The 103,987-nt window shown below is 44.7% G+C and overlaps 2 protein-coding genes and 1 long non-coding RNA gene across 3 annotated transcripts; all 3 read right to left on the reverse strand.

Moving 5' to 3' along the window:
- Positions 1 to 13,037: 13,037 nt before the first annotated feature.
- Positions 13,038 to 22,408, reverse strand: LOC129736776 (uncharacterized). Its single transcript, XR_008733830.1, has 3 exons — positions 20,028 to 22,408; positions 19,276 to 19,380; positions 13,038 to 15,132 (listed from the first exon to the last, which is right to left on the reverse strand). It is a non-coding gene; the product is annotated as an uncharacterized LOC129736776 (long non-coding RNA).
- An 886-nt stretch (positions 22,409 to 23,294) lies between these two features.
- On the reverse strand, positions 23,295 to 51,387 carry SMC3 (structural maintenance of chromosomes 3). The gene is made up of 29 exons (XM_005443885.4): positions 51,230 to 51,387; positions 46,571 to 46,646; positions 44,936 to 44,974; positions 44,068 to 44,135; positions 43,625 to 43,696; positions 43,378 to 43,457; positions 42,746 to 42,824; positions 41,645 to 41,762; positions 40,434 to 40,609; positions 40,160 to 40,240; positions 39,741 to 39,905; positions 39,109 to 39,230; positions 38,457 to 38,670; positions 36,332 to 36,435; positions 36,007 to 36,106; positions 35,366 to 35,526; positions 33,875 to 34,016; positions 32,491 to 32,641; positions 31,334 to 31,486; positions 28,896 to 29,047; positions 28,519 to 28,677; positions 27,729 to 27,836; positions 27,233 to 27,341; positions 26,347 to 26,594; positions 26,029 to 26,241; positions 25,083 to 25,274; positions 24,753 to 24,930; positions 24,077 to 24,183; positions 23,295 to 23,769 (listed from the first exon to the last, which is right to left on the reverse strand). Exons 1-29 carry the CDS (start codon positions 51,242 to 51,244, stop codon positions 23,698 to 23,700), a joined length of 3,654 nt encoding a protein of 1,217 aa, XP_005443942.1. The 5' UTR covers positions 51,245 to 51,387; the 3' UTR covers positions 23,295 to 23,697.
- A 14,360-nt stretch (positions 51,388 to 65,747) lies between these two features.
- Positions 65,748 to 75,908, reverse strand: DUSP5 (dual specificity phosphatase 5). The gene is made up of 4 exons (XM_055721114.1): positions 75,327 to 75,908; positions 70,952 to 71,094; positions 69,462 to 69,681; positions 65,748 to 67,364 (listed from the first exon to the last, which is right to left on the reverse strand). Exons 1-4 carry the CDS (start codon positions 75,718 to 75,720, stop codon positions 66,964 to 66,966), a joined length of 1,158 nt encoding a protein of 385 aa, XP_055577089.1. The 5' UTR covers positions 75,721 to 75,908; the 3' UTR covers positions 65,748 to 66,963.
- Positions 75,909 to 103,987: the final 28,079 nt, after the last annotated feature.

A 103,987-nucleotide genomic window follows, 5' to 3' on the forward strand; every position in this document is an offset into this window, starting at 1 on the left:
TAGCTATCAAGAAAACCTTGTATTTCTTTAAGAAGTACAGTCCATGGGGGTTTTGTGCTTGGCATGCTGTCTCCAACACAAAATCAAGATTTATTTTTCTATTATTATTCTTCTGATGAAAATTTTCTTAGAACCACATATTGGAAACATCTGGCAACCAATGGAGTTACCATACCTAAGTTCTGCTTTGCTGTCCTTAGAGGTCAGCATGTGAGGGGCAACAGGAAAAGAGAAATATCACTGAAAGCAGCCAGGGACAAGAGACTTATCTCTGCCAGGAAGGCTGGTCTGGACTAAAATGACTGACACACGCTGATCTGGTCTATGACAAACAGATCTATTCCTGGGACCTCTCACTTGAGAAAGATGTTCTGCAGGACTGAGTTTTTGACAGGCCACTTGTCCAAGGCCCTTCTGCTGGTACGACCTGCCTAGGTGCTCTGACTGTGGAAAGGTGCAAAGCTCATGTAGAGTGAACGCCAGAGCTACATTGCCTCCTGATGGACTGAGGGAGAGCTCCTTCCCCTTGTCTGCTGACAAATTGCACAGCTGTGGTGTTACATGTCAGCACTTGCACTGCGGATCTCCAGAGACAAACCAGGAATGTTCTGCATGCCAGACAGTGCCGCTGAGCCACTACATTGAGACAACCTTCTTGAGGGAACTGTGGACCCTGAGTGAACAAGAAGGGAATCCACTGACATTCTGACCCGCAGCCATGTAACAAAAAGCTGCCTACTGCAGCGAGGCAAGCTCTGCAGCTGAAAGATGTCTTGCAAGAATGTGCTAAATCCATGCAGCATTTGCAGCATAGATACTACACTGATTTCAAACAACTCACGCGGCATTTAGATAGGGTAGGTGAGACTATATGTCCCTGAAGTCTGAGGTATGCTTTCATCAATGTTCATGGAGAGCCTGAAGTTATTTGATGATGTTTATCATCAGCTGGAATGCTTCCAGTGGAAAACATGATCTTGCTGACCTGGAATCTAACTCAGCTCCTGTGATCTATATATTCAGAGTAAGAGTCAACAGACAAATTCACATTGACATTTAATGCAGAGAAGCAAAGGACTCTGAAGTTACCTGAAATGATCTGCTCACCTGTTAAGGTCATCTTCTAAAATTAGCTTTTCAGTTCAGAACCTATAGTTCTTACTTGTTTCACTGAATGACCACAGCTGCTAACCTTTTGCCAGGTCCTTTCCCTTTAGAAAAGCTAAAAGGGCTTTTGAAGTCATATTTCTACTAAGAATCTGAAGAACATCCATTGGCTTGTAGAAATAGATTTTGCAAATAATTATCATAGGAACTGAAAAATGACAAAGCAGTCTTGAGAGACAGACAATTATAGAGTGGAACGCCCCCCCGCCCTGAAACATTATTGTAACCATGGAGGAAAAAGGTAACCATTATTATCTCTAATGACAGAGTAGTTTATTGTAATATCTGGCATCTAAGACAGGGAAACAATAAGAATAAAAAAACCCTTTGAATTGAACTCTGGAGGGCTTCTCCTTTGTTACTTCCCACTGTACTAGCGAGTTTACCTCTTCCTTTATCAGCATCTTGTGATAAAGGGCATAGAAGAGAAACAGCAAGGACAAATATTGGGATAATAAGAAACTTGAAGAGCAATATCTCAGTCATAGGTAACACAGCAAAAGCTTCACCACCTCAGCACATATTCTTAACAGAATACTAGTGACACACTACAGATGAGGCTCCAAGATGATGGCTGCACAGCTTCTTGGAAAACTTTACTCACAGCTGGTATGAGTAGTTTGCTGTCAGACTAGAAAGGTCTAGTCTGACATTTGGGAATCGGTAAGGGTTAAGTCATTTTCCTATATTGTTATTCAACAGTCTGGGTAACAGAACAGACCACACATTTGAAATCTGGGGGGTGGGGGGGGGGTGGGGGGGGTGTGTAAGGTGCCGTAGGCAAACTGGAGCAGAGAAAGAGTTTTCAGAAATATTTGGAGAGATCAGAGAAACAGTCTGAAAAACAGGATTCAATAGAGCAAGAACAGCTGCTAAGTCCTGTACTTAGGAAGGGAAAATATTGTCTGGGAAAGTACAGGATGGGGAATGACTAGACGGATAACAGTTGTTCTGAATAGGGCTTGGGGAGTATTACAGAGGATCAGAATTGAACATGAGTCAACAATATCATGCTGTCTCAAAGAAGGCATCCATCAACCTGAGCTGCACAAATAGGAGTTTCATCTGACGTAATTCCCTATTTTTTCTTGGTGGTGATAAGGCCTCAGTAAGAATGCTGCATCCAGGCTGGCAGTTGCACTTTAAGTAGGAAGTGGATTGAGCAATTCAGAAGAAAGGATAGGACTGATCAAAAAGCCTACAAAAGGAGAGCCATAAAAAAAGGAAGATGGAAAGAGTATTGTTCAGTCTGCAAAGGAGAAGACTGACGGCAGAAAATAACCTTTAAAGAAGAATGGAATAAATTGTTTTTGATATCCAGGGTGAATAAGATGGAAGAAAGCAGACTTAAAATCACAGCAACAGAAGTTCAGATTAAACCTCCTAATGGCAAATAAGAGAGTATGCCAAATTTTGAAACCTCTGACTCTAGCAGTTTTAAAAATAGGTTGCACAAAACATCTATCAGGAATGATTTAAACATGATCCACCTTTGGGGCAGGAGGAGGGATTAGATCACTCCTAGATGTCCCATTTTCCATGATTACAGGAGCAAGCATACTCTGTGGTCGCAATGAAATACACAAAATCCCTTAGAAAGCAAGAAGTGCAAAAAGTTGATGTAACTTGTGTAGTTTGCAGGCTCCAGCAATTTTTCACATTCCTTACAAGTCCATGGTTCAGGAGGTTTTAAGATTGCCAACATTTTACGTTAACAAATGGCAGGACCATGCATCTGAAGAGGGTCTTGAAAGTGATGAATAAATATAGTCAAAGTAGGAAAGAAGAAAAGGCTGTTTTATCAGGGACAGAGACAAAAGCAGAGATCACACAAACATTTTAAATATTTGTATTTGTACTTAGAAAGAACGTAAGTCATAGAGCATCTCTGAAAACCACATCCCTCTCCCAGACACAGAAGCCACTGCAGGCACAGGCCCTTAACAGACAGCAAGATTTCACACATAGAATATGTCTTAAACTCAGCTCCATGCAGGAAGCCCTGAACCAGAGCCTAAGGAAAGCTTAGTTTAATTGATGCATTTTTAAGTTCAAATATATTAAATACTTTAGCTAATAGGCAGTATCTGTCCAAGTAAGAGCTCTGAAGAAGCCATATCTCCACACACAAAATATAAAATAAATACTGTCAGGTCAAGATGCTTGTCACTTAAAAACTGGCTGAAGAGAGTCAGATGCTTTAATCCCCTCATAAACCCAGTCCCTTTTCCCTCCGCTGTTAAAAAAAGATGTGTGATGAAATTGTGGCTAGTAATCCCGGGGTGAAAGAAGTGGCATAAAACCCACCCATCAGTCACAATCCACAAAGCTCTTACTTGGACTGCCCTTGGCTGTCATAACACATCATTACTAATCTTCCAAACATTACACACATACAATCTGGAATGCAAGAACTACCATACAGTCCATAAACAGACTGAAGCAAAGCCATCGGATTAGTTCAGTCTCAGGATTCAAGGAAAAACAAAACCACCCTTCAGTCAGGGAAAGTCCTCACCTGAAATCACTTATGAAATTAATTCTGATTTCCAGAAATGCCCAGTTATAAAACTGGGAAAACAGCAGTCTCTTCAAACCAAACAACACACAATCCATTTTAGGCACTGAAAGCTCCCTTAGCTTGTGTAGTTTACAAGCAAATTGTAAGTAAAGTTTTTCAGTTTAGAACCAAGCATGCAGCTCTCTTCGGTACAAATGGGTGACAGGAGTTTGCTCAGCATGGCTTATATGATACACCCTATGTGCCTTGGCATCAGCAAGTGCACACAAGTCACTCACGGACCCCTTCTACAAGTCCCTAAATGCAAAAGGCATATGGAATTTGTAGGCAGCAGGAACTAAGGCTGCTCATCTCACGCTGGCTGCAGCACACAAAGCTGCAGGCACCTGATATCCCAGGGAGCTGGGAATGGGGTAAGGAGGTACAATCACTCATCCTGGCCCAGCTACCTAAGGTTCAGTGAAGTCATCACTAGAGGCATGACAAAATTAAGGCAATGAGCTCCCCAGAAATTCTGCTTCACTCGCACTGATCATGATGCTCAAACAGTGTATTAAACATTGCAGTCTGTTAGCATACATTTATCCTCTGCTCCTCAGCTGTATTTTCCAAGAAATCTCTTCTGCTCTGTTCTTGATGCAGACAGGAAAAGCCAAAAGCCCTATTTAACTTCTGATTGATTTTTCATTAACTTAAACATGTGGGGCTTGCAGCCATTATCACAGCCTGCAGGACAACATTTGTTAGATATGTTAAAGTAAGCTGGCACCGGCCTCACTAGGTAGCCTCAGGCAACCCAGAAAAATGTCAGTAAACTTTTACTTAGCAACAGAAACCTCTCCAAAGAGAAGATCCAAAATTTCTCAGAAATTGGTGGCTCCTTCTCTCTGTCCTCTGTGACTAGAAGCTTGGAAAACATTGCAATCTCTGTGTTTAATTTCCTTAAATTCCATCTTTTTTTCCTGCAAGTTTTTCTGCCTTACTAGTGCTACGTAAAAAAGTTTTCCTGAGTCATCTGAACAATCTCCTGCTTTTTTTCACATATGACAGCAACTGACATCATCTACCTGGACTTGGCAAACCATTTGACACAGTCCCACATGACATCATTGTCTCTAAACTGGAGAGACATGGATCTGACAGATGGAGCACTCAGTGGGTAAGGAATTGGCTGGACAGTTGCACTTAAAGTGTTGCAGTCAATGGCTCAATGTCCAAGTGAAGACCAGTAATGAGTGGCATTTCTCAGGGGTCCCCATGCTGACCGGTGCAGTTTAACATCTTTGTCAGTGACAGGGATACCAGGAATGAGTGCACCCTCAGCCAGTTTGCTGACAACATGAAAGGTGAGTAGTGAAGTTGACATGCTGGAGGGAAGAGATGCCGTCCAGAGACACCTTGACAACAGGCTTGAGAAGTGGGCTTGCGCAAACCTCATGAAGTTCAACAAGGCCAAGCGCAAGGTCCTGCACCTGGGTCAGGGCAATCAAAGCACAAATACAGGCTGGGCAGAGAATGGATTGAAAATGGCCCTGAGGAGAAAGACCTGTTGGTGGACAAGAAGCTCAACACGACCTGGCAGCGTGCACTTGCAGCCCAGAAAGCCAACCATACCCTGGGCTGCATCAAAAGAAGGGTGACCAGCAGGTCAAGGGAGGTGATTCTTCTCTTCCATCCAGCTCTCATGAGACCCCATCTGAAATACTGGGTTCAGCTCTGGGGTCCCCAACGTAAGAAGGACATGGACCTGTTGGAGCAAGTCCAGAGGAGGCCACAAAGATGACCAGAGGGCTAGAGCTCCTCTCCTAGGAAGACAGGCTGAGAGAGTTCAGGTAGTTCAGCCTGGAGAAGAGAAGGCTCTGGGGAGACCTTATAGCAGCCTCCCAGTACCTAGCAGGGTCCTACAAGAAAGCTGGAGAGGGACTTTTTACAGAGGCCTGTAGGGATAGGGTTTTAAACTGAAAGAGGGTAGATTTAGATGAGATATTAGAAAGAAATTCTTCACTGTGAGGGTGGTGAGGGTGGAGCAGGCTGCCCAGAGAAGCTGTGGATGCCCCTAGAAGTGTTCAGGACCAGGTTGGATGGGGCTTGGAGCAACCTGGTCTAGTGGAAGGTGTCCCTGCTCACAGCAGGGGGGTTGGGACTAGAAGATCTTTAAGGTACCTTCAAACCCAAACCATTCTACCATTCTATGACTTGGCTGAGCCATTAGTGATTTAGCTGGTGGTGATCTATATCCAGCCTGTGCTGAGTATGTTCAGCTGAAAGCTGCTAACACTCACTGTGGTTTCCCAAATCACAGCTGCTGCTGCTGGTTAAGGCAACACAAGGCACAGGGACTGCAGGCCCATCCCCTGCTGACAGGAGCAGCCTTCTTGCTGGGCCCTCTGAAATGGAGGCGCGCTGCACCAGGATGGGGAGAGGTGGTGGAAAGATGCAGATTTTGCACCTTATTGGCTGGAGCACTGAAGGAGGAAAGCAGAACTGTGAGCCAGAGGGGAGGCAGCAATGGCTAAAAATGGACAGAACTTAGGAGGTGAAGGGTGAAGGAGGACAAGGACTGGCTTAATTTCCAGGATGGGGTTTCCTGGGCACCTCTTGGCAAAGCAGTAGCAACTAACCAACCAACCAACCTTAACCAACCTGTAGGTAAGGAACCTCAGCTCTTCAGAGCCTCAAGAGACATTCAGTACTCATCCCCAAGGCCCCTGGCCTGAGCAGTGGTGAAGCACTGCAGCAAAAACACCATCCTGGATCTGGGATTCAACACAAAAAAGCAATTCCAACAGAAGACCCCAGAGAGACATAGGGATGTGTATGTATTTGAAACCAGGACAGATGGTTAAGGCTCCATCCCACAAGGCACTGCTCAGCTCCCGTAGCTTACAGAGCCTTCCTGACAGCATTAAAAACACTGCTAGAGCTTACAAGAGGTTAAAGCAGCCAGAAGAACCCAGCACAGTGGGTCAGAGGGTAAAGCACTCACCAGGAGCCTTCATCACCTCCAGGAAATGTCCCCAGTTACAGACAGGTCTGCCATTCCCTGGGCAGTGAGAACAGACCCCCTTTTCCAAGGGAGTATCCACATAAAGATATGTCTGGATAACAGCACATAATAAATGGTACTGTAAATTGCTTAACAGTACCTTACAGTTCCACTGAGGTATCTGCTTCATTATTCCAGCTGATGGACAGTTTATGCTCTGAAACGTGAGGACTGGTGGCCCCTGACATTTTATTCAAGCTAATCTGACTGCAGATGCTGTTCTTATAATCTGAAATGCCTAATCATCATTTTCAAAACTTTTTAAAATTGTCTTGACAGCATCCTACAACTGTAAGCACCACAGGTTAAGTAGAAATTATTATTTGTTTTACCTTAGCAGCTCATAACTCGCTTCTGAAAAGAGCCCTGAACTGTGAGGCTGCATGGAGAACCTTTCTCACTTTTCCCACTTCAAGCAATCCCATTACAATATCTGGATCCCATTCTGTATATGGCCCTGAGTGACTTGCCCTGAGCCGTTCAAGAAATCTGTGGTAAACCTGGGTATTGAAACTAGGTCTCCCAACGGCTCATCCAGAGCTTATTTAAGTCAACAGAAGTATCTCCAATTGATTTCAATTAACTTTTGAGCATGTTCTGAGTCTCGGGGCACTGCCCTTGCTGTGACAGCATGCTTTTTATACTGCTCATTTTATACACCTATCAGATTTCTTCCAACAATTCTTTCCAAATTAAATTGCCGTAGGGTGTAAGGGAACATTTGAGAGAGATGAGGGACTGCAAGCTATCCTATTCTCATTGAAAATCAATGTGACTTGGATAGTCATCTGCAAATTTGTGCTGTTTCAAATTTTCCCCTTAATCAAGCCGATCTTTCTGCAATACCTTTCCCCATTTTTGTCTCTTTTATGTGGATCACTTGTGCTGTCTTTTTTCAAATGCATAATGGGAAGATGGCAGGAGATCCCAGCATAGCTGGACACTAGACATTGCTGAGACACTGATGCACAATAAATCTATCTCAAAGAGTACAGTCCCAGAAAAAGGACTTATTAAAAATTAATGAAATTGGTTATTAGTTTAGTTGATATGTGCTCCTCCAGTTTTATGCTCTAATGCCAGTAGTACACAAAAAAGCTGGAGTGCTGCCATGACAAAATATGCCTATCATTTTCCAGTGGCTTTAATATGGGTCAAAACAGTTAATCAGCCAATGTTAATTTATTTCAGTATTCCCTGGAGAAACCCGGGTTGACTTTAACACAGAACTCCTTCTAGCTATTTAAACAAAAAAGAAATGGAAGGACATCCGCTGTGATTTATTTTCTCTGGATGATCAGTGGAGAAATTGGATACGCATGACACACATTCATTTAGTCCTCACTTCCCTTTGATGATTAGGGCTGAATTTTCATTCTGGTGTATGGGGATTTGTGTGTGTCACTCCAAACAACAAGTGTCATACATCTAAGTCCAAATGTATCTTTCCAAGAGTGAAGTTCAGAGACACAATACTCCAGTGTAAGTGGACAAACCAGACTATTATAATTGCATGCAAGCAATATTTATGCTCTAAAGTTGAAGCTTAAGCCTCACAGGGGCTTGAGTGAATTTGTAAGATCCTTTCCCTAGCTTTGGTAAAAAAACCCACATTGTAAAGATGTGCAGGCATCAACTTAATTAAATCTATAACAATTGATTAGCCATTTCAAAACATCTGTCACTTGGTTCTTTGTACACTACTGCAAATAACCTCAATAATGAGGTGTGAGCAGTCGTTCTACTGTGTGAGCATTGCAGCCTCAGCAGAGGAAGGCTGAAGAGGCATAGCTGTAGCTCAAACCGATTGCAGTGAAATGCTAGGCTGGTGTAGCCAAGTGATGGAATTTCATTTTTTTATAACAATCATTTGTTGATTAATATAACCTTTTTACAGACCATGAAAAATCAGACAGAAACATGAGCAACAGTTTTTCAGAAACAGTCCCTTTACCCTTCAGGACTACCTGACATTCACTAAAAGAATTCACCAAACAAAAGCTAACAGAAGGATGAGAAAAAGGTTTATAATGGATTATAAAGCTTTGTGATCACTGCTGGAAACCCCAGAGGTGATTTGAAAGGCTACTACTATGGCGTAATGTTTTCCACTTTTCAACAGTCCCAATGTCAAGTGATACAAGCAATAAAGCTCTCCCTCCCCTTCCCCTGTAAGACTATTCCATACATCACATTGTGAGCAAGTTTTATTTTTAGACTGTGATGAACATCTCACAGGATCAGGCCAGTAGCAAGGCACCAAGCACGTGGTAGTGATACATCACATGTATTCAAGAACAACTGCCTTCCACCACTACAGCACTGAAACAACCACAGAATTAAAAATACAGCACAATTGCACTGCTGTTTAAAACCCAAAGGAATATAATCTTGACTAAATAATTGCACTGCACTCAGATACTAAACATCTGGTGGACCTATTTTAAAAATAGATGCGTGCCATCCCCTGGACAGGTCTCGGCACTAGAGTAGGGATTCAATTCCAAGGAATCAGATGCGAGCGCTCACAACCACACACGCACACTGTGAGAATGGGAAAGACTGACCTTGCATGGCGGAGCTGTGTCCAGCAAAAGCCAGGTGGCAACAGCAAGCAACCAAAGCTCTACTTCGAGGAGGCAGCAGCCACAGAGCTGCCTCTGCTTCATTTGCAGATAGCTGTCCCTGATCCAGCTCAGGAGAGGGTGCTAATACACTCAGTGTCTGAAACACTTCAGTCTTCTTTGTACATATATTGTATGCATAAATGTCGAGAAGGGAAAAAAAATAAGCAATAGAAATATAACTTTTTGGTATCCAAGGTTTATGTCTGGCCATTTAAGAAAACAGAGCAATTCTACTATGCCGGAGCAATGCTATAGCTTTGTTTCAGCTGGGAAGCTTAAAACGAATTGCTTGAGGGAAGTGAGAAAAGAGCAAAGGTTTTTAATAGGCATTGGCATGCAGAAGAGTGAAATAGAGAAAACATTTTCTCCTGTTACTCCTCAGCAGAGTTCAGATTTCCTAATTTCAGGCATTAGTGTTCCAAAACCTTTGCAGTGGAAGCTCCAGAGGACTCCTGGGCCAACAGGAGACCCAAGCTGCAAAAAGTTAAGTCTGATAATCCTCACACAAAATTTCCATGCTGGAGTATTTAACATTGTAATTTCCAGCACACATGGATAAACCCCTGCTGGAAGGGTAACACAAAACAAACCCGTTCCCGCTGGATGGGCTGTTTCAGCTCTGGTTCCACATAATAGATTGCATAATACACTGAGGAAAGCTGTTTTTTCAGCATCTTCACTGAATACTCTAGAAGAATTTCAGTGGAAACCGTAATGCTAACAATATCCTATGCACAAAGACAATTGATGAGCAGGCCTACAAATTCCTGACAAACACCCCATCCAGCTGGAAGTGTGGCTATTCTTCCCTCAGGTTTTTATCAACCCATATTTACCCACCCACCTCCCAGACAGTTTTCCTGACAGGCTAAGCAGCAGGTGAGTGATCTTTTCCTCTGTCACCATCCCAGCTCAAGGACTACAAGACAAGACTTTCGCTGCTATAAACGGGACTCCTTTAAATGAACAATAAACAACTAGTCTTAAAACCTTTTTGAATCATCTATGATAAGATTTGTCATTAGGGCAGTTTGTAGTACTGTTGGAAGGGAATCAAATTTTGGTGGAAAGAAGGTTAAAACAAACAGAACAACCAAGTCCCAGACCCTAAGCTGTCTCAGATATACTCCAACAGGGATCCCACCAATGAACATGATTTATGGACCATGGATACAGTTAAAGCCTCACTATAGAGAAATGTTAACTGCCGTGAGTTATATTTGGCTTTAAAAGTGTGTTTTAAGGAGCTGGTCTTTTAGGTCATACAATATATGTGCAAATTTGGAAACAATTTAGCCTACACAGTGTTGGTTTTGATTTCTTACTCTCTTTCTCTGCAAATTCTACAATTAGATGGGTAAGATGGCACATTTTGTATGGATTATTACACTGATAGGGGTTGAAAGCACTTGGCCTACAGCCTTGTATCTCACTGCATGCCCAAGGCTTCTGATAATCCTTCAGAAATACATTGTGCATCAAATCTTGTTGCTTCATTAGAGGCATACTTTCTCAGTCTGCTTTCTAAAAGTCTTTCAGGACATCCAGCAGTTACGGGGTAAGCCACTCACAGGTGGTGAGGGACTGATAAACCAGAACTGAACTAGACTTTACTGGCAAAACTCATGCATGTTTGCCTGCAGCTGATTGTTTAGCGCAACTGTTTTCCCTGTTTGGGGTTCCTTCCCCAAAAACCTATCACCCAAATCAACATGTGGAAATTACAGAAGAGTTGAGCTTCCAATAGAACATTTAGACATTTCTTCCACAGCATTTACTGTGTGCTTTTATACCTAGTCTCCATTCTGTGGACACCAATAATTCTGTGGAAGGCATTTCTTCTGCCTTCTTAAGTATTTGTAAATGCTAAAATGTTGCCATACCATTTTCCCAGGTACCAATAACAACTGTAGATCAAATCTGCACAGGATATGTAATTGATACAATTAATATAGTAAAAATTGTTACTAAAAATTAAGTGTGGACTTACACAGGAAGTATCCTGGAGAATTTATCTCAAAACTGACTGCTGTAAGATATTTCAGTTTCTTACAAAAGCCACCTATAACCAGTCCTTACACATCAATCTCACTGAAAGATGAGACAAGATGAAGGATCAGCTCATGCAGCAGAGTGAACCCATCACTACAAACATCTTTGGAAATTGGTATGTTTTAGCAATCTCTCACCCAACTTGCAGTTAGGTCTCTCATTTATGAACGAGCACCTGAAGAACTGTCCTTCCCACTTCTGTTCTCAAAAAGGGACTGTATTTTTCCTAAATCCCAAATTTGCACAGAGAAAACACAAATTGAATCGTGGTATTTTCAAGGGTTTGTATAAAGAAGCATGAAAAATAGGTATTTTTCCGATTCTTTGTTAGGACAGGATTGTTATTTGAATATCTCATCTGAACTTTTCTTAAGTAAAATTATTTAAGAATTCATTTAACTCATTGTAACAGTACTAGTATTAAAAAAAAAAAAATTAAAAATAAGCTCCTGTACTTTTGAGCCCTTAACACATGTAGTACAGACAGCAGAATTAACTGACTGTGCGTCCCAGGAAGTTCAACTTATGTCTCTATCACAGGTCACAGCATCAGCTTTTATACCCTTATCCAGGCATAATGCCACTCTCTTTTGCAGAAAAGTGACAGGAAAGCAGCTGTCAGCATTACAACCACATGTGACAATTTCCAATAAATTTCAAAATTAAATGAGCTGCTTTCCAGTGATTCTTTGATGTCATCTAATTTTCTGCCAGTTGGTAAAGTCAGAAGTATCAAAGCAATCTGAATGTTATGGTTCTAAACTTTTCTTCCCTACAAGGAACAAACCATTTTCTGCTTCAGACTTTGAGGGATTATTCAGACAGAGGAACTATTATAACAACAATGAAGGGAATGTTTGAGTTTTGTATCTACTTATAAACCAATCTCCGTTCTTGAAACTGAGATCCCTTAAGCTGTGGTATACACTGAGAACTGATCAAAAGTTGCCCAATCTCAAAGGCTCATTAACACTTCAAGACTAATAAAAGCACCAGGAAAACAGCTGAATTAAACATTTTATTAGTCACCCCACCACCAAGCCCCCTTTTCCTCACAATGAGTTCACATACAGTCTATTAATAATTTTCTTTTCCTCTGGGTCACTCCATAATAAGAAGTCCCATTAAAGTCACAAAAAGAGAGGCTTAAGGGTTTTTTAAGCAGGAAAAACTGAGGCTATATCTATGGTGCCTCCAATGGGAGGGCCAAGGCTCCCTTCATGGCAGATCCACTCACAGATCACACTGTGGTTCTACAAGTGCTTGTGAATGTAGGCTTTGGACCACATGTGAGGGGGTAGCACAGCATCCAACTCTGTGCAGCTGCTTTGTGTGCCAAGGTGGGCAAGCATGGGAACTCAGATACCTGTCACTGCTCTAAGACCAACTTTTTGGTGCAGCATAGGCAGGACCACATCTCACAGTAGCAGTCTCATCTGTTAATAGACAACCACAGTTGAGTATAGGCAGGCTCTGATCTTTAAAAGAGGCTAGACTCTTCTCAAGGAGTGAGAGCAGGTATTTGCATTTGCAGTTATCCTTCAGCTTCAACTTCTTCAGCTGCTTCACATACAGACAGGACTGCTTGGACCCACAAGACAGACCTCTGAACGCTGCAGCCAAAACAGGTGCAAAAACATGTACTTGAAACCAGCCAAGTGAAAAAAAGCTGAAAACTAACAACCCTTTGGAACTATTGGGCTAAACATATTGTGCACAGAATTTGCATAGCACTAGTCAATTTTTCTTTGTCAGAGGAAAAGATCTAGAATCACAAGAGAGTTACTTTTTTCCAGGCATCCTACATCTCCTCTGTCATCAGATGTGTTTTGATTACTTCCCATGCTTAGGGATTTCCCATTCTCCCTCACTGCTGATCAAATCCATTAAATCTCATTCCATCATTCCCTCCACTAGCTCAGTATCACCTCTTCCAAAGAGTGAATGCAGATCTCATGATGCTCTCCTCCATTTTTTAGCCCTACATGATGGAGTTGTACCACTGCATGGGAATTTCAGGTTTCAATTAAAAACTCCTAGCTTTCCTGGATGTGCACAATCGCTTTGAAGTATGGTTTGCACGCACCTTTAAAGGCCAAAAGGGAAGCATCAAGCCAAAAGGACCTACCGCCTTCTATGTAAGCCCCAAAATTTTCATACACTCTCACTTTTTTTTCTTTGTTGTTGTTACACTTCACTCCTCATATTGTAACAACACTGGCAATACTGCAGAAGTCCCCTCCCTGCAGAGCTGCCCAGGCACCCGTATATCCCTATGATGACTGCCAACAGCAGTAAACAAGCCTTCCAGTCTTACACTCATGCTAAAGATGTAGGTGTTTACTGAAAAGCTTCCCAAAGATTCCCCAAGTGCTTGCAGAGATCTTTACTGCTGCGAGCTGTTACATAAAGTCTTTCGTATCTATGCACTTAATCCAAAGCCCAATAAACTCAGCAGAAAAATTCCCATTAATCTCAGAAATTTTGGATCAAGTTCTACAGTTACTAACACTATGTTGGTTTATAGAGGTAAACCTTCACATCTGTTTGGCTTCTGACACTTATATCACTACCATGTATTTTTATTTCAGGCCAGGAACAAAATGGAATGATCCAAGACAAATTTACTTGGCTTTCTGTTTCTGTTTTATCAAAGCTTCCATTTGTCTCAACGATGTTTAAGTGCATCTGCATCTAACATTTTCAGATCTATGTTCAATTAATCTGATTTCAGGCATCACCTGCCTTTTTTGGTGCAAATCAGGAAGTGTCCCATTCATAGTTTGAAAAACTAGCCCACTCATTAACTTTAGGCATAAGGTATTCTTCAAGTATCAGCTACATGTGTGAAGGAAGTTCCTACTATCGCATTCTTAATGTTACTGTAAAGGGATCCCTCCTCCTTGCATGGCATCTCAGACCTGTGGGTGCATAACATACTGGAGAATTACCCTAGGAAAGTGAGGACTGAGCCACCGTGGTCTCAGCAGTGAAGGTCAAAGACCCAGGCTCCAGACCTTGACCTTGGCTGACTGTGCAGCAGTGCCAACATACCCGGAAAGAGGAGAGTGGGGGGAAGGGTCAGCAGACATTGGAGACAGATGGCCTAATTCATCATCCACCAGAAATAAAAAAAAAAAGCTGTTCCAAGCATTACGCATACAGCAATGATTGTAAATTCCACAACTGTGGAGACCTGCCAAGCCATTATACGCATACCCATACTGCAGTTACTGCCCATAGCTCCTGAAAGGTGAAGTCAGGAGAGACTACATAGCATAAAGGGTGATCAGCTCTCAGGAAATTCGTGCATAAAATGATTATCCAAGCCCTGGTGGCATGAAAAGCATGTAGAAGTTAGGGACTGACAATATTACAGTTTATTCATAAACAATACATTTATGCAATGCATAGCTAAGTTACCACGGATGTGATTCTAGATATTATGTACCTAATTAGTTTCTTTCAACACTGGTTATTTTTTTTTTTAATTTTGCTCTTACATAGTTTCCCAATTGGAGCTGCTTGATTGTGTGTCCTGCTAAATAAAGTTCTCTAGTCACCAAGCAGAGTACCTCATAGGAACTGGCAATGCTGGTGACGCCACCGGGGAGGGATGGCATGCAAACCAGAAGCAGGTTTCCCCAGACCACATTCTTCGGTTTCTCTGCAAAGAGAATGAAGGAGCATCCTGGATCCTGCCCTGGCTTTTTTCACACCTAGAAATTCACAGAGAGCAAGGAAACAGAGTGGCATCAGTAATGCTGTCTGTAGCTCAGGCTGAGTGCTCCAAGTGGTTTTGTGAGCACAGCTCTCCTACAGAGACAACAGCAGCCATTGAGTTGCTGAGTGTCACAAAGCAAGTGCCAGAGAGCTTGATCATGGCCTTTGTCCAGCTCTTTAGCTCTCTTTCTACACAGGCCAATATCTATGTACTACACAACAAAAGAGTTATTAATACAACCTCCACAATCAGCCAGTGTAAAAAGCCACACATAGATCCTAGGGCTCCATTCAGGGGTCCTTAGGAGTGCATGGCATAAATAACTCCGCAAATTCCTGTCACCAATCTGAAGCTGCAACCCCCTGAGCAGGTCCTTCCTTTTTATTGCTGGGTGACCTTGGAAGGATCAGATAGGAGAAGGGACTTGCTCTGTGCAAGTAGGTTCAATAAGCAAACACACTTGACAATCCAAGTGTCCTTATCCGACGGCCAGTCTCCAAGTTCGTGATTCTGGGTTGTTGGTGTTATGTCAGAGAACCAGCACAACACAGCCTTCTGCTACCTCAGAGCCCCAGGGGCTCCCACGGTGAAGCCACTCCTCTTGAATCAGATGGTCAAGATAAAAACAACACCCTGAACGCCTGGCTGGCCTGGGAGCCTCCTCTCCAATTTTATTGTGCCAGCTGTATCCATCCATGCTTTCCCCTTGTCTCGCTGCACATTCCAGAAATTGGCCCAAGCCGCCTCACTCAGCAACTCAAAAACAAGGAGGAATTCAACAAACAAAGCAGAAGTGTACTGTGCTGAGTACTGCTAGCTGATCCCCGTTCTGACAGGGAACATTTTACTCACTGAAGAGCTACTCTAGATCCAGAGACTGCCTCAGCCTCCTGAGGAAGGGGGAGAAGAGGAAGAACTAAAAAGCAGAAAACAAGCTAGCATTCTCCAGTTTTCCCTGCTTACTCCAGCTACCCACCTGACTATTACTTCATGAAAATGAAGTCATCCTCCTCCACCCAGTTTGTGGTCTCCCTGCTTTACCTTTACACTGGACACAGAGAACATTTACACGATCTACCTTGAGCATCTAATTTAAGTGTGATTCTCTTACGGCTTGGACTCTGATGTCTTATGTAGCAGATGGAGATGTCTCCCCCAGGTCATTAGGGGTTCATGTGACCCACACCTGTACAACTCCAGTCATTTTACTTCCTCACTTCTTCTGAAGGAGCACAGCTGTTTGGGTTCCCTTCTTTTATTCACCCTGAATTTTGCAAGAGACCTTTTACAGACTTAATCTAGATGCAAAGACCATTGTGCATGAAAGCTTTTCTGTATATTCCGTAAGTACAATTGTGAACACATCTTTTAGTGTCCTTATTAAACTAGAGATTTCAATGTTGCCATACTTCCGAGTAGTGCATCCCTCTACTTACCTAAGTACCCATCTGAACCCCTTTAGCATCAGAGCCAACTTACAAGCCTCAGCAAAATTATTTTTGTGGGATAAAAGAGGATTCATGAAGGCAAAGGGAGGCCTAGTGATTTAAAACTTGGGCTCAGAAGCACTACCTGGTCCACCAGAGCATTTTTCTCTTGGAAATTTTTTCTCTGAATGAACTGGAGAAAAAAAAATTCCCAATAACGTCCAGGATGCAGCGCCCATCAAGGAAGATCAGCTTGAATGTCATCCTCAGTCTGTGTCACCTTCAGTATGACTCACAGAAAAACCTGGGGGCCAAAAACACTGGGGCACTGACTGAAAAGCAGTCAAAGAATTATCATGCATAAAACAAAGAGGGTTGGCAAAAGACTTTTTTGAAAGGTGCTACAACCACAACAGTGATGGAATACTTAGCATCTTTGCAAGATAAATAATCAACACCACAACCCATCAAATACCCTAAAATGGTTATCTAGTGGCAAATCTACAGCACAGTATTGTAGGCAAGTGCAACTATGAAAAAAATATCAGGACTCCAGAACTGTCCCTCCCCTGTGTTTTTGAGCCTTTTATAAAAAACAAAATTTAAAAAAGGTGTTTTTTAAAACAGGTATTAGATACCCCCACTGCGCACAAGAACTATGTGTAAATATCTCCTCTACATTACAGTGCTTTTATCACCTCAGTAAGCAAAACCCATGCTGTTCAGTCCCAAATCAGACAAAATATTGAATATAGCACTAGGGTGAAGCAGAAAAGAATATTTCCTTCATATATGTTTTTATATATTCTAAATATATTCATATGTATTCCATATTATTAATATATTTAAATATGCAGTATTATACATAATATACATAGATATTAAAAAAATTATAAATCTCCCTAGCTGTTACAGCAGCTACATAGAGACCCTTAGAGTTTTGGTTTCTGCAGTATCTGTCAGTCTGCAGGTAATTACAAAGCCGTGAGAATGCACTCAGTGCTGTGAACTACAGCTGTACTTGAGGATTCCAGCTACTCAATATTTACAAGTTTGAATTCTAAAACTGACCAGAAATTTCTTCACAAGCTCCAACTTCCCCTCAGTGTAAACAAGGGGGTGAAGTATTTTCCCCAGCACTATGAGGGCCTGCATCCAGCTGGGCAGACGCTGCTTGGGAACAATGGAAGTCATGGATGCATTTTTATCCTTAAAAGTAAAAAAAACTGAGCTCCATCCAGAGAGACAGAGGCAGATTTTCATTGTGCTCAAAGCTCCAACAGCATCTGCCTACAACCTTTAGCAATATCAACAGCAATTAGGCGTTGCACTTCTGACTCAAATACATGCTCTGTCTGGAATGCCTATTTAAAGCATAGTATACACAGATGCTGTATCACTGAGGTCCTGTAACCCAACAAACATCTTGCCAATACATCCTCTTGGGCATAGCTGCAGGACTGGATTCTAAATGCTGATCCTACGCGATGTAAATCTCATTTCTAGAATGGTGGTAACTATCAGGCATCAGAACCTGAGAACAGGCATGTCATTTCTCATCTTTACATTTCCACCCAGAGGAATAAAGCTATTCAAATGCAAGCCATGACTACGGTAAGAAATTGCCAGTTCTTCTTTGCCTTAGCAAATAGAAGGTTGGAGGTATTTCAGAAAAATAATGTAATTCTCCTAGAAGTGAAGTGCAACATGAAACAGCTGCTGATCCAGTACCACTGAAAACTGATGCTGGGCTCAGCATTGTTACAAACGCTCTTGGGCTAAACTATCCTCTCTGAACACAGTTAACACGTAGCTCAAAATGCAGCAACACAGGAATCCATGGACTACTGAGCAATGATTTTGTCCATCATTGTTACTGCATTACATAAGAAACATTTGTCTTAGACAAAATATGTAGGCAGAAAACTAAAATTAAAAAGCTGAACTTGAGGCAATCAAGGTTAGCAAAAACAAGAGATGCCCTCTCGTGGTTACCGTCAAAAGGTAGCAAACGAAAGACAAACTGAGAAGGGAAAAGTAAAAGACTCACTAAAGGAAGAGTAAGGCAGAATAACTAGAAACAAGGATCTCAGCCTAACTGGCTTCTCTTTGCACTTCACCTGACTGTAAGAAGGAGAAGAGAGACATCATGCCAGGACAGAGGTGAAAAATGCCTCCAGTTAAAATAACGCCCAAATATACTTGTAATTGCACTAAAAGGAAATGCTATGTATTTGGGTTTTTTTAAAACCAAATCCATGTTTTTATAACCCCCTTTGAAAAATAAGATAGTATCACCAGTGAAATGAACTTAAGTGCACGTGTGAAAAGATTTAGGTCTTGTTATTGGGAATGCTTTTACTGACTACTAGGGAAATACTGTAAGCATCCACTATGTCTAATGAGGAATGAGAGTAGATGCTGGAAATACAGGCCTTCCAGGCTCTAAGGTTACCTTTCCCTAGGAAAAAGTAGGAAATAATATCTGAAGACACTCAGCCTGTAAAATCAGCAGGGTTCCACTAACAGTCAACAAAAAAAATTGCCATTCCTCCCCCAGGTTAAGAGCTGTTGTGTATTAGAACCTGGTGCTCCAAAAGCAGAGCAGCTGTTCTTTAGAAGTGCTCATGTGCCTATGGATAAATACACTCAGACAGGACCAGCCCAGAGGACGCCAGCAGCTGCCAACTTCAACAGTCAGGGTAACTCACTTTGTGCCTCCAATATGAGGGAAGAATTTTTTAACACAAGCTCGTCCCCTCTATTCTGTTCATCCTTGCCTTGAGAGTGATCACCTCCCACACCCATAGGTTCAGCTGTAAAGAGAGAACGATTACTTCATTCACTAGAAAGTATTACTGGCCATTTCTTATAGAGGAATTTCTTATACTTTTGTGACAATTTTTCACCTTTTTTTTTCCTACTGTACCTGTATGATTTTTATATTATTTTTTTTTTTTCACAAAAACATATGCATTCATTTTCCTGGAACAGCAGAGTTCTACCCAATAAGAACATTTTAGCAAATAAAAATCGGAAAGGTTTTTATAACTTTTTAAATGAAGAGTGTAATTTCCTACCATTTACTTATGTTCTTGTCCATGTAAAACTACTTATAGTTTGTATTTCTCTATTTGCCCAGGATCCTCATGACCATTACAACAGTCCCTGGAATTAGGAAAACTTCATATAAAAGCTTTCATTTTACCCTCAACTTTAACAATATGTTAAAGTTTTCTTTCTACATTTAGTCCGGTTTGGCTCCATCTCCTGCCCAGAGTTACAAACTACATCTTGTAATATTTACGCAAGATTAAAAACGCAAAACTTGGAAGTGCAATATTAACATCCATACTAATATTACACGGTACTTGAAGAATGCTTGCTAGAGATGAAAACTATATGAATGATTCAGCTGATAAGTTTCACGTATTGAGAATTATGAAAATGAACAGTTGAACACCTGTATCGTTCAGCAGTTACGTTAACACTGGTATTTCCCAGGTGACTTTCAAGCTTGCAGTAGAAAACACAGCCCCAGGTAGACAGCCAAAACCCAGTTGTGTTTCCCTGGAAGGACAAGCATGACAATAAAAATGAAAATTAAGTGGTAACATTCTCAAATTTCATGTTTCTGGATCATACCACCTGTGATTTTTTTTTTCCAGTGCACGAGGGCAGTAGAAGCTATACTCCTGATACTGACCCAGAATACAACCACCAGCCTTGTATTGCCCTGTTTCTGAGAAACAGCTACTAGAGCCACTATGCAGATCCTGCAGCCTATTATGTCTAAGCCCAGGCGCCCTGGGCATAAAAACTAGGCGCACCGTGTGGCACCCAGGATTTCTACAATTTCTGGGACATCCTACAGTTCAGAACAAGTGTACGGTTTCACTGAATTCTGCCTTAAACTTCCAGGGGGAAAAAACAGTACACTGTGTCCTTGAGTTTCTTCACAGGTAACTCTCGACAAACATTATTTTTAAGACTCTAGAATGAATTTAAAGCACTGGCAGATAGAAAAGGCAACTTGTAAAGTAGGACATTGAGTGGACCAGATATAAACCATCACAAAAAACCCACAACACACACACACACCTGGGGGGGGCTATCACTCCGATCACTGCATTTTGCAACAGCTGCATCACATCCTCAGATTTATGCAGCGATCTGATGCAAATTATTAGGGGACAGACAGTAAAGAAAACTTTTCTGTTATTCCTGACATTAACCATGGCCAAAACAAGGTTGGGAAAAACCAGAAACCTCCTTTTGGTTGTACATACTGTCATTTTTTCAAAACAATTCTTTCTCCTCTGTACAAGGTCTTCCCTTAAAACAACCAAGGGAGATAATTCTGTTTTTCCTGTTTTCATCACTTCTCTCACACACAATTTATCTTCCACTACAGTGAGCTGGTATGGAGTTTGCTAAATAACCTACCTTACTCCACCCCTCTTTGAGGCCCTCTTCAATTCTAACTTTATCTTCTAACATAACAACCTAAGCTTGCTGTAGGGCATCCGCAGCACTACACAAAGGCTGTGCTTTGACACCTGGAAATTATTTGAGCCTTCCCCATTCCAGTCCCATGCATGCCAGCATTACTGGTAAAGCACTCACTCAGTGAACCACATTGAAGAATTGACGGCACTAAGATTTTCACTCCTGCAGTAGGTGGCTGCACAAGAGAGGCATCACAGCACTGAGAATGAGTGTGTGGGATGGAGTATCCTCACAGGAAAACAAGGTGTCAACTTAGAAAGTAACCTCTTTAGAAGTGCCACTTCTAAAGGACAGAATGTTTAGTAGACATTTAGTTTTAAACAAAAAATAAACCCCACCCTCCCAAACTTACCTTGAAGAGGGATTCCGACCATCTTGATAATGCCTAAGTTTTGTGCAAGTAGTTCTAAACCTTGGTCTTTAGCAGACAAGAAATTGAAGTGATAGCTAAAGGCTTGTCTATTCACCCTGCGTGGTATTCAGTTGTGTTTCCAATAGTTTGCTAGCTACCTGTTTTCCTACTGTGCTTGAAATGCTAGACTCAACTCACAGGAAAATTCTTAACACAGCTGAAATTCAAGTTATTCAGCTGCATTTAGGCTCTATTATGCTGAGCACTGTACAAAAAACCCCACCTCTGCTCTACTAATCTACTTCCACTTTAACAAGATTATTTGATAAAATTCATTATCAGCCTTAGACGGATTTAGTGACACTTCTTAATAAGCACTGTAATTAGCTTCATGGCCTATGAACTACTTATCTCTTCCAAAATTCAAACTATCAACTGTCAAGTTGATGCCTTAGCAGTGGCAAGCCTGAGTCAGCTGGGAGTGCAGCCTGCTACTACCACAGACAAGTTATGTATCTGCCAGGCACAGATTACCGACACTTTAAGTGTGTCCTTACATGCACTGGATCAAAGAATATGAAACCAGTAACCTGAAGTCTGAATCTGTGGCTATGTTCTTCAGGTCCTTCCTCTGGACTTTGAACATACTTGTTTCACCTGTAATTCAGGAATGCTTTGCTCTGTAGCCACCCTAAATGCATATTCAGAGCTCTGTATGCAAAGGACAAATTTTAATTCCTCAGGGTTTTGAAATACAAAGTCTATTCGCCTGCTAAAAATGTTGGGAGCACTGGGGTTACTTTGGCTTCAATAGTTTCAGGTTTCGTACCCTACTCTCTCTTCACTGAGGAAAGTCTACTATGAAGCTAGTGACTCCCTAGGACTATAGAAAGCTTTGTTACATCACATAAAACATCCTCCTCCTCCTGGCTTAAGACTTACTGCAGGCAGCATCTCCTACACAGTTCATACCAGCTTTAGTATTCTTCTCTTACCCCGCTGTGTGCAGCAACTGTACGTACTTCTCAGCTCAGGAGATCTTTAATCAGTTCACACCCTTCTTCCCTGCACTTCCTGAAGTTAGTGGGGAGCAAGGCTGCTTGCAGATGAAAACCTATTACAGAGCTTTATTCTTCTGCTTTGCTGAGAGTGCCCTACAGAGTAAATGCAATATACTAAGTTCACTGTTTCTTGCTGTACAATTTAACATTACATAAGGTACTTTGAAGGTTATTTTATTTTTACATATATATGCTATTGTAAAAACAAGATCAGTTGTTGCTGCAACTGCTTTGATATCTAAGAAATATATGGCTCATAGTAAAACCTTAGGTTTTCCAGAATACCACATAAATTATTCAATACCACTTTGCCAAAAGGCTAGACAATATGAAGAGATTCACATTTTGACTGGTGACTGCCACTTGGCTCAAGTTATGTTGGTGTCTCAGGCTAAAGGGACACAATGGAGGAATTTTTACACTGGTCAGGGGAAAAAAAAAAGGCGGGGGGGGAGGGGGGGAATTGTGGACTGATTTGTCTTGTTACAGTTCCGTGGTGTTTTCAGACTTCTCCGTATCTTCTGATAATTACATTTTTTTCAGCTCAATAATCAGAATGCTATGTATTTGGACAAGCACAGATTTGGCGTGGTTTTCTGCTAGCATTGGAAATGTGCAAAAAAACCCCCACAACGTTGAAACAACAAAGGGGGAGTGGGGTGGGGGAGAAGTAAGAATGACTTGAAAGAATTGCTTTGTCTTATATTTCTGAAATATGCAGCTCCTACATGACCAAACAGTGTTTACTCCATCTCAGTGGAAACCTCTAAAGAGAGACAATATAAACAAAAAATTCAATGTATACCCGTTACAGCGATAAAACCAATCATTTTAATTGAAGCCATTAAAAAAAACCATGTGAGGCAATATAAATGATAAAGTTATACTTAAGAAGGAATAGCTAGCACTTTCTGAAAAGCTTTAAAACAGCAACAGACACTTTACAAAAGATTTGAGGGAGAGAGTAAAACTTCCGAACTACGGGTACTGTATAAAGGTAACATTAACAATTATCTTATAAAATACAGCAACAGAGACAAAATGGATACTCAAGCTTCTTGAAACTAAGCCTTCTGGGGTCTTGGTTAAAACGTATGTTCAAAAACTATTTTAAACAAGGACTAAATACTTGTATTTTAAAATTTACAGGTCCCTAGCAATAAACATAGCACTATACGCATCTTCCAAACAAGCAGTAAGTACAGTTTTGTTTAGCCATGCGTAGTGTCATCTTCTACAAAGTCTTTGGCCATTTCTGCTGTGATCACATCAATATGACTAACCTGGTGGAAAAAAAGAAGTATACAATCATTACAGTATTCCCTGCAGAACAAAACAGACTTATTTCTGAAGGCTCCAGCAGTCAGCAACAGGCCTATAAGCAATTTCTAATTTCCTTTAAAGAACATGACAAGGGACATCTATAGATATCACAATTCTTTTGGGGGAAGGAGAAAACTTTTACACAAGACTGTAATATAACTAGAAATCTATGACTGAAATAAGATTGATTCACTTTGAACTCTTAAGCCTCAAATGCACGACTTGATAAGGTTCTCAGTAAATGTTGTTAACTAAAACATTGTTTACCTTGTTTCTGAATTTTACACCATAGAACTTGTCAGCTGACTCAAGCAGTTCAGGTCTAAATGTTGTTGTAATAAACTGAGCATGTTCAGCTAGTTCCATAATCATATCTAAAAAAGAACACAGGAATTATTCATTAATGTAATCTTCTCAATAACACAGGACACGTTTTAATATGAGACAGGCAAAGAGTTTGCTATTCCTTATTCAAAATGAGATTTTGGTCAATAAAAAAACCCACACCCACAAATCAATAAAAGGATCCATACCAGGTTTTTATCTATTATAATTAGTTTCACTATCAACTCTGACAAATGCAGCCACTCAGCAAAATCAGTGGGTTATCAGAATTCTGAAGAAAGACAGAGTAAGTAATTTTCCAACAACGCAATGAGTCAGAAGTTACTTTTAAAAAAATCAAACTACACTTCAAAACGGGACTATCTCTACCACACTGAAGTGTAGTAGACACCCCCTTTAGACGCAGTAGATAACACAGCTTCTACCTAAAATCAAGTTCAGGAAAGCTTCAGGAAACACAATGTTAAATTCTAACACACATGTTGGGATATTCAAAAATGTGCTTTTATGATTAAAAGCTTTTGTCTTAAACATCAGGGATGAGAAGACAGACTATCACCTTCAACCACAATGAAGATAAATAAAGGCAGACAGTTACCCGAAACAGCTTTTCTGTGCTGAGCATCCAAGGCTTGGTCAATTTCATCAAACAAGTAAAATGGAGCTGGATCACATTTCTGGATAGCAAATATCAGGGCTAGGGCCACTAAAGATTTCTGTCCACCTGAAAGTTGCTGCATTTCTCTCATTTCACCCTGCTTTCCTGTGAACGATACCTAAGAAAACAATGCCACAGTAAAATGATTTCAAAATATTAAATCACAACATCACTTGCTATTAAGTAAACAGGACCAAGTAAAACACTGTTTTTATAAAAAATAATTAAAAGATAATCTAGGAGTACTGAAACACAAATAATTTTCTTTACCCTTATGCCAACTCCAGTGAATTGGTCTACAGATGGAACACTGCTCTGGGATCCAGATCCCCTTTCACTCTCGGTGCTGCCTTCACCTTCATCCTGGGACTGACTGCCCTCCACATCTCCCTTCTTCATCACTAATGTAGCCTTGCCACCAGGGACTAACTTCTGGAATACTTCACTGAAATTTTTTGACACCTGAAAAAGAAAGTCAATACACCAGGTCATTTTCACATAGTGAAATCAAATGAAGCAAAGCTGTTGTCTGTTGGTTTTTTTGTTTTGTTGGGGGTTTTTTTTGGTTGGTGTGTTTGTTTGTTTTTTTTTTTTAACACAACCACACTAAGTATCTGCTTCAAACTGGAGATCCCCATTCATGTGATAAACATGCTATACAGAGCCACCTAAAACACCTAAGCCAACTGTTCTTGTAGTGTGAATATATTCACAAATTTTTTTCAAGGAAATGATAGAACTAAAACATAAAAAAAAGCAGCAAAAGCAAGTATGATTTATTTCAGTAAACTTCAGATGAGATCTCAGCTAAGCAAATGACCTTTTAAGAGAAGACTTTGCACACTTCACAATGAAAACCTTTTGTTAACATTAGGAATTACTTTCACCAAATCTGGAAAACCGATTTGGTGAAGTTTTTTTACTAGACATTTCCCAGTTTGTACGTAGTACAAAGATTCACCAGAAAGGAAGTCTTTTAAGAGGTTTAAAGCAAAGCTAGAGTTGTAATAACAACCAAGATCAGCACCTATTTAAAATGCTAGTCTATTTCTTTGTCAGTATTTAAAAAAAACCAAAACCCACAAACCTCAATATACTGTCTTCTGTTATTATAGAATAGATGTACTTAGTATCTGCTTCTTCCCATATAGCTGCTACATAATGGGACAATTTGATTTCAGTACCAGTGTCTTTACAATTGTTGCCACTTTGTTACCTGCTTGAAAGTCAGCTGAATGGCCTCATATTTCCTGAGCTCAAGGACATTCATCAGCTCCATGATGGATTTGTAGCCCCTGTCCAGTTCCTCTTGTCTTTTTATCAGTTTTTCCTTCTGCTCTGAGAAATTCACAAACTGATCTAAAGCTTTTTTATTAACATGACTGTATTTCTTCAGTTCCGTATTGCACTGCTCCAGTTTGCGGAATAACTGTAAATGGAAAATAATACTGTATTAAAGCGGTTTGCAATTCCAGCCACATTTGACACTCAAGACACTAATATTTCAGGTCGTGAAACCAATCACACTTATTACCTGCTTTAAACTTAAAGTCTGATATTTTTCAAAAGCCTCCTGTGGAAGTGAACCCAACTCCCGAATTTTCTTCATACATTCCTCTTTCTTCTTAAGGAGCATGCCTTGCCTGTTAGTCATTTTTTCAAGTTCTTTTGTATCATGGTTAATGGCATCCATATGCTCCTTCTCCATGTTCTTCCAGCGTTCCATGCTCTTTTGAAGCTCTTTAATTCCTGCTTCTGTTTTGTCAATAGAATTATCCAGATCTGAGATAGGGTGAAAGCACAAAACCCAAAGTGGTAAGACTTACGTGCCTGCATAAAATCAGCAATTACCCAATGAAGTATTTATGAAACAAAAAGATAATCTAAAGAAAGATCTATTAAGTAGTAGAAAGTTAATAAGCTGAAAATCCTTCTCTCTTCTTCCCCATGAGTATATGAATTAAAACAACCCTAACATATATACTAAGGTCGTTTTGTTAAAAGTTTAGAAAGAGAAGCAAAAAAAAAGTTTGAGCCATACAGCTGGTATTTCCTATTTGACAGCAACTTGGTTCTAGATAGGTTAGACAAAATTCAAGAACAACTAAACAAGATCACGCTTGTATGAATATTGCTTCAAAAGTACTATGCTCTGAAGCCAGAAGTCTGTTATAACCAACACATCCTTATTGGTATTACAGTGTCAGTTGTGGATGCTTTCTTTTATGTATAACATGCACAAAATCTTGTTTCACTTGTCTTTTGAAGTTCAAAAAAAATCCATTACACACCAACTACTATAGTGTATTTGAAACTAATGATTACTTCTCATATTATAGTCTATTTCTCAACCAAAATATGGTATATGTGAACTCCCAAAACCATGGAGAACTTTCTTTCCAAAAACCGATGCTACCAACCATCTGACCGTGCCAGTGTATCTTTCACTCGTTTGTTGATAGCCTCAAGTTCCGATGTCGTGGCAGTAAGAACTGTGCCACCTTCTGTTTCTCGAAGCTCGTTCAGTTCCTATCAGACAAAGGAAATGCCACTAAGCTTCAGCATGGAGGGCAACAAAAGTGTAAGTCAGACAAACAAGTTATCTTCTGCTACTCTACATATAACCGCATTAAATATTTTAGTAAAGGTTTAGAGAATAGTCAGTTTTCAAACAAATCTGTAATTACAATGGTCCTGTTTATACATACACTGTGAATTTAGAGTAAGATTTGTCAAAAGTTACATGCCTAAAATACTGTGCTGAAATTTAAGTAAGACACTTCGCTGTATAAAGGGAAGCAAAACCCACCACAGATAATGCAGGGTAATGAGTATTTATCAAATTACTAACACATGAAAGCCCTGGAAATAAGTCAGAAACAGACGGCAAAAGTAAATTTAAGAGAAAATCTTTACTTGTTCCACTTGGTCCAAGCGTTTTCTTAGATTCTCATTGAGATATGTTTCAACTCTTGTGATAATGCCTTCTAGTTTAATCCTCTCATTCAAAAGCTGTCTGTTTTCCTGGAGACAAAAAAAAAATATTTATGTTAATTGCCCTGGCTGACTCCTAAACAACTATTTTTTTACCTTGTCAAAAAAAAAAAAAAGACAAAAAGACCCCACTTCACACAATTCTGAGCATTAAAATATCACACAATTTTTCAGACTGTTGCTTTAATTTTAACAGGTAGAAGGAACCAAATGGTAAGCATTTTTGCAGCCATCTACTGTAAAAGTCAACCATACAAATCAGCAGATTTCTTAAACTGTATAGCACCTGAATTCAATTCTTAAACCCAGAAGAGCTTTAGAGAGTCTACTTACAAGGTAGTGGTTTTCTAACAATATGGGCATCTACTACGTGCTTAAAGGCATTGTTTTACTTTCCCACACTGTACATCATTCCTTTCAGGTAACTACTTGTACTTAGTATTGTATGTCCAACTGCAGCAGCAAGGAAACTGATTATTCCAACAGAAATAGCCATAATTCTCACACAATACAGCTGGTAAAATTCACCCAGCATTTGAGAAAAGCATGCAAATACACCTTGCAGATAAAAAAACTCTAAACATGCCTGCCTACTGCTGATGAAACTACTTTAATAACATTATATTCATATGTGACTTTTCATACAAAAGGACAAAAATAAGTTTATTGGAAAGGTACCACATTTAATAGCAAGACGTTTTCATTTCCTTACTTGCTGTAGTTGTCGAATTTCATCATTAAGAGCATCCACACGTTTCTGATCTTCAAGACTGAGTTGAGACAACAAATCAGTCCCCAGTTCTGCTTTTAATGATTCTCTAGTTGACTCCATAGCATGTAAACTTGCCTCCAAGCTCTGCAAACTGCGTTGCTATGGAACAGATATTACACAATCATTCAAACAATCTGTAGATTTGTATGAATTTAACTTTTCTGTTTACATGAACATATTTGTGTATCATATCTCTATTTTATCTCTTCCTATTTCATATTACGATGTTAACCACAGAGGAATGCAAGTTTATCAGTAATATTAATAAAACATTTAATATAAAGCCAGTAACAGCTTTCAATATCCCCATACTATACCTTAGGCATAAATGTCTTTTCAGATTGCTGCCTTTTCTCCTTCAGCATTTTCATCTCTGACAAAATACTGTCTCGAGAGGCTTTGAACTTCCTCTGCTGTGTCTCAATTTGCTGCATTTGGTTCATTAGCTGGTCAATCTCATTATTAATCCATACTGTGGGCTAAGGAATACTTTGTCCTTGTTTTAAAAGGCATTTTATACCTACTAGTACCTTCCACATTTTATTCCATTTGGCATGTTCCTGCAAAACCAAACTATTCATTTGTACAGGAGAAATCAAGAACCATCAAAAAAAGTAACTTGAGAACCCTTATCAACACCAAAAACAAACAAGGAAAGGTCCATTTAACTGTAAGTTTTACAACACAGCACTCTGAACACAGGGATATGTCTGAATATGTAAGAAAAATTCAGATCTTACAAAATACAGAAAAGCAGGTGTTCTATTTAAAAAAAAAAAAAAGACATTAGAACAATACAATTATCCCTTACCCAGTTCTGAGGCAAACAGTGTAACTGGTTTGTGGCAATTTTGATGTAGTGGCTTAGGTCATGGTGCAGAGCTTGTGCAAGATTCCACTTTGATTTATGTTCAATTACTAACAGCATGTTACTCCCACTACAATGCATATTTTAACATGACATCAACTTAAATGCCCTAAAAATTAATTCCCCTAAGCAGAGGTTACAGTAAAACGTTTCACTATATACTTATAAACATTTCAGGAAAACCAAATGAGCTACGGAACAGGAAGTTAGCAGGAATGTGTACTTTACTTTCAGAGTAACTGAAGTTTGCTTGTGTTATGTTCTAAAAGTTGCTGTCAGACTGCTGTAATAGCTCTTTAATTACAGTCACTGTTCTACCACAGCTGAAGGGTATGCCACAGAGCACCCTACTTGCATCCTCTGCAGATGCCGCCTCAAAAAGAAACCCAGGGCTAAAGACTTCAGCTTAAATAATAGCAAGAAAGATTTTTCAATTCCAAAATAGTAGTCCTGGTTAAAAATTAAGTTATACTAAAACCAAAGGGTCTAACGGGTAATTGGTGAATTTAACTACAAGCAGCAAGAATTCCAGCTGCCATTCCTAGTTACAAAAAACCGGGTACCTGTACAACATGCACTGGGACTAGTTAAATTACTTTCTGCACAAATCCTTTTAATATCATACACCTACATATCTGTAGGTTAAAAAAAGACCCAAGGAAGGAGAAAATGAATAAACACTTAATTGTAGATACACAAAATGCATCCTGTACATTGCCTACAGGTAACAAACAAGAAAGGTGAAAGACACTCATCATTGCTGAGGCACATAAAGCCAGGTGGCAAATTCGGTCTATGTTTAACAGACCATTTTGACGTTCTTCTACTGACTTACCAAGACATAGGTACATACTTTTAAAGTTCTGTTAATCAGCTGTGGATCTAAGCATAGGCTTCAGTCTTCTGCTTATCTGCTGCCCCAAAAATGTCTCTAATGCACTGCTGCAGGCCAAAAAACAACTGGGTTCAGTTCAAAGGACAGAACGACATAGATAATGGAGAAGAAAATTGTATAAGCCTCCCTTGCTCCTGAATTCTAGATATTGGATCTCGAAAGGACACTGTAGCATTAAAGGGGTTAGAGAAAAAGGTGAGAGTTACTTGAATTTTGTACAATGAGACTGGAAGACCAAACTGTCAAGCAACTTGAAGCTTAATGATATTATAATCGTCTCCATCTCCTCCCCACAGCAGAAGTGGACTATGTAACACACCAATTCAGGACACAAGTACTAAAAATATAATACAAGTCAGAAGAAACAGTGAAGATTAACACAGATAACAAGAATATCTGGTTATACCAGTTACTACACAAACTCTAGAAGGAATAGAAAGCCTCATAATGTGGGGTTTAGCCTCATCTCTAAGCTGTAAAGGTCAAGACAAAATTTTAACAGGGACAGATTACTAAAGCTCCTTTTTCCTGAGGTCTACAGAGCCAGCCACTCTCTGAAGTGACCTACTGGACAAGGTGTGCTTCAATTACTATTTTCCAGTCAGGTCTTCCCAGTATGGAAGTTCTACCAAAAAATTAACAGTAGTATACAAACTATTTCTTAACTAGCTGCATTGATCTAAAAATATTTTTTTTAAAAAAAGAATACAATTCAGGCATTTAAACAATGGGTATATTTTAAAATCTGTTTTCAGTGGCTGTACACCAATTTTCACATGCAGGGTTTTTGTTTATTTCTGTTTTACCATTAAATTCTTTGTTATTAAAACCTCTACAGTAACATATAGAACCAGGTTGCATAAGCAATGGTCAAAATGCCACAGCTAATATGTAACATTGACAAGTTAGTCTCCTGTTTCTTTTCTTACTGCAATCACAAAACAAAAGCTTTGTCACCACACAACCTTTCCCCAGGAACAACAAAAGGATATTTTCAATGTTTCTCCGTAAGTTTTCATTGAGCTTTGCTTCAAGTTCACCAAGTTCTTCTTCTGCCTTTCTAACATCTTTTTGCAATTCAAGTCGAGACTTCCTTGTGTCGTAATAACCTCCAGTCAAAGCACCACGATGGCTGACTTGATCACCTAAGAACATAACAGAATGAGATGAACAAAACTGCATGCCATATGCTCTCCATTAATGTTCAGAGCAGTTTCTACAACACAACTTAACAGACTAACTAGAATATTTAAACTAACCTACAGAAGCACTGCAACATTATCAGGAATCACATATGTATATTTACAGTAACTAGGGAAATGTTTATTTCTGTATTCAACGTAAAGTGCATTTCCTTTCTCAAGAACAACAAAGACTGCTATGGTCTCCTTCAAGCATTAGCTGAGATTTTTTTTTGTTTCTGATTAACAGCTGAAACCACGCAGCTTAAAGGGAAAAAAAAATACATTAATGAAAAATGCAATACTTAGCACTACCCATTTAAGAAACAAAATCTTAGATCTTCTGAGGGAGAAAACAAAAGAGAAGCTGAGTAATTAGCAGCATCTGTGGCTCGTAGAGTATACTGTTACTGAAAAAATTAATCATTTCCTCCTCAGACATCCTTAGGAATTTTGTCAGATTGACTTTAAGAAACAAAAAGACAACAATAAGCCTGAAGGGAATCTGTCCTCCAAGAAAAGACAAATGACAAGAGTTATGTATTATTTCAGAGAACATAACCTGTAAATATGTCTGGTACACAGATGAATTCACCTTGCACTTTTCAGTCATTAAGGCCATAAACTAATGTTTAGGGTGTGAATCTAAGTTTGTGGAAAAACACCATAAATACTCCATGAAAACATCCTGTTAAACTGGATGAATCAAATAATCTACTTTACAATTCTCAGGATGGAGACACACAGCTACCAACTTTTAGATCAAACAAAAATTCAACAGTTCGCGAAGAAATCCTGTATTTTTAAGCACTAGACTTAACTGAAGTGCAACTTTGTACATCTCTGTCAAGTACACTATTATTTAAAATAATCTTATTTTGACAATACTAACAGACCATGTTTAATGAGCTTCACATTCCAGGGATCCTATTTTTACAGTAAGTAATTTATAAGAATCCAATATTTACCTTCCAGAGTAATACAATCCATAGTGAAAGCTCTGGCCAGCTGGGTAGACACTTCCATGCTACGACAAATTAGAGTCTTTCCAAAAACATGTTTGAAAGCTTTGTCAAATCTTGGATTGTATCTCAGTTTACTGATCATAGGAATTGCATCCTGAAGCGACAGTTATTTTAATAAGAACATATTGATATAAATACAGCAAGTATATTGCAACTACTTCATATGCAGAATTCAAGAGTGCCTTGGAAAAAAACTACCATCAAGAGTAAAACCAGAATACACTCTACCCTCGTAACAAGAATTTCTAAAAGTTTAGCATATCTCAAAATTCACCGAATATTAACGTTGGCTTCACAATCAATAAACTCCTAGAATGAAGACTTCTGGAGCTGTGTATATCGTTATTTACATACAGGATGTCAAACCCTGAACTCAAAGCACAATATTGTGAACGATACTTGAAGTAAACAGCTGTCAGTTGGTAGAAGGATGACACACTGACTGAACGTTCCCAAGACAAACACATAAACACTCTACGGAAATCAAGTACAAGATTTTGCAATTCTAGCTTTTAACAGCTAGGCTTGAGTCTTAAGGCAACTTAAGAGTCTGCCAGGAATCTCACCCAAGTATTAAACTGCTACTGAAACAAGCTGACTAATTATCATATATTTGCATTATAATTTTTTTCCTCAAAAAAAATTTTATTCTTTTCTGCAGAAAGCAGGATGCAAACATTAACAGTTTTACTAGTAAAGCCCCCCCCCCCCCCAAAATAAGCATGCAAGGAGTCCTGTTTATTTCTATTTATTGTTTCCTATGTTTATCTGAAGAAAAAAAAGAGAAAAAACTAATTTTAACGAACTTATTCTACCATGATTATTGCAGGAAGAAGTTAACATTCACACCATTAGGTCACTACTAAAATTTCAAGTAAGAACATAGGCTTTCTTGAAATGTATTTCAGAACTATTTTTTAAGTGGTTGTCACTGAACATTTATTTATGCATTTTTAAACATAAAGGCACAACTCATTTCCAGTAACTTTGAGAAACTGTTTGCAGCGGTAACATGGCTCTTTAGCTTTTGTCCATGGCAGCACTTCAACTTAAAGAATTACAATTCAGTAATCCAGGCAATTATTACCAGTTTACAATAAAATTGTATCAACTATTTACTTGTAAGGTGAAGGCAAATACCTGGTAGGAGAATATCTTCCTGTAGCAGGTTTTTTATGCTGAGACACATACATTAGAAGTAGTATTTAACTGCAGACATTCAACAGCAAAGGAAGTGGTGGGCCATAAGCAATATACACAAACAATTCAGAGTATGAGACTTTGTAATTATGAAGTAGAGGAAGGCTCAACAGGAACTCCAACTCACGTTAGTCTCAGGATAAGCAGTATCTCTAACATCCAGCTTGTTCAGAGGGAGGAAAGTGACTTCTCCAGGAAGGTTCATTTTGTTAAATTCCATTAGGATCTTTGTACTGACCTCATCAGAATCCACAATGTGATAAAACAACCTAATTAACAAGTCCAACAAATAAGCAAAACTTTATTGTGCTAAAAGGACTAGCTTATCTGCACAGGAACAGTAAGCATGCAGGTACCACTAAATAATGTTATCAATATAAAACTGCGTCACATTTTCTGTTCAAGTCTCTGCCTCAGAATACGCAAGTAGATACACTCCATTCACTTTCATTAAAATGGGATCAGCCAAGAATTTTGTATTCCACCTTCCAGTCACAAAAGCAGCTCAATGTGCATTCAGTGTTATTGTATACACAGCCTTTTTTGGTTCAGCTGCAAACCTGTGCCTTCCATACCGTTTCAATATACCATGTTCAGCCCCCTGCATGGATTCACAAGGTTGTGTCTGTACACAACCAGAGACCACACCTATCTGCCTGTGCATGACTGGGAGCAAGCATCAGAGGGACTGAAATAAGTCATCTTTCTTTTGCAAACTGAACTACAGTACGCTTGTTTCTGCTTTTTTCCAAACTAGGTGGGAGGGGGCACAACAGGGTTCAGAGACCTGTGAAGTACTTTGAAGAGACAGCCTTGTTCACAGACGCACAAATGTTTCAGATGAGGGACTAGATCAAATTGTGGTAGCAATCAACATTTTTATGTGACAGTTTGCAAGATCACCCCTGTCCTCTTTCCTGCCCTTATGCCACTATCTACATTTCATTAGAAAAAGAATTTGTATGACTACTCACAAATTTGAACAGGGGAGTGATCACACAAAAAGATAATCTAAATTAATTTGAAGTATCAGATGCTGCAAGAAGTGCTGTATCACCCAGCAGGCACTTAGTTCTAGAACACACATTACACAGACTCATTAACACTCAACACCTTTTCAGATAGCTTTTAAACAGCAGTTTTTGACAGTTTAGAGACCATCGCCACCCATGTGATTTTCTAGCATTAAGTGAAATAATTCTTATTGTTACCATTAAAACATCACATTGCTTACTGTAGAATTCTCCACACTGGAAGATGCCATTCACTTTATTCGATATAGCTCAGCCTCACCACCAATCCTGGTGTCAGGAGTGTGGGTCTGGGTCTGTCGTTTTGTTTTGTTTTGGGTGGGGTGGATGTCTTTGTGTGGTTTTGGTTTAGGGTTTTTTTTAGACAAGATCAAGGGCAGCTAGGATTAATTTTGAAATAGTCAAAATTCTTCTTAGTTCCTTCTCAAAGGAGTAGCAGTTTGATCATGCTGTATAAAAGGCACTTTGACAAAGAAGGGGTGAGAACTCAAGTTCAAAAGAACAAAACTTTCAGTAACAGGCACCAACAAATAAATTGTAACACTCAGCTGCTTTAACTTAAGTAAAAATAAAGAGCACATAATTACCTGTTGCCTGCAGTAACTTCAACACAGGTGTAGAAAGCTGGTTCACATTCAAAGTTATTCATCACAATGCCATGATAGCCATTTAGAACATGCTGGTTTATGCCTTTTCGACGGAAGTGCTCCAAAACTTTGTTTATGCTGTCTATACCATTCAAAATGGCCTGTTAAAATATAACTCATTATTGTACTGCAATTAAGATTTACAAGTATACCAATTTTACCTTTAACTTTGTGAAAAGGTCACCTTTTTTGCCAAGTTCCTGCTAACTAACCTACAGCTCTAACAGAACATACCTAAATATTTGAGTCTGCCACTTTTAAGGTTCTTAGGTGTTTGGTTTTTTTTTAAAAAAAAAGCAAAAATATGTCAGAAGAAATTTTAGAAGTATTCTATTTCTACCTGGTCTCCTTACCTCTCCTCTATTAACTTGAGCTTACAAAACTGATTTCCAAGTAGTTCTAGAGCTATAAATAATTGAAGGATTTACCTTGCAAATATTATTTTTCCATCTTAATTATGACACTTCTTTTGGTTATGGTCTTACTGTAACGGCTGTATCTTTCAGATATGACTACAACTTGTCCTTTAAGAATGAAAAGAAAAACCTCCACATGGAATTCTCAAATACAGGGTATCTTACCTTTCCTGTTGCTGCTCTGAGAAGCTGCTGTTTCTTTTCTAAATCCTCCCGCTTTGCTGCAAGAGCTTGTTGTTCTGCATTCTCTTCTCTCCATAAGTAACTACAGAAGAAAAAAATTTGAAGTATTTTCAGTGTGAATGAAGTTTGAAAATTTTTTAAAATTATTATTGTTCTCAAAGACTGATAATTTTAGCAGGAAGACAAAGTGCAGAGTTCACACATGGCTATATTTAAAAAAACATACCTAACAAGCCATGTTAACAACTACACAGTTGGGGTCCTTCACATTAAGTGAGATTCAGACATATTTCAATTAATTACTAACTTTCTTTCGCTCTGTAGTTCATCCTTTTTATTTTTCACTTCATAGTATTTTCTGTCCAGTTCTTCAACACGAGCCTTCACTTCATTAAGATCCTGGTCCAGTTTCTAACACAAAAAAGAAGAACAGTAAGAAACTACAAGTCTCTACGTTCAAAACTTTCTTTTATTCAATACCAAATACTTAAAATTCAGAAACAATTCCTACAAGTGTTTTAACCGATTTACAACAAATTGTAGAAACACTTAAAATACATACATCTTTAAGGGAGCAGTAGTAAGGTAAAATTTATCAAGTAGACTGCAAGGCAGGCACTGACTTGAAATGTGCACCTGATTATTACAGTGAAATGGCTCACTAAGTCACGGTAAGAAACTGAATCAAACTCTTAACTACCATACACATAACTAAGGGTAATCATGCTCTGAAGCAACATTTGTGATAAGAACACACACACCAGTCTTGTATATCATGCCATACTGCTGTTAGTCTGTCATGGTTTCAGCTGGGATTAAGTTAATTTTCTTCTTAGTAGCTAGTACAGTGCTCTATTTTGGCTCTGAAAAATCTTAGCCTGTTCTCCAGCAGTACTCATACTTTAACACGGCTGCTATCAACAGCATGCTTGTAAGCCAATGCGCAGACATGATCCCCTTGCTCACTGAACACTTGCCATTTTCAAAGCAAGGGCTTTGAAAAGCACTTTTCAGGGCTAGCACTCAGATAATGGTTTTATAGTTACCTATAACTATACTAGTTACAGTTAGAGAACTAGCTGTGTTCCCAAAACACAGCCAAGTTTTTGCAATCTAACTTTGCAAGCTATCCATCACATTCACCCAAGACACCCCGCTTCTGAACAAAAAGCTATACAACTCCTAGCCTAAGCATAAATCAACCTTCCTTTAATGAGAAACAGGAAACCAAGACATGTTTTTAAAAGGAATCAAAGGCCATCTCAAAATTTAACCTCTTCAATGCTACGTAATTCCTATTGAGCAGTAGAATACACTTAGTCAGCAGTAAAAGTAATTTCTTTCATTCACCAATCCAGAGAATCATTACTTTGCTAACATTGGCCCCATCCAAGCAGTATTTTAGTAGAACAACATTGCCTTTGTATAACTACATTTCTAGACTTTGTCAAACTGATGCTCAGATTCAGTAGATGTATCACACAACAACCAAGAACACTGTCTATCAGCACATGCAGGGTAGCAGGACTGGCACTGCATGCTCTCCCACTAATCCAGAGGTTTTCACTCCTGTAGCTCCTAGCAGGAGTGGTAGTTTTTGATTATACTGCTGTATTTGCAGTGTAAGAGCTGTTTCTGAATGGAAATTGAAAATCTAAAAAAAGTTATGCAAATAATACTGACACAGATTAATCTTCTAACATGGACAGGTATGAAACTTCTAACCATCTGTAAGTGTGATGCAAAGGTACAGTGCTTGCAGAACAGTTTAAAAGATCCTCTGTTTAGGGCAAGTAAGAGAAGAGTGAAAGCCACCAAACACAGACCTCAGTAATATCTAACGAATTGTTAGCTACATGAAATACCTATGTTGAACACAGCCAAGAGCAAGGCAGACCTACATCTCCTCCTGAAAACTCGGGCCAAACACTCTGCAGAAATGTCATGGTTTAACCCAGCCAGCCACTAAGCACCACACAGCTGCTTACCCACTCCCCCACCACCACAGAGGGATGGGGAAGAGATTCAGGAAAAAAGGTAAAATTTATGAGTTGAGAGAAGACCAATATGAAGAAACTGAAGTGTCCTTGACTTAGTATAAACATTACTTTCCAACAACTAAAACATCAGTGTGTTATCAACATTCTCATACTAGACACAGAACACAGCACTGTACCAGCTACTGAGAAGAAAACTAACTCTATCCCAGCTGAAACCAGGACAGGAAAGTACTAGAAGGGAAGTCAAAATACATAATGAAGTCAGATGTAGTGCTAGAGGGAGTTTATCTGCAGATGCTTTCGATAACATGTTTTTCAGAAGACCACACCCAAAAAGAACCCTTTCTTATAAACAGGCACTGAAGTTTAACTGCCCAAGATTGTTTAACCCTTCTCTCAAAAATACTGAGAAATAATAAGCTAAAAACTTACACTGTATTGTTCCAAGTTTTTCTCCTTATTTGCCTCTGTATCCTCTAAATCCTTGTGTATAGCTGCAATCTGCCGTTTCTTGTCATTGATGGCTTGATCTAAAGACTTCAGTTCTTTTTTTATCCACTTATCCCTTTCTTCTTTGGAAGTAAACTGGCTTCCTCGACCTTGTTTTGCATAAAGATCTGTCCTTTCCTGTGTAGCCTGTGCAAGCCTATTTTGAGAAGGGAAAGACATGCTGTATTGTACAGAAATCTTGAATTTATTAAGGGCAAGCATTAAGAATTACCATGAGAGATTTTGGAAAACATCAAACCAGGCTCAAAAATAAGCCCTAAATCAGTAACAAAGAAGACGATCATGTTATAAACCATGAAGTCACTCAGAAGACTTCACAAGAAGTAATAATAGCCCACAAGTGGTTAAGCTCAAAAATTAATTTCACTGAATACTGTTCCCACCACCCACCCCCAACATAAAGGAGGTTTTTACAGATCATCTGTAAGTACATATAGCTACTCCATCCTCAAACAGCAAGCACAACTCAGTTAATTGCACACTTGGATAGTACTGATAGTATCCTGGTTAGTTTTATTTCAGGTTTTGGGGTTTTTTTAAATGCTTTGACTCCCCATTGCAGAATGCCACAGACCTAGCAATTCCCCTCTCTTCTTTTTCTTTTACACTGTTGAATTTCGGCTCCGTTTCTGCTAATTCTTTCTGCTTCTCCTCAATTTTCTCAAGAAGCTTTTGCCTCTCTTTTAACAGTCTTTTCTGGAAATCAAACAAAGCAGTATTTAAAAGTCAGGTATTATCATAACTGTATTACTAGATAAATACAGACTTCTAAAGAATAATTTAATTGTAAGATTGCAAGATGCCATTGCTTATCCAATACTATGCAGTTGCAACACTTAACAGAAGTGAATTCAGTTCCAATCAGGACAGCAAAGAGATGAAACGAAGCATTCTCAAGAAGCTAAACTATGCAAGCGAAGAACATCTGCATGGGCCAAACAAGCAGGTTCAAGTTAGTGTTACAAACAAACCCCTCCTTCCCAATACCTGTAGCAATTAAGATCAAGAATTATAGGTGCCTGTTCTTGCAACATGCAGAACAATAAATAAAGGATCATAACACAGGTGTCTAGGGGATGTAAACACAGACATCACAAAAACCTAAGAAAATAACGAAAGGCCACATAGTCCAAAGCAAAAACTTCACCGTACAAGTATACTACCATCTGCCAATGACATTTTAAAGACTTCACCGCTGTTACGTACCCTTTGTTCACTGTTGCCAGCTAATTCATCCTGCAGGTCTTTAGCCTTTAGCTCCAATTTAGTCCTCTGTTTAATCTGCTCCTGTCTTTCAGCACTAAGTTGTTCCTTCTCTTCTTTCATAGCCGAAATCTTTGTCTTCAGTTCTCGAACTTGTCGTTCTATTTCCTATGCAAATTTAATTATGTAGTACCTTAAACACTGCATACACATTTCAGTATCTATCAAAACTCACAAGATTATTATTATGCAGATCAAGATACAATGAAACTGTGAAAACCACCTGTTTCCCAACAGGATGAAAACATTTAATACAATTTAACACTGTTTTAGAACCACCTCCACCCCCCACCCTGCAAAAAAACAAACCCCACAAAGCAAAACAGACCTCTGGACAGTGCCTTGTTAAGAAGTATTTTTACCTCCATTTTATCTCTAGCATCTTGCTGGGCATCTCTCAGCTGCCTAGATTTCTCTCCACTTGTCTCTCGTTTGGCAGAAAGCTGTACAGAAACATCACCAATAGCTTAAGTAGCAAGATTCTGGTTTAGAAGTAGTTCCAGAAAGAAAATAATCTGTTAGATTAGTGAAGAACATTGACAGGATTCTATCAAGGAATGCAAGGACATGTCTGAAAAAAGCAAATAAACTGCTCATGAGATCATGTTATATTTTGTATTAGCCAAGACATTTTACCTCATCAAGCTTAGCTCGTGTTTCATTAAGCTCCTGATTATAAATGGTGTATTCTAACGCTCTCCTCATTTTATCCCATTTCTGATACTGAGCCAGCTCTTCTTTCTCCTCTTCTAGGGTATGCAGTCGCTCTTCAATGTATTTCAACAACTCATTGATCTTCTCTCGCTTGCCCTCTTAGAAAAGATGACAAACAATGTAATACATTCCCTCATCTTTAAAGCTAATGAATCTCCTCCAGTGATTAACAATTTGTCAACAGTTATGAAATGTGAAAAGCAGAACCTGTGTCCAGAAGTTCCCCAAAAAAACCAACCATCCTTATAGCAGAACTGTTGATACTAGCTATGTAAAGCAACACAAGCAGATACTCTCTTGGCTCAGAAGCTTAAAATAATTACAGACTATACTACATAAACTTTACTGTTTGCATAGCAGTAGGTATCCTGATTTTCTGATAGCTGCCAGCTAACATTCATGTTTTGAACAGCACAAACATCCCTTTTAGTCTAGCTAAAAAGTTTAATTACTCAAAGCACACATTAAGTCACTTATTAAACCTTTTCAGACATTTAAAATTCAAGGAGGAGATACTGATGACAAACAGTTGAAGGAGGAATGCAAAATAATCCAAGGAACTGGTAAGGCTAACAGACTACAGACACGGTGACTCTGAAGAGTCAATGGTGTGGAACTAGGATAAGGAAAACATTTGCAGATTCACTAATTGCTGAGAAAAACTACCTGAAAGGAACCTATCCTCATTATAATATAATAATAGCAAAAGTAACTCCCCTTGAAGCAGAAACTTTGAAAAGGTAGCCCCACCCCACCTCTGGAGCATGTGTATTGTATGTAGTATTATGTGAAAAATTTTAGCCAATCATGTACAATGACTAAATTCCCTGTTTGTTAAACTGTATATAAACCTCCTAAACCCAGGAAAAGTTATGCTAGCTTGGTGGATTTACCATCTAGCACCCATCTCTGCACAGACATGAAATAAATCTCAGCTGTGTGTTGACTGGCTTTTTTTGCACATCAAGTGAATCTGATTTTTGGGACAACAGTATGATATGCTCGATATCATTTGACATATCACAAAAAAATCTAGCAATTAGCTTTATTCAAAAAGCCATAAACCTGTGTTGTGGTTTTTTTTTTTTCTTTTACTGTGGCATAAAACATTCATTTCTTAAAACTGTTTTTACCTGTTTCTTTCATTAGCGAAATACTCTCTTCTTTACGTTCATCATACACTCTGGTACCAGCTACTTCTCTTAGTAACTTCAGCCTTTGAGAGTCAGGAGCTGTGGCCATCTGGTTGATCTAAAAATTCAGTATCTATTATTTCAATAGCCTGCTCTGGATGTATGGCTAACCACAACAGATCAAAGATTGCACTTCTTTTGCTGTGCCTGCTTGCCTGAGGTTTTGGCAGGAAGATTCAGATCCCTAGTATATAAGATAGTGCCTTTTTTTATTATTTTTTTAGACTATTACTTCAGCACAGCCAGTATTCTGCTTGAAATGAATTTTGTTTTTTCAAATGCTACCAGTTATTACTAAAACTCAAGATACCAGTATTACATGAACTGAAGAAATCATCATCCACTCAAAATTATGTTTAGACAAACTCAAACTTGAGCTTTTAAGTCCTGGTGCTAAATCAATTTAAAAACCTCCATAAAACCACACCAAAATGTAGGGGTTATAAATCTTAGAATAATTCAGGTCATGGAACACTCATTAATCCAACATTAAGTCAGTCATAGAATTAAACTAGACATAAAAATGCACTTTCTGCCAATATTCATTTTAATGGCTGCATCCTTTTATAAAGGTAACTGTTTCTAATTTGTATTGTATTAAAACCTGTAAGCTGCTTGGGTCTTGAAGACCAGTTAATACAAGCCATGATATGAACCCCTTCCCTGCTGTGTGTTCACTTCTGGTACTTCCACATTTCCATTCATCCTCCACGAAGAGTATTTTTAGTCTCTTAAAAAAACAGCATAGGGATTATGTTTGCTTTGCATTTAAGTATACAGAAAAGCACGTGATTGCAAAAATTACCATGAAAAAAATATTTTCTAGAAATCAACATTACAGACTTTAAAACTTTTTTCTTAAAATTTACATAAACTACTAAAACAGTAATATTTGCAAAAAGCAGCATCTACAAGAACTGCTTCAAACCAAAATGGATTTAGATTTTAGGTTACTTCTGCAAAAATTGAAATAAGTTTGGCATTCAGAAAGCATGATACTCTTGACAGTGATTTCTTCCACTTTGTGGAAAAGAATCTTACCTTTCCTTGTTTGACAATATAGTAGGGATTACTGCGAGAAAATCCAGCACTTTCAAGAAGATTCATTACATCATTTTTCCTGAAATGTTATTGTGAATCTATTAAAAACACTTACAGCAAAAGTGACAACTGTAAAAATTCTGTAAAGTATCACAACTATACATCACATACTATAATCAGTGTGCAATGCAAGCTCTGTTTGAAGAAGCTTCTTCATTTGACAATAGCTAATCCTAAAATTAAATGAGAGAAAAATGAAAACTACCTAAAATACTACAGCATTGGAAAGAGATTAAGAAAGAAGCATCTCAAAGCAAAGAGGTAGCAAATACAGGTAAAGATATCACAAGGAAGGATAAGAAACAACTTAAGGTCTGGTAACTCTTCTGTTCAAGAGCTCTGAAAGAAATACTCTAGAAGCAGTTAAACATCATGGTAATGAAAGGATTAAACTGCAAATTTAAAGTCTGCTGTCTATTGCACAAGGACTGATGTCCTTGCTGTCTAACTACCAGCGCTCAGTATTATACATTTGCATTTATTTCAGGCTAGAGATGCAAGTGTTAAGTTTGACTGGAGAATTTTACAGAAATACTACTAGTCTCATCCAGCTAAGTAAAAGAAGTACCTACGTCACCATTTTCTTGTCTAAGAAATATTGGTCCTTCTTCGCTCCAATGACTCTGCGAAGTGAGACTTCCTCTTTATCAATCTTAAGAAAACAAAAGCCAGTAAATTTAACTGCTTGCAGTAGGTATGTATAACTACTCCAGAATTCACAGATTCAAAAAGCAGTTACTATACTGAAGATTTCTACAATACTGAGATGACTAGAGTCTGAAGCATTCATCTGTTTCCAAAGTAGCGTATTCAACTTACCGGTAACCTGTTGTCCGAATTGTCAAAAATAATTTCCACAAATGCTGAAATAACACGAGGACCTGTACCTTCCTAAGAAAGGAGATGTTTTGGTTAGGTAATTCCCATCTTAGACTGATTTTGAGCTCACTCATCTCCTCTTTTCCCTGACAAACCCACTTCCCCTTTCCTCCCAAGGATTTAAGTATCAAAAGCATCTATGTAAGACCCAGCATACATTTTTATTTCTGAAAATCCTGGATACACATTCACCAGTGCGCATTACCAGCGTAACATATTATTTTGTATATAAATTCCCTTTTGCCAAAGGGAAACAGAAGATGTTTAAGGATGTTTTTAAAGTAATTGACTTAAAATATCCACAGCCCAGCAATTTACCATTTTTGCAGTAACATTCAAATGCCTTAGCTTGTTCTTTAGTCTTGTTATACACCTTCACTTACATGCAACAAAGCCAGTCTCTGCTCTGGGCGAAGATGACTAAACTCATCACTGAGGACAAACTGAATTGCTGCAATAAAACAGTAAAGAAACAGAAGATCTTTCCTTTAGGGAGATATGCAGCAGTTTCTTTAACTCAAAACATAGTTTTACTGTTGTTTAGTACATCATTGCTAATATCTTACAATGTTTCTTCATTAAAAACCTTAATTTGCTGGATCTTCATCACTCAGCATGCTGTACACCAGAACTTCTCTGAAGTTTCATTATTGCCACCTTTCTACGTAGCATCAATAACACTACACAAGTAGGGATTCATGAGCTTTCTTCTACAAATACATAGCACCCAGACTGGGTTAAAAACATTGCTAAAATACTTAGTACTGGGCAATTTATAAAGACTACCATCACAAATGCCACTGACACCTTTCACTAGCACCTCCTCTCCTTCATTGATGCTCCTACCCCACAAAATCCCCCTCATAACCATATGTTAAAAAATTGTATAAAGCTGTGCCATACTGCTATAGAATCAGCTTAGAATTTAGCCACTAAGATTGTCTAAAGCAACTGCAAATACTACTATCAGCTTTGAAGGTGCATGACTTTTAGAATCGGTCTCCTCCTGTAAATACTTCTTTGCCATTTAAGAGTCTCAGAAGGCTCTCAGTAAGAGAGCCTGAATACTAAGGGAAAACCTGAAGGTATTAACAAAGTGCATCGAGATCTGCCTTTCATCACTGTCAAGTAATTACCAACCTGCCACTCCTTGTTGAGGAGGAACGTTTGGTAAACCAACTTCCAGCAAAACCAAAGAAACCTGGTACAATCAGTACCTCCACATTATTATGTTAAGAAATCCAAGCTTACCATAAAAAAAGTTGCTTTTTCCAGATCCGTTTCTTCCCACTGAAAATTAAAACAAAGTATAACCTCAAGTTGACATAAACACTCCAATGTACATTATACATCACACAGAAATGTTCAAGAACAGAACCCAAATAACACAGCCAAACAAAACCTCAAGGGAATGAGACAACGTTAGTAGATGCATCACTTAAGTCATTGCCCGAGAACAAGAGAATAGTTCTTTTCCCACTCAAACACATTACAATGACTTACAAACTCCATCCAACACTACTGCACAATGAGAATAATGGGTAAACCAATCCTATTTATTCTCATCCTTTTATTTTTAATATTGATTCTCCTGGTGAGGTAAGAACAGTAGACCTAAATCCAGTTCTTCTGGTCCCAGCATCAATTTTTTATATTTAACCAAAGGAAATCACTTGCCTGTACATTCAGGTTGACTGTATGAACTTCAGGTAGTATACAAACTTCTTAAATACTCCACTTGCTAATTCAGCAATGTTTTGTTTTAAAAAGACCAGAAGAAGTGCCATTTCTATTTAAAAAATAAAGGTATAAGAATACCACACTATGCTAGCGTACAGTAATCTGTGTTTATTCTGATGTGTATCAGCAAGGCTCAGTGTCTTATCTTTAAGACCAGCACATACTGTATTAATTTCAAAACTGCTTGCCTTCCAGCTGCAATGAGCATCCCAGGCTTTCCACTGCTTCCTGCCTATATGCCCTCCAGTTTCAACTCATCCCCAAAATTACTTGGGACTGCTATGCGGTCTTTATACAGGCAAAACAATAGCAAAGTTGGATTTTCCCCCCTCCCCCCACCCCTTTTTAAACACTTATACCTGAATAAAGTTTTAGCTCCTGCTGAAGTGACACTACATAATAGGACATGCTATTCAAGTCATATGCACATTTTTTCCAGTCTCAGAGTAAAATCCTGGCTACTAAGTTTTTATGTCCAAAACTGACAGTTTTCTGACAGGTCAGCAGTCTCAAAGTTGCTGCACAATCACTAAAATCAATGCAAATGAAAAGGCACGACCAGGCATCCATGCGCAAAAATAGGAAGAGGTGTGAGATGGACAACAACATACTGTCAGATTAGGTGTTATTTATGAAAACTACACTTTGAAACTTATATTACACTTTTTGTCAGTTCACATTCCAGAGATTCATTCCTCCAAAGCTGAAAGAAAGAGGATCGTCTTCTCTGCAGCAGTTTATAATAGCTAGTGTGCTTAGATATAAAAAATGATCACACCTGCACACACACACAAAAAAAAGAACCCCATACAAATTCTCTGCTGCTGTTCCTGCAAGGACAGTCTTTAAAGGGGGTCTGGCTGATACAGAGATTTGCACGTATGAAGGCGTTTACAGACCTCACTCAACTTCTAAAAACTCAAGACATACTACTGTCACAGTAAAACCGAACGTTAGCATTACTTTGCTCTAAGTGTAATACATCTTGTGGAATGTTACAGACAACTGTAAGAAAGTTTCCAAAACAGAAAATATAGTCATCAAATGTAGGCAGAACGTTAAAAACTGTAAAGGACTCTAATGTGAACATCATCTGAAATAACAATGCACTCTAGTTAGTGTTAAAAGACAAGTATCTGAACTTACCGATGACATTGTGTTTTGAGCTGAATGGGTCCACGATGGTTTGGTCCCTGTAGCTTCGAAAGCCCTGGATGATTACCTAATGAGAAGAGTGAGTTACTTCAGCAACATTCTCAGTGTTCTTGAACTGTAAGATTTTACAGAATAGAATTGTAGAATCACTGAGGTTGGAAAAGACCTTTGAGATCATCAAATCCAACCATGAACCCAATGCACTCAATCCCCTCATCCAGATCACTGACAAAGATATTAAACAGAACTCCATTAAAGTGAACTCCATTCACCACCACTCTTTGGGCTCAGCCACCCATCTAGTTTTTTACCCAGCGTAGAGCGCACCTGTCTGAGCCATGAGCAGCCAGTTTCTCCAGTAGATGCTGTGGAAAGACTGTCAAAGGCTTTACTAAAGTCTAGGTAGACACCATGCACAGCCTTTCTGTCATCCACTAAGAGGGTCACCTTGTCATAGAAAGTGATCAGGTTTGTCAAGCAGGATCAGTCTTTCATAAAGCCATGCTGCCTGGGCCTCATCCCCCAGTTGTCCTGTGCATGCCCTGTGATGACGCTCAGCATGATCTGCTCCATAACCTTCTTCGGCACCAAGGTTAGGCTGACAGGCATTTAGTTCTGCAGATCCTCCTTCCCACCCTTCTTGTAGTAGATGGGTGTCCCATTAGCTAACCACCAATCTTCTGGAACCTCCCCAGTTAGCCAGAACTGTTGATAAATGATGGACAGTGGCTTGGCCAGCTCCTCTGTCAGCTCCCTCAGCACTGCTGAGTGGATCCCATCCAGCCTCATAGACTTTTGCACATCTAAGTGGAGCAGCAGGTCACTAACCATTTCCTCCTGGACTTCCAGGACTTCACTCTGCTCCTGCTCATCCCAATCTTCCAGCTCAGGGGGCTGAGTACCCGGGGGGAAGCTGGTCTTGCTATTAAGGACTGAGGCAAAGAAAGCATTAAGTACCTCAGCCTTTTCCTGAGCCTTTGAGGCAATATTTCTTGGCCCTCTTTTTGTTTCTAATGTAATTGTAAATACATTTTTTGGTTATCTTTTACAGCAGTGGCCAGCCTGGGTTTTATAGCTGGGCTTTCACCTCTCTAATCTCCCTGCATAACCTCATGACATCCCTATAGCCCTCCAGAGTTGCCTGTCCCTTCTTCCAAATGTGGTAAACTCTCCTTTTCCTCAAGTTCCAGCCAAAGTTCTCTGTTCAGCCAGGCTGTTCTCCCTCACTGGCTTGTCTTTCATCACATGGGGACAGCTTGCTCTTGTGCCTTTAAGACTACCTTCTTGAATAAGGCCCAGGCTTCCTGGACCCCTTGGCCCTTCAGGACTTTGTTTTGTTTATATTGATATTTACATCAAATTTTATGATGTTTATTATAATATTTACATCAATTATAATATACTTGGTTTCCCTCACCCTTCCCGCACACACTTCAACCTTGCAGCTCAAGATCAGCAACTTATATCATAAAACTTGCCCTTCACCTAAGCATCACTTTTGGGACAGACTGTTCCCCCCACATCACAAGAGATGTTGATACTTATCTAGGCCAAAGCATGGTGAACAAGAGTTCTGAGAGTCTATCTGCAACAAACTACACAAGAAGATACATGCATTTGCATCATATTACATACAGGAAATAAAACCCTAATATAACAAGCACTTATCCTAGCAGTGCCAGATTTATATTCAATTTTTATAATGCAATCCACACACAGTTTAAAAAATTTTATTTGCAAATTCTCCTAGCAGAGCAACTGCAGACTACAAAAGCTATACCAGACTACCTATTATACATGCAATACAGTCTTTTTTGGTTTAGTTTTTTTTTATTTTAGTGTGGAACCTAAAGGGAAAAGTAAAAAAAAAAAGCAAACTATCTTTGATTTAGCATATTCACTTCCTAAATAGACAAATACAAACCTATACAATTAACTTCAGGAACTATACAGGAAACAGCCATCTAGAAGCAGTATGTCAAATTTAAACTATTCAATTTCAGTAGATTTGAGGTTTGCCAGGCCAAGTAACACACAAGGTACACCTTGTCAATATTCTTATGCTTCAGTTCTGCACAGCAGTGAAACTGATCCAAACTCCATCGTACATACTCCAGAATTAAACAATCTTTTCTAAACACTACAACTGTACTGAAAGACTATACAGTAGCTTTGCTTTGCTCGGTAAGACATCAGAGAGACAGCAGCCATCTGAAAAGTTTTGATGTTTGAAATCTTTCAGCAAGAATGCTTACAAAAAGACTAGAGTTTAATCACTACCTACTTTGGCCAGCTATTCCCCAACAGAAGCAAGATATTGTTAAAATAATGCCAATGTTTCACCATGATAGCTATCATAACCTAAGAATTACTTGTTAGGAAGACAGCAAAACATCTTACAAGGTACTTATTATTACTATGAAGTTTACAGTGTGAAGTTATTTCCACTTTGTTTGCAAGGTCTATTATCCCATCACCATCTTCTGTTTTTCTGAACATGCCATCCCTTCTCTCACATTGATACAAGAATTACTTACTCTAAAGAAAACAAGAAAGAATTTGAAAAACAGAGGATGTTAATCAACCCTTACAGTGAGCAAGACATGGCCTTAGGAGAAGGAATAGATACCACAAATACAACAAGCTAGGAAATAACTTGATAAGCTCAAGAAGAAACAAAGGGGTAAGGAGTCTACAAACAGAAAATTACTGGAACTATGAATGAACTATCCTAACAAGCATACTAAAAGATTCACTCTCAAGCAAATAAAGCCCCCATCCACAGAACTTGCATGGTGAAAAAAATACTGTATCTTTAAATGGAGATGAGGTTCCCAAGAACCAGTGAGAATTAATGTGACATAATATAAACAATTATTCAAAATGTATAAAATGTTTTAGCATGTGTTAAGAGATGTGCTAGCTTTGTGGATTTACCACCTAGCACCCATTACAAAGACAGGAAACAAGTATCCCAACTCTGTGTGTGGATCAGTCAGCTCTTGCACATCGGGTGAAGAGCCCAGATCTGGGATAACAACATCTTCAAGTATTAAAATAACCCACGTTCCAGAAGATGAGCATAATACTTGGTATCTGAAAAGCACATACAGAACTTCAGAAAAAAGCCTTCATCCACCCTGCATATTCTGAAACCTCTTAACTACTTTATTGCCTTCTATAGCCTTGGATCAAGACTTACATTTTAATCTCCAAACTCCAGGAATTATTTCTGGGAAGCAACAAAATAAAGGATATTAGTGGAATCTAATTCACCCTCATCTGTTTTATTCTCATGTTCATACGTTGCTACACTCTCTTCTTTAGCTCCTAAAACAGCATTGGTCATTAAGCACCTAAATTTCTTTTTTCCCGGATGCAATTAATTTCACCTGTTCCGACTTAATTTGGACTTCTGTCTGATTCCATGTATCTTCACTACTGTTTACTTTTGTGCAATTCGAATCTGGAGAACAAGAATTCTTATTCAAAGACTTTAAAGCTATGCGTGCACCAGCAATGATAGACTAATGTACTAAAATATGATCAAAAGGCATCTGAAATACGCCCTAGTCAGCCAGACAGTTGATGAAAACCTGATTTCTATGTAGAACATGCACTTTCAAACAATAATAAAAGTATTCTTCTTAATAAAGATACCAGTACGGTGTCTGAAAGTCAGGTCAATTTTGAGCTCACCGAGAAATGAGAATCCTACCAGGCTTTGTATGAACGTGCACAGGCAGTGGTACTAAGGCAGCCATAAAAATTAAACCATACTGTGCAATATGACTGCAAGGATATACCAGAGAAGTAACATTAAAGACCGCCTCAGTCATAAAACCTGTTTGGAAAAGGTCCATACAAGGACCTTCTTTTTAACTGAACGTTAGCTGTAGATTACTTGTCAAGAATGACTTATAATAGGTTAAATGGTCCATGCCCGGAGGCTTAAGGCATCAACACAATACAAGCCGTAACTGTTGTTTCTACCGGTGGTTCGGGCAGCCAGAACCAGATTGCATTGAAACCCCAAATACAATCACATTACCTCACTGAACAAAAATCAGATTTAAAAAAAAAGAAGTAAAAAATAAGAGAACCCACAACTTTAACACCTGAAAGATGCCGCCTGACTACTAAGGACTACCCTTTGTTTGGGTACAAGCCCCGCGCGGGTGCGAGCCTCCGGGCTGTGGGTCACCCACTGCCTGGGGGGCCGGGACAGCAGGGCTGCTCCCTCCAAAGGGTCCCCACAGAGTCCGCGGACAAGTCCCGGGTCCAAGAGGGCCTCCCCCCAACGCCACTTCACACCTGCAATGAATGAAACCAGTCGGGGGAACCGGGGGAGGAAAGGCACCCGCCAGCCGACACGGCGGACTTACTCCGTGGCTGGGCCGGGTGGGTTTCCCCTCAGCGAGGCCCGCGGTCGCCCCCCCGGGAGAACAGCGAACCAAGCAAAGGCCTTCGGAACTGCCACCAGCCAGCGGGCCTCTTGCTGCGGGCCGGGACCTAGCTCTGCCGCTCACCGGAGGCTGAAGACCCTCTCAGAGCCGGCATGGGGCAGGGCAGAGCAGACCGGGCCAAAGAGCCCCCGCCAGGCGCAGGCCGCACCGCACAAGGCGGGCAGTTTGGACCCCGCCAGCTTACCTGCTTGATGTACATGTCTGGGTGAGAATAGGAGAGGCGCCTGCGCCGGTGCTTCCTGCCGTCGCTCAGCCCGCTCTCACCGTCTCTCCCTGCTACGAGTGCTCGGCGCGACCCCGGGTGTCCCCCGCCCCTTCAGCCTCTGCTGACTTCCCAGCACCGCGCCCCGCTCACCCCTCACGCAAACAAAATGGCGGCGGAGCCTCCCCCATCCCGACCCGGCGCGAACCATTCAGCACGACATGGAGGGGCAGGAGCAGAGCAGCAAACACGCCCTTGCTCAGCCGAAGAAGGGGCACCGCAAAGGACAGTAGGGGTCCTCCTTTCTTTCATACTCTAAAGTGCTTCACGGGCCCTTTCGAAGATGCTCTCAAGCGGAGAGGCGGGTGACAGTGCCCCCCCTCGCGGTGGTGGTCCCCCCAGGGAGTTGGGAAAAGTGGTTTCTCCCCCTGAGGCGCAGTTTGGGCGCCAAAGGCAAGTGTGAGCCGAGCGGGGGAAAGCGGCGCCTCGCGGCTGCAGGGGGCGCTGCGGGGCCGGGGGCGGTTTGACCCCGGCAGCCTACGCAGTGCCCAGGCCTCTCCTGGGCTGTCTTTTATTGGAGGATCATACAAAAAAAAAAATTAAAAAAAACCCACAAACAAACAAAACAAAACAAAACAAAAAAAAAACAGAAAGAGGAATTAGCAGCCTAAGCGCCTGCAGCTGGGCCCTAGCGCGCCCCCTCACCCCCAGTGCGCCCGTAGCCTGGCCATCCCGCCAGGCTGCAGGCTCCTAGCTGCGCAGGGCTGAGAGCATAAGGCCATTGGCCATTCCAGGCCCTTCTCCAATTTTTAGCTTATTCAGATCCCGTTTTGCTCCTTGCCGAGCCCAGCCCCTCCAGCGAGACAAGATGAAGCCATGTCCGGCAGGGCCAAGCATCCTTTGGGTGCAAGGTGCCATGGCGTGGGGCCCAGGTGCCCTCTCAGGCCTCGATGCCTCAGAGCTGAGCTCTGTGTCCACTGCAAAAAGCCTGGGCAAAGCCAAATGTGTGCCCGCAGTGAGCTAAGTAATAGGAATGGTGTGAAATATTCTCAGGAAAATGGAAATACTAGCTTGAGTCTGTACCCACTCTTTTATCTCCCAGAGTGCCACTATTCAGTTCCCCTGAGAGGCTGTCAAACACACAAAACAAGCAAAATGAAGGAAGAAAAACAATTTTCTTTTAATCTCTTTCAGTTACAGTAATTTCAGGTGTTATTGTGACAACAGCAGGGGCATGACGTCTCAGAGAAAACACAATTTTCAGTTTGATAGTACTCCTTAAACAATGCAGCTGCAGCCAATACTTCTATACATGTGATACAATTCCTGTACTGATCCTCTTAACAGTAATAAAAATCAGATTTAAACAGAATGGTCTAGTTCCTACTTCTCCTAGAATAAATAATAGGTGGATAAATTACTTTCATTGCTTAATGGGAAAATCTCCCCAGTCCCAAGCATTCTTAACCACCATGTAATGAAATGATTTTACTAAAGGACCATCAGGAAGTTATTGTTACAGATATCACCTGCACCTTTAAAGAAACGGTTCATTGTTTCTTCAGAAAGCACAGTGCTTAATAAACTAAAGCAATTAATGATTGTTCCACAAACGCATTCAGAATTAAAATTTCCTGCCTGGCTGTTCTGCTTTTACATTTAAATAGCTCAGTTCAATGGTACTTGGGGGAAAACATGTCTCCATTTGCATTTTCAAAATCCTTTTCATTTTAGGATATCAGGGAATTTAAAATCTTTACATGGGTCTCACAACATCTTTCTGGGATGGGTTTGTGTAATGGAATTTACTCTTTTTCTGGGGCTAAGTGAATTACAGATGCCAGTACTCTGGCTCCCAGCAGCCTGCCCCATCCAATGGGACTCACTGGCATGGGGGAAAAGAGAGTTTAGAAAAGAAAGGGAAGTCGAATTCCCCGGTTTTCCTCACAGTACACTTAAAACATCCTATATTTGGTTGAAATAATTATTTAGATTCGGTTTTGTGTAAATATTTGCATATAAGTAAATTGCATAGATTTACACATTCTAGGTAAACTCGGTAATTTTCAAAATCACCCTGTGAAGCACTCAGGCAGGAGAAAACAGCAATATGTTTTATGCATTTGAGACCCCATTGGCACCGCACAGCAGGCCGTGCAGTCTGACCTCTGCTGAAACACTGTATTGGGTTTGTGTGGCCAGGTTTTGGTAGCACGGGGGCTACAGGGGTGGCTTCTATGAGAAGCTACTAGAAGCTTCCCCTGTGTCTCCAAGACGGACTCGCCACTGGCCAAGGCTGAGCCCATCAGCAATGGTGGTAGCACCTCTGGGATAACATATTTAAGAAGGAAAAAACAATGTGCAACAAAAATATTGTAGGGGAAGAGAGAAGTGGGAATATGTGAGAGGAACAGCTCTGCAGCCCTCCAGGCCAGTGCAGGAGGAGGCCGGAGGGGCTCTAGGCGCTGGAGCAGGGATTCCCTGGCAGCCTGGGTTGAAGCCCATGGCAGGGCAGGCTGTGCCCTCAGCCCATGGAGGCCCACGGTGGAGCAGACCCCCCCTCAGCCCGTGGAGGCCCACGGTGGAGGCGATCCCCCCCGCAGCCCATGGAGGCCCACGGTGGAGGCGATCCCCCCCCCGCAGCCCGGGCAGGGCCCACCCCCGGAGCACAGGGTGCCCGCAGGGGGCTGTGACCCGCGGGCAGCCCGCAGCGAGCAGCTCCTGGCCGGGCCTGTGGCCCCGCGGGGGGGCCGGGCTGGAGCCGGCTGGGCCTGAGGGGCTGCGCCGCGGGGGGACCCGCACCGGGGCAGGGCAGAGTGTGAGGAGCCCCCTGAGGGGGCAGGAGCGGCAGGGACAGCGTGTGAGGGACTGACCCAGCCCCAGCCCCTGCGCCGCTCAGGGAGGACGGGAGACACGGGGAGTGAAGTTGGGCCGGGGAAGAAGGGAGGGCTGGGGGGAAGGCGTTTATAAATTTTGGTTTTATTTCTTATTATCCTGAGAATGCTAATACATTAAACTAATTTCCCCAAGTGGGGTCTGTTTTGCCCAGACGTTAACAGCTGAGTGCTCTCCCTGCCCTTATCTCCATCCACGAGCCATTCCTTATATTTTCTCTCCTCTGTCCAGTTGAGGAGGGGAGTGACAGAGCGGCTTTGGTGGGCACCTGGCATTCAGCCAAGGTTAAACCACCACAAACCATCTAGAGGTTTTGCCACAAGAAATAGCTGGGATATCTCCTCACTAACATTCTTCTCCTGCTAAAGACCACAGGTGGAGGGACCGCCCTGAGTTAATCATCCCTGTTTCTCAGGGCAGTAATAAGCATCTATTGTTTTTAATTTAACAGGTTCTCAAGTCATTCCTCTTCCTCTTCTGCTTTTAGTACAGGATGCCTTGAGTCATGTTTTTGAGCTTTGCTTTATAGTTCAGAAACTTACTTTCACTTAATCACAGACTACCAGGGCAAGGATTTAACTCCTCCCCCAAAGAGGGGGTTCAGAGTCATGGGGTGGCCATCAGCTGAGGAAAATTTTGCCTTTTCTCTTGTCTGCTGCACTGACATTGTTGTGCCTGGATGCACCAATTCTTCTTCAAAACGCTGGCTTGAGTCAAAGATCTAAGAGCCAAGATCCTACAACCTGCTGGTCCACATCTGGTGCCCCAGAGGGCCTGCTGTTGTTGAGGTACCAAGAAGTGCATCACCCTTTGTATTATGAACAGGCACAAATAAGGATCTAGGATCTTTTTTATCCCCAGGTGTTTGTTCCCTCTTGAGGACCTTGGATATACAGCATACTTCTGCAGTTTGGAGATGACTTACGTGTGCATACAGATGTGCAGAGACACCGGGTTATCTTTATTCATAGGAATAAAATCTATCTTACTGATATTTCATCAACAAACACTCCTACCAGTGTGATGTGCTTGCAAAAATAGGAACTGTATTCATTAAGGATTAAGCGGCAAATGATTGTCTAGTTCAAAGAGTGTTTCAAAAACAGGCCCCTGCATACAGGTTTTGTCACATAGCTTTTAGAGATTTGCATTTGAGGGAGTGGAGGGGTGGGGTAGGTATTGTATTTTTTGTTATTCTTTTGGTTTTGTAGTCCATGGTGAAAATATGCACCCAACCCAAGGGTGATGCATGTCGTTTTTATTCTGTCAAGCTGTGGTGGCTGTAGGAGGGCAGAAAGCTGGCAGCTAGTAAACCAGTGCAGTTTATTCAGAACCTGCAAGCATATAATCAGTGCTTGGTACGCATGGAGCTCACCTCGCTTCAGTAGGTGCTGCAGGCTTTTTTCTATGGCCCTGTTTTATAAGTACTGTTTTTCTATAAATAGGCTAGAATTAAAAATAAGCATTAGAAAGGAGAAAGTGGGAACACTGCTTTAATTCGTCTAGGCTTCATCGGCATAAAAATGTAACAGGCATTTCTTTCATGAAGCTTAATGGGAATATATAGATAGGATTTCAAGTCCGTAGTATTTTCTTCTCTCTTCTGAGTAAGATTTCTCTTAGAAAAAACATTAAACATATTGTGGGGGGAAAAGGTGCTTTAAGTGTATTATTAACCTCTTTATTACCACTTTCATTGGTGAACCAGCATGTGTATAAACTGCTTTCATTCATGAATGGTTGCAATCACTGATGTATTTACTGCCTTTTCTAAATGACTGTAGAAACCAGTAGGCTCATCACATCAATCAGTTGTGCTTCATCACTTGAAATCGGTAGGGGAGGCAGAGCACTGCTGGGGACACTTCTCCTTAGTGTTGGTGTCCCAGCAGAGTCTCAGGAGCAAACCAGGGAACCAGGCTTTGGTTGAAACTTTGGTTAGGCCCTGCAGAAAATGGTGTTTACTGGCACTCTGAACACACAACAGGTATGATGTTCTAATTTCAGCTTGTTAAGCAGAGGTGTTGAGAAAATATCTCACCCAAGGTCAAGCAGTGTAGCTGTGGGACAGCCAAGAAGAGCTCTCCTTCTAAACTAGCCATGTCAAACTCAAATCCTAAGGCAGCAAGGGCATAGTGCATCTTTCTCTAACCTTTGAATTCAGTGGAGTTTCTAGCAGGTCAAGTGAGAAAAAACAGCCCTCCACAGACTTGGGCATGCACATCTTTCTCAGTGTATTCAACCCACCAGGCTTTTGAGAAATAAGGAGCACTTACTCTGAAAAACATGCAAGCCAACCACACATGGGTTTCCTTCCTAAGAAAACTTTTTCTCTTGAGCACTATTACCAAGCTCTTTTGGTCTTAAAGCCCTGTAGTCGCCCCTGTCACCTTGCAATGCAGGAGTCTGACCCCTCACCAAAACCTGCAGAAATGCCTGTATCCTTGCAGTGAGCAACTGCCTGTCCAAAAATGCAGAACAGGAAGCCCTAAGCCTGCTAGACCCTTAAAAAGCTCTGTTTGATAAGGGGTGGATGTAGTTACAGGTTCAGATGCTGGTTGTACAGCATTATTCCGTGATATCTGTGTTGCAATGTGCAATGGTGGGCACCCATTCCCACCACCTACAGACCCTTTTCTTGCTCTTTTTTGTCTCTGGTGCGGATGTTGCAGCAGACACCCCTGTTCCCTGCCTGCAACCACAGTGGGCCCTGATGGGTGCCGGGGTGATATGGTGTAAGGGGTAATAGGCCATAAGGCATCCATATACCTATGTACAAAGTGCAAACATGCAATCAGTGGTGATAATGGCACTTGTTGCTGTGATGTGGGAGCGATCCTGTGCCACTGGCCACAGCTCCTTTGAGGCAAGGAGAGCAGAGCAGTAGCTGCTCTGCCATTCCTGCCAGCCCAGCTCCAGGAGGCAGCCAGGCAGTGGGTAGCCGTATTCCTCCGCTGCCTGGCACCGTGTGTGCGGATCATTAGGTCTTCTCTGTGAGGCAGCTGCCATGCCTTTTATAAGCTGCTGGGAGTGGAAGGACAGCCACCCTGTCAGGCCCCAGGAGACCTGCCAAGCTCTCCTGTTATTTCCTCACGGTGGGTGCTCTGCTGACCGTGAAAAGCACCCGAGTCTTTCTTTGCTTTATCTTTTCTGACTCTATTCACTTTAAACAACTCAAAACAGCCAGGCAGTTTCTTTTTAAAAATACAAAAAAAAGTTTCTCTTGATCTTTATAGTCCTTTGAACGTGTAAAGGTAAATAATTATTGTTGACTGTTAAGTATTCATCCATAAACCCATTAATCCAACAACATTTTAAGAAAGGTAACATGCTTGTCAAGAAGAGAGTGGCAGGGTAAAACGACGGCGTAAAATGAACAATAGAAAAAGGTTCCTTTTAAAAAGGATGCATTTCATGATGAATGAATCTGCTACAGGTTTATTAAGGGAAAGCAGTTGTTATGCTCATCATCTTTCAGCAGAGCCTCTCTATAAATAAAGCGTGGTTGTGGTTGAATTAATTCCACTTGGTTCACTAATTTTATAAAGCAAGCCATTGCATACACACGAAACAAATTACACGCCTGGGTGACAGGGCAGGGCCATGCTGGCAGCTCTGCCGGCAGGCGGCGTGGGCCAGGCTAGCTCCTGCCACGGGGCAAGAGGGGCCACATCCTGCGGAGGGGGGAAACCGTCCATATTTTTCTTTGCTCTGATGCAACAAAGGGCTTTGTTGCATTTGGAAATTTTGTTAAAGAAACCATTGCTCAGCGGGTTTTCTTTTCTAACCCCCCGACATAGGGAAGGGTCTCCACAGTGGGCTGTTTATAGGGTCAGCTGTATTGGAGGACACCCCCAGGTGCACCCTCAGGCCTGTTCTTGGATGGATCAGGTGTGAAGGAGAAGCGAATCAGGGACCCTGGACCCCACAAAGCTGTTGCATCTGACAGCTGCCCCAGTAGTGAGGGTGAGAGCCCACAGCACACCTTAGCTTTGGTGGGGGCTGCCCTGGAGCAGAGCAGGGTTGGCGCCAGCTCACAGGCATTGGGGCAGGGGGTGGCTGCTTTTGGGGGGCTGCATGACATTCCCAGGGGGGCACTTGGCCATCCACTAGCAGGGCTTGGAGACAGTCCTGGGAGGACAGGATCAACTGGTTCTTGTCAAAATCAATCATCAGTGAGGGTGATTTCTGAAGACCTGCCTAATCCCAAACTCCAGGTGAAAGATCACCAGTTCAGACAGCAGTGCAAGCCTGGGAGATCAGGAGGTGAATTAAAAACAGTCAATTTTACTTCCAAAGAATGTCCTCATGTTCAAGTGAGCAGTAAATGCCATCTCAGCAGTAATAGAGCCACACAGACATAAATATATGTATCCCATCTGCGGGACTGGCTGCCTGCTCTGAAGCTGCATGTGCAGAAAGACTGATTTTTTTCTATTATAACAGAGTGGGTGAGGGACGAAGGGGAAGCAGCAGTGCCTGTCCCAGCCTCAGAGGTGTTGCTGGTTGGATGATATCATTGACCAAAGGAATATTTTGCAATCCATTCCCAGCAGTGTCAAGACACAGACTAACTGAGGGCCACAGAGACTCCCTGGGGGAATTAGTGGGTAGATGTAGAGAAGTCTCTGAATGTCTGAGCTTGGCACACATGGCTAGCCAGTCTGTGGGGCAAGAGGCAGAGAGAGCCCATGTGGGCCTGTGACCAAAGCTGCCTCATTTTGGGACAGCTTCTTCAGTCTTTGTGGCCAGTACAGACAAAATTATGTTTGACAGAGATGCCAGACTAGACATCTGATTTCCACAGAGCATCCTGAAATACTGAGAAATCCTTTTCCTCCTGCCTCTGCTCCTCATTAGCACCCTGGAAGGAGGTGACTGCAATAAATTTGTAATTAGATTAGAACAAAAATCATTATTTTGGCTGGCCACATTCACCCAACAAAGTAATACACATCCAAACCAAAGACTCGCATCAGAACCCTTTGCCTGATTTTACTCTCTCTTTGAGCCATCTGTCTGCAGCCTCTAGATCCACAAACAAATGTGATTTTCTAACCAGGGCACCAAAACCAGCCCCAGGAAAAGGCAGACTCCTTTCTGGGAGGCATTTTCACACTAAGGCAGGTGAGCTGCTGACCTTATGGCATCTGACCGACTTTCACAAGATGCAGCAACTTCACCTGACACCGGGTGGCCTCCTCTAAGCGTGAAATTTCCTCCTGCCCTTTGAAGATCAAAAGAAAGCAAAGATAACTTCCAGCGATTTTATCATGGAAACTACAAACCACTGCCCCAGGGATTATCTTGGACCTCCCTCCCTGTTAGCTCTCAGCATTTCTCAGGTTCTTCCCAGGCGGAGCCCAGAGGCAGCAGGACATCCTCCTCTTATCACACCCTAGCTGGCAGGCTTCACCAGTGCAGCTTGTCACAGTCCGGTCCAGATAATGGACATCTCTTTTATATTTCCAGCCCTGCGAGGAAACGTCTCACCATTTATTCTACATGTTCTCCCCTTGCCCTGGCCAGCTGTGCCTGCTGTCTCTGCTGGCATCCCCAGTTCCATCCTGGACGGGGCCTGAAGAGAAGGAAATGGAAAGAGAAACCAAGATGGGAACACTGTCTGAAGCCTGCTGGCAGCCTCTCCTGCTGCCCGCAGACATCCCTGACTTGTTCTGACCACCTTTCCCCAGGATCCTGCAAGCTGGAACATCAAGCAGGGCAGTAGCCAGTAATGCAGAAGCCTTCTGCTTCCCCCTTCTTACCATGCACACAGCCGAGGCATATCCCCATCATATGTCACATTCAAGTCACATTTCCAGTCCAAAAAAGATCCTCACAGCTGGGTTTGGTAATCAGAACTGCCAGGAGCCACTTTAGCACTTAACAGTGCAGGGAACAACATACCTTCTCCTTCTCCCCAGTGGTGGCCCCTGATCAATTCTCGCCAGCATATCCGCCTGCATATGTCATGTTGACTGCCAGAAAACCAGCTGCTCTTCACAGCTGGATTTAGTAAACTGAACCATGTCAATGCTTTAGCACTCGGTAGCACACACATTTCTTGCCACCCACCCAGGGCTCCCATCGCCTGCTTCCTGGCAGAATGGCTGCTCTACCCTGTGGTGGTTGTCTGAAAGTGCTGCCCGATTGGTTTTGTTTTCAACCAAGTAAAACATTATACCCTGGGGGGGGGGGGGGAGGAGATCCCCCCCCTTCCCCTGAAAACAGCAAACCCTCTTGTAATATGGAACATATGGCATTACAAGCGCAGTACAATAAATGCATCATGGTAACGAGATTTTGTGCTTAGGATAGCCTTTGTCCGTGGGTCTAATGTGCGTTGCAAACATTTGAGAAGCTTTATGCCTTTCTCAGAATGAGATCAATATCATTATCCCTGATGCAAGGCAGGGAGCAAAGACATAAGGAGGATAAGCCTGTGAGAAAAATTTAGCGAGAAATTCAAGTTCACTCTAGCAGTAAAATGCTTCTTGCGTGAGCAAAGCTACATCAGCAAAGGTCTGCTTTTTACCAACAGAGCAGAAACATCCTTTGCAAGGAGAAATGAGCTGTGCTGTGGAAAACACATTTTTGCTGCTACAATTCTTTTCTATATACTCAAGGGATCCATCTGGTCAGCTTGGTCAGTCCAGGTCTCACTCACTTCCTTTATGCCATTGAGAAATGTGACTGTGCCAGCAGGAGCACACAAAGCAGCTGCATTGCTTGCCCTGGAAAGCCAAGGGCAGAGCCCACAATCAATCCCAGACTGCCTGACCCCCTGGGCTCTCCGTTAGCCACAGTAATTGTTCAGGGCAACATGGGCATTGCTAGGGAGACCTTGGGTTGAAAGCATCCTGAGGAGGTGAATTACACAGAGTTCTGCTCCATCCCTGTTAGAAATCTGCTTCATGTTGGCCAGCCCCTCAGGGCCCAGCCGGATGGCAGTTAATGGTCATGCTGGAATTCGTGTCAATTGATTTTCCAGTTAACTTGACTTAACATGATTGGAGGCATCAGAGCAGAGAGGATATACCCGTTGTTCCAGTTTGAGTCCTGTAGACCTCATACTCCAATGCAGCAGTCAGTTTAGTTCCAATTAGAACAAACAGTTTCTTAAAATAAAGATTTAACAGGAAGATTCATCCAGGGCCTGATCCAAAGACCATTGTGTTCAGGAGCCGTCCTCCCCACTGAAGGCAATAGTCTTTGGATCAGGGCCTGGAGGCAGCTCACAATGTATGGGCAATTTAATAACAAGAGATGACTCACTATCAAATGCCGTCTGCTTTACAAAGGAATCTCAGAAATGGAGTATCTGTGTGACAGAAATAAACCACTATTCACACACATAGACACAGAAAAAAAAAATGGGGGGGGGAGGGAGAGTCCATGAAAAACTACATTGTTGTTTCACTTGGGAGACTTAAGCCTGGTCCATGGGAGTAATTTTACTAACATAAGTACCTCAGTAAAACCAAATCTGGAAAAATGGTTATGCCAAAGGGGTTTGAGGTCTTTATCAGTTTGCCTGTCATTTCTGAGCATCTAAGAGTCCCGGCAGATCAGACACCTTTATGTGCTGCCGGTCCTGAAATCCAAGTCATGACTGCAGCAAGCATGGGCTGAGGCTGGGGCAGGGAACCCTACATCATATAGCTGTAGGATTTATACTACAGGTGTTTCCCACGTCCACTCATGTACAGCATGTCTAATGGATCCCATGGATCCTATGCATGCTTTTCTCCTAGAGCTGCTTTCCACCCATGGTCTCCCTAACGTGGGTCCTATTCTGGTTTATGCAAAAAAACCCCAAGAGAAGTATGAGTGCTAGGGCAGTGCTGTCCCTAGGGGGCTTTGGAGCTTCTTTCAACCTTTCTAGTTACCACGATCACCCCTGGTCTCGAGTTACCGGCTTTCTGGGTTTGTTTGATGTTTGTACAGCTCCTAGCACAACAGGCCCTGCTAGGATTCCCAGGAGCTACGAATAATAGCCAGTGACTTCCATGGGGTAGGTTAGTACTTGAAAGGGATATCTAGGGGCCATAAATCCTCTTTAATAACTAGTCAAAGCTGGGAGAAGTGCTGAGAATTTCAGCTATAACCACAGAAGCCATTTCTCTTGATAAACTTTACGTTTCCTGCAAGTGTTCATAGGTGGAATGCATAGGGATGCATCACTGCTGCTGATAGAAAAACAAACCCATTTGGTAAGCCTTACTTAGATGTCAGAGTACTTTGAATTTTAAAGCTGAAATAAACAGGTTGAAACGACCCCACAGTTTATAATGCAATGGTAAAACAAAGTAGGACTTTACAACTGAGGCCCCAGTATCAGAACTTCATTTGATTTTCTCTGATGACTCAACCTATTTCACAAGCTATTTTCATATTCCTTATTTAGAGAACTTACTCATGTCTCGGTAAAAACCTACGATGTGATAAAGCCAAGGAACCGTAATGTGTGGTACTGGTAACACCTCCCACGCCAAAAAAAATCCTACTTCCATATTTATGTGGCTCTGCAAATTGGTTCCTGCCTTTTTCTCCCCAGAGAGTGAGCTGGCAGCGTGTCTCCTCTCCAATTAGCATGAAGTCATGAAAAATGGAGATAGGGGGTCAAACTCACTATGCCTGGAGCCTCACTTACTTTTGCCGTGTTACAGGCACACTTGGACCTTTGACTTCCCAGCTAGGCAAGTGTTGTTTTGAGCACACACAGAGCAATGCCTGCAGAATACCTTGTTCATTCACACTCTGTCTCCTGAAAAAAGAAGCTCATCACCAGAAGGCAAGATGCTAAGAAGACCTACCTACCTTGTGTTGCTCAGGGACTGGGGATGGCCACTTCAATATTAACTCCCCATGGAGCAGGTGAATTTTTACCTGGATTATCCCGGTCAGGATGTAATTTCTGCCTTTTGGAAAGTCCTTTAATCAGAGAAGCAGGTGAAGCCTTTGTAACCAGTATAGGTTGCAAAACACATCAACAAATGTATGGACTAAAAGAACACATAGGGACACTTAAGGACAACACCCACCCATCCACCCCCACCCCAGATCTCTTCACAATCTGATTTGCAACCATGCAAAGACATGTATTTTTTTGTGGCAGTTTTTTGAAGAGTTTGTCTTGGAGGCAAAAGGAAAGGCAGCATGTGCAAAGTAGACAGGGGCTGAGCAGCAGCACTCATGCTTGCAACATGACTGCTCTTTGCAAGCCTAAAAGAAAGGGACCAAAAGCTATGTGGCACAAGCCCTGTTCAGTCCCACACCAGGGTCTGAAGCAGCTCCTGACTGATGCCAAGGAGTTCAGGCTGTAAGGGTGCACCATCAGGAGCGTTAATGGAGATGCTCACATTCCAGCACAGCCCTGAACCAGCACTTTGATGGGCAGCAGAACCTGCAAAATCCTCTTTTCTGTGATGGTTCTTCTCTGGATTCAGGTATCATATGGGATAAACTCTAATCAAAGCTTTGCCTAAGGGTACAGCATTCCTGGCATCTTTCCCTTGCTCATCTTTTCTGCTGTCTGAAAGCATCTGGCTATAGCCTTCCTCTTGGTGTTACAGCTACATAGATCTACTTCCCATCAAAACTTTTTTTCTGAGATCCCTATTCCAGGGTTAGCTGGCAGATGGACACAGGCACATGGAACCAGCCAGTTCAGCTATAAAATAACCCCCTAAATCTTCTACCCTGCCCAGTCTGGTGAATTTGCTCAAATAAGCTACAAAACACTGTCAGGGCTGTTCCTTTCTGTAAGGATGGAGGTAACTACTGTGTGCTGGTGTGTGGAAGCAAAAAACCAGGGTTCCTGCCCTGCCCATGAGGGTTCAGACTCACATACCCCCATCTCCCAGGTAGGTGCCATCCTGATTTGTCACACTCACCTTCACACACTGGTGCTTAGGTCCTCAGCTCCTCCCTGCCCATAGGAGCAGGGTGGCCAGAGAGGGAGGAGAGCACATACTCTCACCCAGAGCCCTGCAGTCAGATGGCTGTGATATCCCCTCAGTGAGGTGGGATCTGCTGAAGTGGCCAAGGGGGGAGCTGAGCTGGGGGCAGAGGTCTTACATTAGCACTGAAACAGCAAAGCAGGCACCAGCACGAGCATGGGAGCACATCCCACTATCCTGGATGCTGGGTCTTCCTCCTGTGGGTTGGGACCAGCCAAGCAGAGGGGAATGGTGCCCTGGGCAGGAGCGCAAACCTCAGGCTCCTGTGCACAGGCATGACAACTCCTCTTCAGGCTCCCGCAGGGCTCTGGCCCTCCATCCTCGCTGAATCCCACCCCAGCATCTCTGCCAACGCTATCCACCAACACGCTGTGCTAAAGCTTGGGATCAGAGCCCCACTCCAAAACCAGAGCAGCTGCCTTCCCTCTCTGCTAAATACTCAGCTCCTCCACCTGGCCTGTGATCTTTTCCAGCTGCTGTGGTCAAATTTGCCAAAGCCAGCAGTCCCTCCCTTAACCCCTTCAGCCCACTGCCTTATGCTCTTCAGGTTCCCGTGGCAAACATCACCGGCTCTGCAGGGGGTTTCAGCTTCCTTATACTTGAGAAACTAAGCTGGTCCTTCCCCCAGGAGTTTTATGCTGCTTTAACAAGCATCTTTGGCTGCTCTGTTTCTGTCAAGGCTGTAGGCCTCCATGCTCAGGATGCAACCACTCTCACTAAGCCTAGCAGCCTTTCTGCCTGGGTGCTTGTGGAAGCTGAGAGCACTTTCCAGAGTTCCCCAAGGGGAGCAGTCAGATCTTTCAGAAAATTAATTGAGCTGCTCTTACTAGATCACCTGCTTCACCTCCCTGGCTGCTGGTTCCCATGTTCAGGTTTTCCAGAGCCCAGGCAGGGCTGCTGCCAGGTCCCTGACACAGGGAAGAAATCCAAGGCTCATCTCCAATGAAAGCTTCTCACCTGTCATATTTGCTTCCCTGGGGGTAAGAAGCTACACATTGATAAGCCCCACAGGGCACAGAGACTTGGTAACCAGACATCTACCATAAATTTTGACTCGATAACTTGGAAACACAGATTATAAATGTGCTGCAGTGATGAGCCAGAAAGAGCTTAAAACTCCCAGCCAAAAAGGGGTATGAAATAGTTCAGAGGTGCTGGCACTTGAAATTATTTTTTTCATTAAAAAAAAAAATGTGGAAAAGATGAGCATTACCCACATGCCCAGGTCCCTAGCATGCCACAGGCCGCCCATGGGTGTCACACCAAGGCATGCAACATCCCATGGCATGTGCTTAGGAGGGAAGTGGGGGCCGTGCCTAGTTCAGATTTTCATCTTCAGCAACATGGCAGATCTCATGTAAAAGGTGCGTGAATCAAAACAGAAGTGCCTACAGGCTGCTGGGAAGTGACACCACCGTGACTCATATCATCCTGTTTAAAACAATCCTCCCCCTCACCTTCTGCCCTCCATAGAGATGCACCTTGGACAGTTCCAGCACAGAGCCCACTGTTACTTACCCCCCTCTTCAACCTCCTTAACACCATTTTTGGGCCATGGTGTTTTTCTCAGGTGACCTCTCCCATCACCAAGCTCTGCTGGAGCACTTTTGCAGCTCACCCCAAGTACAACAAACAACTTTCTTTTCCTGACTTTTCCTTTATTATTTTGTACACGCCATAAAAACCATTGCAGGTTTTCTTTCACATTCACGAGATCTCCTGGAAATTATTGCCATTTCCCATACATATTAAAAAAAAAAATAAAAAGGTCAACAGACAAAGAGACCTGCTCATTCTGAGCTCCCTGCAGACACAGAAGCCCATAAGAGCGAGAGAGAAACCAGTTTTCACAGACAAAGGCTGGCTAGGTGACCACACATGCTAAGCAAGCCACGTAACACTGAACAAGACCACTTGACCACACACGATACACATTGGGAACACTTGGGAAGGGGTAGTGGAAGAGTTGCCTTGGAGCTGAGCTTGTCAGGGTTGGTTTTTTTTTTTGGTGTAAAATCCAGCAGTTACAGTATTATCTGATGGGAAGTAATTCTGATGAGGGTTGTGGACACATTCAAGTATTCTAGGGCTGTTCTTCTCTAACAGATGGGAGGATAATAGCTCAGCAGGGTAGCCTGATGGCTTCCGCTAAGTCCCCTGCTTTAGCTAAAAGCACATCCAGTACAAAGGCAAATGCAGAAGCACAGGAAATGCCACACCTGAATGGATCCATGGTCTGGTTTGGTATCCAGTTACACTGTGGTCAACTCCTGACACTTGGGAGACTGGAGGAGAGGGGATTTTCACCTGGTTGTGCAACAGTGTCCTGGGAAAGGAGCTCCCTCCCTCACCCCAGCCCTTTGCTCCCTGAAACATGACACAGGAGAGGAAAGGAGAAAAGCCAGAGAGAAAGCAGAACAGATACTCACTCCCACCACCTCTGCAGTTGCAAAGGTCGTGCTTTTTGTTTTGCTTTCTTCCCTGCTGCTGCTGTTTATTGCTTGAAACTTTAAATAAGGGTCTTTTCAAAAATAAAAAGGGAAGGATATGGGAACTGAGAACATACTAAATGGATTTCTCATTGCTCCCCAGGGATCTGAAAATACAGTAGTGGGTGCACACTCTGTGGATAAAAACCTAAAAAAGCACTTTTTTTAAAAAAGGACAATAAAAGTTCAAAAAACCTGCCACATTTAGAGCACTTGTGTCTTACAGTCACAGCATATGGGATGTATGACCCATGACAACCATTCCATCCCAGACTAAGTCGAGGTTTCTCTATTGCACGTTCATGAAATGTTCTTCTTGGGGTCACAGTTCAGATCAGAGGACCACACCAGCTCCAGTCTCCCAGGGTGTTCAGCAGGACGAAGATGCTGTCATTGGGTTGAGTTTCAGCTGGTGGACAGGAGAGTGGATGGGCACAGAACTCAGCACTGAGGTAGGAAAGGCAAAGCATGAGCCTTCAAAGTTTTTGCCCAACGTCAGTTCTTCCGCAAAGAAAGACGCAGCTTCTCGTTTGCACGAGGCGACGGCGGGGCTGGGAGTGGAAGACAAGATCTCAGACTCATATTGTAGCAACTGGCCCATGAAGCCAAAGTTTGGTGAGATCAGGCTCCGGCGCTGCTTGATGTAGTCAAAGGCTTCCTCCAGGCACAGCTTCTTTGTCTTCATGAGATATGCCATGCAGATGGTGGGAGAGCGTGAAATCCCTGCTTCACAGTGCACCAGGATCTTTCCCCCCGTTCGTCTGACATAATCTAGGGGAAAAAAAGTCATTGTAGACATCAGTTGTCATTGGGGATGGAGAGCACACTGCAACATGCACCCAGCACTGGAGGTGGAGCGTGGCACACAGCCAGTCCACCAGCAAGGAGAGGTTTGCTCTTCTGTTGGCTACTAAGGGTAACAGATTAAAAAAGAAGGGGGACAAAACCCAGCCTGAGATGGAGCAGAGCTGCAGATGACAAGAGGTTTCAGAATCTGTGGATCCCAATTTGGTTCTTTCTGTATTTTTCAGGAAAGTCCTTCCCTGTCTCATTCCCATGTGTCTATTTCTCTTTGGAACAGCTGATTTTGCAGGGCATTGTGAGACAGATCAGGTATCTGGGCAATGCTTGTGTTTGCTGTACCTGCATTTCTCTGTCTGTGGCTCAAAGTTCTGACCCAAGCCTAGCCTGGCTAACCCTCCCAACGTCAGGTCTTCCAAAAGCTACAGACTGCTTTCTCATCAGCTTTGCTAGGAAAACCAGAACTTTTCTTTTCTATAAAGTCCCGACCTAACTCCCTGCTTGGCCAGTAAGCAGCAACTGGCAGCAGTACCAGGAGTTGAGCCCTTGGTGGGTACCCTTGGGTGGAGAGGCTGAGCTCACTCCCTGGGGCCTCACCACAAAGCACACAAGAACTGGTAGGCAGTTGCTAATTACAGCCTGGTCAAAGGATGCTTGGACTTAAGTCAGGATATAAAAGGCTTATGCAAAGCACCCATTTTACACAACAGGAGCCACTGTGGTTACTCACACAACACAATGATTGTTATTAGATTAAAGAGAATGTGCTTAAAATAAGTCCTTTCCACACAAAAATACAGTTCAAAAATAGATGTTCTCTGCTTTATTGACTTGAGCAATATGTTCAAGCTCCAATTTATGGGTAACTGCGCTGAGTGTAGCGCTCAGTGAAACAACACAGAGCTGAGCAAGTTATCATTTGCCTGTCTTCAATTGTCTGCCGGGGGACTGGTGCCACCATGACCAGTTAAATATAACTACTGCACAAAATAAGATGTGGATTTGAGTCATCCCCAGCATCTACACCACACACCCAATTTAAAAGAAAGTGAAAACTAAAGTCATCCTCAAAATCTGGGAAATTGTCAAATGACTCAACTACTATCTGAAGGGGTTGGGGATAGGACAGAAGAGTGCTGTGAACTACCATTTTCCCCAAAAGCTGTAAGAAGCCTCTTATGGGGTAGGGTTCAGAGAGCACCCTCAGGTGAAGTGTTTGTAATTTTGCCTGCACTGTTGAAGGACTCAAACTCAGCTGAGCAATGTCAGCTGGTCTGTAACTGGAGTTACGTTTTGTTTCTCTCACAAATGTTCCTGGAGAGTAACAGCACTGATTTCAACACCATCTCCACCCAGGCTCAAGCTATTCCACCCCACTAACCCACCCTGTGCCTCTCAGGCAGGAGCCTCTCCCTTGCGCTGCCTGGCCCAGCTGGTGTGCTGCTCACCTACCCAAGAAGGTTTGGGAGGGGATGGCCTCCTCGTTTTTTATGTATTGGGGTATTTGATTCAAGGGTGAGATAGCCAGCATGATCAAAAGGAGTTATGGAAAGAGCTCTGTGATAAGGGGAGACACTGGATTTCTAAGACCCTGACTTCAGGATATTGCCTTGCTGTCCTGAGATAAGCTGACTCTGCTTCACCTGGCTTTTACAGGGTCTGCCATGCAAGTCCAAGGAACCAATGTTGTTTTTTCCTTTACAAGAATCAATAGACTTTGGTGTTATTCAATCACGCTTCTTCACACCCTGTCATGCTGAAGTTACACCTATACTTGCTTTGAAGAGAAAATAAAGCTGACCAGCTCACTGCCCTGTCTGCCTGACAGCAGTCAAGGGGAGGATTTTCCTTCCCTAGCCTTCCAGCCTGGACAGAGGGACAGAGACCTTGCTCCTCCTACCTTCCTCACAGAAATCCCTCTGCCAGGAGAGATGCTGGGGAAGGAAGGGAGCTTAAACTTTTGCTGTGACATCTAGGAACATAAAATAATGTGTCCTTCCCACCAACATGTATTTTAAAATAAATTAAAAGACATGAAGATTTGGATGTTTGTTAATTTGGACCTACCGATGAAGTCAATGGCTTCCTGGAAGTGTGAGCTGATGTCTGCCGTGTGACTGTCCTCCACTGGGATCCACTTGTAGCAATACTGGTCTTTGAAGGACTCAGAGCTTTTCCTGGAGACATTAAGCAGGGCTGTGATGTGCAGGTTGGCAAGAAACTCGCACTTGGAAGCGTGATAGGCACTGCCAAGGTAGAGAAAAGGCAGGATTTCAACTGGACCACCCTGGAAGAGAAGGAACAGAAACATGTAACTCCTTTTCAAGGGCATTTGAGTCCTGATACTTGAGAGAGGGGCAAGGGAGCCTGTGTGGACGCCCGCTCCCTCCATCCCTGGTGTTTTTGGACCCCATTGCTGCCAGTCAGTGAACCACTGCAATGGCAAAGCCCACACAGGAAAGGTTTTCATTTTCTTGTCCACATCTGTGAGGTACAAAGTCAGATTCAGCCCACTTGCATGCAGGATATCCCTGGCTTTCTTTAAAGCGCTGCCCCCTTGGGGTGCACCTGAAGTGTTTTCATATGTGAGGCCTGCCCCCTCTGAGGCTTTTCTGAAATATGGGTGAGGTGGCGAGCTGTAGCTGAGCAGGGAGGAAGAGGATGGAGGAAGAGGCTGCTCTAGCTTAGCCCAGGGCTCAGCCCCTACACTCACATCTCCAGAGGTGAAGCAAAGCAAAAAAATTGGAACAAGGCTCCCCGTCTCCCCACACCTCCCTAGGGTGCAGCACCCTCTGCGTCATCTGCCCCAAAATGTCATCTCGGTTCCTCCTTCCTCAGCACAAACAAAGGCTGGGTGACAAGACCGCAAAAGAAAAAAAAAAGTCACCACCTGACACAAGGGTTTTGGAGACCGCAGGTAACTTTCCATGATGCGCAAGAGCTGCTACCAGCCCCCAGCTGTGAGCTGCATGCCCACGCACAGGGGACAGCCAGGACCGCCTGGCGTGGGAGGCGCTCCCAGGGGGGCAGAGGGGCATCGCTCGGGGGCTCCCCCAGCGCCAGGGAACGTGCATCCTGGCGGAAGCACCCGACCGCAGGTGACATCTCAGGGCACACGCGTTCCCTGGGCCAGGCAGGCACAAGATGACTTCCCCTGTGGAAACCCCGCTCCCCCTGCCCAAAGGTGGCTGTCGAGAGATGCCGCCTCTTCTCAAAGTGGCCCCACAGCCCCAGCCCCCTCCGCCAGTTTCCTTCCTCATGGTTCACACTGCCTGACTGTGTGATAAAGACGGGTCACAAGTACAGTTTTAGGGCCAGATAGGGTGGGTTTCCTTCTTCTGTTGCCTAATTTTGGAGCCAGGCAAGAGGTGATGCTGACCAGCAGCACACACAGGGCCCCTTGTTCGACACACAGGCTGCCAGCCAGGACTGCGACAGCTTATTGACGGTCTGTGCAGCATGAGGGCCACCAGCACCCTGCCAGCTTCTAACAAAGTCCAGTGGCAGGAGGGAGAAGACCCAAGGGGAAGGTCACCCACCACAGCTGGGACACACACCTGGTCGTAAGCGGGTTTGTGGTTGGCACACTGCTTCTCACAGTGGCCGGCGAGGTTCCTCTCTGCCTCGGTCCTCTCTGGGGAAATGAGTTTTCCATCCACGCAGCACTCAGGATATTGCGAGTTAAAGGTTTCATATCCCCCTAGGGAAGGGCAAGAAAACAAAACAAAACACCTAACATTAGTATTTGCACTTCCAAAAACTGGTTTAATTAAATGTGGTAGAGAAATGAAGCTCCAGTGCTTGCAACACAGTGGGGTAGTGCTGGTGCTGCACAGCGATGGGCCCCAGGGGGGTTAGTGCATGATAGCGCTCGCTGGGGAAATGGGTCTGTCTAAAAGGCTTTGGGCACCTGAAGAAAAACCTCCGATACCACTGACAATTATTAACTTGCCAAAAGCCAGTGGATCCAGATTAAAACTGCTAGCAAATGTAATTCTGTTGAGTCTGGCAACCATTAACCCCAGCCCAGTACAGCAGCAATTAAACTCCCTCCCCCAGGTTTTATGTAAGCACTATTTCCAGTGTTTGAGACTCAGATATCTGTACGCCAGAGTCATCTTCTCTAAATCTGTCATTACTATATAGGCTGTGACAACATAAGAAATATTTTATTTGCATTTTTGAATGGACAAACCAAGAGTGGGATGCTTGCAACTGTCATTAATCACCACAATGCACAAGACAGCGAGGTAACGAAGACAACCCCACTGAAACCATTCTATTAAATAACAGCTATAAAACTTAATGAAATCCTGTGACAGCATTTGACAACTGAATAGCCCCACATGAGCTATTCTGCATGGTTAAGTACTGCATTTGTTTCATTCAGTGCGCTGCTAATGAAAAGGAATTAATCCTATTATTACATTGTTACTCAAAGTTTGTCGTCAGCTAAATCGTTGCCTGTTTCCAGGCTGAGAATACACTGCAGAGGAGCACACAATCTCCAAAATGAACATGAATAAGTCAGGTAGCAGAAGCAGCCTGGAAATGTATGTGGTGTGCCACATGTCTGCCACCTGTGCTTTTTCAGAACAGAAAGGCACCGTGAAAGCTCTTGAACAGCTAGATTCAATAATCCTGAGCACCGCCTTCAAGTAAACAAGGCTCAGAAAGCAAACGCTCCAATGCGATTCATTCACCTGCAACTGTTTCGCCCTGATAAGCGGTGTTGGTGTGGGTGCCCTGGTGCAAGGGTTTCGAAACAAAGGAAGCGCCGAAGATCTGAGCGGCCACAGGGCCCCCGCCACCCTCGCTGCCAGGGCTGCCTGGTACAGCTACCACTGACATTTCAGCCCTGTAATGCCAGTGTCGCATTTGTTTGTGGTGTTTGAGCAGATGTATGCTCAAATTCATGACGTGCTACTGTCACCCACTCAGTCCTACCGTGGGGTCCTCATGTTGCAAGTGGCTGGCACAATCCAAAGCTCACTGAACATGATGAAAGTCTGTTTTCCATGACGGAGGGCAGGAGGGTGACTTTGCAGTCAACTGGCACAGGGTACCTGCACCTTTCCTCCTACTCCCCAGCCACATTCAGCCAGCTCACCCCAGAGCTCGCAGCACGAGGCAGTGGGATAAGCAGCCAAGTGACCATGGAGACCATAAGGGGGATTAATAAAACGGATATCCCCAACAACTGGGTTGATAAATTGATATCCCCAACAACTTGCAGTCTGAAAAGCCAACACACACAAGCAACTCTCCAGACTCCTCTGCTCTCCTCATCTCCAACTGCCCTTTGTGGTGTGGGCTTCTAAATCCTCATTTTGCGTAGCTGACTTTAGCTCCCCTTTGCCCCCCAACCACTGCCATCACATAGGAAAAAGATGTCCAGTTTATATAAATAGCCACTATCCCCATTTACGTCCTGTGTTGGTTTTACTCTTGAATGAACGCAGAAATCCACAGGAGCCAAATCAGCATGTGTGTTCAGACAGACATGCATGTCTCATGTCTCTGGGGCAGCTAACACATGCAGCTGCTGAATGGTTAATTACAAGCCTTAGGGATCAGGATATTTGCAGACCATTCTTAAAGTGAGTCACCTCCTCATCCCATCCTCCAGCAATCTCCTCTCTTCCCCCTCCCCACTCAACCTAGCTTCCCTGAGGTCATTTCTGCAAATACTGGATTGCTCATCACAGAGAGCTGTGCTGCGCTTCGGTTTCAATCAATAAATAATAGAATCCTTGTCAGCACCCAGGGAGGATTATTTTATATTTCTGCAAGCTCTCCCCCCACCACACAAGCACTCTCTCCATGCTGGGGCTGAGCTCACCCAGAATGAAACTGCACCTACACAGATGAAAGATAAGACACACGAAACCCTTGGAAGCCAGAAAACAAGGGAAGGAATGGGGCCTGGCATGCAACTTGGCTTGCGACGGCTCTGCACTAGCCACCCTACCTGGGGCCAGATCCCCAGGAGGCTTGGTGACCTGTTCATATCCTACCTCTGCAGCTTCTGAGGCGAGACCGACCACCTTAACCCTTAAGTAGCCAACACCTCCTCCCAGCTCCCCCACATCCAGGGAGAGCAGGAGTATAAGGGGGAACCTCAAGGAGCTTTTTTTCCTGGTGGTTTTACAGCCCATTATTTACAAAGTGGGTGCTACAGACCCCCAAAGAACCCTTTCTCCTGGCCAGTGCCCAGTGCTTCAGGGTGATTTATATCCCCAACGTGTCAGAGATCTTCCCCTAGACTGCAACAGCTTCCTGGGGGTCCATGGCCCCAGTGAATCAGCAGTGCTGCCCACTGAGTCACCAGCTCCTCTGGCCACACCAGATCTGAAACAGAGCTGCCGACTTCATGGGCCTGATCCTGCCACCCTGAGACCATCCAACAAAGGGGAACAGCAGCAGAAAACCGAGGAAGCTTTCCCATCCATTAAGGAGCTATCTTTTTTTAAGCCTCAAATAGTCAGGCTTTTAAGATAAGACACTTTGCAACACACAAAAGGTACAAAGCAAAGCCTACCTCAGCCCCCCACCCCAGATAAACTGCCCACAGCCACAGTCACCACTTCAAAGCTTGGGGCTGCTACATAGAGGAGGGAAGGACGATCTTGTGGCTGAACGAGCGGGCTGAGAGTCAGCAGAGCTTAATTCAGCCCCTGGTTGGCCACAGACTTCCCAGCGTGCCCTTGCAGATGTTTCTTCAACTCTGCTTTAATGAGGACCCCAAAGATTTGGTTGGCCCCCCACAATGCAGGTATCCCTGCCTCGCAGCAGCGCTAGCGCCGCTTTTGGGGCGCCTGCCCGACTCCCAGGCAGGCTGGGGGTGCCCGCACAGAGCCAGGCTGGGGGCAAACCGCCCTGGGGGTCCCCCCTCGGCACCGGGCGGTACCCGGGCGGGAGGTGCCTCTGCCCCGGCGAGGATGCCCTGCGGGCACTGCTCGTTAGCAGGCAGAAACTGGGCACATCAGGACAAAACTAGCGTGATGGAAGGCTTAATAAAAGTGAATTAACCCTGGCCGGTGAGGGCACGGGGGCAGAGTTTATTCAAGAGACACCGCCTGGTTTTCTCCTGCATTTATAGCCTGAGGCTATGGCGAGGGAGGGTGTGCAGAGACCCCTACTGCGGCGTGGCCCCGGCAGCCGGGTGTGCAGGGTTGGGGAGGGAGCCCCCGGGCCGGGCACTCCGCGGGGGCGCACGGTGGGGCTGAGAAAACAGGGAGGGCAAACGGACAAAGGCACTGCTAGGAGAAAGGAGGGGAGGACAGGGGAAGGGCGGGCTGCTCTTTTTTAAATCGTTTTATTATCCCCGGGTTACACGGAAGGAAAACAAAGAACCGTAATTAAACGGCTGTATAAAATACTCGTCCCGCGACAAGCCCCGGAGTTTCGGCTGCGGGTTTCCCCTACCGGTCCCGGTATGCCCGGCGACGGGGGGAGCCTCTCCGCCCCGGGAGGAGCGGCGGGTACCCAGCCCCGGGGTCAGGGCCGCCCCGTGTCACCACCGGGCGGAGAGCAAGAAACGGTGGCCTCGGCTCTCTCTCATCTGTCAGGCCCATTTCGTTTTCCACGCAGCCCCGGTCTCTCTGCCCCCCCTCTCCCTTTGACTATCTGCAACTTCTGCTCTTCTTCCCTAATATTCTTTGCGTTCCATCAGCCTCTTAAACGCGCGGCGGGGGTGAGCGGAAAGGCATTTCGGCTCAGCCCGCAGAGTCTATCCGGGATTTATTTCCAGTGGGTGGAAAAGAAACGAAATCCCGGCGTTACCTCCCTGCCCTCCACCAATAATCAGGTTAACTGAGGGACGCTGGTGGCGGACGGGAGCGCCGCCGGCCGCCGCCACCGGGAGGCTTTGAGGGTCGATCCGCGCCGCTTCCCCCAGCCCCGGCCCCCCTTGCCCGCCGCCCCTCTCACCTTTCAGGAAGCAGACCCTGGCCCCGGCCTCCGGCAGGCTGGAGAGCAGGGCGTTGAGGACGATCTGGGCCGTGCTGTCCTTCTTCAGCTTCTGCCAGTGCCCCGTGCCCTGGTCCAGCACCACCACGGCCGCCAGCCGGGCGGCCCCCGCCGCCCCCTCGCCGCCCAGCAGCAGCCGGGCGCGGGCTGCCGCATCGGGTACCACGAAGTGGAGCGGCACGGCCCCGCCACGGGCCCGCCGCATCACCACCGAGTTGAGGTTGACGTTGAGCGAGCCGCGGAGGCAAGAGGCCGAGTAGGACAGGTAGGGCCGGCAGTCCAGCACCAGGCAGCGGGAGGGCTCCTTCCGCAGGAGCTTCCTCAGCTGGCGGCAGTCGAGGGACGTGACTTTCATGCCGGCCGTGGGTCACGCCCAGCCGCAGCCGGGGCAGGAGCGGGAAGAGCGGCAGGAAGGCGCCCGCCGGGGATGCCGGGGGTAGCGCGGAGCCGCGGGGGCTCGGCCGGCGGCGGCGCGAGAGGGACGGAGGCACCGCGGCGAGCCCGGGCAGGGAATCCCGGCCGCCGCCACCGGGCATTTATATGAATGGGAGGCCGGGCCCTGACGACACTGCCCATATAAGGGGAGTGACGCGCCCGCCTTCCAAACATGGGCATTCCCCGCCCCGCGCCGGCCGGCGCCCCGCCCCCTGGCGGGGATCCCCTCCCTCCCCGGCAGCGGGCGGGGGCCGCGGCCGCGCAGGCAGCGTTAGTCAGGCTCGGAGGCAGAGGAAGCTGAAAAACGCCGCAAAAATTCTCCAGTCATCGGCCTGAGGCTCATCCCAGCATCACCGCGCCCCCCCCAGCCAGCGAGGAGAGCCGGGAAGCGCGCCGGGGGCGGGGGTGCAGCGCTGGGGCAGGTTTCACACGCCAGGTTGCAAAGGGGGTTTCAGTTCCCATTAATCTCCCCCTCGCTGTGTACGCCCTCACCCCCGGCAAAGCCTGAGCGCGGGCAGGGCTGCCTGCCAGGGCACTGCCACCCAGGGGACGGGGGCTGCCTGCTTCTAGATCCCCTCGGCAGGAGCCGGGTCACCTCCCCGGGCCGCAGTTTGCATCGGCCGAGTGACAGGCGTGGACTGCCTGGGGAACATCCCCGAGGATGTGGGTACCTGGCCCCCAGCCTCGCAGCAAAGGAGCAAACGATCAGTAACTTGGGACAAAACAAGAGGTGCTATTTCTGCAGAACTAATGAATGCTCTGGAGAGGAGGGTGTCAGGGATGGGAGCATCCCTGCAACAGAAAAATTGCTGCCATGGCTCTTTTGGGGGGTCGTCTTGTGTCCCTTTCCTTGCAGAAGACTTCTAAGCTGTAAGACTGTGCCTCAAGGTCCTGCGAGAGTTACACTACAAAGCTCAGTCTGTGCCAGTGTCCAGAACTCACGACGACAACAAGACGCACAGGAATTAGGAAATTTGGCACTTGCCCTTTCCTTGTAGATAAGTTTTGCAAAGTGACCAAAATGAGAACTGGAAATTCCTGGAAGAAGTTAGGCAAAAGGATGAGCTTCAGCCAAGCTCATTACAGTTCGGACAGATTACAGTGGAGCTGTCTAAGAGCAGGGTGTCATTTATTCTGATGGTGCCCTGAAAGTATGTTCACCTCAATAGCAGGCAGGAAGTGCCATCCCTGCCACGGATTGCCTGCAGCTGAAACAGAAGCATGAACGAGACACTGCGAAGAAAATGTTCAAGCTGATTGAAAGAATGGCAGCTACTGGTTTTGAAGCACCTCTTCCTCCTCTTCCTCTTTGAACCCCTCTGCAGCCCCTGGCTGGCTCCTTCCAACCTGGCTCCCCTCCTCTGAGTCAGTCAGGGTACGAGACGGAACAAAAATAGGAGTAGCTTGTGGGTAGGGGCAGATGTTCGCTGAGTGTCTTAGCGTGGGTGTTTGTCTTCAGCTGGCCACCGCCGTCATGGCAGCCCAGCTCCTTCCCTGCTTCTGCACCGCCCTGGGAGGCAGCTGGGCATTGCCAGAGCTGCATGGCTGGGTTAGACGTCCCCATGTGCCAGCACAGTCCCTGCCAGAACTGGATCTCCACCACGAGCATTGCCACAGCTGTACCGAAAACCTTCACATCATCCCATGCGCGGGCCAAGTCTTCCCCTTTATTTTTCACTAGGTGGGGAATCTAGCACAGGCAGGGGCACAGTGACTTGTTCCCGCTCACACAGGAAACCTCCGCACCGCCTGGACACAACCTGCCTTTCCTGCCTCCCAGCCCCCAGCTTCAGGAGCCGCTTCTTCCTCCCTGAGAAGTAGCCTGGCTCCCTCGGGGCTTGGCCCCCAGTAACAGCCCAGCTGGAGAACTGGTCCCAGTGCGGCACAGAGAGGGGAAGAGGGACTGTAGGCAGATGCTAGCATGCTCCCCTCCTGGGAGGAAGGAGGGGGCCAGTGCAGCCGCAGGAGAGCATCATTTCCTCTCAGGAAACCCAAGTGAAATGTGAAGGGGTGGGAAAGAGCTTTTTGTCCCCCCAACTCCTGGCTGAAGTGCTAGGCTGGAGGAGAGGGCAAATCATACCAGCCCAGAAAATAAACTCCCAGGGGAATACCTGCAGTTTGGCCTGTACTGGCAGTGGGGTGCATATATCACTGACCTGACCGGCAGCTGACCTTCCTTCTTTTACACACCTAATGCTGAGCATCCAAACAACTGCCTTTCAGTAGATTACAGCTCTGCTTTTGTTTCTTAATGGAGTGAGTCATGACCACCTTTTTATTAGAAGAAAATAACAAGGCTAACAGCAGCTGTACTAATGCTTCCTCTGCTGCAGGGTGCTGGATGCAGAGTGTCCCTGACTTCTCTGCCCACCAGCGAAATGACTTGGTTGTACTTTGAAACAGATGAGCAATCAGGGCTGATGCTGTCAGGGCTGTGGGATGGACACGGATGCTTTTCCTTGCTGGAGCAGCTCCTTCGTTTGTCAGGTGCTCCCAGCCAGAAGGGAGAAAGGGGCTCGATTCCTGTAAGTGGAGGTGGTTGAGCAACTTAAACCTTCTGCTTTAGGTAGGAAACTCCCCTCCTCCCTGCAGCACTTTACATCATTCCCTCTTAGGTTCTGCTGCATCTTTCTGCTCCTCCTCCCGCTTCCCCTTGATAATCTCCCAGGCTTGTTTGTCCTTTGTCTCAGGCTTTTATCAGGGCTTTCAGATCAGCTGTTCCTTTCCTTTTCTTCCAGGCTGTATTTCCCCTAACCTAACTCATTCTTCCCTTCTCCCCTCCCCACCTCCTCCGGGCGCTTTGTTTCTGCCTGTTCTTGGTGCTGTAAAGGGAAACTTTCTCGCTGCAGCTGGGGACACTGATGTACACCCCCTCACCCCCATGTAAAAGCTCCCAGGGTACAGCATCCATGGGACAGTATCCAGCAGGCATTGCTCAAGAGCAAAATGAATGGCATTTTTGTTAGGATTTACTTCCACATTTACTTCAGCCTAAATATAGCTGTATTTTTCATGGGGTGAACGTATGCCTGTTGGAGACAATAAAACCCAAAAGAAGCTTTAACAAGGGGCTTGGGTGAATAAATGAATGTAATTTCTTGGGAGGCAAAAGCAACAAGATGAGCCAGGTTTGTAGGGCTCGAGTTGCCTGAGCTGAGATGAGGAATGCCCTGTGCTGGGTCCTACAAATGGGCTTGTCGCCCCGAAGAGTTAACCCCAAACCTCAGCTGGACAAAGGTAAGAGAAAACCAGCTCTCTCACTGCTTGAAAGGAGACTGAGGGGAAGGCAGATCAAGGGTCACTCAGGAGATATGTCAGGGAGATGGTACAGAGTAACCTAAATGCTGTAGAGTCCTAGGGCTGGGGCTTAGGCTGCATCATATCCCTGCCAGGGCACAGTCCTGAACCCACATCCTCTGGTTGGTTGTGAAACGCAAGAAATTCCTCAGACGAACAAAGCATAGCACAAGACAGCAGAGAAGATGGGTTGACATTTCTTTAATGTTATTAAGATTTCCATAACATCAGCTCCTAATTCTGGAGTGGCTGATGTCAAAACACTTACAGCACAAGCAGTGAGATAAGTTTGTGCTGGTAAATGGGGAGCTGGAAGACAGGTTAATTTATGCCCAGGGCTAAAGGGCAGCTGAGCAGTGGCAAAGGATATTGTCATGCTGAGACCCCATCGGTGTCATGACTTGGTCACTCTGGAGACAAAGTCTAACAAAACAGATTGGAACATTAGCCTTGTTGCAAATTTCTCTCTTTCATCAGAGCAACCCGTTGCTAAAAGCTGATTCTAGAGGGTGAAAAGCACTATCAGACAGATTCTGCAGCATGACCCCCCTTTCCCCTTGCAGCCCCATAGGTATGATCTGATGTTACGCTGGAATCTTTTTTTCTTCCCCCAGAAAGCTAAAAGAAAGGTAGTAACTGCTTGGGTATTTTGATTAAAGAAGAGTTCATACAGGTTTTGCTTTAAATCGATATTCAGTAACAAATCCATAATCATAAGTGACTATTCCCAAAGAATTAGAAAAAAATGCATGCCACAACCTATACAACTGGGAAGAACCAACTGAATTTTGGTTTATTGTGGCCCCAGTGTCTCTCAGACCTGGTTTATATTCCCAGGTCTGCTGTCGTAAAATAGATTTAAGCTAAACGGTGCGTTGGCTTGAATGGGAGTTGCCTGCGCTCAGCACTTCTGAAAATCAGGCTGAAAGGGAATCTCAGATTTACGTCTGATTTTTACCTGACTCATGCCTACGTGACTCCAGCAACTGCTGCAAGCTGCTGTCAGCTGCTGTCAGGAGCAAAAGAGGAATAAACCAAACCTCCTGTCTCCTTTTAGAAGTCACTGTTCTTTCTGTTCCATTAGCTGATGACTTACTCCTGTGTACAGATGGACAAGCAATTTTTAAAACAGGGATTCCAGCTATCTGCACAATCAAGTTTCAGTTTCTCTGCTTGTCTGACATGGCCCAGAGCATCATGAGCCATATTGACGGAGCACTTGCCAGACCCAGTTATGAATGTAAAGAACCCATGTTCCCATTTGCAGCCACATACTATCCCTGGGGTAGCTGCAGTAATTGCTTACATGGGAAAATGATTTGTGTAGTTAGCTGCCTTTAATGTGAGACAAAGCCCTTTTGTTCCTTTATCAACTTGCCAGTTCTCATTTGTTCTTTCCTCTTCCTGCTGCCATTTCCCCGCACGCATTTCTTGCCTTACTCATCCCATCTCTTCCCTTTTCCCGGATGTATTTCCCAGGAATCCGCTCCTATTCCGCACCAGTAGATCTGCCCTTGCTACAACAGCCATCGTCAGTCCGGCTCGGTTTTCACTCGCATCTCCCAGCTTATTCCTGCCCATCGGTACCCAGCCAGCCTCTCGTGCTGCAAATCCTAGTCCTTGTGTGTGGTTACTGCTTCTTTAGACTGTGGGGAGCCATCAAATGACATAAAACATCCTTACATGTGCGTTTAATTGGCTATTAGGACAAGCGTATCTTGGAGAAACACTGGTTACTTTGGTCCAGATCTTCTGGAAGCTAAGTTTGATCATTGCTGCATCTGATTCCCTCTGCCTTGGTCTGTCTGACTGACTCATCTCTTTAAGCACCAGGTTGTTGCCTAGAGGGTATAGTCACATAAATATAATCCACTGCACAGTGCGTGTTACTATGCCCACTTCACAGAGAATGAGTACAGCTCCTGGGTACAGAAATGACTTTTTTAAGCTCAAAATGGAGCAGCTCATGCTTTTAGCTGAGAATGTTTTGGAACCATTTCAGTGGGCTACACAGATATAAGCAAACAAAAAATCAACACATTCAATAAAAAAACATTACACCTCTGTTTTCTACAGCATTGCCAGTAGCAAAAAAAAAAACCCTTCACCCCATAGCCCATGCTTGTTTTCAGGGATCCCCAGGCATGGTACAGGCAGGGTGAGCAGTGGGTCACGATGCAGACTATGAACTCCCTCTCTTGGCATTGCACATCCCATGCCCAAAAAGCTCTTTATCCCATCTTTGCAAAGAACAGAAAAAGTAGATCTAGGCTTCAGTCTGCCCTCTGGATATCACCCTAAATGGTATTTCTGGACGGTGTTTGGGTCTGTCGCAGAGTATCTAGAAAGCAGCTGTGGGGAAAGGGGGAAGTGGCTGGGGTCGGTGGGCAGGGGGAGGCTGTGGTGACAGCAGATGTGCCACCCAGAGCTGTGGAGGGGAAGGAGATAAACCAGACCTCTTTCACCAGCTGTAACACGAGGGGTAATGGGCTTAAAGCAAAGGAAGGCACATCTGCTGTAGGTGGAGGGAAGCTTCTCAGCAGCAGAGCGTGGGTGCTGGGGTTGCTGGCCACAGCAGGCTGCGGTTCTCCACCGCTGAGGGCTCCAAGAACAGGCTGAACAAAAGCCTGTCTGGGAAGACAGAGTCAGTTCTGCCCTGGCACAGGGGTGGGCTGGATGACCTTTCAAGGGGTCTTCCTACAAATCCTTGTGTTACAGGCTTGTGGGGTCACGTTCAGACACACAAGTTGGTGACTTGGTAACTACCCTAAAATGTGTTAAATGACAATGTAACCTGAATTAATAACTTGATTAATTTCTTTATTTTTACCGAGTGTCCTTTCAGCTGAAGTTGCGCTATGGTTACTTCAAGTGTTGTCTTCCTCCCCTGACATCTGAATCATCCAGAGAAGAAAAAAATAATTTGAATTAAATATTTTTTCCCAAAACAAACCTAGCAAAATAAACTTGTAAAAAGGAAATACTTTACATCTTTTATGTTTCTTTCTCCTAGGCTCCTACTTACTTAACCCCATTTAAACTTTGTATCAGCTTATGACATCCGGTGAAAGTACACTACAGCTTATTAAAATTTAAAGCTGTTACTACAAGGGAAAACACTGAAAGCTCTTTTATGGATTAGCCATGTCGGCAGGATGTGGCTTCGACATTGTGTCCTTTTGACAGCATAGCCCACTTGAGCATCTTTGTAAAATAAAACTTCCCCATCACTTTCAGCCCATTATAGTTTTCATTCTGTGCACCAAACCCTTCCATACCAGTAGGACTACATTCCTCCCCTGTATTTCACAGGCAAAGTAAGAGGGTATCATATGTTAATCCTAAAAAACACATAGCTATATTTAAACTGAAGTAAATGTGGAAGTAGATACTAACAAAAATGCTGTTAATTTAAAAATAGGAGAGTTAAAAAAATTGGATGATACCTGCCATGTGTTTGCTCACCTTTGTCCTCTAGGAAGGGCATGATCTGAGACCAGCAGGGCCTGAATGATGATTTGTATGGATATTATCAAACACAAAGGCTTCTTTTGAGTCAATGCTGTATTGGAAACTCTTCCCAATACAATGCTGCTGCTTATAGTACAAGTCTTCACCAGGGTTTCCTACTGGCAGAAAAGAGCCCGTGGGGTGACATAGCTGATTTCCTCTGAGATATGGCAAACGGTCTGTTGTACAGGAACTCTTGCAACAGAAATTGCCTTGCTGCTTGGTTTGCAGGCTGCACCCCCAGCAAGCCCTCATAGGTACAGACAAGGTTGTCTTTTATTTAGCTGGTGTTCCTGGGAAAGGGTGGTCTCCTCTGAGAAAGAGGCCATTCCTATCTGGGCTTACTTTCAAAGGAGCTCCTTCAGCTGATGCTTTGGCTTACAGAGGCGCATGCAGGCCTTGGGTCCCCATCTGCTCCCTCAGCTGCAGGTGCCTTTAATTTCACTTCCTATGACTTCCTCCCTGAGGGCGTGGGGGCCTGGAGGGGGCTGGTGCATCAAATTTAAAAGGGGGATTTCCAGGTTTATTAAGACTCTTGTTTAATTAAAAAGAAAAAAATTACAAGCCAGGCCCTTTCCCTAGTCCTTCCCAAGTTAAGCCTGGGAAATGCCCCTTCTGACAGGGACTGCTCATGGTGGAGGACCTCTAGGGCTACCTTATTATAGCCTGTGGCTACCAGATGGTCCCATTCTACAGTCCTGATACAGTGAGTGACAGACAGTCCTCCAGAGCAGGAGGACAATGCTAACTCTATAAACTGCTGCTCACTCCATCCCTCCCACACTTAGTGGGTTCTGCTTCACTTTCCTTTGCTAAGATATTCATAGAAAGGTCCCAGCTGAGCCAGAGGTTGTCTAGCGGGAGGGGCTGGACCATCCTGCACCATTCCTTCCTCCAGCTCCGAGGTGTGGAGTGTAACCTCTGGCTGAAGATCAGCACGAGGCCATCACATTTCACACTACTGCAGATGTTTGCTGCGTAAATGTGTGCTCAGGGTCTTACAAAACATGGCTTTTGGGCTATAAGCTTTGGCAGTCTATTATACATGAACTGTGAGCTGGGGCTTCAGTCATACAGCATCACGCTGCTCTCTGCCTACATGCAGGAAAATCTAGAAATCCAGGGGAAGAAAGCATGCATCAGTATAACCTCACATCCCATCGGCGTGCAATGAAGAGGGCATTCAGGCTGGTCTGGAAGCATCTGTGTAGGCAGAAGTTGACTCATAGGGAAAAAGGGGTGGGAAGGAAGGGGGGCTGAGCTGGGAAACAATTTGTCACTTGCCAGAACATTTGTCCAACATCCCTTGTGGTGATACTGGAAGCCCAGTTTGGGAGGGGGTGGTGAAGTGACCCTCCATGACTGATGCTCGGCTCTCATTCCCACCACCCTCCTCCTCCAGAAGTGCAGTACAGACATGCGCGTGTCCTGCTCTGCACCCCTGGGATGTCTCAGGAGCCCCCTGAGAAGCAGCACTCTGGGAAGCTGTGCCCTAGCGGGAGTGTGGTTTGAGGGACAGCTTCCCAATCAGGAAGGCTGGTCGCTGGGACACGCCACCCCCCAGACCTTAGCGGTGCTACTTTGGGAATCGGGACGTCTGACACACACTCCACTGGCTGAATCATGGACAGCTTTTGGTTGTGTGCAGTATGTCTATTTATCTACCAGGAAGGGGGAAAATATTTATTTGGACTGATTTTGAAAAATCCTGGGCACCTGAACCCATAGGGCTTAGAGATCCACAAAACAGCTTTGCCTTTAGAAATTGTTCCACCAGGGGATGTCAGTCCTAGAGAAACTGATCCCTGTGCAGCCATGGTGTTCCTGTCGTACCACTTGAGCCTACAGACAACAAGCTGCTGAAGCTGCTGCTCCATTTTTATCCCAAGAACCCTAGGAACTGACAACCCATAAAGAACAACTAAAGCTTTTCCAGGAATAAAACACATTTGTGGTATTGCCTGCCTGCTTCTGGGGCTGTGCCTGGCACTGCAATGAGCTATGAATGCATGGAGAAAGGGGGTCTCTTTTCTGTACCTATATCACCAGGATGGCAGCAGCACTCCCTGTGCATCATGTGCTGCTAGCTATCCAGAAATACCATCAGACCATATAGGTGTCCCACCAAGAAGCACACACATGGTGTGATGCCTCTGAACACAAACCTCCAGAGGTAGGGAGGGAAGGCAGCCAGGGATGTGGAAAGGTCAGAGCTTCCCAGGGGTTCCCTCCATCCGCTCCCTTCTTGTGGTGGGATGGCAAAGGAACAGGAAAGTCATAGCCACGGAAGTACAGCAGCAGGATGAGACAGGCCTGGAGAGTCACAACTTGGCATGTATTTCCCATACGGTGGCACCATGTGGTGACTCTACCTTGCCACAAGGTTGGTGTGACAAGACTGCCTGTGCATTTTCTACTGATGTGTTTAAAGAGGGGAGAAACCAACCTGACTACAGCAGGGAGACCACTGGAGAGCTATTCGCGCATTTTGGCAATACCCCAACATCATTCCCAAAGGCAGGTTAAGTATCTGCTCCCCTTTCCCAAGGCCTGGCCAAGCCCTCTCCTGAAGGTGGCCTGGAGCCGCACAGAGCTCCTTGCAGGGGCCACGAGCAGAGGTGTGAGTCCTCCCTGCCTAGGGCAGACCTACAGTAAGTTTGGGACAAGGAAGATTTCCCTGTGGGATCGCACTCTGTTTGACACAGGTTAGACCATCGTTTCCAGAGGGCTGAGCTTGACCTCTTTGTCTCTTTGACTTTGGACCTTCTTTGCCCTTTCCATGCTGCAGCTTTAAGCCCAGAGAGATGTGACGGTGTGTCTGCTTCATGCTGGCCGTCCATCCTGGCGTGGCGTAGGCGGCTCTATTTTAAGATAATTCCCAGGTAAAAAAAAAACCAACATCCCAGGTGAGAGGTAGATGCATCTGCTTCTGCTGCTCTTGCTGCGGGGACAGAAACCTCAAAAGGGAGATGGCGTGGAGAGCAGGGGGCAATCCCTTCCCGCAATTAACACTCACCTTTCTACTATTTAGATAGGCCCCAGGGGCTGGGGCTGGAAGGTGTTGTGAGGCTCAGCCTCCTCCCTACAGGCTTACTCCTTAACAAGAGGGCATTGTCCGTGCCTGTGGGAAGCCTGGCCTCATGATGCTGAGCAGGACAAAGGCTTGATTTACCCGGTGAAAGAGCTGGAAACGGGAAGGGGCCGGAGGCAGCCAAAGCCCTGCTCTCCCTGTCTAAGAGACTTTGAATTTTGATGCCATAGGGTGACCAGCTGTGGGCACAAGTGACTGGGGCTCGAGGCTGCCTGCCTTCAGCAGGAAGCGCCCTGGGACAGTGTGGAAGTGGGAGGTGTCGGAGCCTCATTGCTCCCATCCTCTCCGTTTCCCATAGCATAAATAAACAAAAGAAGCATTCCAGATACTTCGCAGCCAGACACCAATAGTCATTTTGCATTTCACTTGACATTTCACTTAATGCCTCCTTCATTGCACATTCACCGTAGTGCACAAGAGTTAAAAATGGGGCCTGATGTTTGGAAAAGCCACCTGTGATGGTTTAGATTGGATATTAGGAAAAATTTCTTTACGGAAAGGGTGGTCAAGCATCGGAACAGGCCACCCAGGGAGGTGGTGGAATCACCATCCCTGGAAGTGTTCAGAAAATGTGTAGATGCTTAGGGACATGGCTTAGCGATGGGCTTGGCGGATCTTGGTCAATGATTGGACCTGATGATTTTAAAGGTCTTTTCCAACCTGAATGATTCTATGGTTCTGTGATAATGGTCTGCCTGTTTCAGAGGACAACACACAGTTTGTTACTCTTTCCAAATGGTTTCTGTACTCCAAAACCTCCTGCCTCCTGCCACGCAGTGAGATAACCAAGACAGGAATTACAGGGGACACTAAAACATCCCTCTGAATGCAGGCAAGGACCTGCAGCAAGAGAGGAGGGATCCCATGCCCAAAGCCATCAGATACATGTGACCAAACACAGGACTGTCTCTTCCAGGACAAGCCATGCCAGTCAGTGACAGCAGCAAGACTCTTTGACTGCCCTCCTGGAGGACAGAAAGGACCCCTTGCTCCACCACCTTTGACTTAAAAGAGTCAAAAAGGATCCATATGAAGAAAATAAGGGGAAAATTGTGGCATTGTCTGAGGGAAGGTGGGAACAGATCACTTTGAACATCTTCAGAGAGGGCGTAGCTCAGGGCAGGCAGTGATGGGGACCATGCAGGCATCTCACCCGGAGCGAGTTTCAAAACTGTTGTGAGAAAAGCCTTCCTCCAGCCATCAATGGGGCAGCTTTCTAGCTCTCCAGATGATGACTTGGGCAGGTTGATCCTGCCATCCTCCAGGCTGCTGTCTCTGGACACAGACACACAGACATGCAAAAAACGTCCCACAGCCAAAAGAAAAAAATCCCACTGCAAATCCAAATGCCAAAGCACTTAATTTGGGCCAGGATTTAGCACCCACTGTTTTTCACAGCAGGTAATTTTATCCATTTATGCAGCTTCCATTTTTGCCTGCAAATTCAGGACTTGGGTAGAAAGCATTTCTCCAGTCCGGTCATGACTGGCAGGATCATTAGAATACATATTTATTGCTGTGTATTGTAGCTGTCAGCCTAAATCAGATCATTTTGGACACCCTGGGAGAAGCTGCAGTGAGTGTCTGTCACATTGGCTACCATGCAGACGTGGTGCAGGGAGGCAGGAGGTGATGTGACATGCTGAGCTCAGTGCAGAAGGAGGTGGCCGCACAGCCAGAAATAAACCCTGTCTTGTGGTGGACGCTCATTAAATACTTTGCTGCAAATGATTCCCTCCTCCCCTTCCAGGCAATTCAGGCACCCACGTCAGCTGGAAACTAGATGAATGATTGACATGAGTTTTGACCCTGAGATCTGGTATTGTGAGGCATTATGAGTGCATTGCTGTCACATCAAATACCATCCCATTAACTGTTCGGTAAGCACAGGTCAGTGGGAGACGAAGCCCATCAGCAAGCAGTGACAGTGTTGATATCTCCTTGCTGTTACATGCTAATAGCTCCAGCTTGTAACTTTAGTCTCATTACCACACTGCAAAAACATCCATCCAGGTATGGGAATTCTCTCTTTCAGCTCCTTTTTTCTTCTCTTTTTAGATCAGAGTTCAAGAAAGGATACAGAAGTAGAGAGAGATTTGATGTCAGATTTTGGTTACAGCAGGCTTTTGTGTATGTGATTAATTGCAAGGTTGTTTTAGCTGAAACATGCATCACAAAGAATTTATAGAAACAACTGTAATTAAACTCATATTGAGGCATTTTCTCTTGCTTTCACACAGAACTGGATTGCATCTGTACAGCAAGCTGTCAGCCAGCTTATTCTGCAGAAATGAAAAAGATGCTCTTGCTGTGGGCCTGACTTATGAAAGTTCCTCCTAACAATGCAATCCCAGCTTGAATAGCTTACATAGTGCCTATTCCTGAAAAGGGATTTTTCTATTTCTGTTTCTTCCTTCAGTGGGGGATTCCCTCTTAATTAGCTGCAGAAGAAACATTGCAACAGAATTGGAGGCTGAAAGGGATGAGAGTGTGGAGGTCAATTATTTCAAGAAAGAAGAGTTATTCCTCACCAGCCGCTGCAAAATATTTTGTCCAGCACTTCCCTGGAGAAGATAAGTTGCAATTCTATGTAAAATTCTGCAGAATTACTAGAATTTGAACTTGAAATGCTCTCAGCCATCTGGCCTGCTTCCACTGCACATGGTGGATGAGACCAGCACAAAAAGGCAGCAATGGGAAGCAAAAGCCAACCAAGTTCACGTGAAAAATGGGACTCACATTTTCAGTAGCAAGGCTGATTTAACCACTGGAACAAACTACCAAAGGAAGTGGTGGAGTTTCCTTCTCTTGATGTCTCCAAATAAAAAGAAATGCTCTGGTCAAGTGGTCGTTACAGGGTTTGGCTCAGGAATTGCTGGATCAGATCGTCACGCCTTAAAACCGATGAAAGCACTTGCATGATGTGAAGATGCAGGGATCACATGGCTGTCCCATGTTCAGACACGCTGCTTGAAACCTATTAGCAACTCCCTGTATTGTAGCTACAAATAAGCCGTATTTGTAATGGTTCAGACTGGCCCTTTTATCGCTGTGACACGAGTAGGCAGGAGGGTGCATCCTTTGATGGGTAAGCGAGTGCGCTCTCCTGGGAAAGCAGCTATTTTACAGGTATATAAGTGTTTAAAAGCTGACAAGGACGTCTTCCTGCGCGTTTGCAGCACCAACCCTAAACTAAATCAATAGTTTTAAGATAAACTCACAACGTGTCATCAAAGCAACTGGTATTTGCAACAGCAAGTGAAAAAAAGGTGTATGGGAAGGGAACACCATGCTTTCACACTGAATCCACGCAGAGATCAAAGTGCTTACAGAATGGGAATAGAGAAGGAAAAAGATGCCATCCTGCAGAGCTGGGGGGGAGCAGAGGTGCCTTGGGTGATCAAGTGAGGGGCTGGAGGCAGGGATCCCTGATCCCCAGGCCAGGGTCTGCACCAAGCAGCACAGTGGGACGGTGTCACTAGCCCTCTTCTAGGAGGGAGCCGATCTCCCCAGCCCTCATGGTGGGAATGGCGGTCCCCGAAGCCACCGCTCAGTCAGGATCCAACTCACTATGGCCACTGTCACCTCAAAGGACAATGCTCACACACAGCTGACCCAACAGACTTGAAAAATGCTTCCAGTCTCAGCATGTCTGAACAACGGAGGATTTGTCCGTGGTGGGTCCCTATCAGCATGGTTCCCCTTGGTCTGCTGCGGTAGGTAGACCTGGGGCTCTGCAGCCCCAGGGCCCAAGCACAAGGAGTGCAGCTCAGACCCTTGGGCAATACAGAAAAACAGGAAGAAAGCCGGGTATTTATACCTGTGGTGGCTACAGCCCACTCGACAATAGCAGCTGTTAAAACAGTCTTCGAAGTACAGCCCTGCTTCGGCCCAGACCAGGGACCACCTTGCCCTTATGGGGAGATCATGCTCTTCAACTTCGCATCTGGTGTGAAGAGCATTCAGATGTGAGAGTCTGCAAGTCTCCTGCGTTTCCATGCATAGAGAGATCACCAGTGCACTATTAACCGACTCTGGATTAATTGTCCATTTCTTCAAATGATTTGGGTTGACACAACGTAAGATCCTTCAGCAAGTTGTCCTCCACTGAGTAGGAGAAGCTCTGCCATACTAGAGACAAACAGAAAGCTCAACAGGGTTACTTACACTTGCACTTCCAATTAAGCCTTAGCCAGCAAGTGGGATAAAGGGGTAACTTTGCTTTGACCAGTACTCTCCCAAAGGTCAGCAGTGTGCCTTGTGCCTTGGAGATCCCTGAGCAGGTGGATAGGATGGATGTGGTGAACCCCAGGTGGGCCTGCCATTGACCTCCTCATCAGAGGGATGGTACAGCCTGTCACCTCGGGCAGCTGCCATGCTCACACCCCCATGCTGGCAGCAGAACACCTCCATGGCCCTGCTTCCTTCATCTCTCTTCAACGGCCAACCTCCGCACCGGCATCCTGGGAGAGGTAATGCACACGCTGAATCTGCCCAGAATGGAAGCACATGGCCCCTGCCCCAGGGCCACCACGCTCTGTGTCACCTGGCCGGTCAGCAGCAGAGCTTGTGACTTGCTGCAGCTGCACGCTGAGTACGGGGGGGAAACATGTCCCCGAGGGGAGCAGCATGCGGGTCCAGTTCAGGCCGTGACTGATACTTCAGTTACCTTTGATTTCACTCAAGCAAATTCAGAAGGATTTAATTGTTCATCAAGTGCTCAGCATTGCTTCAAGAGCTGTATCAGCCTCCCAGGCCATATCTGGGCTTGTTTGCAAACACCAACCCTTCCCACTTTAACCCAGGGTGCCTGTCAGCAGGGGAGACGTGCCCTCCTGGGCAGGGGAAATGCTTCGCTTTCCCCAAGGCTGCAGCTTGCAGGAAGGCTGGAGGTCGAACAGTATATACAGGTCATGCTTCCCGCATTTCTTCCCCATGCGCAGGAGGAGAGACAAATGCACTCTGCCATCCGCTGGGGAAGAACCGGAGTAGCTCAGCCTGCAGAGATCCAGGGTGCTCACACCACGGGAAGCCCTAGCAGGGCATGAGAGCAGAGGCAGCAGCCTCAAGCACAAATACTTGAATTGGCTAAACATGCTTGGGAAGATTTCTTCAGCATGTAGTCTGTACCGGGCCTCATCGAGAGCGGGGTCTCAAGTGTGCTAATGAAAACTGTCTCCAAACAAAGGCAATCTCCAGGACATCTCCCTGCCGAGGGTTCCCTGGACCCCCTCCCCACGTGCTGCTGCACAGCCCACCTAACTAGCTGCTCTCCTGCTCCCCACTATAGACCATCGAGCAATTGCTTGCCCAGTGTAACAGCAGCAAGACATTACCATGGATGTGGGCATCTTCTGATGCAATTTAATTGCTGGAAACAATGCGGAAGTTTTCCCTATAAATTCAGGGAGTTTCCAGGGATCACATGCATTTTAGAGCTCTCCAGCGGGCTCTCCTTACAGTTTGTGAGCACAGAATGAAACACTGCAAGTAGTGGAAAGAGAGGCAGAGAGGCAGTGCCAGAGATAACGAGATAAGAAAAGCAGGGTGTCATCATCCACCTGATCCTGCAATCGTTATCTTGGATGGCAATTCCCATTACTTTCATCAGGATCTCAGGCAAGAGCAGGAATGCCGGATCTGGCCCAGCGTGTGTGATGATATCAGTGGTTCATTGTCACAGAGCTGGAAATTACTGCCAGCATGTTAACATCCCCTGCCACCCACGCTTTTATTCTATAACATCACACGCTCTGGGAAGTGCTTGCTGCTGCTGCACTGCTCGAAACACCATGGCCATAAAGCTTTGGTGACGGGTCCCCAGCTTTGGATTTCCTCCTGCCATTCAAGCCACTTTGAGCTCCTACCAAACCAAGCTATAGGGCCCATGTGTGCCAAAAGCCCACGGCAGGTTCAGCAGCCAGAGGCGTGGGGAGGGGAGATTAGTCAGCAGGCAGAGTGGCTGGGCTCCCCAGCCTGCTGATTTGTTTGTCTGATTTCAAGCGTGATGCAATCCGACAGCGGCACAAGGTTGCAGGGGTTTCATTATACACCCACTTGCCACCTACATTTTGTGCCCCTGACCTGCTGAGGTGCAGCACACCTGCAGCACCGACAAACATCAGCAGGTTTGGGAGCATTTGACACCCACAGCTGTATCTCTTGGTGCTATGCAGATCTGTAGTCAGACAGTCAGATTGCACTTTTTTATAAAAAATAAGAAGCAGGAAAGAGCTTGCATCTTCTATCACTGTTCATACCTGGGCTTTATATCTCTCAAGGCAGAGGAGAATTGGTTCTTGCTCTCCCTCCCCTGAGGGGTCACAGCGCTTGCTGGGAAGTGACCCGCGGGACCAGGCTCTGGTTGTGTGTGCACATGGGACACACACACACAGAGGATGAGCCTGTGCATCACCGGTTTTGCTGTTGCAGCTCAGACCTTGAAACGTTCCACACACCTATTTATTGTCAGGGACTGCCAGCCCCTCGGCTCCTGGGATTTTGCCTCTGTTTCCAGTGAGAAGAGCTGTGGTACCATGGCTGGTGCAGACACAGGATTCCCAGCGAGCATGGTGAGCGTGGCAGGGAGCCGTGCATGCTGCTCCCCTCCCCAGCTTTCAGCAATGCTCCCGGTGACTCTGCAGCAAGCAGGTAGCTCTCAACAACAAAGTGAGGAGGAAAGGACATAGCCTGATTGAATTTGCTTGTGGTCAACAGCAAACTTGACCTCTCACGACTACTCTTCATATGGTAATCTACCCTTACTTTTCTCCCCCGCCCTCCCTGAGGTGGACTCTCTCCTGGATCTGATAAGAGCCTCACCCTCATTAGGACAATTAATTAGCTGGAGAAACACAGCACTAAAGAACCCAAAACCCAAATAAGCTTTACATACCCTTCCAGTGATTCTGGTGTCAGGCTTTGCTGAGACTCGTGTTTTTCTGCTGTGCATGTGACTCTCCACTGCTGCTCCCCTCCCCTGCCCGCTGATCCTCCATGGATATACCTAAAAACAAGGGTGAGAAGTGATATTGCTTTAGGCCTTCTCATTAAAGCACAGTTGAAAGGGCAGAGCAATGCCCATCAAAGCCATGTCCCTCCAAGGAGCTCTCCCTCCCAAAGCTGCGTGCAGAACTGAGAAGTTTTGGGCCCCTTTGCACTACAGTTGTAGCTCTGCTGGGCGCTCTGCTGGGCAGCACTGGGACCAGTAAGCACAGCCTGCCCGTCTCCCAGGTGGTCTAGCCTTCTGTGTGCCCCAGTTTTGTAAAGAATGAAATCAGGGGAGTGAAACCACAGATGAGTCAACACTTACTAGCCTTATAGGACCCAGGGGAGGTGAACTGAGGACTTGACCCTGAAAGCAGATATGACAGGGCAAACAAGTGGCTGCCTTGGCAGAGCAAGGGGCAGGCTGGCAGGGGACAACTCCATCACCTGGAGACTGGCAGACTGAGATGAATGGAACACTGGCTCTTGGAGCTGGAAGAATGTGGTAGGTCAACAGAACCTGGAAATAAGTACAAAGCCATGGGTGGCCTTTCAAATTTGGCACCCAAAATGAACAACAAAGCAAAGTCAACAAGCTCCTGGGGGTACCTGGTTTCCAGGCAGCTGGGTCTACAAACTCATACTGCACTCAAAGGCACTCTAAGATGCTAATTCAGCTCAGTGCTGTGCGAACACTGCAGGGTTCGGGTAGCGAAAGGTTCTGGAAACTGAATCCCACCATGTGCTTTGCAGCAGGAGGAAGCAAACCCACAGCTGCAGCTCTCGGTCTGCCAGGGTCTTGGAGGGGCACCTCGCACTGCCCCTCCATGTGCACATGATGGCAGGGTGCCTGGGCAGGGTGGATGGGGGACATGGAGCAGCAGTTCTCCACCAAATCCTGCCTACCACCTAAAGATATTCTGCTATCCATGCAGCTCCAGGTCCAAGAGCCATCCTGCAGTTGCAAATCCTGCCGTGCAGCATGTGGCTGCTCAGCTCCCTCCTCACCCTCAGCAGGAGCACAGCCAGCAGCGTGCTGTTCAATAACCCAGAGGAGGATTACAGCCACTTCAGAGGAGGTTTTCCCTGGAGACTCACAGTAGACTGAATTCGTTATACGTTTCCCGTTCGGTGAGTCCTTGGTGCTCTTCCACGCTGAGAGGTTACGGCCACCCCCTGACCACAGTGCTGCCAGCAGCCCAAAATCCAAAGATGAGTTGGTCTCATGTGAACTACCCCAAGGACCCCACTTGCTGGGGTGCTGATGGAGGGATCAGGTGGGGACAGACCCCCCACAGACAGGGAGGTGCAGGAGGGACATGGCTGGCTTTTTCCCACTGGCAGCTGATGTCCTGTTTCCTGTTTCAAGGCTGTTTTAATACCCCTGAGGCAAACTAGAAAGGGGGATGATGTTTCAGCCCACATCCCTGTGTACATGGGAAGCCCTAATTCATGCCAGTGCTGCACTGAATGATGCCCTTCCTCCACATCCCAGTCGCTCCATGGCTGCTGGTGGGCTTTGGCAGCTGCTTCTTGCAGTGGGGGCTTCCTCCCTTCTGTGCCCCCGCGTTACCCCCACGCACGGCGCCGAGGGCGGGCAGCCAGGTCCGTGAGCTGCAAACACTCACCCTGGCCCGCCGTGCTGCCCCGTGGCTCTAATTGGCAGCAGATGAAGCCAGACTATTTCCTGAGAGACAAGAGTTTTAACAATCCCTAAAGCCTCTTAGGCAGCAGCAATATCCTAAATGGGAGCTTTATTCCCCGCACCGCTCAACAGAGCCTGTATTCAGACATGAAATGCTGAAATACTCACCCAGGAGCCCTGCTTGGGATGGAAAGCTTCCCCGCAGGCCTGGGGTGTTCCGGATCACCCCCGGGGAACCGCGGAAAGCACTCTCATGCTGATGAGCTGTAAGGGCCAGGGGGAACGGGATGCCCCAGACCAGAAAGCTCCGTGCTGGATTCAGAGCCCCCCTCAAGCTCTGGATCCCAAACCCTGCTGAGCCTCCCTGCTCACAGGGCCACCAGCTTTGGTGTCCCGACCCATCTCCTGCGCAGGGAGGCAGTGGCACATGGACATGCCTAGTGCTGGTGGTGAAACCCAAGAGTGCACCCTTGGTGCACCAGGACATTTTGCTTTCTGGGAAGCCAGAGGCTTCCCTACAGTTGCAAACCAGGAAGAGGGAAGTCAAAGCACTCTACTTATACCCCATCTCGTGCACAGGAGCAGAGGGCATGTTGTTGATGGGGGCAGCAGGAATGAATCTGGGTTCGCTGCAGCTACCTCCTCCCAGCTTCGTGTACCTCCCGGCCAGGGATGCACAGCCCCTGCCGCCGAAGGGCAAGGGAGCCAGCAGCTGCCAAGGGCTCACGTGAGCTCACAGCATTCCTCTAGAAGCTCCTCTAATCTCAGTGACCTGAGTGGGCGGATGGCAGCCAGCTGCCATCACTGCATCCTAAGCAGACCTCGCTGCAAAGCCAAGGCAGTGTTACCACTGGGGGAGTTAAAAGGGGGGGGGGGGGGGGATGGGGGGGTGGAGGAGGGGAAAAAATAAAAGAAAGAAAAAAAAGTTGCCTGGCCAGTCTAACTGCATTTAGTTGATCTGATTTCAGGCGTCTGCTAAGACACAGCATCCCTCTTTATCATAATCAGCTTACTGCACAAGGACAGCGTTAACTAGGCTTTACTGGATTAAACCCTGCCAACTAATTCATAGTACCTACCCAACCAGCACAAGTGAGCTGAGTCTCTGTGCTTTGTTTAAAACTTTTTGGCTGTCATTTAAAAAAGGGTAGCACCTGTGGAAGGTGGAAGGGTACAAAGGCTCTATTGATCTGTCAGCATTACAAGCAATCCCACAATGAAAAAGCATGGGGAAATAAAAAGGGTCATGGTTCAAGTGCAGGCAGAGTAAGAGCTGAAAAAGCACTGAGCACAAACTGTGTCTTGACAGGTTCCCTCTCATACAAACTGCTCAAGGCTCTATCTGAAATCAGCTGCAATATGGCTTAGCATCAGCTGAAAAATTCAGACTAAACTGGAATTGCAGATAAAACACATTAAACCAGCCTGGAGGTTCTAATATAGATGGGTATGTTGAGGGGCTAGGGGGTAAAGTAATGCAATATTTACTTTAAAAGTCCCAAAGAGCAAATGATAACTGCAGTGGAGCCACATCATATAATACTGGTGTAAGCAAAAGTGGAATTTCACCAGTTCTACAAAAGGAAATGTTAAAATAAAGCTATGGTTACAGAAAACCCATAAGAGAAATCCTTGCACTGGAGTATGGTTGGAAACCCTCAGCATCCATGACAACACTCTGGGGCAAACACAAGTCCCTCTGCCCCCTGGGCCACGGGGCATCACACATGCTGTAACTTCTCATCTAAGACTCGTCTATCTGGAGTCCCTATAAAGCGCAAGACATCTGATATGAATATTTAAGGTGCTCCCTGTGAATGTGATTTCTCTATAAAGAACTGCTCCACATTACAGTAAACTTCTGCTGGTCATTTCTCCAAGGACTCCTAGGACCATTTGAGATAAGTTTCCAAACAGGACCAGCCATTCCTAAGTGCTAGGAATCCTTGCTTAGAAGAAAACCAACACATCCTAATCCAGATGCCTTCCTACCATGATACACATGAGTAATATCTCATCCATCCTCCTCAGGGAAGCAGTGGACAGATCGTGAAGCAGAAGGGGCTGCAGCCTTACCAGCAAGTTGTTCAGAGCCGTGATGAACTCCACTGCCCAGCCCTCCCATCATCACATCTCCACCTGTACATGGTGTTTTACCCCCAGTACTCTTGTTGCTGCAGGGTTCTGGGACCCTGTATTTAAACACAAAATCCCAGGAACCCAGCTGGCAGGATCTGACTCAGAGTTTTTGATTAGCTTGTGAGGTGCTCTCCAAGCCCAGCTCCTGTGGTTCTACAGGTTACCTCAGAGCAGCTGCTTTGCTTAAAGATGAATGCAAACCATGTCCCCTGAAGGTGTCGACATAAGAAGGAAACAAGATTCCCAGTGTATTCTCTTTGCATGGAAATCCCACACTGGGGGACAAGGAGAAGTGGGTTGACTCAGGATTTTTGCATGTTTGAGGTTGGCAGAGCCGATATTTGTGCATTGACACATTAGATAATCAAACACAGAGTCAGGTGTTGGCTTCTCCTTCCTCCATTCAGTCCTCCACCTCCTAAAACAGGGGATGACCTTTGATTTCCCAGTGACACCCGCATCCTTATATAAAGATAGGAGCCGCTCCTCACTGGGGTGGACAAGGAGCTACTGCAGCTGCCCTGGGTTGGCTATGGCTCCTACCCACACGCTGTAACACAATACCTGGTGACTCCTCTTCGATGGGCCCTGCTCCCTATACCACAGAAGTCCCCAGATCCTGGAAAAGAGAAGCGGATGTAGATGAGCTAGAGCAAACCAGCAAAAATATAGGCCCAGGAATGTATTAACCTACTCTAAGGACCTGCAAGATGGCAAAAGGCTTCCTGCATCAGCCATCCCTCTTTAGCCAGCTGAGCCCTTACAGTGGTCAGTGGTGCTTGCCTTGGTCCAGGCACCCCCCAGAAGGGGGTGTAGGAAATAGTAAATGAAGGACCATGACCAGGCGTTAAGCCCGACACTGTACCGACTGCATTAACCCAAACTGGCAAGTTGCACATTCCTGGCTGAATCCCTTGGCAAGGGTTGCCAGCCGGCCGGCTCGAGGACCGAGCGTTTATCATCCAGCTTCCACTCTGTTTGGTGGGACTCTGTCCTGGCAGATAAAGCACATTTGCTGCCACCTCCCTGTTTATGCTGCTGCTTAATTTGCACATGAGCAATGTGTTGAGGTAAAGCCTCCAACTGCTTCCCTTAGCAGCAGCCAAGCAGCCTTTGCTGTGGTTGAAAGGAACAGGGAGGGGATGTGACAGGGCTGGAGCAGGAGGTGGAAGGCACCAACCCCAAATATTTTTTCTCTCCCACCCACTCATGCTACTGCTGGCACGTTTATTCCTGCAAGCACTGATGCCTTATGACTCAAGCAACACAAAACAGACCTGGCTCCTCTGTAACACCCACATCAAGGACTCCCTCCTACAGGAAAGCCAGTCCATGTGTTAGGCCTTTACAACAACACTCCTCTCTCAGTCCTTGAGTCCTCAAATGCGTCACTGACACCTCTGCTGCCAGCATGGGCAGTGGGGCCTTATCAGCTGGGGCAAAGCAGCTGCGGGGGAGTCGGTCCTGACACCCCCAGGAGGATGCATCCTGCTCTCCAGCCCTCCTGCAGCAGCAGCAAAGGGCTACGGTACAACCAGCTCTCGGTAGCCTGCAAAACTATACCTGGGAGGCTTCCAGGACTTAGGACACAGTGACGGGGAGCTGCAGGGCAGGCAGCATAAAGGTCCAAACAATTAATTTTTTTCCCTCTCTCACTTGCCAGTTATAGTCTTCTTCCCACTCTGCATCTCAGTTTCCCCATCCGTACAAAGGGGCCAGTGATGCTCAGAGCACAAACCACACTGTGTTGGCAAAGTGCTTCTTCTGGAAAGCTCGAGCACAGCACAGGAGACAGTTAACTGCGCTTCAAAAGTTGTACATGATACTCAGTGCTTAATGTGCATGGAAAATGTGGACTTTTTGTACTGGGGCACTGTAAAGTCACACCCTGCTGACAGATCCCCTGTATGCACTGGTACTACAGAGGTGTGGGAAGGATTCATCACCTAGACATGCAAGAGGCTGTGGATTGTTATGATTAATCTTTCTCTGTTATATGCAGGTACTAAGGGACTCTAGCCTTTGGCCAGACTGGCAGGAAGCCAGATACTGGATAAACACAGACCCAAAAGACCATTTCTGTCTCAAGGCATTTATAACTTCAGATGCTCAACAGGAATCTTATATGCAGCAGTGGAAAATCCGAAAGGAAGGTGTAGTAGTTACATGTGAATGTGGGAAATGTTGTGAGCTATTGCCAAGTCAGCTTTGCATACTGCGGTGAAGAATCTGGGGGGGGATAAAGCTAATGATAGTTTGTAATGACTATGTAGGAAGCATTCAGCATCCATCCGAAGCTGGGGCTATGTACTCCAGGATTCCCAGGGTATTCAGAATATAAAGCACTAGGTCACCCTTCAGTGAACCCTGGTTAACATCTACCTCTTGCAGAACATGCTCAGCCAGGCCATCTGCCCTCCCACCACGCCAGGCAGCCCTGAGCTAAGCACAGAGCCACCCTTGCCACCCAGGAGGCTGCTGACGGAGAAGGCAGACACCTCAAGGGGCAGCTTTGCAGCTGCACTGATTTAACAGCTGGCTGCTTCCCCCCAGCCCCGGCACAGTGCAAATACAGAGCCACCCCCTGCACAGCGGAGCAGAATGAACCGAACTCTTCTTAGCCCACACGACATAGCAGATGGACAAAGATGTGCCCTACACGCCCCTGCCAGCTCCTGTTCACACCAGCAGCACGTGAACCACACTGGTAAACCAGACAGCTACCTACCAGAAATAAATATTATGCACAGCCGTGAAACTGTATGGATGGAAAGCTCCTGTTTCCTCTGTGGCACTGTCTGGGATCGTTCCAGCAGCAGACACACCAGAGATCAGTTGTTGTTAGGTTGGTTTTAGTGTACACTCTTCAAAAAATCCCTTAATTACATCCTAAATTAGACTATAGATAGGAGGGCTTAAAACCAGGAAAATTCAAACCACTTTTGCTTCTCAGTTGAAGAGGAACTCTTGAAAATCTCTTAGACTATAAAAAAAAACATCCCAGAAACAGTGTCCACCTTTCACCTTCTGTTTCCTTGCATGGCATTTCAGGTGTTCAGGTACTGATTCCCTCTCCTGTTGTACAGGGCTTTGCCAGGACTGAGCAGGCAAGCTCAAAATCCAGTCAATCACTGGTCTGAGCTTTCCAAAATTTCTTACAAGGCAATGATTCATGAGAATAATTCTTTTACCTGGTGAATAATCTTTGCAGGGAAGATAGACTGGCTGTCAGGAGACCTGTGCTTTGCTCCTGAATCTGCTTGTGACTTGGTATAATTTTCATCTTCCTGTCAGCAAGTCACTTTTTACTTCTCCACTTCTGTTATGTTTCCTTAATTTTTCTTTTTAGGTGGGTAAAATCGTCTCATGCTATCTCCTCCATAATGGGGCTGGGCTGTGGTTCCTGGAAACTGCTGCGCTGTTTTCCCTTTTCAAATGAAAGGGGGAACTGGGACTGCAATTTAATGTCCCTCCCTTTAAAATGTCACAAAGCCTCTTAATTTGCCTCCTTTGAGGGTGCTATTTTTGTATCATAAAATAATCTAGTGAGAGGATAAGTCAGTAAAAGTTATTACTAAACTCAGAGGGATGTGGTGCTGTAATGGCTCAGAAAGGCTGTGTCAGATCATTTGTCCCCAGAGCAAGGGACCGAACCTCTTCTGAGTGAAGATTTTAGCAGTGCTCTGAACATCCTCTGTTCAGAGGAAACCCTGTTCATTAATATCTTACACAACATAAAAGCCTTTTGCTTTTCTTTTGGTGGGGTGGAGAACAAAAGTTATTCCAGTTACATAAGCAGGATCCCAAGATAGCTATTTTTTCCATAAGGAAATATGTGAGTTGAAGGCTTTTATTTTTAATACAGAAGGAGCTGTATTGGACTATCTAACAGAATACAACATGAAAACAGCCACCCTGGGAGACACCAAAGATCTCTTTTACCCAGTATCCCGTCTCCAGCGGTTGCCCACAGCAGATGCCTAAGGGAAAAGTGTGAGGCTGAGCAGGTGGCAAAGCTTACCCAGCACGCTCTCCCCTTCTGTGGCCAAAAGGTTTCCCAAGCCAGAGATGCTGTGCTTACAGCTAAACACCCTGGATAGATTTTTTTTTTTTTTTTTTTTTTTTGTCCTGCACCTATATCCCTGCAGGCCCTGGGCTGGTGTGATGCATCTTGCAGGAGGCAGGAGCATGAAGGCTGAGATTCTGTGCGAGCCCAGGACCACTCCTCCCATCCCTGAGATGCTGTTCAGCCTCTGCTGTGATAAATGCCCCTCTCACATCTGTCCCCACCTTCTGACCTGAGCAAGTGTCCAATAACCATAAATCATCTGAGATCTCCCTTCCTGAGGGCCTCCCCCTTCAGCCACTACCTTCAATAGCGACTGAAATAGGTCAATGCAGAGAAACTAATGAAAATCCCTCCCTTCATTAACAGTTGCTTATGATCTTGGCTCATCCTGAGTCATGACATAACTCTACCTGGTAACCCACATATTGTACACAGGATATGTTTGCGCTGCAATCAAAGAAATAATTATTGAGATGTTTACTGCAACCAGACATTATATAATACTTGTGGCTAGTCTTACTGGCTACATTGGTCACATAATTTAATATCTCCATGCTGATAACATAAGAGTAACAGGAAACAAACAAGCAAAAAAAAGTGCAGAAATCCAGTCAACAAAAACCCCTTCAAACGAGTTTGCACTGACGTTGCTTTTCTGCCTCATAACTTCCTCCTGTATATCTCACCAGAGAATCTGGAGCATTCCCTGGGACCATCTCTGACCAGATCGCCAAAACATTCAGGCACAGACAGCCAGAACAGGCTGTCTGCTCAGGGTTTTGAGAGCACTTGACTTTTTCAGGTTAAGAATATGATACAGAAATTTTAGCCATGGGCTGAGTTCCCAAGAAGCCATGTCATTAGGGTGGGATCCTTCTGCCCATGCCTGTTCGTTATTTAGGACTTTGGTCTTTCCCAGTTACCTAAGCCCCTAAGCTAAGGTACCTCCAAAGAATGCCTTAAACTATCTTAAGATGGCAGATAAGAGGATCAGGGCTTTTATAGGTGCTTCTGCCCTTTAACTACAGGAAGAATTATACAACTAGTTTACTCTTCATGTTTGGGCGATTAATACCAGGTGAGAGGAATTTCATTACTAGGCACTCACATTTGTGTGCTAAATGTGACTTAAATACTGAGGAGTTCTGCTTCCAGTTAACAGGACTTTGGTTTTAAGCTGCTGTTGGAAATAGCCCTCTAAACACGTGTTAACTGTGTCTGCAAGGCGGGGTGGGAGGCAGCAGAGCAACGTTCCCTCCCTAGCTCTGCCCAGGAGCTCTGTGTGTATTTCAGCAAACTGCGTGAACACCTGATGCCTTATGTACGTCCTCACGCAGCACCGAGCTTCCTCTCTCCAGCTCGGTCACTAGCAGGTGGCAAGTCCTCATCAGGAAGGGTTTCTGCAGGGAGTCCTGCTGCAACTGCTGGCCACGCTACAGGAGCTCTGACCGAGCACACAGCTTCTCAGAACACCTCAGGAGGTCTCTCAAGGCCTCAAACCCCACTCAAAGCAAGGATAATTTTGTAGTTTTGGGGGTCTTCTACAGCTAAGTTTTGAGTATCGATGGCAATTGCACAGCCCCTCCAGACCCCCGTCCTGGTGCCTGACCACCCGCGCTGCACAGGACACCTGCATCTGCTCCAGAGGCTGCCCTGATGCGCGCAGCTCTGCCTCAGTGATGCTTGGCCACCATCAGCTCCCTGAATAAGACCATTCCATATCCCTCTGTTTAAACACCTAATTATATCAAGGCCTACATGATGAGTGAAAAGCGTTGGGCAGATTGAAAGCATCATGTTCCATCTTTTGCCCATCAGAGCACCCTGTGAAAACACTCTACCTGCTAATTATGGGTACGCACACGGGCCCGCTGGGTTTGGTTTTGCCACGTTATTACAATGTTGTACCTGGCAGGGTGAGCCTAGAGGTCAGGGCTGCTGATCGGTAAACAGGAACAAAACTCGGAAATCTTGAAGACAACGGTAAAGCGGAGTTTTTCCACTCAAAGTTTGATCTATTATTGTAATGAATGTTGCATCCTGCAACAGGAAGGTAGAAAAATAACAGGAAGGATTCCAAGGAGAAGAGGACAAACCTGCAGTCAGAGCGAGCTGGGCAAAGAAAGTCTTTGCAAGCTTCATCAGCTTTGACTGAAAAACAGCTTTCAGCTCAGCCTGCATAATATGATTTGTGCAGTGTTCAGAGCAATCATTAGACGAGGTAGTTATCTGACTCTGCTATGGATTATGCTACAGGTGCAAGGTCTGGAATCCTACATAATTGCTGCATAGATCTAGATTTAGCTTATCATCATTTTTTACGTTAGCTTTCAAAAGAACAGAAAGAGCTTTGCAATTGCCCTGCGCTTAGCTGTGAAGCCAGAGTCACCCTCTCAGCGATCCCCGGTCAGGGCATTATTGCCAGGCTGCAGGCTGGCAAGCCCCGAGAAAGGGATGCACAGCTCACAGGGACGGGCAGCGCTGCATTCAGGTGCAACAACTGGGCAGCCAGGTCCAGTAGCCTGAAGAAGAAAATAAGCCAAGAAACAGATAAGGACCACTTACTGGCTACTCCTCTGAGTACACATGGGGCACCTTCCCCTCGGGAAGTCTCCTGACCCCCTTATGACCAGACCCAGGTGGAAAGTGGTGCACGGAGAGGCGAAAGGGTTTGCCTGAGGTTGTGCAGAAGGAGGTAGTGGCAGGGATGGTACCGCACCTACATCGTGCGAGCCCCTGTCCCAGGCTTTAGCCACAAACACATCCACATGATGTAGTTAGGCTGTCTTGGCAAGGGGAGATGAGTTTTGTTTAGGAGCTTCTAGGAAAGCCATGCCCTTGAGGCTTGCTTAGGGAAGTAAATCCCAGGAAGTTACTTTACAGCAGCCTGCGCTGGTGCTGCTTGCACGTCCCTGGCGCTCAGCCAGGCTCTCCGGCCATGCCCCAGCTTTGCCAGCACTGCCCCGGCACAGCTCAGTACCCACAGCCGTGCCAAATCCTGCCCGCCGCTGCTCGGGGCAGTGTGTCACAGCATCCCACTAACCATGGCTCACCTGGCCTGGCAGAGTGACCCACACCAGTCTAATCTGTAAGTTGTTCAAGCCTAACGCAATCCCCACTGGGACGGCTAGTAATTAACGCTGCACTAACCACTGTCGGGGTGGGGTGCAGGGTGGAACAACTGGGTGAACAAATAAAACCAGGACACTGAAACCAGGCTGGTGCCCTTCTAGCCATGTCACCTCTGCAGGCAGTAGCCTGCTTTCCCCATCGGGATCCATGGGCACCCCGAGATCGCAGCCCTGATGGGGGTGGCTCACGCGAGCTGGGCACGCTGATGTGCAGGAGGGCTGACGCGGTGCAATGCAGATAAACGCTGTGGTGCTGCGCCTTTTAGCGGGAACCAGCCTCAGCAGCCAACAAGGGGGAGCAGTGGAGGTTATTGCTGT

This window comes from Falco cherrug, chromosome 9 (assembly GCF_023634085.1).
Source record: "Falco cherrug isolate bFalChe1 chromosome 9, bFalChe1.pri, whole genome shotgun sequence".
Taxonomy (NCBI): domain Eukaryota; kingdom Metazoa; phylum Chordata; class Aves; order Falconiformes; family Falconidae; genus Falco; species Falco cherrug.

Coding starts and splice junctions, on each gene's coding strand:
- SMC3 (XM_005443885.4), bottom strand. Junction 26,242..26,346: donor AGACTTTAAGTTTAAAGCAG/GTAATAAGTGTG, acceptor TTCCATTTACAG/TTATTCCGCAAACTGGAGCA. Junction 24,184..24,752: donor GCACAGAAAAGCTGTTTCGG/GTAACTGTCTGC, acceptor GTTCTTTTTTAG/ATATGATTATGGAACTAGCT.
- DUSP5 (XM_055721114.1), bottom strand. CDS start 75,720: ATGAAAGTCACGTCCCTCGACTGCCGCCAGCTGAGGAAGCTCCTGCGG. Junction 71,095..75,326: donor CAGGGTCTGCTTCCTGAAAG/GTGAGAGGGGCG, acceptor GCCCTTCCCTAG/GGGGATATGAAACCTTTAAC. Junction 69,682..70,951: donor ACAAACCCGCTTACGACCAG/GTGTGTGTCCCA, acceptor CTTCTCTTCCAG/GGTGGTCCAGTTGAAATCCT.